General features: G+C 39.4%; 9 protein-coding genes, 3 long non-coding RNA genes and 1 pseudogene across 28 annotated transcripts; 5 read left to right on the top strand and 8 right to left on the bottom strand.

Annotated features, from left to right (window-relative positions):
* Positions 1-69: 69 nt before the first annotated feature.
* Positions 70-1272, bottom strand: LOC143896091 (uncharacterized). Its single transcript, XM_077403643.1, has one exon. The coding sequence runs from the start codon at positions 1270-1272 to the stop codon at positions 70-72; it is 1203 nt and encodes a 400-aa protein (XP_077259769.1).
* Positions 1273-29490: 28218 nt separating this feature from the next.
* On the top strand, positions 29491-30445 carry LOC143896090 (uncharacterized). Its single transcript, XM_077403642.1, has 3 exons — positions 29491-29616; positions 29681-30136; positions 30311-30445. The coding sequence occupies exons 1-3, from the start codon at positions 29503-29505 to the stop codon at positions 30443-30445; spliced, it is 705 nt and encodes a 234-aa protein (XP_077259768.1). The 5' UTR covers positions 29491-29502.
* An 8658-nt stretch (positions 30446-39103) lies between these two features.
* LOC143896077 (uncharacterized) lies at positions 39104-41041 on the bottom strand. Its single transcript, XR_013256551.1, has 2 exons — positions 40429-41041; positions 39104-39253 (listed from the first exon to the last, which is right to left on the bottom strand). It is a non-coding gene; the product is annotated as an uncharacterized LOC143896077 (long non-coding RNA).
* Positions 41042-43230: 2189 nt separating this feature from the next.
* LOC143896089 (uncharacterized) lies at positions 43231-44701 on the top strand. Its single transcript, XM_077403641.1, has one exon. It carries the CDS (start codon positions 43655-43657, stop codon positions 44699-44701), a length of 1047 nt encoding a protein of 348 aa, XP_077259767.1. The 5' UTR covers positions 43231-43654.
* Positions 44702-67646: 22945 nt separating this feature from the next.
* On the top strand, positions 67647-68878 carry LOC143896084 (uncharacterized). The gene is made up of 3 exons (XM_077403638.1): positions 67647-67884; positions 67990-68046; positions 68243-68878. Exons 1-3 carry the CDS (start codon positions 67870-67872, stop codon positions 68549-68551), a joined length of 381 nt encoding a protein of 126 aa, XP_077259764.1. The 5' UTR covers positions 67647-67869; the 3' UTR covers positions 68552-68878.
* Positions 68879-69642: 764 nt separating this feature from the next.
* On the bottom strand, positions 69643-72767 carry LOC143896082 (uncharacterized; annotated as a pseudogene). Its single transcript, XR_013256557.1, has 3 exons — positions 72629-72767; positions 72346-72536; positions 69643-72248 (listed from the first exon to the last, which is right to left on the bottom strand). The product of XR_013256557.1 is annotated as an uncharacterized LOC143896082 (transcript).
* A 4236-nt stretch (positions 72768-77003) lies between these two features.
* LOC143896083 (uncharacterized) lies at positions 77004-98451 on the bottom strand. Of its 4 annotated transcripts, none has more exons than XM_077403636.1 (5): positions 97968-98451; positions 97504-97715; positions 94322-97258; positions 93880-94051; positions 93569-93801 (listed from the first exon to the last, which is right to left on the bottom strand). In XM_077403636.1, exons 1-3 carry the CDS (start codon positions 98449-98451, stop codon positions 97196-97198), a joined length of 759 nt encoding a protein of 252 aa, XP_077259762.1. In that variant the 3' UTR covers positions 93569-93801; positions 93880-94051; positions 94322-97195. The 4 variants fall into 4 exon arrangements, with proteins under 4 accessions (XP_077259761.1, XP_077259762.1, XP_077259763.1 ...); XM_077403637.1 differs by having other exon boundaries at positions 97504-97703; XM_077403635.1 differs by lacking the exon at positions 93569-93801 and adding an exon at positions 77004-77490 and having other exon boundaries at positions 93832-94051; positions 97504-98451.
* LOC143896087 (uncharacterized) lies at positions 95551-96339 on the bottom strand. Its single transcript, XM_077403639.1, has one exon. The coding sequence runs from the start codon at positions 96337-96339 to the stop codon at positions 95551-95553; it is 789 nt and encodes a 262-aa protein (XP_077259765.1).
* A 21-nt stretch (positions 98452-98472) lies between the features above and the next one.
* LOC143896086 (uncharacterized) lies at positions 98473-99889 on the top strand. Its single transcript, XR_013256558.1, has 3 exons — positions 98473-98843; positions 99079-99150; positions 99633-99889. It is a non-coding gene; the product is annotated as an uncharacterized LOC143896086 (long non-coding RNA).
* A 3604-nt stretch (positions 99890-103493) lies between these two features.
* Positions 103494-110499, bottom strand: LOC143896079 (uncharacterized). Of its 6 annotated transcripts, none has more exons than XM_077403630.1 (8): positions 110238-110499; positions 109434-109556; positions 108958-109248; positions 108093-108233; positions 106814-107038; positions 105802-106000; positions 105465-105578; positions 103494-103687 (listed from the first exon to the last, which is right to left on the bottom strand). In XM_077403630.1, the coding sequence occupies exons 1-6, from the start codon at positions 110368-110370 to the stop codon at positions 105957-105959; spliced, it is 957 nt and encodes a 318-aa protein (XP_077259756.1). In that variant the 5' UTR covers positions 110371-110499; the 3' UTR covers positions 103494-103687; positions 105465-105578; positions 105802-105956. The 6 variants fall into 6 exon arrangements, 4 of the variants coding, with proteins under 4 accessions (XP_077259756.1, XP_077259754.1, XP_077259753.1 ...); XM_077403628.1 differs by having other exon boundaries at positions 105661-106351; positions 110238-110495; XM_077403627.1 differs by having other exon boundaries at positions 105802-106351; positions 110238-110495.
* Positions 110500-110639: 140 nt separating this feature from the next.
* LOC143896078 (uncharacterized) lies at positions 110640-128350 on the top strand. 8 transcript variants are annotated; one of them, XR_013256554.1, is made up of 11 exons: positions 110640-111031; positions 111268-111442; positions 111691-111813; positions 112214-112504; positions 112907-113050; positions 114117-114341; positions 114693-116762; positions 117181-117321; positions 117817-117963; positions 118070-118787; positions 119141-119373. XR_013256554.1 is itself a non-coding variant. In XM_077403624.1 (9 exons), the coding sequence occupies exons 2-9, from the start codon at positions 111346-111348 to the stop codon at positions 128292-128294; spliced, it is 3312 nt and encodes a 1103-aa protein (XP_077259750.1). In that variant the 5' UTR covers positions 110640-111031; positions 111273-111345; the 3' UTR covers positions 128295-128350. The 8 variants fall into 8 exon arrangements, 5 of the variants coding, with proteins under 5 accessions (XP_077259750.1, XP_077259748.1, XP_077259749.1 ...); XR_013256553.1 differs by having other exon boundaries at positions 118066-118787; XR_013256552.1 differs by having other exon boundaries at positions 117817-118787.
* LOC143896081 (uncharacterized) lies at positions 124994-127343 on the bottom strand. Its single transcript, XM_077403633.1, has 2 exons — positions 126912-127343; positions 124994-126814 (listed from the first exon to the last, which is right to left on the bottom strand). The coding sequence occupies exon 2, from the start codon at positions 126520-126522 to the stop codon at positions 125629-125631; it is 894 nt and encodes a 297-aa protein (XP_077259759.1). The 5' UTR covers positions 126523-126814; positions 126912-127343; the 3' UTR covers positions 124994-125628.
* Positions 128351-134403: 6053 nt separating the features above from the next.
* LOC143896088 (uncharacterized) lies at positions 134404-135362 on the bottom strand. Its single transcript, XR_013256559.1, has 3 exons — positions 135290-135362; positions 134893-135066; positions 134404-134778 (listed from the first exon to the last, which is right to left on the bottom strand). It is a non-coding gene; the product is annotated as an uncharacterized LOC143896088 (long non-coding RNA).
* Positions 135363-137500: the final 2138 nt, after the last annotated feature.

Here is a 137500-nt window from a genome sequence, read left to right as displayed (position 1 = left end):
TTTCAATAATTGTATCGGAGATTGATGGAAAGAGAGAGAAAATATTTACGTCGACGTTGCCGCGAACATTCAGACTATTTTGCGCACCACGTTCGTCAACGGGTTGTACTCAATCACGCGGTCGTGTATGATGAGACAGTACGCGGAGGTATTCGGCGGTACGTTCTCCATGCAGTCGAATTCTAGTCTAACATCCACGGTAGCGTTTTTGACAAATTCGTTTTGGCGAGAGCAATCGATGATCACAAACGGACCGTTACGTAGAAAAGTCGAAACGGTGAGACTCGGCTCGAGATATTCGTATCCGTAGTATCCCTTGCAGAAACGTGCGTAAATATCGTACAGAATCGCCCATCTGTGTTTACCAAAGTCCAAATTCAGATCGTCGTACGGATAAACTTCCGAGTTTAGACAGAGTTTTACGTTGGTTAAGTTGCAGTCGTCGAATCGGCTTGTGTCGGCGGACATGACGTTCTTCCGACCCGTATGCAGAGCGAAGACGACGTATCGCGGTTTCTCGAGCTGGGTCGCGGTCTTAATGGCCCACGAATGCTTGGTCGTGTTCTGCAACAGGGGATACTCGTACAGATCCCACGAACGGAAACCCATACTTAAATATCGTCCGTCTTCCAAGGTGCGCAGCATCGACAGCTTGTTGATCTCGTTCAATACCACGTGAGGCATTCGCCATTGTATCTTGAGTATTTTGATAGTAGGCTCCAACGCGAGACTTCCCACCAGGGAATTGTTGTCGTTGCGCGCTCGTATCAAGATCAATTCGTGACGAGCGTTGATCACCACACGTTTGTAATCCTCGCAAAATTTCAGTAACAAGTTGAGCGGTACGCAGAAATTGAAATATCCATTCGGGTTATTATGTGGTTCCCAGCCCGCGTTTCGCAGGATCACGCTTCTGTCAGACGATACCGTAACGTAGTTCTTGAGCGTGCTGGTTATTCCTACGTTTCTGCAACGATCAATCTCCATACCGTCGAGCTCGTATCGAATCTCGTCAAACATGAACGCGACGCAATTAGTACCCAATACCACGTTATCGGCTTGACCAGCTGCTCTGGTCACCGTCAATGTTCCTTCGACGTAGAGAAAACTTTCGCACGGCAACGTATACAGATCCTGCTGTTGTATGGGTATTCGTATCTCGTCGCTATACTCGAACGTTGTGTTGGCGTACGGGTTGTACGTGTGAGTCTCGATCTTGACGATGCGATCGTCAAAGACCGGCTCGCCTCCGATGTTAAGAATTTCAGTCATTGTTCAGATGTTTCGTACCGCGAATCCCAGAGATTGTAAAAATTTAACGTTCGATGCGTTGAGCTTCTTTCTCGTCTCTGTTTTCGTATCAGTTTTAACGCTACCGAATGTCGATTTGATGATATCGTCGATCGTCGCAGTCGTAAAGATATTCTTATTTGTCGCCCGCTCCGAGTCGTTCAACACGAGCATGTCACACGTCACGCGTTATCGCTGTAGCCGTCGTACGTGCAATCTGACGGTGATCTCTTCTCCTCGAAAATCGAGCAATCGTCCGTCTTGATTCGTGACGCGTATCGTTAGATCCGTAACGCTTCGCGCGATGATCGGCAGATAAATGATCTGCGCCGGCGTTTCCGATATCTTATATCCCGGTGGTACGCTCGGTGAAAATTCGTGTATCGACTTGCGACGGTCGATGCAAAGTTTGCGCAGTTCTCCGATGTCGCGTCCACTGTGAAGGATCCCAAGGAAGCGTCGAATGTAATATACGCTAGCGCATTTATTTCTGTAATTCTATAGTATATGTAACGTAAACTGTATACTAAATGTGTGCATTTATGATAAAAGTGAACTGAGAATACGGATCATATATATACACTTACTTCTCACATCTTAAATTTATGCTCAATCTTTTATTCGTATATATAGAGTGCGTTTCACTTAACGCCCGCAACGTTCTTAAAATCATTTCATCTTTGTTGTTTGTAAAATGTTAAATAAGGACGAATGATGCTCACGACACACACACGTGTGTATGCCCCGCTTTATAGAAGTTGTGATTTTCGTTAAAGCAGAGCACACACACGTGTGTATGCTGGTGTATGCCCTGCTTTATATAGAAGTTGTGATTTTCGTCAAAGCAGGGCACACACACGTGTGTATGCTGGTGTATGCCCTGCTTCATAGAAGTTGTGATTTTCGTTAAAGCAGGGCATACACACGTGTGTATGCTGGTGTATGCCCTGCTTTATAGAAGTTGTGATTTTCGTTAAAGCAGGGCACACACACGTGTGTATGCTGGTGTATGCCCTGCTTTATAGAAGTTATGATTTTCGTTAAAACAGGACATACACACGTGTGTGTGCCCTGCTTTAACGAAAATCATTAAACAGTTAAATCGTGCAGAATAACCAAGCATCTCGATTCAAGCAGTTAGGTCTCACGCTGGGAGTTTCTTTAGTTTAATTATGTGTGGGAAGCACACACACACACACACACGGGGGGGTGCAAGGGGGGCGCCCCGCCCTCCCCTGCACCCACCCCACCGGTAGGCAGCGTTGACCTCGCTTTACAACTTAAAGTACATGCTAAGTTGTAAAGCAAAATTATAAAGCACATGCATGGAGGAGTGCAAGGGAGCTTACATGCGTGAGCGCACGTAAACAGGAAGGCTTTTATCCCCTGCACCCCCCCCCCCAAAGCATGTACTTTATAATTTCGTTTTACAACTTAGCATGTACTTTATGTTGTAAAGCGAGGTCCACGCTGCCTACCGACGGGGTGGGTGCGGGGGAAAAGGGGGGCCGAAAGCCTCCCTTCGCACCCCCCCCCCGTGTGTGTGTGTGTGTGTGTGTGTGTGTGTGTGTGTGTGTGTGTGTGTGTGTGTGTGTGTGTGTGTGTGTGTGTGTGTGTGTGTGTGTGTGTGTGTGTGTGTGTGTGTGTGGGTGCTTCCCACGCATAATTAAACTAATGAAACTCCCAGCGTGAGACCTAACTGCTTGAATCGAGATGCTTGGTTATTCTGCATGATTGATTCATTTAAAACTGGCGCAGTTTTACATGCGCGTGCGACCATTGAGCATGCGCGTGTGGCCGCAGGGCATGGTCGTAGTCGCTGCATCTCGTCGGTATGACAGGAATCATGACCTGATTCCTGTCAACTTTAACCGTTAATATCTCGTTTCGCGGGGCAAAGCGACACTTTTTTCTGCCAGATTCGGTCGTTTCGTGCAAAAACGCGTCGATTAAGCCCAAGTTGAACGAAATCGGTGAGGAGGCCACTATTCTTCAGATTTAACCTCCTTATATACGGGGTGCGAGAAAAGTCTGGAAACGGTCAAATATCTCGAAAACAAAACGTTTCTGAGAAAAATGTTTTGAACCAAAGTTGTAGGGTTTTAAAAGTTCTATTCAATGATCATATCCGTTTGACCTTGAGTGGAGGCGTCAAGGCGAGGTCAAGACCAACCAAATTTTTTTAAAAGAAACACCCCATTTTTTATAACACAGTATTAAAGGTGGCAGCGAGACATTCCCAAAACACTACTTGAAAACTTGTTTTCGTTGAGAATTGCCTGAGTTATGAGCTTTAGAATTTACGGTGCCGCCAGCATTAGTATTATCCAGGATGTACCGCGTGGAGGTTGCATGGTCGGACCTTACACCTCTGTGTGTGTGTGTGTGTGTGTGTGTGTGCGTGCGCGCGCGTATGAGTGTGTAGACGGGTTTTTACTGAATTAAGTATTCAAATTGTTTTCCGTTTGCTGCTTGACAATGACCTAATTGTAGGTCTAATTCATTTAAAACGTTTTGTCTCATTTCTGGTGAGATAAGATGGGACGGCACCGTAAATTCTAAAGCTCATAACTCAGGCAATTCTCAACGAAAATAGGTTTTCAAGTAGTGTTTTGGAAACGTCTCGCTGCCACCTTTAATACTGTGTCATAAAAAATGGGGTGTTCTATTTAAAAAAATTAGGTTGGTCTTGACCTCGCCTTGACGCCTCCACTCAAGGTCAATCGGATATGATCATTGAATAGAACTTTTAAAACCCTACAACTTTGGTTCGAAACATTTTTCTCAGAAACGTTTTGTTTTCGAGATATTTGACCGTTTCCAGACTTTTCTCGCACCCCTATACTTACCTCTATTTTCCCAAAAATGTACAGCTACTGACACGTGTGCGCGATAGAGCATCAAGGGCAACAGGCCGGCGCAAGGTTGCACTTTCGTCTCACAGGAGTCACACGTACGCGGACACACTCACGATACACTCATTTACGTCTACACGCGCGTACACGTCCCCAGCCTGCAATCTCTCCTCCCGTGCTCTCCTCCTACTCAAACCATCGAGTATCTTTGTGATTGCAATGCCATCTATAGGTATCTACAGGTACCATTATCGGCCCTCGGTTTTTGTCGCAAGTCCGATACATACAGTTCGGCCTTCTTTGGCCGATATCACAGTTTCCGATTAACGTGATTCTCTGATTAAACTCACTCTTCGTTTCTTTCTAGGGAGACAGTTAGAAAGAGATGCAGAGAAGACATATTGTATATATATAAATATAATAATTAATTAAATTAATAATTTGAAATTATATTATAATTAATAAGTAATATTAATAAAATTTATAAAACTAAATATATTATTAATAAAATTTATTTGTGTTTTATAATATAATAATTAAAATTTTAAGCTTGATAAATCATAATAAAAAATATCCAAATGCGTACACAAATTAATATTTTTACATATTTGGCAGTTTATTTTTACAATTCTGCTGTAACATTATTACCGCATTTTTGCAGCAATGTGATTTCAGCAATGTTATTTCTGCAATGTTGCTAAAATATTGCATTGCAATATGCAAAATCGCAATGTTGCTGCAATGTTGCTGCAGAGTCTTGTGCCGTATGGGAACCGATTTTTCTAATATTTCCAATTTTTCGGGAAATAATCGACCGAATTTAAAAGAATTATATATGAAACAGGGGTAGAATTTTTTGAGGAGTGCTATAAAGTATATAATTTTTCGTTACCGATTTTTTTGGAAACTGGTTACAAAATTTTTCCAATTTTTCGAAAATTAATTGACCGAATCTTAAAAAAATATGAAGTAGGGGTAGAATTTCCCCGGGATTGCCATAAAGTGTATAATTTTTCGTTACCAATCTTTGGGGAAATCGGCATCAGAAAATTTTCCAATTTTTCGGAAATTAATTGACCGAATCTTAAACAATTGTATATGAAATAAAGGTAGAATTTCCTGAGGTTTGCTATAAAGTGTATAATTTTTTGTTACCGATCTTTTGGTAAACCGGTTACGAAATTTTTTCAATTTTTCGGGAATTAATTGACCGAATTTTAAAGAATTACATATGAAATAGAGGTAAAATTTCCCGGGGATTGCTATAAACTGTATAATTTTTTGTTACCAATTTTTTTGGGAACCGGTTACAAAATTTTTCCAATTTTTCGGGAATTAATTGACCAAATTTTAAAGAATTATATATGAAATAGAAGTCGTGTCAAAATTTTTTTAATTTTTGGAGGATAAGTTTAATTTTTTATTAATAAATAATTTTTCATTAAGAATTGATTTTCTTGAAACCGGTGCCAAAATTTTTTTATTTTTTTGATAATTTCAAAAAAAGAAAATATAATTAAAAAAAATGAAAAAGAGTTAATAATGGCGGGTCAACGGAGGGTAAAAACGCGCGAGGCGCGAGCAAAAATAATATAAAATTTAAAGACTTTAATATAAGGGATTACATTTTTGAAATATTTGACAATATGCTAATCTGCATCTATAATATTATCTATTATTTTTTATTTTTTAAAAAAGAATTCAAAGATGTAGGTTAGAGTTTGAGGAAAAACAATATCAAAAGTGCTCCTAATTAATGAGTGAGTTTGGGGAGAGGGGAATAAATTTTGGGGTGCGAGAAAAGTTTGGAAACGGTCAAATATCTCTGTGTGTGTGTGTGTGTGTGTGTCAGCAGAGATAAGGACCCCGCGGTTCGTCACTCCCGCAGTATTTAATGACTCCAAACCCTCTCTGCTCTGTGTGTGTGCGCGCGCGCGCACACACACACACGCACGCACGCACGCACGCACGCACGCACGCACGCACGCACGCACGCGCGCACGCACGCACGCACGCACGCACGCGCGCACGCACGCACGCACGCACGCACGCACGCACGCACGCGCGCACGCACAGGGGTGTAAGGTCCGACCATGCAACCTCCACGCGGTACATCCTGGATAATACTAATGCTGGCGGCACCGTAAATTCTAAAGCTCATAACTCAGGTAATTCTCAACGAAAATAGGTTTTCAAGTAGTGTTTTGGAAACGTCTCGCTACCACCTTTAATACTGTGTCATAAAAAATAAGGTGTTCCATTTAAAAAAATTAGGTTGGTCTTGACTTCGCCTTGGCGCCTCCACTCAAGGTCAAACGGATATGATCATTGAATAGAACTTTTAAAACCCTACAACTTTGGTTCAAAACATTTTTCTCAGAAACGTTTTGTTTTCGAGATATTTGACCGTTTCCAGACTTTTCTCGCACCCGTATATAAGTACCGTCGTCTGTATGTATGTATGTATGTCTGACCGTGAACTACTCATTCGTTAATGGACCGAATTTTTATCAAGGGTACATGAAATAGGGGTACAATTTCCCGGAGAATGCCATAAAGTGTATAGTATTTTGCTACCGATTTTCTGGAAACCGATTTTTCTAATTCTTCTAATTTTTCTAATTTTTCGGGAAATAATCGACCGAATTTAAAAGAATTATATATGAAAGAGAAATAGGATTTTCCGGGAAGTGCTATAAAGTGTATAATTTTTCGTTACCGATCTTTTTGGAAACCAGTTACAAAATTTTTCCTATTTTTCGGAAATTAATTGACCGAATCTTAAAAAATTATATGAAGTAGGGGTAGAATTTCCCGGGGATTGCCATAAAGTGTATAATTTTTTGTTACCGATTTTTTTGGTACCGTTACCGGTTACAAAATTTTTCCAATTTTTGGGGAATTAATTGACCAAATCTTAAAGAATTATATATGAAATAGGAGTCGTGTCAAAATTTTTTTAATTTTTGGAGGATAAGTTTAATTTTTTATTAATGGTTAATTTTTCATTAAGAATTAATTTTCTTGAAACCGGTGCCAAAATTATTCTAATTTTTTGATGATTTCGAATAGAGAAAATAAACTGGGTAGCAGCCAGACTCGGTAGCAGCCAGACTGATATCGTATGGGTTCGTCCTTCAAGAGTGAAGCACAGTTTGACCTCCTCATGGGCCTCCGCGATCTCTCCGTTGGCCGTCTGTATTCGGAAGGTGCGCCCGATCTTCGTTCGTATGCCGAGCCGTCGAACGATGCAAATCCTTTCCCACCCCAGCAAGGTGCGATTAGAGCTTGTATCAACCAAGGCGGCGAGGGGATGCTTTCCCACTCGTAACCGAAAATAGCCGAGCGATTAATAACACGAAATCAAATCAATAGCATAAATCCAATCAATGGTACAAATCAAATCAATAGCACCAATCAAATCAAGAACACAGGTAATATTTTGGCACAATAACATTAGGTAGGTTGCGCATATCTACACTCTCCCTTTATCGGGGATCAACTTTTGATTCACGAATGCTTACTTACTAAGGCCCAGTTCAACAATGGCCAGTTAGCTTAACTAGTAGTTAACTTTCACTCTGTCTCTTTTTAACTCAAAGGTTAGATAGAGACGGAGAGTGAGAGTTAACTACTAGTTAAGCTAACTGGCCACTGTTGAACTGGGCCTAAGGGTGCATCCCGATGGAGAAGAAATAACGGAACGGAACAGTAACGGAAGATCCACTGCACTTATTTGCGAACTGTCGACAGAATAGGTTAGAAATTTTTCCGTTTCTTTTCCGTTCCGTAACAGCTCCGTGCCATGGGGAACCCAGTCACTAAATAACGGAACGGAATGGAACGGAACTACTCTGATTGGTTAACCCCCCACCATATCTCTTTTCCGTTACTGTTCCGTTCCGCTATTTCTTCTCCATCGGGATGCACCCTAAGGTTCATTAGGTAATGAACTCTGTTCGTCTACGAGTACATTCGCACTTTTCACAGTGTTCTGTGAACCTGGTATTGAGGAAGAGCATCAAGAGTGCAAGATTTAGGGCCTTGGCACATAGAAAAACTTAAACAGTAAAACTTAAGCAGTAAGAAATCAACGGTATGGATTCGCTACCGCTTAGAGCCGTGCCTTAAGTTCTTAATTGTGATTGGCTGATTTGCTTACTGCTTGAGTTTTACTGCTTAAGTTTTTCTATGTGCCACGGCCTTGATGTAAGACTACCATAACCTCAGTTATAAACGATTTTAGGTTATATACGTACATCAGTAAAAGAGAAATATATCTAAATAAATGGCAGAGACAGTGATAAAAAAAATGCGTGGAGTTTTAAGCAGAGATGAGATGGGAGAGATACTGATTGATTCTAATGGATTTGTGCAATGTGTAATTGAAAGTATTATAAGTTTAATTTACACATACGTTTAATGTATTAGTTTTATTCAATATAGTTTTATAGCAACATGTAATTAAAATTTAATATATTTTTAAAAATATTTTTTTATTTAGATAAGAGACTATTTGAAATAAAATATGACGAAATTGATTTTTCCACTAATATCCCCGAATTTGTTGATGATGATGACGTAGAGATCCTTGTAGATTTATTTAAAGAGAGAATTGCAGAAATAGATGAAACGCATGAATTAGAAAATGAAGACTGTAATAAAAATAAAGCTACTACAGTAGATGTTACAAACTTTGATTGGAACGATGCATCAACAAAATTATTCTTAAATATATACAAATGTAAAAAAAATCTTGTAAGTGCCAGAAAAATTAAAACTTACAAACTGTTATGGAAACAAATAGCAGAAGAAATGGGTCGTAATGGTTACTCAGTTTCTCCTTTACAAGTAGAAAACAAATTTAAGTCTCTGACTTGATCATATAAGAATATGATCATTAACAACAAGAAAACTGGTAGAGGAAGAGCAACATGCAAATTTGAAGCGTAAGTATTAATATGTTATGTATGTATTTTTTAAACAATTTATCTAAAAATGCATGAATAGTAAAAATATCATTTTATGTTACAGTAAATTAATAGATTTATTCGCAAAAAAACATAATGTAACTCCACTTGCTTTATCGGGAAGAAATGCATTAATGCTCAGAGAAGATCAGAATTACGAGAAAGAAAATAATGCTTCGTAAGTAATAAAGAATATGGCACAAAGGAAGTCTATAACTGTACCCTGTTCACTGAAACGTTTTATTAAATAGATTAAACTACTCGGCGAACAGTAACAACGAATCTGAAAATGATCTTGATGGTGAACCAAGCAGTGTAGCATAACTTCAGCTAATTGTAAGTCAAACACATTGCAGAAGGACAAAAATCCACAAAAGAAATCTCGAGCAAGCAGAACAACCGAAAACGATATTGATGAACCAAGCTGCAGTGTAGCAGGAACAGTTATAGCTTCAAACACATCGGAGAAGAACAAAAAAAAAAAAAAAAATGAAATCTCGAGCAAGAAAAACAACCGAAAATTTAAAAGAATGTTTGGTTGCTATAAAGTCATTTACTTCAGAAATGAAGATTGAAAGAGAAAGTTTCCGTAACATGCAAGTACAAATTCTTGAAAAATACAAAAATATTAAAAAACTTCACAAAGACTATATATAAATAGTGCAATAGAACGATGGGCTAGAGCCAGTGCCCAACGAGAGGAAAGAAATAAACTTCTAAAAGAAATTTCTAAAAATTGTTTCGACAAAGAAATTTTTTTGTAATTTTATTTTTATTTAATCTACATAAGTACAATTACACATGCTGTGCAATTAATTTCATAATATTTTTAAAGTTTTTCAATTTTATTTTAACAAATGGATAATATTTTTTGTTTGTTTCTAAGATAAGAGAGGCTCCTAGGTATTCGCTGTTTCTATTCTTGTTTGATAACGTCAGAAGCAAGAGACAAAATTAAGTTCATGTCGTGTCATAATTGAGAATGCATTTGGTTGTTTGAAGCAACGCTTCAGCCAATTGTATCATTTTAAATTGCGGGACATTGTACGCATGGTTATACACGCTTGTTGCATTTTGCATAATTTAGCACCGTAGACGACTTGGAGTTTTTAAGGTCTATTCAGACAAACTTGCATAGGTGCATAACCATATGCATAAAGAAAGCGATTGCTCTATTTCCTTATGCACATGCATATGGACCAATCAATTCTCTTATGCTTATGTTTATACGCTATGCAAGTTTGTCTGGATTGACCTTTTTGAGCCTCTAGTTGATGATAAGTATCCTGATCCAGAAGCGATTATTAATAATGCTGAAAATGATAATGAGATAATTCTATCTCTTTCCTTGATAATTAATAAACAACTGCGGTAAAATAGATGTAATACGAAGCCTAGTCATGCAGGTTTATGCATGACTAGGCTTTGAATCACATTCATTTAACAGCTGTTTATTAACTGTCATGGGAAAGGGGTAGACCTCAGAGTATTTTCGAAGTGTGTTGAAATGATCTAAAGTATTATTTTATACAAATATTGTTTCATTTGGAAATTGCATCCAAGAATTCTCAACGTATCTCTCGCTTCTGATGTTAGCAAACAAAAAATAGACGCAACAAGTTTTAAAATTATTATTCTTTATAATTATAAAATATAACTTATAAAATAATGTTTAGTTCTAAAATTATAATTTCTTATTTTTTAGTTATTACGTTTCTCGAGATGTCCGAAATAAATCGTATGGTGTCATGCACTCTCGGGAACGTAACATTGTAATAGATATATATAAATATATAATTTATATTATTGCTTGTGATAATAGCGTTTATGACTGTGCCGGTTAAATTAATGTTCCTACATATCGTAACATAAGTATAATATTATAAAGACTGTGAATATAAAAAAGTTCTTATATGTATACAATTAAAGGGTATTAATAACTTTAAGTATTGTGTGTGTGATTTGAACATGGTATAAATAAATTTATTTAGAAAAAAATTTATTTTATTTATAAATATTATATTTTACAAGAATATATTTTACAAGAAGAACAGGTAATGCTTCAAATACATTGGCGAACAATAAAAAAAAAGAAAATTTATCTTTTTTAATGATGTCGTACAAATAATTGACGGCATAACTCGTCTCGCAATTCACGGCCACGTTGATTTCCAGGAATTATCTCATTCCCTGGTAACCAGTTTGCTAGTTCAGATGCGTCCCGAAGAAGTGCGCAAGAAAACAGTCCAAAATTGCGACAAAAGTGCATAATATCTGTGATTGAACGAGTACTTACTGTACTATTGCAGTAGTCTGCTGTAAGAAGCTACTGTGAAATTTTATACTATCTGTTAAAAGTAAACATGTAGCAGAAATGTGAAAACAATATGGAAGTATCTTTTGAGTACAGATCCAACCGGCAGAATCGTGAAAAGAACGTGCAAGCATTTGCCCGTGAGAAAAAGAGCAGTCGAGTGTGCTAGACGCTTGAAATATATTTGCAGCAAAATTTCACAAGTGTATAATGTCGCTTAAATTGTTGTTTTTGCCGTATAGATCCAAGTGACAGAAATACGAAAAAAACGTGCAAGCATCTGCCTGTCAGAAAAAGAACAGCCGAGCGCGCTAAACTCCCAGACAGCACAAAATATTAATAAAATATTAATAAAATATTTATAAAAAAGATTTAAATATTTTGAAAATATATACGTTGAATATTTTGTAAATATTATAATGTCCGGAAAATAAAAGTATCTGTTGAGGCGGGACGCGCCGATCTCGCGCAGGTGGCGCGACGCGCGCGCAGCAGGCAGTGTGTGTGCACCGGCCATCGGCCGCAGGGGGAAGTGATCCGCGCAGTTCCTTGGGCCCAACGAACCTACGGCATTAACCAGAGTTCAAGACATCGCGGACATACACACACAATTACACATACGCACATACATATACACCTGGCCATATTGCCTTGAAACTAGAGGCAGGTGCCAGTATTAAGAAAGAAGAAAAAAGATGCACCGGCCATCTCGGGCAGCACGTCGTACGGTCGTACGCGAGCTCTTGCGAACTCGGACATACATATATACTCCCCGTCTCTGTAGTGAAGAGTAGAGAAGAATAAACGTATCGTAAAGGTTACTTCGGTTCCTTGCTACACCCTCTCCCTCGGGACCTAACAACTGGCGCTGCGGCTGAGAACCTCTCATCGTGTATCTGTACAAAAGAGCCCAAAATGGCAACGTCCGGAATCGAAGCGCTCACGGCAGCGATCAACAGCCTCCTACAACTTCAAATACAACGAGAACGCTCCCAAGAGGCAAACTCAAGCCCAACGACCACATCGACGGAAGTGTACAACCATTTAAGTACGCGCATCGAAAAATATGTCTTCGCCTTCGGAGACGAATCGAGACCCTTCTCGAAATGGCTGCTACGCCACGAGTACTCACTCGTCATTGAAACAGAATCATTACCCGCGAAAATGCGTACTCGCCTACTTCTAGACAAACTCGGCCAAACAGAATTCGACAGACTGGTGGATCACGTCGCACCAGAGGATCCGACGAAAATGAAACAGGAAGATTTCATCGCCATCTTGAAGAATCTTTTCCGCGATAAGGTATCTCTCACGCGCCGCCGCATCGAAATTTTAAACTACAGGTACGATAAGGCAGTTTCCATCTCGGAACATATCGACCGAATAAATCGTTTCGCATCAGACTTCGAACGTACCAAACTTACCGACGATAATCTTAGAGTACTATTACTCCTACAATCACTCTGTTTCTCCTGCGAAAACGACGATCTGAAGAAGATGGCATTACGTACAGTAGAAAAAACCCGGATGCCACTCTCAAAGATATCGCTTCTGAGTTAGAAGCCCACATGAACGTGTCGGAGAATATAAAGACGCTCGAGAATCCGACCACTTCCGCGTCGATCACACACGCGGTGCGCGCAAATCCGAGAGTGCAAAAACGTTCTCCGGCGGAAACCGCTAAACGCTCCGAGGAACGCAATAGTGCATCTAAGAAACCGTCCCGTTTTTCGAAGTGCAATGGCTGTGATGGTTCACACCTCCGGTCAAAATGTCCGTTCCGCGACGCTACGTGCTACAAGTGCTCCAAAATAAGCCACATTGCCAAAGTGTGTCGTTCGAGCGCGAAAATCGACCACTTATCGGCCGATGACACAGACAAAACAGTTAAGCCGGCGATCCAATCGATAATGTCGATCGATAAACACCGTCGCGTCTACATCCCAGTTCAGTTACTCGGTAAAACAGTGCAATTTCAACACGATAGCGGATCAGATGTTACTACCATCGGTAAAGACACTTGGATACGGTTAGGCAACCCGACACTCAATACAAGCAGACTCGTAGAACACGCGGGTGGAAACGCGCTAAAGACAGTTGGAAGACTTAAGTGTAGAATACGTGTAGCCGACAGCGAGGGTGACGTTTTCATAGAGGTGGTCGCGCGTGGCGGCCTTAACCTACTCGGACTGAATGCCATTGACAAACTTAACCTAGGGTCCATGTCTCTCGACAGGTGCCGCGAACTTTATCTCAACAAAGACAAGCCGTGCGCGGCCGTCATCCACGACAAATCCAATCTGCCCGGGGGACCCGCATTGTCGTTCAGAGACCAAATCATCAAAGAATTTCCAAAACTTTTTTCCCCTGGCCTCGGAAAATGCAAAAATTTTAGAGCCAAATTCACGCTGTCTGAAAATTCTGTTCCAGTTCAAACACCCTGCCGGCCAATCCCATACGCCATGGAAATACCTCTAGAAAAAGAACTACAACATTTGGAATCTTTAGGCATAATCGAAGGCGTTTGCCAGTCGGATTGGAGTTCCCCAATTGTGATCGTAAAGAAAGCTAATGGAGACATCCGATTATGCGCTGACTATTCCGTGGCAGTAAACAGCGCTCTAAAAAACAACCCGTATCCTTTGCCAAGCGTAGACAATAAAATGTTTAAACTAAACGGTAATAAACATTTCAGTGTTTTGGATCTCAGCGAGGCTTTCTCACAAATCGAGGTCGATGAAGAGCATCGCGACGTCACCACAATTACGACCCCGAACGGCCTTTACAGATCCAATCGTGTACCCTTTGGCCTTAAGACGGCGCCAGCCATTTTCCAAGAGGCCATGGATGAGACACTCGCCGACCTAGAAGGCGCGGAGTCGTATCTGGACGACGTCGTAGTAAGGGGTGCTACCCGCCAAGAACACGATAGACGTCTCCGCGCCACCTTACATCGATTTGAAAAAAGAGGTTGGAAGTTGAAACCAGAGAAGTGCCACTTTGCCCTAGAGGAAATCAAATATCTCGGTTTAATAGTGAATAGCTCAGGCATTTCTCCAGATCCGGAAAATACCCGAGCAATTGTGAGGATGCCAAAACCTTCCTGCATACCAGAGGTTCAAATGCTATTAGGGATGGTAAACCACTATGGAAAGTTCATACCACACCTCCACGAACTAAAAAAACCGTTAGAGGATCTCACTAGAAAGGATCACCCCTGGTCATGGAAGTCGCAACATGACGAAGCTTTCCAACGCCTCAAAGAAATCTTTCTCAGCCCTCTACTACTAGAACATTTCGTCCGGTCGAAAACCCTTATAGTTGCAGCCGACGCTAGCTCCACGGGGATTGGTGGAGTACTCCTACAACGCGATCGGAACGGACAAGAACGTGCTGTTTACCACATGGCACAGAGCTTAACAGTTTCTCAACGCAACTACTTTTAACTAGAAAAGGAAGCTCTTGCATTGGTCACGGCGGTCGAACGTTTCCACAAATTTCTGTGGGGAAGCAATTTCATCTTACAAACAGACCATAAACCCCTAGTCGCACTCCTACAAACGGAAAACACCAAGGGACTCAAACCGACCACAGCAGCTCGCCTCAAACGATGGGCTATAAGATTACTTGGATACGACTTCAAGATCGAATATGTCCGCTCACAGGATTTCGGGCAAGCAGATGCCTTGTCTCGCCTGATAGAGAAATTCCGTCAAGACAACCTTGAAGAACTTCAAGTCGCCAGCATCCGCCTCATAGAAGATGAAGTTCTACAAATTAGGAATCTATCCACCGACAGATTCGGAGAAGACCTTTGCCTTAAGTTGAAGACGGCTACCAGCGCAGACCCAGACTTTATGATAATAATAGAAGCCATTCGGGAAAAAAAATCCCTACGTCAAACTCATCGACAGTAGAACATTACAAGAAGCGCCTGGACTGTTTATCATGTAACGATGCGCCCTTTACGCCAAGGCATCGTCTCCGGCCACTACCCGCCGGATGCCGCCCGACCAATCCTCCGTCGAGCGAGGACCGGGCGCGGTGCGCCCACAATTTTTAATCTTTTGAAACGCACCGTGTGCGCGGGAAATCCGCCGCACCGGTGCCTTACCGCACGACGCCGACGAGCGCCGAAACGAGCCAATCCTCGCCGAAGCGAACACGCGGGATCGCGCCGCTCCCACCACCGCACCGTCGCCTGACGATCGGCCTCCCTCCTGCCAAGCTCACCGCGCCGAGCGGTATAAAAAACCGGCGCGCTCGACAAAAAGACACTTCGTCTTTACCACGGCTCTCCGCTATTCCTGACAAAGCTACCCTCCGAATCCTAGGGCAACACGCACAACGAGGTCCAGAGTTCTGGTTCTCGACTGAGGGTTCTCAGAGTGTTCCCGAACTCCCTGAACACTACCCCGACAGCCACGGCACCGTGGGGTCGAGCGTGCTCGGCCTCGCCGCGAGGGTTCTCGCGACCGTAACCCCGGGATCCCGCCATCCTCCGGTGCAATGCACCGCGCTATCCTACCCGTGCATATGGACTATACCGCGTCCCGTATGTAATACCCCGCATTCCGTTATTGGCATATGTATTCCGTCGGTTCATATAGCATGGCTCCTGCATTCTGATGTCTGTAGCCGCGTTCCGTTTGTAATATACCGCGTCCCGTATGTAAGATACCGCGTTCCGTTATTGGCATATTAATTCCGTATTAATTTGGTTCATATAGCATAGCTCCTGCGTTCTGATGTCTGTAGCCGCGTTCCGTATGTAATATACCGCGTTCCGTATTTAAGATACCGCGTTCCGTTATTGGCACATGTTATAGTTCGGTTCGTATAACATAGGTCCTGCGTTCTGATGTCTGTAGCCGCGGTCCGTATGTAATATACCGCGTTCCGCTATCATCTTAGATCTTTGTTTTATGTATTAATTCGGTTCATATAGAATATCCGAGATCTGTAGCCGCGGTCCGTAGGGAATATACCGAGCGGCGTTATTCTCTCCTCTGCATACCGCACTTCGGGGCGAAAACTCGAGTTCCGATATTTCGTATATCGCGCCGCATGCACCGGACCGCGTCCAGCTTGCGTGTAATACCGAATCTTGAATAAAGTGCATGTTACTGTCATATGGCAAATTGATTACTGTCTCTGGGCCTTTCATCGAACTCCTGATCCTGTGAACCAGTCCGCGTTCGATAAAGTCAGGCCGTTACATGGCGCCCGAACAGGGACCGTTTTGATTCGTTCCGAAAGACAGTAAGCAAGGTGCATCATGCAGAAAGCGTGGGTATACGCATTAGCAAAAAGCCAGCTCACCGCCGAGCTCGAACGACTCGAACTAGACACCGACGGCTCGGTCGACGAGCTACGCCGACGCTTAAGCAATTACGTAACTGAGCACCCGGAAACGGGGCCGTATACCGCCGCGGGGGGCCGCCAAACGCCGGCGGCGCCTACTATCACCGTGCACCCCTCGGGAGACCTCCTCGTACCGGTGGGCGACTCGCGGCCGCCAGCGTCGCCCAATTTGCAGTTTCATACACCGCCGCTAACCAACGCACCGTTTGTACCCTTCCGGTCGCAGATGACCGCCCCAGCAAAACCCCCGCCCAGGTCATGGACCAGATACGGAAATGGGGGTGCCACTTCGACGGGAAAGACCCCGTGGCGTTCCTCGAGCGGCTCGAAGAACTCAAAGACGCGTATCAATATTCCGGCGCGCAATTATTACTTTGGCTGCCGGAGATGTGCAAAGGCGACGCCCTTCTATGGTGCCGAAACAACCGAGCCAGCTGGCGGGGGTGGGACGATTTTTGCACTGAGTTCCGCGAATACTACCTGCCGCGGCGGTACCGCGCCAAACTAGTTCGCGAAATACAAACCCGCCAACAAAAACCGGACGAGCCGCACCAAAAGTTTGCGACGGATATGCTGACCATGATGCAACGGGCCACCGGATTCACGGTAGAAGAACAAATCGACGCGCTCTACGATAATATGCACCCGCGTTATTACTTATACATCCGACGCGACGCCGTGACCCGCACGCGAGGCATACTGCGCCTAGCGGAGGAATTTGAGAGTATCGAGGAACGGACGCGCGTCCGACAAGTTGCCACCCCACCGTCCGCGGTCGCCGCCGCAGCATACGACCGCCGCGAATGCTGCTGGCGGTGTAAGCAAAGAGAGCACACCCAATTCGACTGCCGTTGACCACCGCGCCGTTTCTGTTCCCAGTGCGGCAGAGATGGCGTCTTCACAAAAGACTGTCACCCGCCGCCGGGAAATGCCGCGCGGGCCGGGGACGAAGCAGTCGCCCACCAGTCCTCCGAATAGCATATACGCCCCGTCCGCACCTGACCGTGATAATATCGAAGCTATCGTACGAGGCCCTCCTAGACACCGGCTCCGAAGCTTCGTTCGTCAACGCGCAAACCGCCGACAAGATAGTCCACGATTTCCCGATCCAGCCGGTTAACGGACAAATGCACCTCGCCGACGGGTCAAGTACGTCCATCCCGGGGCTAATCACCTTCCCCATCACCGTGCAGGGAAGGATGTTCTGGCACCGGTTCCAGATCATGCCGACGTTAGATTGCGACGTCCTGCCACACCGAGACGTAAACCGCCGCCATCGAGCACGCGTCCGAGGGGGGCGCACTAACGGAAGGGAAACGCCTCCGCGGCTTCCTGGCCGCCGAACTCGCGAAGTTCGAGGCCGTGCAAGGCCCCACCGACCGCGTGCAGCACGTGATACGCGTCAAAACCGACCGACCGATCAAGCAACGTTACCGGCCACAAAACCCCGCCATGCAGGCGATCATCGACGCGGAGGTCGAGAAAATGCTCCGCGACGGCATTATCGAACCGTCACATAGCGCGTGGAGCTCGCCGGTCGTTATCGTACGAAAAAAAAACGGCAAACCTCGTTTCTGCATCGACTTTCGCTTGGTCAACGAGGCCACCGAAAAAGACGCGTACCCACTGCCTCACATCACCGCGACGCTGGACAAATTGCGCGGGGGGGGGTCGCTACCTGTCCACGCTCCATTTAAAGAACGGCTATTGGCAAGTGCCACTCGCGCCCGAAAGTCGACCCGTGACCGCCTTCACCGTCTTCGGCAAGGAGCTGATGCAATTCAAGGTAATGCCGTTCGGGCTGCATTCGGCACCGGCTACGTTCCAACGCCTGCTCGATACTATTTTGGGCCCGGACCTAGAACCGTACGTGTTCGTATACCTAGACGACATCGTTAACATTACCGAAACATTCGACGAACACCTCTGTATTATGCGCGAAGTTTTCCGCTGGCTCCGGGAGGCCAACCTCCGCATTAACCCCGAGAAATGCCGGTTTTGCGCCGCTCAAATCAAATACTTCGGCCACCTCGTCGACCGCGACGGTATCCGAACCGACCCGGACAAGGTCAGCGCCGTCGCAAACTGGCCCGCGCCACAAAACATCCGCCAGATCCGACAGTTCCTGGGGGTCGCGTCGTGGTACCGCTGCTTCATTAAGGACTTCGCGACTCTCGCCGCACCGCTCACCGCCTTAACTCGAAAGCACGCCCGGTGGAATTGGGAGGAAGCCGAGCAAAGCGCATTCACCGCCCTAAAAACCGTGCTGACTACCGCGCCCGTCCTCGCGTGTCCGGATTTCTCGCGACAATTTCACCTTCAGACCGACGCCAGCACCACCGGCCTGGGGGCCGTGCTGACGCAATACTTCCCCGAGGGCGAGCGCGTTATCGCTTACGCCAGCCTCACGCTAAATAACGCCGAGCGGAATTATAGCGCGACCGAACTGGAGTGCCTGGCCGTGGTATGGGGAATCCGACGGATGCGCGGCTACCTTGAAGGGTACAGATTCACGGTAATCACCGATCACCAATCGCTAAAATGGCTACGAAAGCTAGAATTTCCGTCCGGCCGGTTGGGACGATGGGCGTTCGAATTACAACAGTATGACTTCGAGATCAAATACCGAAAAGGGGCGCTCAACAAAGTAGCCGATGCGTTATCCCGACAACCCGAAATCCTCATCGTCACACGAGCTAAGTGCCCATGGCATACGCGCATGTGGCACGCGGCCGAAAATACGCCCCACGAGGTGCCCGATTTCAGGATCGACCAAGGCCGGCTGTGGAAGCACGTGCTCCACAGCCTGGATTTCAAAGACACCCCAGCAGCCGAGCAATGGAAAGAATGCGTACCAAAAGACCAGCGAGGACCGCTCCTCGAACAGTATCACGACGCACCAACCGCCGGCCACCTCGGAATAGCAAAAACCATTGCGAGAATAGCACACCGGTATTACTGGCCCGGGATGTTCCGCGACATCGCCCGTTACGTCCGCGAGTGCCCAACGTATCTCGCCCATAAGGTCGCGCAGGAAAAGCCGGCCGGGCAATTACATCCGACCGCGCTCGGCCACCCGTGGCAACAGGTCACCCTCGACCTCGTCGGCCCACTCCCGCGATCCGCCGCCGGCCATATCTGGCTCCTTAACATCCAGGACCGTTTTACGAAGTGGGTTGAGCTCCGGCCATTACGACGGGCCACCGCGCCGGCCATAAAACACGTAACGGAAGCCATCATCCTCCAACACGGATGTCCGGACGAAATCCTGTCGGATAATGGCACGCAATTGAAATCCCGACAGCTCGCTAAACTCCTCGCCGACTGTGGGATCCGCCACCGCTTCACGCCGGCATACGCGCCATATTGCAATCCCGTTGAACGCACCAATCGCGTGATCAAGACCATGATCGCGCAGTACGCAAAAAAACACAAAACCTGGGACAAACACCTGCCAGAACTCCAGTTCGCCTATAATATCGCGACCCACAACGCGACGGGCTACACGCCCGCATTTTTAAACCACGGCCGCGAATTGCGCCGCCCCGGGAGGATGCGCCGCGCGACGAACCGACGCCGCCGACGCACCTGCAGCGCCGCCTGACCGAAGCTTACGAGCTAGTGAAAATTCAGCTGGCCCGCGCGTTCCAGCACCAGGAAAAACATTATAATCTCCGTCGCAGGGAATGGAGACCGCGTATCGGGGAGTGGGTGTGGAAGCGGGACCGCCCGCTCTCCAACAAAGAAGCGGCGTTCAACGCCAAGCTCGCGCCAAAGTTTCTGGGCCCGCTGGAAATACGCCGCATTATTTCGCCCGTCATCGTGGACCTCCGCAGCCGCTCGGGGAAGTGGTATCGGCACGTACACGTGCAAGACCTCAAGCGCTCCTACCGACGTGGGGGACGCGCTCGCGCCGACCGCTGCCGCCGTTCAACCGTACGCGGCCGAACAACACGCGCCGAAACAAAAACGCCGACGAACAAACTGTTGTTACGCGACCGACCGCGATCAAAACATTGTTAACCGTCGCAAAATGACAACAAGCACCGAGATACCCGGCGTACCGAGGCGAGGGCAAGCCGATCGTCAGAACGACCGCAGCTATGACGGACGAAACATCGCCGCAAGAGCAGGACATTCTGACGGATATCGCGAAAATCCTCGGCGAAGACGACGAGGAGTACGATCCGGCCAACCCCGGGATCGGGCAAGGGTGGGCCACCCTTTACCGGGGCGAACCCGAGACGGCACCACCACCGCCGCCACCGGCCAAACCAATTCCGCCGAAAACCGTGCCGAGGATTGGCACGATCATCCAGCGATCCGATGCGACGAATCGGGCGAAGCAGGCCTGGCTTCTGGCACCGCCGCCGCCGCCGCCACGACGCCCACGACCACTGGCCGAGGCTTCCCGACGACCGCGGCCAACGCTCCAACCCGCAAGGATGATGGGGCCGATACCAGCACCTCCGATCCCGGTCCAGGTCGAGCCCGGGGTGATCGTGGAGGTTCCTCATTTTTCGTGCCATGTCCAACGGCTCCGTCCGTTGGATAAAAGACAAATCCCGGAAACCGCCAACATAAGAGCCACCCGACCGACCGGCACATCCAACCAGCCGGCCACTGTGCCTCTTGATTCAAGCACATCTAAGGGGAGGGGTGGTGTAACGATGCGCCCCTTACGCCAAGGCATTGTCCCCGGCCACCACCCGCCGGATGCCGCCCGACCAATCCTCCGTCGGGCGAGGACCGGGCGCGGTGCGCCCACAATTTTTAATCTTTTGAAACGCACCGTGTGCGCGGGAAATCTGCCGCACCGGTGCCTTTCCGCACGACGCCGACGAGCGCCGAAGCGAGCCGATCCTCGCCGAAGCGAACACGCGGAATCGCGCCGCTCCCACCACCGCACCGTCGCCTGACGATCGGCCTCCCTCCTGCCAAGCTCACCGCGCCGAGCGGTATAAAAAGCCGGCGCGCTCGACGAAAAGACACTTCGTTTTTACCACGGCTCTCCGCTATTCCTGACGAAGCTACCCTCCGAATCCTAGGGCAACACGCACAACGAGGTACAGAGTTCTGGTTGTCGACTGTGGGTTCTCAGAGTGTTCCCGAACTCCCTGAACACTACCCCGACGGCCACGGCACCGTGGGGTCGAGCGTGCTCGGCCTTGCCGCGAGGGTTCTCGCGACCGTAACCACGGGATCCCGCCATCCTCCGGTGCAATGCACCGCGCTATTCTACCCGTGCATATGGACTATACCGCGTCCCGTATGTAATACCCCGCGTTCCGTTATTGGCATATGTATTCCGTCGGTTCATATAGCATGGCTCCTGCATTCTGATGTCTGTAGCCGCGTTCCGTTTGTAATATACCGCGTCCCGTATGTAAGATACCGCGTTCCGTTATTGGCATATGTATTAATTTGGTTCATATAGCATAGCTCCTGCGTTCTGATGTCTGTAGCCGCGGTCCGTATGTAATATACCGCGTTCCGTATGTAAGATACCGCGTTCCGTTATTGGCACATGTTATAGTTTGGTTCGTATAGCATAGCTCCTGCGTTCTGATGTCTGTAGCCGCGGTCCGTATGTAATATACCGCGCTCCGTATGTAATATACCGCGTTCCGCTATCATCTTAGATCTTTGTTTTATGTATTAATTCGGTTCATATAGAATATCCGAGATCTGTAGCCGCGGTCCGTAGGGAATATACTGAGCGGCGTTATTCTCTCCTCTGCATACCGCACCTCGGGGCGAAAACTCGAGTTCCGATATTCCGTATATCGCGCCGCATGCACCGGCATTACCGACCACTGTAACCTACCTTGCGTGTAATACCGAATCTTGAATAAAGTGCATGTTACTGTCACATGGCAAATTGATTACTGTCTCTGGGCCTTTCATCGAACTTCCGATCCTGTGAACCAGTCCGCGTTCGATAAAGTCAGGCCGTTACAATCAATTATTGACAATACTTTATTACTGGGAGACAGAGTAGTCATACCTCAAAGCATGCAATCTAGCATTCTCTCATCCCTCCACAAGGGCCACCCAGGGATTAGACGAATGAAGCAGCTGGCGCGCGAATACGTATACTGGCCAAAAGTCTCCGAGGACATCGAACGCCTTGTGAAACAATGCAACCCTTGTGCATTAACACGGGAAACTACCAATCAAGGTTCCTATCAGCCCTTGGCCAATCCCTTCAAGACCTCTCGAACGTCTACATGTGGATTACGCGGGACCAATCGACGGCCAATACTTACTTGTCTTCGTTGACGCTTACTCGAAGTTTATCGACGTAGCAATTACACCCACCATATCGGCCACCCGTACAGTTGAACTATGCCGGGAAACTTTCTCCAGATACGGGCCTCCTGAGGTCCTGATCAGTGACCACGGAACACAATTCACTGCAGACATCTTCGCGAAATTCTGCAAAGAAATGCAAATCACACATATCTTATTCGCTGTCAACCACCCCCAATCCAATGGCCAAGCGGAAAGAATGATCGACTCAATCAAAAGGGCCATCGCCAAAGACACAACTAATTGGAAGAAAGAACTCCAGGACTTCCTGTACAGTTACAGATATACCCCGTGTTCCTCAGCCCCAGAGGAAAAATCCCCGGCCGAACTATTTTTTGGAAGAAGAATCATCTCACCTTTCTCCAAACTTATTCCGAGACTACCAGACCAAACCGTTCCCCCGACCGACCTCGGTCAAAAGCAGCGCAAAATGCGACAACAGTTTGATCAACACCACGGAACCCGCCCGAGAACTCTCAAACCTGGAGACCGGGTCGTCGTCGCTCTGAAAAACAAACGCGAACAAGGTTATATTGAAAACGTTCTATCCGATTCACGCTATCAAGTACACCTGGACAACGGCAAGTCGGTCGAGCGTCACATCAACCACATTTGGGAAGGAGGCAACACCCCGGGAGACGCCCCGGGAGTTCCAAACTCCTCGGCTTTGGACGATTGGATCTTCCATGAGCCTAACCTGGATCGGGCCTCGCCAGAACCTCGGTTCAGCCCTCCGGCTCCCCCACAAGAAGACCACGAACCCGAGTTGGAAATAGCCTCGGACGATACTACGCCAACCAGGCCCATCCGTCAGAGAGTCCAGCCACGAAGACTTGTCTTGGATCCCAGAGCTAAATCGTACACCCAGTGGTAGTCTTTTAAGAAGGGAGATGTTGGGGCGGGACGCGCCGATCTCGCGCAGGTGGCGCGACGCGCGTGCAGCAGGCAGTGTGTGTGCACCGGCCATTTCGGGCAGCACGTCGTACGCGAGCTCTTGCGAACTCGGACATACATATATACTCCCCGTCTCTGTAGTGAAGAGTAGAGAAGAATAAACGTATCGTAAAGGTTACTTCGGTTCCTTGCTACACCCTCTCCTTTGGGACCTAACACAGTATCTAAAAAATTATAATAAATATTTTAAAATAAAGTGTAAATAATTATCATCAATATTATTAAAGTTGTTTTTAATTTATGTTATAAATATTTATAGAAATAATTGCTGTAAGTTAAATGAAGATTGTGAAACTGTTATAGCTTCGTGCTGTGAGATGTAGGCTATACGGTCCATTTTGGCGTTACGAATTTCGAAAAATGTTTGATTGATAAATCAGATGTACGGTATATTCTGCTAAAATAACAAAGATAACGCTCTCAATAACGATAAATTAACAAAACAAGGCAAATGCGAGCTCGTTCGCGACGATGGACGGGCGACAGTAATAAAATATTACAAATTGAATAAAATATATATGATAAAGTAAACGTTTCGGTCCTTGATTTGGACCCTCCTCAGTACATATAGCTGGTCGAATGAAATGTAGTGGTCACAAGTAGTAAAAAATGCCGCGTAATACTTATTGTATTACGCGGAAAGATGGTGTCGTATATCTTATCAATTTGACTGTCAGGTAACTCTTGTGATCACTTTTTAAAGTATGACTATATATATTTGTTTAATTTATTTTTTTTATGGAATTAAGGGGTAACAGTCACGTTGAGGATACGAGATCCACACTCTCATAATCGGAGAGCGGAATAACTGCATTTTTTACTACTTGTGACCACTGCATTTTACTCGACCAGCTATATGTACTGAGGAGGGTCCAAACCAAGGACCAAAACGTTCACTTTATTATATATTTTTTATTCAATTTGTTGAATTTGTAATATTTTATTACTGTCGCCCGTCCATCGTTGCGAACGAGCTCTCATTTGCCTTGTTTTGTTTATTTCTGCCAAAATCATTTGTATTTCTGCTGCTCTACTTCTTACGCAAGCATCTGCCGTAATTCTTGTTGAATTCTGCTGTATGTGCTAGTTTGCAACAATGCCGCTAGGCGGCGCATAATGGTAAAACTAACTCGCAAGTAAATTTCAGTTGGGATCTAATATAAGCAGGTCTCCGGCGAAGCGCGAAGCAAAATCATGACATTCGCGACAATCTTCGCCAGCAATACAACGCAAGGCTTACCCAACACCACTGCGGTGCTATAAATATAAAAAATATTTTTGTAAATTATTTTAATTTTTCTAAAAAATATTTTAAAAATATTTTGTGCTCTATGGGTAGCAGTAGGCGCTGCTACAAATCTGGCGCGATTATGTTGCACTGCGATTTGCGCAAGCATCTGCCACATTTCTTGCACTATTCTGCTATATGTAAATGCATACACATATCTTCCACAATTCTGTTGCATTACGACGAGAGCAAGTTGCTGCCAACAAAAAAATAGTCAAAGTTGGAAATAGAAAACGCATTATCTGCCCGAAAGTTAGTGCACGACTTTTCGTGCAGTTTTACAGCAGAATTGCAAAGAAATGGTTACCAGGGTTATTATTTTCAGCATTATTTATAATCGCTTCTGGATCAGGATATTCATCATCAACTGGAGGCTCTGAAAATAAATGTTATATAATAATTTAACGTATTTGTACAGGTATTAAATCAATTATGTACATCAAATATGTGATTATACCAATAATTCCTGGAAATCTTTTTCGCTGTAGAAAATATGTCATTGTTTGCCTGTTTCTTCTCTAATGTAGGAAATCTTATTATTTGTGGAGCAAGTTGCATTTAAAATATTGTGACTCTTGTAATGATTACATGTAATGTGCTTATTGTAACACCAAATCGATCCGCTACATCACGATATCCTGCACTTTCGTGGCTAAGAAACCATAAATAACTTAAGATATGTTTTTTACTCGTTATTGGTACATATCCTGCATGTTCTGTAATTTTTAATTGAATAAATATCATTACTATATAAAATAAAATCTACATTATATATAGTTAATTACTTACTAACAATAAGATTTATAATAAAATACCTTGTAAAGATGTAAAAATGTCTAATGTCTCAAAACGTGCAATAAGTTCGTATACTATGCACGTGATAAGCAAAAATGCATGATAAAATCTTTGTGAATATAACTTCTGACAATGTCTTCAATATAATTATTTATTTTAATATGATGTACACGTTCCATATTATTTAATAAAATTTTAATCAAATGTAGTAGTTCATTAGCTGTAATTTATAATATATATATATTTTTTCAATAACTTTTATATCACATATGTAGCTGTCCTGTTTTACGGTTTAGAAGTAAATATTTTTTACGCTTACCATATCGTTCTTCATATCGTACGTGGGTAAGGTAAAATAGAAGGAATTAATACAGGTAATTCTAATTCTCCTTCGTCATCTGAAATATCCAACAAATTTAATATTTCACGTGGATCTGCCATTTCGACTGATTTCGACAATTCTGCACTTTGTCGTTTGAGTTGAAATTACAATCAACTCGTGGAATCGCTACACTCTCTGGATTTACTAGAAAACTCACCAGAACATAAGTGCAAGGAGTGCAAGCAACACGAACAAACCTATTAGTATTCTGATAGGTCTTTTCTTACCTTGACAGACAAGGCCAAATCTCAATATGGAGAATCAAACTTTGTGGTCATAATTATAGGCGCTATCTACCGACATAAACATAGCATATAAATTAAATTCATCAGCACAAGAAAAAAAGTTATCAGCAACAAAACTATTCGCCAAACCAAAGTCAACTCTCTTTTAATTTTTCCCGCCGAATCCGAAAAATCTTTCCGACGACACTTCGCTTTCAACTTTTCAAGTGGGCCCCACGTTGGGCGCTAAATTTTGCGACGCTATTTTCTACGGCCGCGAGATTATTATGGACGACCGCACCGGGATACCGCGCCACAAATATGTTGAGCGAGTGGCAAAGCGCAGTACAACCTCCAAAAATGTTGGGCGCCAGATGTGGAGAAGGCCACATCACCTTTGACTCGAAATACGCGAACGTTAACATCAACTTTACTCTTAAGACTCCAAAGAACTCGAACTCCTCTCACGACTTAGAGGGGCTCCAAATACTCTAAATACTACAAATCGGATACTTTGCTCTTGTCGCTCGCGACAACTGCTCCACCAGCGGTAGAGGGTCGGGGTTCAAGGACTACTCTATGAGACGTTGACAGTGGTTAGACGAAGACGAGACACACATAAAAATAATTCGGACGCGACAAAATAAGAAAAGCGATAATATATTGTATAGTCAGACAATTGCAAGATCAAGTTCAAAACTCGGGGGTGATACGCCTCGAGACTCTTCAGCCTGGTTACGTTAGGGCTAGAGGCGCGGATAGCGGGACAATATTTATTATGCGAGAGTCACGCACCGAACACGTTATGACGACAACGACGATGTCCGCCCGGTCTCGCCGGCCGGGCCGGAGCGCGAAGTCGCTTTTCTTTAATACTTACTTCGAAGTCTCTGAAAAGTATTCTCAAAATCGCGATCAGACCCTCAGAACCCCAGATGGTAGCTCGACTGACTAATTTCTCAAAATTGGGCAACAAGTACGATTTCTCGCACCACGATACACAATATCTCAGTACTCAAAGTCTCTTAGGCGAGAGTCTAATCGAGGGATCGTAGTTGGAGGCAGAAAGGGAGCGTAGCGCAATTAACACGTCCGAGTAACAATGAACAAGGAATAGTATATTTGAATAATGTAGTTAACAAGTGGAAAGAGGTAGGCGAGTTCCACGGCGAGCAAGTAGGGGAGAGTGGGCTCCCTTGAGCCACGGGGTCCAATGTGACAGTGCGAGTTTTCTGTATTAACGTTCTGCAAAATAGTCACAGTGGGTATGAAAACTTTTGTTTTCAAAATATATAACTTCCATAAAAAAATTATGCCGAAATAAGCATGTATACTTTAGTTGAGGGTCGACAGGAGTCACGGCCGAACTCCGAATTGATGTTGGAGACCTCGCGCGGTGACAATACGAAACTTTGTTTCAGTGTCGCCAACGTCGAGAAACTAACTTCTAGGTTTTATGTGTGAATACGCACACACACCATTGAACTGCTCACGCGGACGTAGAGTCCCTATAATAAGAGCAGAGAGAAGAATGAGAGACGACACGGCCCGGTTTTAGGTGATCCGCAAACGCGATACGCCCTCTGGGATCGACGTAAAACGTGCACATGAACTACGTAGCCACCGTCCACGTTTGGGCCACGGGGTAACACATACGTGCACGATTTAGGTTGCGTTCCGTGCTAATGTCGGTAACGCAAAGTTATTGATTTTTCGTTATGTGAGCGAGCGAGAAGGTATAAGAGTGAGCGAGATGACAATAAGAGCGAGCGAGTGTGCACGTTTTACGTCGATCCCAGAGGGCGTATCGCGTTCGCGGATCACCTAAAACCGGGCCGTGTCGTCTCTCATTCTTCTCTCTGATAAGAGTCTGGACAGTCTTTGGTTTTGAAGCAAAATGGCGGTAGTCAGACTCTTATTCTAGGAACTCTAGTTATCGATGTATACATTGTACGTATGCACGCGGTCAAACTGCAGTTGCATATCAGAAAATATAAGACGTTTTTAAAACTGATCTACTATAAACAGGTGAGCCTATACATTATGTTTTAAATTTATTAAGTTGAAAATAAATAAAAGCAGATATACAGACACTGTGAAGTAACAATAATGATAGTCTAACCTTCTCATCAATCATTACATCTATTAATGATTTAAATGTTATTACTTTGTAGAAAATATGACTGGTTGTTGTGTCGTTGGGTAAATCTGAAGAATAGTGTGTGTGTGCTTCCCACGCATAATTAAACTAATGAAACTCCCAGCGTGAGACCTTAACTGCTTGAATCGAGATGCTTTGTTATTCTGCACGAATGATTCATTTTAAAATTGGCGCAGTTTTACATGCACGTGCGACCACTGAGCATGCGCATATGGCCGCAGGCAAAAGTTCAGTGCTGCTGCATCTCGTCGGTATGATAGGAATCATAACCTGATTCCTGTCAACTTTAACCGTTAATATCTCGCTTCGCGGGGCAGAGCGACACTTTTTTCTGCCAGATTCGGTCGTTTCGTGCAAAAACGCGTCGATTAAGCCCAAGTTGAACGAAATCGGTGAGGAGGCCACTATTCTTCAGATTTACCCGTTGGGTGTCAAAAATAGACCGGAAGAATTGGAAACCTTCTCCAAACTCACATATTTGTGAAGTAAGTATACAATGTATTGTATACGGTATACGTAATTGATAAATTAAAATTATAGATATTTATATAAGTAATGGTATGGTATTTTTTTAGGTCCATTTTGTTGAAGATATGTGGGAGAAACCTCGAATCGATGGGAAAAGAAAGTTAAAACACAACGCTGTGCCAACAATTTTTCCTATTGTTCAAAAAGAAAAAGAAAATAAGGAAAATCCATCTCATACAGTACGTTTATTTATTTTTAAAATTGTCATAAATGTAGAATTTATAGAAAAATTGTTTTTAATAGGTAAGCCACTTTCAAGAACTTCACAAGACGTCTATCATATCGGATATATCAGAAGAAACGTGTACAACACAGAGATACAACATGGAGCAGGATACTGAACAAATAAATATTCAAGAAAGATCCATTCAATTTCATGACGCAGCAACATCCAAGTCAAATGACGGTGAATTAAGTTTGGCGGGGTCTGCTTTATTGGAAATAGAAGAATTAAAAAGAAAATTCAATGAAGCGAATAAAAAACTTCATGTCGCTAACGTAGTCGTTCACAAAGCTGAGAAAACGAACAGAAACCTGCTACAACGAATAAGAAAATTAAAAAGATTTCGTATTGGAAAAAGTTTGTCAAAATCCTCCGAAATACTACGTAAAGTTTTCAACAACGACCAAATCGAATGGCTTCAAAGAGATTCTCCTACACGGGGAATATATAAATGGTCTCAAGAAATAATAAAAAAGGCAATTCGTTTAAAATTTTGTTGTTCCGAAAATGGCTACAGTGAGCTCATAAAACAAAATATACCTCTGCCATCAACACGTACACTTAGGAGGAGCATTGAAACAATTAATTTTCAACCAGGGATATGTAATGACATCTTTGAAGCTTTAAAAGATAAAATATCACAATTTCAGGACGATAGAGAAAGAGATTGCATGTTAGCGCTCGATGAAGTCAGTCTTACTCCTGGTATACAATACGATCCATCAACAAATTCTTTTATTGGACATGCTACCATTCCTAATAGTCACGGTAAATCTACATCCTAATTTTATGCTACTTTTTTGTGTATAAAATTTTTCTGGGGAGCAAAAATGGGTTTCTTTTCGGTGTAGATAAGTGCACTATTTCGAGGTTCGCAATTGGCTGAAAGGTAGAAATAATGCGCTTATCTACATCGAAAAAAGAACTCATTTTTGCTCCTCACTGTACAAATTGAAATTCTAGGCAGCGATCACGTAACTTTTTCCCTACGGCGGAAACGTAAAAAGTGAAAAGTTTTACGTGAAATTACGTGATCGATCCTTTGTATTTGTCTTTATATGCTTTTTATTCTGTCTTTCTTCTTTGTTGGTTTTCTATACTAGGAGAAAAACCCTTAGCTACGCATGGTTTAGTCTTCATGCTTGGAGGTATATTTATTCGGTGGAAGCAAATAATTGCCTATTATTACACTCCTGATGGATTTGATGGTGCACACTTAAAACCCATTATTGAAGAAATTATTGAGAAGGCTGAGTCCATAGGGCTTTACGTACATAGCGTTACGTCGGATATGGGAGGAGTGAATCGAGCCATGTGGAGAGCTTTTTCAAACATTCATGCTGGTAGATATTCAAAAATTCAAAACTCTATCCCTCATCCAATTGATAACAAACGCAGGTTATTCTTTTTTGCTGATGGTCCACATCTCATCAAAAACCTTAGAGCAACTTTAATTAATAACAAAGTTATCATGCTACCAAATCAGTTTAAACAGTCTAATCAATTGTCTTCAAATATTGTTCAATTTACTCATCTAGAGGAACTAGTAAATGAACAAGAAAACTTATTGTTCAAACTTGCACCAAAAATAAATAAAGATGTTATTAAATTATCAAACTTTAATAAAATGAAAGTTAGCAAAGCAACTAGTATGATAGATAGAGAAGTTAGTGGTGCATTAAATTTTTAGGACATGAAAAAAAAAGATGATTATAAAACAACAGCTCTATTTATAGAAATAGCCTCGAAATGGTTCACATTAATTACCTCGCGAACTCCATTAGTGGCGTTAGGGAAAAAAGCAGAAAATGAAAAATCTGAGGATATATTTAATGAAAAAATCAAATTTTTAGAATCTGTTATTGACTTGTTTAGAGATATGGAAATTGGTAAAGACAAAAAATTTAAACCTGTACAAGCTGGAATCATGATCTCAACACAATCTCTCATCGAACTTACAAAATATCTAATTAATGATCGAAGATATTCATTTGTATTAGGAGGGCGATTTACGCAAGACTGCGTAGAGAATTTGTTCTCTAACATTAGAAAAAAGTTTCCTATTCCAAATTGTATACAGTTTAAGCAAAGTTTGAAGATTATAAGCGTGTCTCAATATTTACAAAAATTGGAAAATACTAGCTATGAACAAGATGACGGTGTCTTAACTTCTCATTTTTCCCTGACAAGGAAACGTACTTGTAAAACAAATATGAGTCAAGAGGTTCCTGTAATTCCCCTTGAAGTTGAAAACAGGGTTATTTCTTTGAATAATTTAGAAATGAACTCGTTATATAATGCAAGCGGTTATATTTTGTCTAGAATATGTAACACAAATGTAATTTGCGATAACTGTTTAGATTCGGCAGGATCAAAAACATATAATCCTAACATAAAATTTTCAAATTTAGTACGCCTTAAATGTTACCGAACAAAAACATTATTTTTTGTAAATAATGAAACATTTAATTACTTTTACAAAATGGAAATTATTATTCGACGATACATACCTTATTTAAAAAACGTTAATTGTGATTTGGTAAAATTTTTTTTAGATAAAATGACACATGTAAAATGTAACACACTAAAAAATTGCCACAATATTTCTGATATAATAATGAAACGATTTATTTGATTCAGAATTAAAATAAAGTGCCAAAAAGGACGCTTAAAAGCACCTATATATAGTAGTGCCACTAGATAGATAGATAGATAGATAGATATATTTATTGGCTCCCCTCAGGGTTGCAAGGCGTTTTGTAGGGACGTTCCCAACCCTTTACATTCACTTAACCTACCTTAGCTTATTTTACATTTAACCTTACATACTAATCGCCCTACCTATCTTTACACACACACACACGCTCGCAAGTTCCCTATCTCTGTAGACTTCCGTTTCTGTTTACAAACTCCTCACTCCTCCTCTTTCTCTCATTCACTCTTCCCCTCCCTTACCTCCCAGTCCCCTCCATCACCCTCTCCCTCCCTTACTCTCTCTAATTTCCTCAGCCATCTCTCCCCCTCCCCTTCTTCCCCCAATACCTCCCCCACCGCTTCCTGCCATGATCTCCCTCCCCCCCAATCTGCACAATCTTCCCACACGTGTTCCCACGTCTCCTCCCCCCCTCCACACACCCTGCACACTCTTCTCTCCTCTGCCATCCAATGTTTCACCCCCCTCATACCACCTCCCAGCCTGTATCTAGCCACTCTCTGCCACCTATTTTCTCCCCAGTTCTTTTTTAAGTACTCCGGTATCCCCTCCCCTTTTATCATGCCATACCACTTGTTAAATTTTGCCTCCCCTATCTCCTTCCACCTCTCTTCTTTTTGCATTCTCTTTTCTCTCTCAAGCACGTCCTCCCCCCTCCACATCCCATCCTCCCTCAGCTCCTCCACCTCCTCTATCTTCCAACCCCTGCTCTCCGCCGCTTCTTTTCTCTCCTCCTCCCATCCCCCCCTGCTCACCCCTCTTTTCGCCCTCCTCTTTACCTCCTCCCAGCATTCCCTTGCCAGCTCCCCTCCCTTTCCCTCCTCCAATTTTTTCTCATACCCCCATGCTCTCATAACCGCCCTTCCTCTTAGTTTCTCCCTTTGTAACTCCTCCCTAATCATATATCCCGGTATACATCTTTCCACTCCCAACACCCACCTTAAATATCTTTCCTGTAATCTCTCTATTTCCCCTCTTTCCCTCCACCCCCATATTTCCACTCCGTAACTTATCACCGTCCATATCAACTTATCAAACAACCATATTCTCCTACCCCAATCCCCCCCAAACCTCCTCTTTCCGATCCCCCATACTTGTCCCAGCAACGCCGCCCCTCTCCTCGTCCTCTCTTTTACATGTTCATCCTGCCTCCCATTAAATTTTACTACATATCCCAAGTAGCAGAATTTTCTCACCTCCTCTATTATCCTACCCTTCCACCTCCAACTCACCTTTTTCCATCTTCCTCTCCCTTTTCTGCATCTTATTATCTTCGTTTTTTCACTGTTCAATACCAATCCTTTTCTGTCCAAATACCCCTCCAGTTTTCCTATCATTCCTTTCATATCTTCCTCATTCTCCGCTAACATCGCTATATCGTCTGCATAAGCCAGTGTATATATCTTTCTCCCTCCCAGCTTTATTCCACCCCAGCCCCCTTTTTTCAGTTCATCGTCAATGTCCGCCAGCAGCAAGGTGAACAGAATCGGACTTAACGGACACCCTTGTCTGACTCCCCTTCCTGTCCAAAATCTCTCTCCCATCTCTTCCCCCACCCTTACTCTGCATATCGTCTCCCCCAGCAGTTCTTTAGCAGCACCTCTCCACCAAGCCCTCTCTTACTCCCCTTTTTCTCATGGCTTCCACTAGAATCCTCCTGTCCACCGAGTCAAAAACTGCTTTTAAGTCCACGAACATCACCACCATCTTCCCTTTCTTTCCATTTACTTGCCTGTTTATCAGGTGATTCAATACGTAAATGTTGTCCGTGGTCCCAACCCCTCTTCTAAACCCTGTCTGACTCGGTGGCAGCAAGCCCTTCTCTTCAACCTCCTTCCTCAACCTTTCCGCCAGTACGGCAGCATACACTTTGTATGCCGTTTGTGCTAACGTCACCCCTCTGTAGTCCCCCACTCTTTCCCCCTCCCCCTTTTTTCCTATAGGCACTATAATTCCCTCCCTCCAATCTTCCGGCCACCCCTCTCCTTTCCACACTCTATTGCACACTTCCCATAGCCATTCTTTTACTACCTCCCCTCCAAACTTCCAAACCTCATTCGGAATTCCATCACTTCCCAACGCTTTTCTCTCTCTAAGCTTCTTCACTACCTCCCACACCTCTTCTCTCCTTATCTCCTCTTCCTTCTCCCTCCTTTCCCCTTTTCTTGTTCCCATCACCACCCTCCCATTCACTCCTCCCAACAACTCTTTAAAGTACCCATCCCATTCCTGCATACTAATTCCCTCATTCACCCTCCTTCTCCTTTTTCTCTCCCTGTTTACCACCTTCCATACCTGCCCCTCCGTCCTGACCTCCTTTACTTCCTCTTCCCATTTCTCCACTTCTCTTTTTTTCTTCCTTTCACATAGCTTCTTGTATCGCTGTTTTTCCTCCCTGTAACTGTCCCCCTCTCCTCCTTCCCTTCTCCATTTCCTTAACATGTTGCCAACTCTCTTTTTTCCCTCCCTACATTCCTCATCCCACCAGCCCCTTCCTCCGCTTTTTTTGCCCCTTCCATTCACTTCCCTTAATACCTCCCTTATCCTCCCCTTCAACCTCTGCCACTCTTCCTCCACTCCCCCTCCTCGAGCTTGCCTGTCCCCCATTAACTCTCTAAATTTTTTCCTGCCCTCTTCTGACCAGTCCCCTCTCCCACTTCCGCTCCTTCCCCCCTTCCCCTTATCCATACCTTCCTCCCACCCTTCCACCCACGCTGTCACTGGCTGATGGTCTGAATCGACCTTCTCTTCTACCACCACCCGTTCTACCCTTTCCCTTGTCCTCCTGTCCCCTAACACGTAGTCAATCACCGACTCCCCTCTTCCCCCTGTATACGTCCATTCTCCTTCTTCATCACCTCTTATTCCTCCGTTAAAAATCGCCCACCCACGTTCCCCCAGAAATCTACACAGCTTTTTTCCTTCCCCATTTACTTTGCCATCCTTCGATCTCCTCTCTCCTTCCCCCATCTCTTCTTCTCCCTCTTCCACGAACCCTCCTTCCTTACCGGTCCTTGCGTTAAAATCCCCTCCTATCAGCACTCTCACTCCCCTCTCAATCTCCTCCACCCATTCTTTCAGGTCTTCCAACTTCCGGTCCATATCCTTATTTATATATACTCCCACTACCCTCCACCACTCTTTTCCAAGTTTCACTTTTATCGATACTATCCCTTCCTTATTTTTTTTCGTCTTCTTTCTTTCCATCTTGATCCCTGCCCTCACCCCTACTATCATTCCTCCTATCGCCCTTCCCTTCCGGCTCTTCCTCCCTGCTCTCTGCACTTCCCATACGTAGCCTCTTGGCATTTTTTCTTTTATCCTTTCCCACCCCTTACCGTCCACCCACGTTTCGCATAACACCATTACGTCCCAATCCTCCAGCCTTTTCCAAAACTCTTTATCTTTATTTGTTAGCCCCGCCACATTCCAAAAGGCCACCTTATAAATACTGCTTCCCCCCCTCTCCCTCTCCTCTCTCCCTCCTCTCCCTCTTCCTCTCCCACTCTTCCACCCAGTTCCTCTCTCTTATCCTTCTCAATTTCTGCTCCTCTTTCTTTCCCCCTACCCGTTCCCTCTCCCTCCTCTATTCCCCCTGCCTTTGCTCTTCCTCTCTTTCATTTTCTTTTCCTTTCCCTTGCCCTTCCTCCCAGCACCTCTCTCTGCCATTCCTAAGCATACCTCTAACCTCATCCCACACCCACCATTCCCCCTCTATCCATACTCTTCCCATCCCTATCCGTACCTTTTTACCCTCTCCTCTTGCCTTCCATGCCACTTGGTTTATCTTCCATTTTATCCTTCTTTCCTCCCATGTCAAGTCTTCGTCTATCCACGTATTTTCGCCTCTCAGTTTCCACTTATTTCTCATTATTTTCGCCTTCTCTTCTTCACTTCCCACTTTCACCACTGCCATACCCCCCTTTTCTCTTCTCCCCGCCTCTATTTTTCTAATCTCCTCTATCTTCACCTCCACGCCTAACTTTTTCATCACCTCCGCCACTCCCCCCTTTATTCCTCCCGCATCTTCCTTCACTCCTTTTATCAGAATGTTTCTTCTCCTTTCTCCCCTCTCCTTTACTTCGTACCTCCTTTCCAGCCTTTCCACCCTCTCCTTCCAATCAGCCTCTCCCCTCCCCTCCTCCCTCGGCCCTCCTCCGCTTTCCTCTCTACCTCTTCCTCCTGGTGGCGTTCTCACCGTTTTGTTGCTTCTCTTCGAGAAGTCTTCGTCCTCTTCCCCCCCCGCGCCCTCTTCCTTCTTTATTTTATCCCTCTTTCTCTTAAACATCTCCTCTATACTTCCTTTCCTCTTGGAAAGCTCATCTATATTCCCCGTACTTCCGCGTCTCTCTTTCCCCAACCTATCCTCAAAATGCGCCATCTATCCTCTACTCTACGGCCGTACTACTTCCCGGCGTTATGCCGAAGTCCCCAGAATTCCCTAGCCTTTCACTCTCGCGCTCTCTATCCTTCCCCTTCTACGCTCGTCTCTCTAACCTCAACCTTCCCAATTCTCCTTCGCCTCCACGGACTCTCCTCCCTTATCCTCCGCGCTGCCTCCACTCTCCTACCTTCCCTTTCCCTCACCGAGCTCACCTCTCACTCTCCACGCTCTCTCACTCGCTCTATCTCTCACACTCGCACCTCGCTTTTCGCTCGCACAAATCGCCAACTCACACCTAACCAACCGGAAACGGAAGTCCTAGTAGTGCCACTATGGCAAGGCATTTTATTGTTAAATAAAACTTTTTAAATTTTAAAATTTTTTTGTTAAGTAAAATGCCTTACCATCGTGTTATTCTATTAAGTAATATTTAAAATATGTTATATCTATTAATATAATTAGTATAATCAGTTATATGAGTAAAGGTAAATTGTCAGTATTTTGTAATAAATAACACAAATTCTACTCTCAAAGTTAGCATTTATTTTCTAAATCCAAGTCCAAATTTAAATCTTATGCTAGGTCTACAATGCGAGTCGTAAAGTCGTGAGTCTTAAGAATTGACCAATCACAATTGAATTTGAGGAGAATAATCGACTGTGATTGGTCAATTCTTAAGGCTATTCTACAATTGCGTAAGCGTGGTCGTAAGTGGTTGTAAGAGTGTTGTACGGCGTGGTTGTAGAGCGGTACTGCGGTTGTAAAGCGTGTTATGGAAGATGGTTGAACTTCATCTTTCACGACTACGCCAGATGTGAACGTAAGAGCCAACCAATCAGAGTGCTGTTACGCGTCATCACGCCGCGCGCTGCCATAATTGTTTTTGTCGAAACAGTAAATACACGTGATCCCGAACCGAAGACCGCTATAAAGATCTCAAGAGTCAAGTTATAACATTCTTTCTCGGCATCCGAAAGTATTCTTTTTTTCTATTGTAATGTTTTTGGTACGTGTTCATCATGGAATACGAGGAAAGTGCTCAGTACGAGGAAGATGAAACTTTTTTAAACTTATTATCGTGTAGAGAATTGATTGGGCTGGTGAGAAGCAACGAATTATTACGGAAAAAATTATTATAGATAAATTTTGTGTTTTGCTGATGTATTTACAAAATTTACAATAAACTAGAATGATTTATCAAAATGATTTTATATCAGCGGTGCACACGTACTTTTGTTGTTAAAATTTTGCAGCAAATATTGAGATGCAAGTATTTGCGACAATTTTTCGTCAAATAATTTTTAAAATAATTTTATTACAAAACTACGCAATTAGGCAGTTCTGTATTGGAAAAAATTAGAAGAAAAATAAAATAACGACTTTTTTACTTGCTATAGTTTCTACAGTCACTCTCTCAAATACGACAATATCAGAAATGTTAAATAAATGAGAATTAAACATATTATTACGAGAACACTTTGCAATATATATATATAAGTATGTATATATTATATATATATATATATATATATATATATATATATATATTATGACATATATGTGATATAACACACTTACATATAATATATTATAAAAATAAAACTTATTGTGAAATATTTTCGTATAATATGAACTAAAGTTTTATAACATTAAAAAAAGAACAAAAAACGGAGTGTTTAATCAACATTATTATCCATCTAATTTATAAATACATCAGGCTCTCAATATTTGCTGCAAAATTTTAACAACAAAAGTACGTGTGCACCGCTGATATAAAATCATTTTGATAAATCATTCTAGTTTATTGTCAATTTTCTAAATACATCAGCAAAACACAAAATTCATCTAGGTTTTCATTTATGTCTTGCATGTATGTTGAGATACTGCACCTCTCTGGCCACCTTCTAATGCATAGAGCACACAATATAATACCGACTTCATTGGTACTATTTAATATCTTATTGATGTTTACTGCTTTTCTATTATTAAATTTTGTAGTTTTGGAATTTTTAATTATAACTCATTTACATATAATTTATAAAATAGATATTATTTTCAAGTTACATCATATTTTAATCACAGAGAATATGACAGATATATTTATAGCATTATTTACTTTAATCTTACCATTGATAATAATGCCAAGGAGTTTGGTGTTGAAAATTTATAATTACTTCGACTGTATGTATAATTGTATATAAAATTGTATATAAAATCATTTTGATAATAAATCATTCAAGTTTATTGTGGATTTTCTAATAGCAAAACACAAAATTCATCTGTGTTTTCATTCATTTCCTGCATAACTAATTATAATGTATTGTCACGACTTTTTGCACTCCCGGACCGCTCCGGGACGTGAGCCGGATCAAAAGGACTTAGGAGAGCGGGATGGTTGGCCTCTCCAGTGATTTCCTCGCACCTCCGATACTCCACGAAATGTTCCGAATGTTGGGCGCCAGACGCGTACCTTCGCGTCCACGAAATCGCGAAAACCTAAACGAGACGCAAAACGAAGTGTGGAGGTGCGTGGAATCGGCTAGCTTGACCTAATCACGGGCGGGGTTAATGAAAGGCGGCGCGATACTCGGCGGGGTGACACGTTAATTTCATACTCAGTCAGATAACAAAGAATATAACATTTATTGAGTACTGGTTGTCGAGAAAATAACAACGTTTATCCATCCGGCTTCGATCAAACACAAGATAAATTCAATAAATAAATCAAGAATAGCCGGTGGCGGGGTGTCGAGATTCATTTAACTGAAATAATATTAATCCGGACGCGAGACACCCACGGAGTATTAATTGGGTCTCTAATAAACACGCTGAAGGTTCTATTCTCAAACAATTAATAATTCGAGTCGGAAATTATAACACGCAAGAATACTACACTTAACATTATTCACGAGAGTGAGGTTCAACGCAAAATGTCGCGAAATAATGGTACGTCACGCTTGGATTGCGTGAAAACCACGTCCGGAACCGTACGAAAACTCGGTCGCAATGATATCTTAACTTAACGCGAGATATTCGGCTCGGGCGCAACGGGGCGGCGCCGAATCATTCGACCAAGCAAGTCGCGATATCGCTAATAATGTTGGGCGCCAGGTGTGGAGAAGGCCACACCACCTTCGACTCGAAGTACGCGTCTAATAACCACGGAACGCCAGGAAGAACTACGCAAGTAACATCTAAACGCACGAAGCGTGTGAACGCCGGTAATTTCTTAACGCGAGTATAGGACGCAACGCAAGTAATACCGGACGCAAAGTTTCTCAACGCGAGAGCACAATTATCAACCCGTAATAACGAGATCCGAACACAAATCGATACGCTAACACCGACGCTCGGACACCAGAATTTCCCGACGCGAAGAAACGGTAACGCAATTGACGAACTACCGGCCCGTATGCGGCCGTACACCCAGGATCGCGAGGACAACGCAATATACTCGCGATATTGAACTCGTTAACGCCTATCGCGATCTCCAGGGATTCGCCACAACGCTTGTACCACGGTTCTGCGGCCACGATACCATCCCGAGGCCCTTTGCTCTCGTTATCGATCGCGAAATTACACCCAATCTTAACATACGTTATCCCGAGCGAGAGCGTGTACCGGAGGGCGGTGTCGTGGCTTTACATATCGCGATTTACGGGCAACCTCACCGGGGATACGCCTCCTCCTGGGCTCCTCGCCGTCGCCTTCCACCACGATCCTCGATCCTCCAGACAAATATCGAAATACCCGACTCGGGGTGGCTATCGCGTATCTTACGAAACGTATCTCGCCGACGGACGACCAGAGAGTGAAAACGCTAGACCCGCTCGATTGCGGAATCGATACGGTACCCCTTCCTGAGGGGCGCGCGAGCCAATCGGGCGCGAGCTTGCAAGCCCGCGGTGTCCCGGCGCAGTGCTGTCGATACGAGATCCTTCGGGGGCGTGCAACGGTCCCTCGGCGGCGTGCGACTCCTCAATTCTGTCCTTAGCAGCGGACGGAATTCGGTTCTCGCCGGTGTGCCTCCGGTTTGACCCTGGGGCGGTGATCAGTCACCCCGTAGGTCGATGTTTTGTGGAGATCATTTGCTGAAGCCGGGTGTTTACCCAAGCGCTTGGGGCCCCGCTATCGGCGGCCTCGTCCGTCGCTGCCGCACGTGCCGCCCGCCTGCTGCGTTGTTCTCGCCAGCCCGCGATCTCTGCTGCTTCCGCGTTTGCCACCCCTCCCGGGTTATCGATCGTCCTTGATTTCCTTCGCCAAGTACTCCCTCGAAGGTTTGCCGTGGTGTGGGGCCGGTGTGGGTGAGGTGCCGCGCGTATTACATTGCAAAAAAAAAGAAAGTAATCAGAATGCGGAAACGCGATTAAATACGACCCCTGGAGATCTCGCCGTTGCCTCCCTGGTCCGTCCCTGGGCGCGAAATTCCGCGTCTTGTGACGGCGGCGGGGCGCCGCGACGATGCGGCGAGCCGCAACGTCACAGTATGTAAAGAGTTACTGCGCATTTCTTGCACTTCTAATAATTTTTTTCCTTGTAATATAAATGAATGATGTAAAACATAATTCATTTTATTTGTATGAAAATAAATAGGCAAGCAACAAAAAAAAAACAAAAAAATTATTAGGAACTATATAGGAGATGGTTTATAATGCATTCAATGTACAAATCTTGATGGATGTTGTTCTACAAATTTTTAATGCAAATCAAGGACCTATTAAAAGATTCAAATCCATTTTAATTGCCAGTATGAAATCTACACATGTGTCACAAGATTTTGGGACGTATATAGAAAAAGCAATGACCGAAGCTACTAAATTTGCATCCAGACATTTAAAAAAAATTGAGCTTACTAATAAGAATGGATAAGCGATTATACTTGTTAAAAATTATTATATTATTAGCACAAGAAATACATATAATTGTAATAAAATCATATTTTTATCTCTATCTCTATATAAATGAATGTATGTGTTTGTCCGCTATGCAAATCTATACAGTTTTGAAATTAAATCAACCTAATTTGGTATACTATTTTATGATACTCTAACTTATTGTTAGACCGTAGACGTATTTTGAGAACCGCATCATTACCGATTTTTTGGGATATCGGTTCTAAAATATTCATAATGTCTGTCTGTCTGTCTGACTTACTGCGAACTACTCATTTATTAATGGATCGATTTACTGGAAACTGGTGCCAAAATTACTAATATATAACATTCTTACAGGTGGTGTGTACGTATGTTTGGACGTTATTCTTAAAAACTTATCAACCAAATCTTAAAGTATTATATATATGAAACAGGGGTAGAAAAACTAAGGAATATAATAGAATTCAACAAATTGTTAATAAAGGTGTTACCGATTTCTGTCTAAAAAAAATCTACGTGATTGCTCTTATATCCGTAAATTTGGGATATCGAGCTAATTTTTTTTATAGATAGAGTATCATTAAGAAGGTTGTTGATGAATTCGGTGAGGATCATGGGCGATGTAAAAAAGTTATTAAAAATATGTTTTTATGAATTATATATATATATATATATATATATATATATATATATATATATATATCATTATACATATTATATATAAGAAACCAGTTAGAATATGTTCCATACAAAAACTTTTCCTCCTCCGCGACCTGTTCCCCGACCTCTTCCCCGGCCTCTTAGTTGAGGTGTTGAAGGTGGTTGCAACGAGGGTGGCGGAGGTGGTTGCAATGAGGGTGGCGGAGGTGGTTGCAATGAGGGTGGCGGAGGTGGTTGCAATGAGGGTGGCGGTGGTGGCGGCGGCTGTTGTAGCCGTCGCTCGCGGCGGCGTTGGCGATACCGCCTTCTTCGCTCCGACTGAGGCAGCTGTACAAAAAATAATATGAATTATTATTTTATTATTTTAATTTTGATTATTATATTAGTTATATTAGTATAAAAAATGTTTCTACAAATTACTCACAGCTAGGCATTATAATGATGCATGTCGGTCTGGGCGGTAGACCGCGCACCGGGAGGCCGTAGATCGGTAGGCCGTGCACAGGTGGGCCGTGAACCGGTGGGCCGTGAACCGGTGGGCCGTGAATCGGTAAGCCGTGTGCAAGGAGACCGTGCGGCACGGCAATCTCATAATTCTCATTCGGCTGATTTGGCACGTGATCAACCGGCACGGGTAGTCCCGGGGCCGGTAGCGGTATTGCTGCAAACAAATGTTTCATATGTTGTATCAATATATGAAATACATACAAAATATTATATACGTACACTTGTATAAATATAAGTATATACCTATATCAAAAAATTGACAGGTTGAGGGTTAGGTTTATGGAAAATTCTAAATATCGTATGTAAATAATGCTTTACATTACATTTTATAAATTACATGTACTAAATATGTATTTAGTATGTACATATGTACATGTACATATATAATAATACATAATACATATATATAAATGAAAGAAACGATTACTCACCATGCTCTCGGTTCGCCATTACTCAACCAACAACAAACATAAAGGTAGTCGCGGTAGTCGCGCGACGCGCGACCAATCAAGAACTTTTATGTCGTCATTGGTTTGTGACTTATATATGTATATATTATATATATATATATATATATATATATATCTCTCTCGAGTATATTGTTTTTACTGCAGTCTGTTAGAGAACAGTACAGCGTACGCAGTGTTTTATTCTTAGCGCTTAGTTTTGTTATTATTGACTGTTGTTTGGAGTGTAATTTTATTAGTATTATTTATAGACATATGAAAAATTATATATAATACTCTCATTATGTCTAAATATACTTATATTCGGAAAATTCGGTCGGCAAAACGTATCTCTATGAAAAAGAGACTGCGTTTATCACGACAAATTTTGAATAAGAAGTCTTTCATCAATGAAGAAAGAATTATCGAGAGAAGATCGGAAGTTCCAGGTACGTGTAATCAATTACATGCATGCGTCGATGAGAGAAATGTTGATGATGACAATGTCGACATCGCAAACATTATCTTCTATGGATACATTTTTGCAATTTGTCGATGCATGCGTGACACAAAAATGTCAATCGATAGAAGATATTTTTAATGATAATGATTCAATGGGATCTCTATCAGACGTTCGTGAATATTGTATTACGAATGTGACGGAATGTGAAATCAAAGAATTCAGAATGCAAAACAGTATAATGGATGATATCGAAGATGTCGAAGACGTTGAAAACGTCCAAGATATCGAACATGTCGAAAACGTTGAAAACGTCCAAGATATCGCACATGTCGAAGACGTTGATAACATCCAAGATAATAACGCAGATGTCGAAGACATCAACGACGTCGAAGACGTTCATCAAGATATCGAAGACGTTGAAAATGTCGAAAATGTCGAAGATATTGAAAATTATGATTTGCATGTTGAACATGGGAACATTGACGCTGGAAGATTATGTTCTGCACAAATTGGTGGACGATGCTTCGTCGATTTCGGACATGTTTTTGCTGAATTGCAGAAACTGTCCGCTCACTGGATCAATGAATGTCGTTTCACTGATCTTGTCATAACTAAAATAAAGCGTGTCGGTCTGAAAATCAAATTTATTGTAGAATGTCGAATGTGTCACTACAGAAGTAGCTTTTGGAGTGAACCGACAGACGACAGAAAATTAGATGTCAATAGAGGTATCGTAGCCGGTACTATATTGACAGGGACTGGTCACAAGCAGCTCGAAGAACTTCTTGCTGCTGTGGATGTTACATGCATGAGTAATAAAACGTACATAAGTTTTCATAATGAAATGTCGGAAGCCTTTGCCGCCGCTGCGGAAGAAGAAATGCGCATGGCTGGAGAAGAGGAAAGACGTTTAGCAATTGAAAGAGGAGATGTTATTGATGGTGTTCCACATATACCCGTAATAACAGACGGCTCGTGGATGAAGAGATTTTAAGCGGTAGTTATGATTCTCCATCTGGAGCAGCTATTATTACGGGACATTATTCGCAAAAGTTTTATTTGTTGGCGTTAGAAATAAATATTGCGTTATTTGCGCAAGAGCAGCAAAACTTTCTGGAAAACCGAAAGAACATAAATGTTTTAAAAATTGGGGAAATAATCAAAGCTCAACAAGTATGGAAAGCGATATAATCCTCGAAGGCTTCCGGCTTAGCTTAGAAATGCATGGATTAATTTATGATAGATATATCGGTGACGGAGATAGTAATGTAGCAAAAAATTGAGAGATTTTCCACCGTACCCAAATATTGTTGTGGAGAAGATTGAATGCACGAATCATCTTCTCCGCAATCTGTGTAATAAAATTCGCGAAGCGGGTAGTAGTGGTGGTAGAAATATCGCAAAATTAAAAAAAATCGTTACGAACAGCGTGATGAAAATTCGTAACGCTGTAGTAAAGGCTATAACGTATCGCCGCAATAGTAAAGCATCCTGGAAGCAAAAAGTCGCAGATTTAATAACAGATTTACAAAATGTACTGAGCCATGTATTTGGTGAGCATAAAGATTGCGCTTCCCTTCAATATTTTTGTACTGGCGAACGAAAAGAAGGTGAAATAAATCTTGTGCCCCAATTGCAGAAGGCAGGGTTATTTTTAAAATTAGAAATTGCAATGAAACGCGTTATAGACAATGCTAATAGTTTATTATATCAATTTACTAGTAATTCTGTGGAAAGTTACAATGGAATTATTAGTAAATTTATTGGCGGTAAACGTATACATTTTGCGAGGAGAGGCTCTTATCACACGCGCGTGAAAGCTTCTGTAGTACAATTTAATAGTAGGAAAGCATTGAGTTCTACTTGTCGTGTAATGAATAAAGAACCACCTGCATGTACAAATGTTGTAGAAAATCAAAATATTAAAAAAATTGAGAATTATCAAGAACGCACACACGCGACGCGGCAAAAGAATTAGGTCTCTCTGTTCATACATCAAAATATTTTGCTAAAACATTTACGTCCGATAAAGATTACGGACCAAATGCGGAACGACCAGATATAGAAGGTTATATGTACAAACAGTTGAAATCTAATCATTATCGAATGCTAAAAGATCAGCAATGCAATAATGTTGTATTGGAATGTGCTACACGGGGTCAGCATGAAAACCCGATGTGGCACAACGTACGGCGAAATCTTCTCACTGCTTCAAACTTTGCCAAAGTTTTGTAGTAGAAGAGAAACAACTTCGTGTCAAAATCTTGTTAAAGCAATTTTGTACCCTCCTCAATTGACGAATGTGGCTGTTGAGTGGGGTAAAAAAAAAAGAAATAGTGGCACGAGAGCAATTGCAGGTGGAGTTGGAAATAAAAATTAATGATTGTGGAATATTTATTGATGATAATATCCCATATCTTGCCGCAACGCCTGACGGCATTGCATTGTCGGAGACGATACTATCGTTGAGATAAAATGTCCTTACGCGGCGCGGCAAGTGTCTCCCACCGATGCAATGCTGAATGAGATTGCTTCCACTCGTACAATATTTGATAAAATAGATAATACTCAAATGAATCAAAGACACGCGTACTACTTCCAAGTGCAGGGACAACTCCACATAACGCAAAGAAAATATTGCATTTTTGCTTTGTGGACACCCTTTGGATTGAAGTACACGATTGTCGAGCGTGATGACTGATTTTGGGAAAAAAAAATGTTATCGCTGCTTAAACGATTCTACGAGGACTGCTTGGTTCCTGAAATAATAGATAGTAGAGCAGCACGAAAAATGCCTATTCGGGAACCGCAGTATATCATCGAAGCACAAGAAGTAGCTAGAAAAAAAGATATAAAAGTAGAAAGTAGTATTGAAGCTAGCAAACAATTATTGTCGAACACTACTACCACTGTTGCTTGTTCCAGAGCAAGATGACGATTGCATTATAACTGATTATTATATACGATATCTAACTGAGGATGACAAAAAAAAAAAAAAAAAAAAAGTTAGATAATGTAATAACTTCTCTCCGCTTAGTGAAGAATAATATTTTGTCTATAACTAATAAATTAAATGATGAATCGTTAGATCTATTTTTACGCATTGTAAGAGAGACTTCTTGCTTTGAAACACAAAGTGTGTTATACTTACAATACCCGCACTTAATTGAAGCTAGTCGTAGCAATAAAAGCTTACAAATTATTGGCGGAACTTGCACAGATCATTGGCGATGTATTTATTTTGATGGCACCAAACTTCATGTGTACGACAGCCTATCTGGTACTACGTATGATAAATTGGCTGCTAAAGAGAAAGAATATATTCGCCTTCGTTATCCCACGATAACGAAATATGATATAATTTGTGAAAAAGTACAAATAAAACAACGGGATTCCATTTCTTGCGGAATTTATGCTGTGGCTTTTGCTACAACTGTAGCCTTGAAAGGAAATCCTTGTAATGAAAAATATTCTACTGACGTAAAATGCATGAGACGTCATTTATTTAAAATTCTAGAAAACAAAAAATTATTGCCTTTCCCGAATTAATATTTTTCATTATTTAACACATCTTTGTAAGCTTTTATTGCTAAATATTGCTCAATAATTGTTAAATTAACATTTGTTAAAATATTACTAAATAATTGTCATTGTATAGAACATATAGTAACATGTAATTGTTACTGTATCTCGCATGCAAATAAAAATTTCGGAGAGACGATAAAAGAATATTGGATGCGTTCTCACAGGAATGGGCGTTGGAGGGGCCCATTCTATATTTCATATATGTAATACCCAAGCAGCATTTTTCGGTTAACTTTCCGACTAAGGACTACTTTTCTACTAATCACAACGATGTAAGCGGTTCAAGAAAGTTATAAAATGTAACTTATAATTTAATTACTAACGTTTTTTGGACGTTGTCTAAACGTTAAAATTACGACGTGCTTTTTTTATCACTTTCCCAACGTCAAATTCGAAACAGTTTAAGTCCTATTACCCGACGTTAAGATATTTAACGTTCGCCTGACGTTATACTCTGCACTACACTTTTCGAGCGACTTCAATACGTAATTCCCAACGTAAACCAAACGTTTTTGTTATCAAACGTTGTAAAACGCTAACGTTGTGAAACGTCGCCTGTGGTCATTTCTGACTGACGTTAAGAAATCGCGAGAAATGGTAACAAATTCTGCCTAAAAAAATGTAGAGCAGATTACTGCTGCGTCAAGCGGGCATCGTCGACGGCAATTCGCGGCGTCGTGCGTGAGCTACGAGGACTATGCGACGAATGTTGACGATCCACGGCCGAACCGGTCCATTTCATCTCACGCGGTTATCGTCGCGTCGTCGGGAAACAACGCGCGCGCGCCGCGCGGTTCACAGCTCGCTCGAGAGCGCGTTCGCTCAGCTGCACGGCTGCCATAATCATGCTCTAGATCACCATATAGATGGTATTGCATAGGTCGGATTTGGTTAAGATATACGACTCATTCGCAAATCTAGTATAGAATTTTCAACTAATTAATACTTATCGACATGTTAAGTCAGTTTGGCGACCTTGTTAAGACTTTTAGTCAATATAGGTACAATTTTGCCTACAGTGGTATACTACTTAGTTTGGAAAAGTCGGAAAAGTTAATTATTTTATACGAAAAGACAAATTTTAGTAGAATTATCGCACCTTTTACTACGTAAAGTTTGATCTAGTGTGGAACGCTGACTTCGCCATTTTCATTCCTCGAAGAGGAAGGCAAATAATCCGCCCATTTTCCAGTATATTTAGATTTAAATTTTTTAACGCACTGTATTAACAATTTAAAGCATTTATATAATATCTGTTGTTAAAGTTTTGACAACATATTATTTATCTTAAAAGTAATTTTGATGAAAAAAATTAAAATCTACACTTTGGAAAATTTTAGTTATTTATTAGACTATTTAGTTAAATTGGAATATTTTAGAAAGGATTCGTCTAATTGACCTATCATTTCCACATTTATCAATAAAGTGGGTTTTGTTATACAATTTCAGTGCTGGGTTTCGTGTATTTATGGCAAAATTACAATAGTTATCAAAGACTGCGCAAACTATATTTTTCCTATAAAGCCATTTTATTTGTGCCAAATTGATAAGTACGTATTATGATACATTTATTACACCAATGCCGTCATATGGTTTGAATGGAAGCACGAAAACTACACCTAAAATGTACGTTTGAAAGAACTAACCTCAGGTCTAGCAGAAGTGTACAAAATCAAGTTTAATACCAACGTTAAAACTGGTGGAAAAAAATGTAACCTCAATTTAACTTATATAAGTCGGATTCCAACGTTGGTACAACCTAAATTTGATTCCCCAAATCAAATTATGGCAAAAGAGGGTTTAAACGACGTAGCAAAACGTTGGATCCAACGTAGTGTGTTTATCTTAACGTCGGGCGTAGTCAAAATGCTGCTTGGTATTTTATGATGACAATTAATTTTAATGTTATAAACTTTTGTTTTGAAAATAGTGCATTGCAAATCAGATCGCAATTTGCACTGAGGTGATTGCGTCGCAAAGTGTTAATATGAGATAAGTTCTTTTTGTTTTGCAATGTACTATTTTTAAAAATACATAGTAACAGGAACATGAAACAATTACAAAATACAAAACCAAGTTGCATGTAAAATAACAAAAAATATTTTATAAAGTATACTTCCCATAATATGGTTGAGGTCATTTGCGACGCAATCATTTACTTAGTTTTAAATGAGATCCCCTCGAAATTTTAATTCGTGTTGTTTAATTCACATAATTTATTGTTTTTTTCGAGATTTATAATTATAATATATTTTATTGTGATTATAATTATTCTATGCACGCAGCAAGAGTTGCTTATTGTTGTAGGTGGAGGTCACCATATTTAAGAAGGCGGAACAACTTTTAAATGGAGAGATCGTGGAGTACCCACTGACTACGCCATTATATTGCAGCAGGTAACGTGTGCACAGTGAGGGTTTTTTAGTGAGTACGAAATCTACCCTCCCACCGGACAACGGAGGTACCTTTTGAAGGTTTCCCTTCCCCCACGTGAAAAAAAATTGCTTATTATAAGTACTTACTATACATTTGTTTTTATTTTTTGTAAGTACTAATAATTTGAAAGCATAAATAATTGAGCGACTGCATCTCTTGTCACCTCTACTAATTTTTTTTTCTTTTCTTTTTGTTGCTTTGCTCCCTATTTCCATACAATTATGAAGAAGGTTTTACATCATTTTTTTATTATATAAATCAAAACAGTATTTAATATAATTTTTTTTAATGTTCATTAGTCATTTTATGCCTTTATATATTGCTTTTAAAAAAACTATATATTATATATTACTTTATCATAAATTTTTTTATGTATTTGGGGGGGGTCACATAAAAAATCATACTAAATAATATACTATACATTATGTCACTTACTCTTGGTCGTGTTCCGAAACTGCCAGTACTATAAATCTCTAGGTCACGTCACAGTATTATCAGTTTTCCAGCCTGGCAGTCAATTTCGGAACACAGCTCTACGGCCTGGTATGAACAATATATGTACAAAATGTTTAAAATAGTATTTATTGGTAAAGAGGAAAATAATTTTTGACGAGGTATTTCAACGTACGTTGAATTTCGGGACGTACTGTACGGTATTTCATGTTGGTTTTTCAAGATAAAAGCGAGTTTTTGAATTACAGTCCTTAAAACGGTGTTTTTTTTTAAACAGTTGTACCATATAATTTTGCCCAAAATTGGTAACTTTTAAGTAGACATCCTATAGATTGTTTCCCTTGGCCAAATCAACAACTTTTTTCTATTTTAAATTGTGTAAAAAAAAAATGTGGAAAGAATATATATATACATATATTATTATTTCTGTAAATACATATATGTATATATGTGTATGTAATCCGGGTTTAATTAAGTTTTATATCTGTTTTTTTTTTTGTAATAACATTCTTTATATTGATTTTTATTTAACATATTTTTTGTTATTTCAAAAATTGGCTGTATTTGTCGTAATAGTTTGGGTGATTCTGACATATTTTTGCTAATAATATTTATTATTTCAGTAAATATAAGTACATAAACATTTGCCTTTTCTTTTCCGATTAAACACTACGAATACCAAAAGCTATTTGAAACCGTTTTCTATTTTTTAAGAGCGAAGGATTCTCTCCTTTTTCTTCTTTCCCGTCCGCACCCTGATCGTCTCATAAAAAAATTATTCAATGTGGGGGTGGGGCTCCCTCGGTTCTCATTACTCTTTCTAAGCCTTCCGCCGTGGTGTTGGTGAAGCGCCGCGCGCATTATGATTATAATATACACATAAAATAAGAAGAATAGTCAAAAACGCGGAAACGATATCGATTTTTGGCCTCTGTAGATCTTCGGTCGTCGCCTCTCTGGCTCGTCCCTGGGCGCAAATTTCCTCCACGCCTTGTGACGGCAGCGGGGCGCTGCCCTGAAGCGGGCGGTCCCGCAACGTCACACTGTATATATTTTTTTACATGTAGCCCACCTGTCTAATTTTTTTTTTGAATGTTTTTTTTTATAGAGCAATTTTGTCACAACCCGGCGTGAATTCTAAATCGTGTAAATTTGAACAATCCTTCTTTAAATATCTTTTCTTTTTCTAATGTTCTGTCCTGTATATTTTTGTCTTATCCTTTTATATTTTTTTTATGTCTATTCTTTAATACCAATTTTAAGGTCTTTCTCTATCCTCTCTCTTTCTCTCTTTGTTCTATCTGTATTCGTAGGACATGTAAAGAATTGTTTTTCCTTAATATTAAAGAAAACAATTTTTACATTTCCCTTGACGGAAAAGACCACGCACCTTCTCGCGGTTTTCCGTTGAACAACAATGTGTACGTTGCCATGTATTTATTTGAGAACATATATTCAGAAATTTATCAATATTTTGCACACTATTTATTTCCTTTTTTAAAAATTTAATATTACATGTATTTGCCATTAGCGAAGTAATTATACTATCAAAACATATTCCTAAAACAACAATATATAATTTAATTGTTTTTTTTCACTTTTCTGGTTAACATAATTTATTTTCTATAATAACATAACATTATTTTTTTAGAAGAAAAGCGGTACATATTGCCAAAAGTGGATTTCTATTATTTTACGTTTTTTTCTGTTTTTTATTCTTTTATACAGTTTATTTTCCAAAATACAGATGAATATAGTTTTAATTAGAGTTTATTTATGTAATTGATTCAATTTTTACTACATTTTTTTTTATTAGTTTTATTACTTTTAAATAACAGACCACACGATAAGTGTTTCTACAACGCCTATTGGTGGTGTTTTTAACATCGTATGGTTAAAGAGGAAAATAAATTATTTGACGAGGTATTCAACGTACGTTGAATGTACGGACGTAATGTACGTATTTCATGTTAGTTTTTCAAGATAAAAGCGAGTTTTGAATGACAGTCCTTTAAAACGTTGTTTTTTTTAAACAGTTGTACATAATTTTGCACAAAATTGTACTTTTAAGTACGACATTCCTATAGATTGTTTTCCTTGGCAAAATCAAACAACTTTTTCTATTTTAAATTGTGTAAAAAATGTGGAAGAAATATATATACATATATTATTATTTCATTAAATACATATATGTATATATGTGTATGTAATCCGTGGTTATAAATTAAGTTTTATATCTGTTTTTTTTGTAATAACATTATTTATATTGATTTTATTATAACATATTTTTTTGTTAATTTCAAAAATTGGCTGTAGTTGTCGTAATAGTTTGGATGATTTCTGAAATATTTTTGCTATAAATATGTTATTATTTTCAGTATTATAATAAATAAAACATGTGCATTCTTTTCCGATTAAACACTAGAAATACCAAAAGCTATTTTCAACCGTTTCTATTTTTTAATATCCTGTTTTTTATTGTAAAAGTAGAAAATGTAGATTATAATAAAAAAATTATTCCAATGTGCTCTCGTTATCAGTACTCTTTCGAAGACTCGCCGTGGTGTGGGTGAAGCGCCGCGCGCATTATGATTATATATACACATGAAAATAAGAGAATAGTCAAAACGCGGAAACGATATCGATTTTTGGCCTCTGGAGATCTCGTCGTCGCCTCTCTGGCTCGTCCCTGGGCGCAAATTTCCACGCCTTGTGACGGCAGCGGGGCGCTGCCATGAAGCGGCGGGCCGCAACGTCACACTGTATATATTTTTTTACATGTACCTCTAATTTTTGAATGTTTTTTATAGCAATTTTGTCACAAACCGTCGTGAATTATAAATCGTGTAAATTGAAACTAATACTTTTAATATCTTTTCTTTTTCTAATGTTCTGTCCTGTATATTTTTGTCTATCCTTTTATATTTTTTTTATGTCTATTCTTTATACCAATTTTATGTCTTTCTCTATCTCTCTCTTTCTTTGTTCTATCTGTATTCGTAGGAAATGTAAAGAATTGTTTTCTTTAATATTAAAGAAAACAATTTTTACATTTTCCCTTGACGGAAAAGACCACCACCTTCTCGCGGTTTCCGTTGAGCAACAATGTGTACGTTGTCCATGTATTTATTTGAGAACATATATTACAATAAATTTATCATATTGTTGCACAAATAATTTATTCCTTTTTTAAATTTTATATTACATGTATTTGCCATTAGCGAAGTAATTATACTATCAAAACAATATTCCTAAAACAAACAATATATAATTTAATGTTTTATTTCACTTTTCTTGTGTTAACAATAATTTATTTTCTATAATACATAACATGATTTTTTTTTAGAAGAATGGCCAAAAGTGGATTTCTATTATTTACGTTTTTTCTGTTTTTTATTTCTTTTATACAGTTTATTTTCAAAATAAAGATAATATAGTTTTATTAGATATTATTTATGTAATTGATCAATTTTACTAACATTTTTTGTTATTAGTTTTATTACTTTTAAATAACAGACACACGATAGTGTTTCACGCCTAGTGTGGGAAGGGATATTTTATTGTCATATGCAATGTCATAATATATATTTTATTCATAAATCAACATCAGAAGGGAAACGCGAGACATAACAGACGAGCCAAGTCAGCCGACGCGCTAACGCATATGAACGCATACGCCGACTTTCGGACCGGCTATGGCTATGGCTATATATGCTTATGTATGCACTCTTCTACCCGCCCGAAGCTGGCCGAGCCGCTCCGAGTCGCCGCCGAGCGCCCAGCGCACACGTACACGGCTCCGTCAGCTGTGTGCGTGTCCCCACCAGGCGGGCAAACAGCACCATTGGCACTTCTGAACACAGCCCTTGTCAGTATGTTACCACGGAAATTCCCCATAAGCTGCTCTTACTAGTGAGAATCGTTTGTCCCAAAGTTTAGCCTAATTACGTAATGAATCTCATTAAAATTAGGCTCATTTTAATCAGTAAGATCAGCCGCAAGCTGGTACAGAGCCGGATTTTGCATTTTGGCTTTTAAAAATTTATTATAAATAAAATACGGACTCGCAGCTGACCCAACCTGACCCGTGTCTAGCTGCGCGTTTCCCCACATTTATTATAAATTTTATTTCGATCCTTTTTCCAAAATCCAGCTCTGTACCAGCTTGCGGCTGATCTTATTGATTAAAACGAGCATAAGTAAAATGAGATTCGTTAATTAATTAGGCTAAACTTTGGGAAATACGAATCCGTAATTCCCGACCGGCCGACAGAGGTCTCCACTCTTACTCCTGTCGACCCTTAATCACGAGAAACTTGTACAACCTGAAATAGAATAAAATATATTATATTTTATTATCTAAAAGAAATCAGAGTACTTAAATTTATTCGTGTGCGGGTAACCCACCTAAAAGACATACTTACCCGATCCTGATACTTACCTGTTGGCGATCCCAAGTCCGTTCGGGGAGATCCAAAGTCGGTCCAGCGCAGATCCAGAGACACAGTCAGCGGTGCACAGCTGCAGTCCAGAAGAGGTCCGAGGTGCTTGGTCCATCGACGATCCAAGATCCAGCGGCAACGGGGCGACCTGAAACAGAAACAAGGAAAGAGGAATCAGCGAGGCGTCGAAAGGTTGGGAAAATCCTAATATCTAGCGTCATCCTTTCTCGTTTTGTGGGTTAAAATCGAGTGGCGACCGTGTCAGTGACACCTAAATATAACTCGTGGGGAATATCACTCCTCCGTTCGGTTACAACCTAACTGCTTGAATCGAGATGCTTGGTTATTTTGCACAAATGATTCATTTAAAATTAACGCAGTTTTACATGCGCGTGCGACCACTGAGCATGCGCATATAGCTGCAAGGCTAGTTCAGTGTTGCTGCATTTCGTCGGTATGACAGGAACCATAACCTAATTCCCGTCAACTTTAACCGTTAATATCTTGCTTCGCGGGGCAGAGCGACACTTTTTTTGCCAGATTCGGTCGTTTCGTGCAAAAACGCGTCGATTAAGCCCAAGTTGAACGAAATTGGTGAGGAGGCCACTATTCTTCACATTTACTATAAGGAGTGTAATAAGAAGCAAGGAAAAGAATAAAATGGCATTATTACATTTCTAGGTAATTCTTCAGTTTAGCTACAGCAGCACAAAAAACGATGAACTTAGGTTCATTCGACGCGTTTTTGCACGAAACGAAAGAATCTGGCAGAAAAAAGTGTCTAACAAATTCTAACAAAATTTGGTTATGGCATAACTATAACGATATAAATTTAATCTAACCTTGAAACCGGGTACTTCGCAGCAGCCGCGTCGCTTGACCAAGCAGTCACCACGCGTTCTGTTGCACAGGTTGCCCGAACAAGCACCACGCGCGGCCCACACGGAGCAGGCGGTAGCGGAGCCGAGGCCGCCACAAGGGAACCCCGCAGCGGCCCCAGCACCACGGGAGGTGGCCCTCCCGTACATGCCGCCCACGCCACTAATGTCGACACTCCAAATGCCGATCCTCACTCCCACGCCTCCGCCCCTCATTGAGGCGATAGCCGAGTTCGTCGGGCAGGATTTCCCGATCGGCCCGGTCGATCAACCCTCGGACGACTTTCAGACGCCGTCGGGGGAGAGCGAGAGCGACGACCAGACGTGGAAGCCGCATTAGAGGAGGTAACTCGTCGACTGACGATCCCGAGGCCGGAGAGGCACTCGGAATAAAATATAATATAGCCATTTAATTTTGATTAGTTAACTGTCTAGCCAATATGGCCGATTATTTTATTTTGTTCGATTTTCATTTGAGACACTTACTGTTTTTTTCTCTTTTTTTTCTACACGAGGCCGTGCGCCAATATAGTTAAGATTACATTTACGGTACTAGTTCATAAACAGTTAAAGAAATAGGATTAAGTTGCGTTGAAAGCCCGTATGGCCAGTTAGATTTAGATTTGCGTTTCATTTACCGCAGGTTGAATAGCACAACGGCCGGTAAAACGGCTCAGGTAGCACGTACTTAGAGGTTAGGAAATATATCCGGCCGAGAGATACAAAATAAGGTTTAGTTGATACTTTGACTCACCGCCGATAAAAAAAGTCTCATATTATGTAGCGGTTGTCGATATAGTTGAGCGATAATAATCGCATGATGATAATCGCGCGTAGACCGAAACGCCGACACAGAGTTACGGTGATAACCCGTATTGGGGGCACGGAGGAACATTCCCCGGACCCAGTACGCGCGTCCATGAGGTGGGCGCCGAGAAAATCCTTAGTTCCCGGAAAAACCATCTTCTCCAGGAACAAAGAGATCGACACGTCTTCCGAGGACCTGGGACATAGCCCCAGAAAGTCAGCGTCAAGGACCGGTGAGATGCCCAGGAAACGCATCTTCTCCAGGGAGAAAGAGATCTAACCGTCTCCCAAGGACCTGGGATACCCTCCCAGGGGGTCGGCGTCAAGACCCGGTGAAATTTCTGGGAAACGCATTGTTGTGCGGCGAAGGTCAACGACCCCGAATTGCGACACCTAGCTGTCAGCGTTGCTTCCGGATCTTGCCAAACTCACCTGAGGTGGCATTCCGGGTTTTGCAAGTGGCATCCAGGTCACTCGCCCGGAAGCAAAAGCGCTGACAGCTAAGTCAGCACCGCGGAAGCTAACGTGAGAGAGATAAAAGCCCGCCCTTCCGAGAAGCGGCGGGCAGTCTGGAACGAAAGACTTAGATCACGCGCAACCGAATGTAATCGACTACACGAACGCCCGCAAGTCAGGGCAGTAGATTAAGAACACCTGTGTAGTAAGATATCTAAGTTTATTAAAGTTATTCTACAAGAATCTGGATTCGTGTGTCTTCTCTCTCCCGGCGGATCCCAAAGAACTCCGTGCCGACCCTGAAACCCCAGGCGCGGCACAACAATTGGTGGCAGCGGTGGAATATCTGCCAACCGGACGAGAAGACATCCTGCCAGATCTACGGCATCCTGCAAAAGAGAACGGATCATAAAGCGGCGGCAAAACACTCCGGAGAGGAACAGCCAGCCGTGGAACACGTGAGACAACGGTAGCAGCCGTCGAGTGTTATCAGCGACACCGGAGAGGCCCCGACCTACCGCACGGACTCGCCAGCCCGAGGCAACGCCACAGGGACGCACCGAGCTAGCAAAGCAGCGCAGCAGGGATACAGCGAAGCAGAGATGACACAAAGCAGTGGAGCGGCCCTGCAGGACTCCGACACAGCAGAAAGCGGACACCATGCGTTGCGCGGCGATACTGTAAGTCCGAAGCAATTTGTAAGCCGACTACGGCACGCGCCGAGCGTAGAAACAGCGAACGTCCCTCGCGATCGAAAGTCGAAAGAAACTTCGCGATTACAGCAACTACAACCGCGAAAGCCAAGTGAAGCTTCGCGATTACCGATTACAAGAGACAAGTGTTAAGCGCTAATAGATGTCGGACGGCGTGTCCCGGCATCCCCTTATTAGTAACGCGTCCTTTGTGTTGAGCGAGAGCGCGTAACAAGCAATCGAGAATAGCATCCGAAACCGTTTTCGCGCCGCACGACGTACAGACCACGACGAATTAGATCGCGTGCGAAGAAATTTAGACGCACAACTCGACGACGCGAGCTCGCCGGTGCTCGAACTACATCCTAACGTCATCGTAGAACGCAAATTTGAATTCTTAGACGCTAGTCTTTGCGACGCGAACAGAAACCCGCGAGATAGCATAGACAACACAAGCGGCGACGAACACGATAACGCACACAGACAGCCCCCGACCGACGGTGACGCACGATCGGACACCTCGGCCGATACTCAGAGCGAGAACGCAGGGAGAGGAGAATTCTCCCTAACATCGTAGGAGAGCGATATATTTGACCCCGAAGAAGAGGATTATACCTCTCGGGCTAAAACAATGAGCCAGCCACGAGCTGCCGCGACAATCACGCCGCACGAGGACATAACCCCTGCGCAAATTAACGCTGAAATGGAGCGACTCAGACCCGCGGAAAATGGGCGACCGTCCGAAACCGACCAAAGTCGAGCCCCCGAGCCGACGCAAATAAGTCCAGGAGCAATAGGCTCCGTGCTCAGCGACGTTCTACGCATGATGCGCGACATGCAGGATCGCATGAACCGCGCAGAGGCCGCAGAATTCGACCGCTCAGTCGAAGTCCTGCGTGCGATCCGCGACGTACAGGACCGCGTGAGCCGGCTGGAATCCTCACACGATTGCCCCGACGCGCAAGAATGACGCGTACGGATCAGCCAGGGCCCGCTGGACGTGACCTACGGACGAACGCAGAGCGACATCCGTAGTCAGCCAGGGCACCACGTCGGATTCCTTAGCCTAAAGGAAGCGCGTAATATGATTCCCGAAATAAATGAAGAATCCAGAGAACGCGTTCGTGAATTCATTAGCGCAAGCACGTATGCGATGAAGAATATTCAGCCCATAGATGAAGCCATGCTTCTAGAGGCAATTTTATGCACGAAGTTCAAGGGCAAGGCCATGACCGACTTCGACACGCGCGATATTCGCGATTTCGAGCAGCTAAAACGCGAACTCGAAACAGAATATCTCGGAAAGCGCGGTATGACCCATCTGCAGCTAGAATTCAACTCGCTAAAACAAAAGGCGGGAGAGAGTGCGTAGGAATTTGGGCGTCGAGTCAAGAAACTAGCGAGAGAACTGTATGAGGCCATGGAAGAAGGCCAAGGGCACTCCCAAAAACGGCGATTCTTGACAGCATCAAGATGCAAGCCCTGCACAATTTTCAAATAGGACTGCACGACGACATAAAAATGCTGGTCCGAGCGCATCGGTATCAAAGCCTACAAGAGGCGATAACCGGCGCCAACGCGGAGGAAAAGGTCAGAGGCCCCTCCCCGAGAAACGGACAGCCATCGTCAAGAAATAGACTCCCCGCGGAAGACGCCCGAAACGCGAGCGCAAACGTGCAATGCCATACATGCGGGAAGACCGGCCACTACGCGCGAGATTGCCGCTCGAACCGGTATGCAAGCAAATACACACTGCCGAAAGCAGAAAAGCCCCATAGAATCAACACCATAAAGTGCACCTATTGCGAGATGGTAGGGCACAAACGCGACGAGTGCTGGTCACTAAACGGACGACCGAAACCCGAGCGACCGCGCCGACCAAAACAGGAAAGTGCGAAAAAAGCACCGGTAGGCACGGTAAGAAAAATCAAAACGAGCGAATCTAGCGAGGACGCATCCTCCGACAGCAGTAACAGTGAAGAAGAAGAGCGACCCAGGAAGGGTAAGGCACGCACCGCAGCGGAGTACCGAGTGTCTCAGATAACGGAGAAGCACAAGACAGGCCCGTTAGATATCATAACACTGCCTATACGGGAAGCGGAAAAAGGAAAAATGAATCTTCTACTAGATTCCGGAGCAACACTGACATTGATTAAAGTGGGCAACCTAAAAGGAAAGACAATGGTGCAAGAGGAAAAACTAGCATTGATCGGCGTAACCGGACACCAGATTCACACGATCGGAAAAATAAAGGCGACAGTGGATCTTTGGATCTTGGGAGCAAAAGGATTCGCCACACTATGTACGTGGTCAAAGATAATTTCCCGATCGAATATGAAGGGATACTGGGAAACGACTTCCTAACAGAACATAAGGCCGAAATCTCCAACGCAACAAAACAAATAAAAATAGATAAAGCCACATTTAAGCTCCGTCCGTATCGTAAGATGACCAGGCCACCCCACAGCAAAGCCATCGTGGAAGCGGTAACCGATCCAAACCGAACAGGCATCGTAAAAAACGGCGAAGTTTTCATCGGGCATTTCCTCGTAAAGCCAGCCGAATCTAAATGCCTGGCCAGCATTTTAAACGTGACGGACAAGCCGGTCGAGAGGATCACACCTCACGTAACATTAGAAGACCTGCCGGCGAACGACTCCGCCGACGGGCTCATGTTACACGCGACTGCGGAACGCGAGCCCACTACCGGGCGACGCAAGAAATTACGCGATCAATTACAGCTCGAGAAATTAAACAACGAAAAGCAGCAATTCGACAAAAAATGCAATAAGGAAACATTCAAAGTAGGAGACAAGGTACTGTTACACGACGAAACAGTGCGACGGGGACGATCTAAAAAACTCGATTCGAAATGGGTATGGACCGCACGTGATCGTGGAAAAACACAGCGACGTAAACTACACCATACGAATAAAACGCAAGACGATACGCGTACATGCAAATCGGCTAAAAATATTCACCGAGGAATAAGGCTCACGCGCAACAGAACATTAAGCATTAGAAATAAGCAAGAGATAATAAAAACGATAGCGACTCACCGAAATACTAATCCTGACGAGGACGAATAAGGACCACGTCCCTTTGTCCCGTTGCGGTGTGTAGCGTCACTCGCAACGGGGAGATAAGCGTTACAACGCCAGGACGGACCACTTCATTATAAGGGGGAGGGGGCGGTGGACGCGCCTCGTCTCTCTCCCTCGCCTCGCGATCAGCAGCAACCGCTGCCCGAAAAGCCCTCCTCCAATACTCGCGCTGACAGGCATCGCAGAAAGAGGGTGTAAAATATTGCGTACACCGATAGCACCGCATAATTAATCAAAGCACAGGAATATTCGAGAGCACCTGAGCAGAGGTAGCAAGCGACTGACACGAGATCGCGCAGAAAAAGTAAAAAGAGCAACCTGAAGCGAAAAAGCGTCAGCAAAAAATCGACGCAGGTCAACAGCAGAAACAACGTCATAGTATCCGGCGGGCCACGCCGATCACGACCCGTCAAAAAATCGTGCTGACCGACGCGGAAACGTGGACGAGCGTAAGTAAAGCCCCCATGTTCCGACCAGTCGGGCACTACTAGCGCAGGAGGGGTGGTCTTCTCCCCCGCATCGACAGCTCGGAGTTCCTCCGGGGTCACGACACCTTAACGGGTACAAATCGCTCGAGAGGAGTCATAATCGTACAAATTGCAAGACGTTACGCGACAGAGAAACAGTCTCGAACTAAAGCGACTCGCTAAATTATATAAGAGCTAAGTCATAATCAGCAAAAATACGATAAAGTAACACCAAGTCCAAGATAGTATTCCTATTACAGGACACCGACCATCATTTTTCACCTAGCGGGCAAAATGTTATCCGAACCGATGCCCCCGTATGAGGTGACATCATTTAGCGACGAGCCAGGGATTTATTTTGAGAAAATCGGGACCATGCAATTACAAGAAAATACATGGAAAATAACATACTCCGCAAAACCGAGGATGACAATACGAAACTGACGCAACTGATAATACTACTACGAACCGTGTATAAAATAACGACAAGCCCAATAGGTAAGACCTTATACGGGACAATGGACGCCGACACAACGCACAACGAATATAGTATAAATTAAGCTGAACCAGAATGTAACCCCTATGGGAAAAGAAAGCACTAACGAGAAAACTTCATACCTCAGTTTTCTATTTCCACGGGGGGAGGAATGTTGTGCGGCGAAGGTCAACGACCCCGAATTGCGACACCTAGCTGTCAGCGTTGCTTCCGGATCTTGCCAAACTCACCTGAGGTGGCATTCCGGGTTTCGCAAGTGGCATCCAGGTCACTCGCCCGGAAGCAAAAGCGCTGACAGCTAAGTCAGCACCGCGGAAGCTAACGCGAGAGAGATAAAAGCCCGCCCTTCCGAGAAGCGGCGCACGCGCAACCGAATGTAATCGACTACACGCACGCCCGCAAGTCAGGGCAGTAGATTAAGAACACCTGTGTAATAAGATATCTAAGTTTATTAAAAGGCTATTCTACAAGAATCTGGATTCGTGTGTCTCTCTCCCCCGGCGGATCCCAAAGAACTCCGTGCCGACCCTGCAACCCCAGGCGCGACACAACATTTCTAAAAAATTATAACAAGTGATACACATCACAAAATTACGTTACCTTATCAAAGATGAGTCGCGCTTCAAGTGATCTATTTTACAATTACAAAAAAGAAATGATATCTCTTTAAATTACAGCGCCAATTACAGAGAGAACATATTGCCTCAAAAAATAATTGTTGTTGCACTACTTTGATAAATCTTTATATTGTGTCAATTAGAAAAAGAATGTATGTGATAACAATTTTATAAGATTAAAAAATTTTATTTATATTTAAATACAAAGTTTATTTTCAATAGAATAAAAGATTGAATCATGAAGAATTACAGAGGTAACAGTACAAAATACAAATATTTTATTAAAATATTTAAACCCAACAAGGGAATACAAGGTATTTAAATACAAAGTTTATGTATGTATTTTAAAAGATTTAATCGCATCGCAAAGAATTACAGAGGTAACAGTACAAAATAAAAATATTTTATTAAAATACATAAATTTTTCTTGTCAAAAAACTTGGCGCTGCTAGATAGATAGATAGATAGATAGATAGAGAGAGAGAGAGAGAGAGAGAGAGAGAGAGTTTTTTTTTCGAGGTAACAACATAATACATATGCACTACTATGCGTGTACTTGGCGCCTTTTTTTACCTTTTTTTTTAAAAAAATAATTTTGTACGGATATCACGCCTTTTTGTAGTGTTACGCATCTTAATCTTAAAAGAAAAAAATTACGCCTTATAAAGAAATGTGTCTCTCTGAAGTTGTTAATATATAATATATATATTGCCGGACATTGCTTTTAAGTAAAATATGCATCTATATTATGTTGCTTGTAAAAATTATTTCTTATCAACTTTTTCCAAAAATAATATATAAATATTTACAGTTCGAGGATCTCGAGGCAGAGCCGCAGGGATACGACGACAAGAAGAAAGATTTATGAGTTTCTTGTCAGCCAACTACCATTGGGGCAATTGGGGTAGACGAAGCAGAAGACCGAGACAGTAACATAATTATTTTTAAGCCGTATTTTTAATATAAGCATAAATAATATTATATATATATTCTTACCTCTGACCATACACATATGAACACACACATACAAAGTAAATATGTAAAACATAATTGCTAAATAAACATTTAATATAACCATTATTGTTATTTACTGCATGTCAAGTTTTATTTAATATGTATAATCTAGATATATTAATATTTGTTATACCGAGTACCAGTAAAATTTAATAAGTTTTCGATTGCTTCCGTTTTATAAAAAAAATTGCGCATCTTTGGTAAAACCTTACAGTCTTTTTTTTTATATTTCTACGATTTTTTGTCACTGAGTTATCGTAGATTGAAATAAAAAATGAGGATTTTTACTTTGATTGCTTATAACTCTCTTAAAATTGCAATTCAAAAAACAGATTCTTAAAGCTGAAACTTTGCTTTATAGAACGGTATAATTGCCAAATGTTTTTAAATAACATGTAGACATGATACAAATAAAACAAATTTATTCTTTATGTTTTTTTGTACTTTTAAGTACTCTGCATTTAAAAATAATTTACATTATTTTCATCTATTTGTATTATGTCTATTTGTTATTAAAAAATTTGGCAATTATACTGTTAAATAAAGCAAAGTTTCAGCTTTAAGAATCTGTTTTTTAAATTGCAATACGATGATTTTTAAGGAAGTTATGAGCGATCAAAGTCAAAATGGCCATTTCTTATTCAATCCACGATAAAAAGTTTCAAAAGTAGAGATTTCAAGCTTTAAAATCCTTTTTTTTTAATTGTTCATTCTTAACAAAGTTACAGCTGTTTGAATTTTGCCTATTTTTAAAGATAATAATTTAGTGTTCTTTTAAAATACCTGACACATTAAAGATAATGAAAGTGCTTCTAGCATTGCTCGGATTTTAGATTTCGAATATGCAACAAAATCAATATGTAAGTATTTCTTCAGAAAAATGCATCAACATTGGTTAGCGCTTAAACGTTAAATTTTCTTTTCCTGCGTTAAAAACTAAAGCTATGATTTATTTAAACATTATTAGCGCAATAACTAGGTAAAATATCAATTTAAACATATATACATGTGTGGTTTAGACAGGATATAAATCCAGGTCAGAATTACAAATTTCTTGAATGTACCAGCATTTAATTAAACAGTAAATAATATAATTATTTACAGTTACAATAGATTATACATATTTTAAATAAAACTTGATTTGGTAAGTATGAATAAATAACAACAATATAATAGTTTTATTAAATGTTTATTTAGCAATTATGTTTTCATGTAGGTATAAGAAACGTAGCATATTCACATATTCACTTTGTATGTGTGTGTTCATAATGTGTATGGTTATTACTGCTTAAAAATACGACTTAAAAATAATTATGTTACTGTCTCGGTTTTCTGCCTCGTCTACCCCAATGGTAGTTAATTAACGACATCTTTCTTCTTGTCGTCGTATCCCCGCGACTCTGCCTCTTGGTCTTCAAACTGTAAATATACTCATGTAGCATAGCGTTTGGTTCAAAGCTACACTATGCAATCGTGTTTTTCTCTATTTTGTAGGTATTGCGTGGCTATACTACCTACCAGTGGATCAGTTGTAAAATAAAATTATGTGAAATACACATAATAATACTAAATGTTAATTTTGTTTTTGTTAATTAAATATTTATTGTAATGGATGCCAAAAATAAAACACGTTTAGATGTAACAATAATCTATAATGTCTATTTCTACCAATGCGCATTTTATCTCGAACTTTAATCTCGGTTTAATATATAATACTTTTTATTTTTTTCTGGTAATTCTTCAGAATAGGGCCTTTTCCGAATTTTAATATTTTCTTGCGGTTTTCTTGGTAAAAACCTTTGTTGTGACTCCGACAGTGATAATCAATTGGGGGAGCCCGAAAAATATGCACCCTACCTATTTTTTTATACCTATTTTTACTTTATTTTTGATAAATGTCTAGATTAAGGGCGCATACACTTTCCACGCGAACCGAGGTTCACGCACACCCCCCTGCTTTTGGGGGAGGTGCGGTAGCCCCGAAATAGTTCACGCATACACTTTCCACGCAAACCGAGGTTCACGCACACGTATGTGTATGCCCTGCTTTATAGAAGTTGTGATTTTCGTTAAAGCAGGGCATACACACGTATGTGTGTGCCCTGCTTTATAGAAGTTGTGATTTTCGTTAAAGCAGGGCATACACACGTATGTGTGTGCCCTGCTTTATAGAAGTTGTGATTTTCGTTAAAGCAGGGCATACACACGTATGTGTGTGCCCTGCTTTATAGAAGTTGTGATTTTCGTTAAAGCAGGGCATACACACGTATGTGTGTGCCCTGCTTTATAAAAGTTGTGATTTTCGTTAAAACAGAGCATACACACCTATGTAGGTTAGTGATGCGCTTTAAACAATTAAATACTTTTAGTTATTTTGAGCAAAAACGCTGTAATTGAGCCTTATTTCATCGAAATCGGAGAGGAGTGAGCTTTCCTTCAGATTTACTAAAATAGGAAAAAAAATAGGTAGGGTGCATATTTTTCGGGCTCCCCCGATTGATTATCACTGTCGGAGTCACAACAAAGGTTTTTACCAAGAAAACCGCAAGAAAATATCAAAATTCGGAAAAGGCCCTATTCTGAAGAATTACCCTTTTTCTATATATAGTCCTTAAAACTAGAAAAGGATTTGTTAATGGATGTCGTGTATAATTTTATAAGAAAAATTATTTTTTTGGTGTCAGATCCAAAGATCCGGATTTTAAGATAATATTTTAATTTGAATTTTTTAATTGAACAATATAGTTATGACAAAAATCACTAACGCCTAATTAAACTTTTATTAAAGATAGATTACGAATAAGATCAATTAAAAAAAAAATGTTCCACATGAAACAAACGTCGACAAATCGACGTACGCGCATATGATACAGCTATATATACATGCAGCTTAAAAATATACATTTATAGTTCAACAATTTATTTAATTTGTTAAAGAAGTTGTAGCTGCAAATTACAAGATTTGCAAATTAAAAAGAATGGTCCTTTTTGACCAGGTACATATGTAGATGGAATAATATAGTATGTTCCTGCGGGTACATCTTCCAGTTCCAAATATACAAATCCGGATCTGTAAACAGAAATAAAAATAATTAATAAATATAAAATTTATATAAAAAGAATGCGAAACAATCCAGATAAAATACAGACCTAAATGGTCCAGAACTTTTTGTTTTAAAAGCAGTTGCTGCATTTGCATCGTTTAGTACAACGGTATTAATGTCAAAGCCTATTTGATACTGTTTAGGTCCTTTCCAAATAATTAATAAATAATTATTATTGCTAGCACTTTTGAGCACTATTTGATATCGTGGATTATTCACATAAGTGGGATGATTGCCACATCCTCTTGCTGTGACGTTTTTCCATTGACCTGTGACCTATGAAAGATCACGTTAATATATATAAATAAATTAATCTAAAAATAGAACAATCTAAAAATATGATATTTATAAAGTTGAGGTATTTTCCGTAATATAAACGGACATGTTCCATATGCACGGAGCGTGTATAATAGATAGTATTTGTTTTCTCATATTGAGATATGACCAAAGTATATTTTGCGTCACTCTGATCATCGAGTTTGATTTTACACATGTGGGCTATTTATTCTCACACCATCGATATACCGCGGTGGCGGATCGTCTAATAAACAGGATTTTATAATATATTTGTTGGTAACTGAAGATAAATTGAATAAAAAAATTCATTATAACACTTACGTGGGGATAGTATATACTCTTTTTCCATCATTACGGTAAATTAAAACTGATATATTTTTGATTTTGTCAAAAATCTGCTATGTCTGTAATATGCCTTGTAAGAAGAAGTATCCAAATAGCACCAGAGCCTTTATTCTGTACTTTTAATGAGAATTGTGGATTGTCACCAATATTGTATGCATCTCTCATAGGTCCAATGCCAGCTTTCAACATTCTATAATAAAATAGAATTACCTTAAACGTATCACTGCTATAGCATACGAGAAGAAAGGGTAATTACATAATACATAATACAGATGTAATAAATAATAAGAGTTACATACTGATGTACGTAAGTGTAATTAAATAATCCTGGATTCCAAAAATACGTCAAAGAACCGACATATACTGTCGTAATCAATCCCAGAAAACACCGTTATCAAATACCGAAGCAGATTCTGAATCATAATTTAATGTGTAACGATGCGCCCCAAAACGCATCATTCCCGGCGAGCATCAGCCGGATGCCGCCCGGCCGAACACCCGCCGGGCGAGACAAGGCACGATGTGCCCTTTTTTAAACTAATTATCTCGCGTATCAGTCCGCAAACGGACTTAGCGCGGTAACCGACTCGGAGCGCCGAGCGGTGCCGAAAACGGCCGAGAGCTACCGAACGCAATCGCGGCGTCGGAGCGCCGTACTTCCCGAACGCTCCACCGCTCCATCCCGGCGCGCGCGATTGCCGTCGCGTAGAGTCCTATATAAAGAGAGAAGCGACATCGAACCCCCACTACAGACTTTGCATCCCCACCATTACCTCCAGCCACCGCCATATTGGGACCGCTCCATGTCATCAAACATCAAACTCCATTTAATATATATAAACATACTCCATCAGCGTGAGGTTAAGATGTTTGATACACATGTTTAATACATGTTGCAGTTTTATTCTCTTCATGTTTTTTATTGAATAAATGTGGTGATTGAGTGATAATTGATGGTGAAAATTGAAAATGTCATACAAAGAGGTAAATGACGTATTGTATATATACAATCAATTCTAATTTTATTGAATGCATTATTCCAATAAGATCATAATGTATTTGAACATTACTATTTTTCTATTTTGTTAGGAAGTGAGCGCTTCTCAAATATACAATGATGACGAATGGAGGCATTACATTGATCAGGTTAGTTTAGTTCTCCTTTTAACCCTCCGTAAACTAACCTGCGGAGAGTTAGTCATATTGACTAAATAGTGAAGAAATAGGTTAGTCTACGGAGAATTAATTATTTTATATTTTATATTTGTGTACGTATATGTGTGTATTAAACAGTGCCTTCTACTGCATGGTTTTTTAAATATAGCACAATTTTTTCTTATAGGACACAATTGATGAGACTTCAGAAATTTCTATAAATCAATCTAATTCCAAAACTCCTTGTGATACTGCAAATAATAAATTGCTCATCGATCAACTAAAAGCTCAAAATGATGAAGCTTCACAGAAAATCATCCATCTGGAACGTGAGCATGATGCAAACCTAAATAAACTGATGGTGATGCTTTCTGCTATTGAACAAATGGAGAGTAAGATGTATCGTACGAAGCGACTATTCACGAAAGTTACAAATTCAAGCGGACGACGATGGAAAAAGTATTATGCCAGAGTACAAAAGAAGAAAAATTTGTAATTTTTAATGAAAATCGAGATTTTTATTGCTAATATTGCATCAGATACAAGAGTTATACAATATTTTTAACATTTTTAAGTTTTATATCAAGTAGAATCATAATTAAGAATCAATTAAGAATCACAATTATAAATTTGAAAAAAAATATATATATCGCGTACGCGATATTTATCACGATATCTATCGATATCTATTAGTCGCATACATTTTTATTTTATACCTCTTTCTTAAAAAAAATCTTCATTAATATTTTACTTTAACATAACAGAAGTTTTAAATGTAAATACTCGCAAAAAATAAAAACTTAAATTTTCACAACTACATAAATTCGTCTATTATTATACTAACTATTTAGGAATAAATATGTATTGGCCATGTTGCAGTTGACCATGGCCATATTTGATTTCTCAATTATATGTAGTTCGTATGTTGATTTTCAATAAATCTAATAAGATATATAATATAATAAAATCATTTTTTAAATGAAAAGGTCTTTATATATGATATAACTATATGATTAAGCAATCTAATTAAACAATAATCTAATTAAGTAATTGAGATTGGCTATGTCTAACTGCAACTTAGTTAAACGGGACGATAATATATACTATATGTAACATTAGATAAACAAAACATTTTTAACATTCTTAGTTTCATAATATCACAATATGTAGAATCACAATTAAGAGTTAAAATTTGTACTTCTGATATAAATCTACACATCTACTTTTTGATATGAATTAAGGCACATTAAGAAGAAATGACTTTACCTTTTAAAGACGGTCAACAACCATATGCATATCTATTGTTTTACTACTATGTGTGCGGCTTTTATTTTCCTTCTCTAGATATTCTTTACGTTGAATATTAAACATCCTAAATCGCATACGGAAAAACCTGGTCAAAATCTTTGCTGTAATATTGTGGCATTGTGGAATATTGGTACCTTCCCAAACATATAATAGCTTCTCAACAATAAAATCAATAATCTTAATATTTTCTACTTTTTGAAACGTGTCCCTCAGTTCCTGAAATGTAATTTCAGCTTTCAAAATAGCTTTAAAACAAGAATCTGAAACCCTGCACAAGCTGCTGTCTCCATAGCTTCAAAAATCCACAACAATTGAAAATGGATGAGAATTTGTATCCTGCCACAGAACGGATTTGTAACATGTGTCACATACTTTCATTGTTTTTTTGACAGACTTTACAACTGCTCCAGCGATGTCATATATAATAGGCCATTCCCAAATATCAATAAGATTCATGTAATTATCTTGTAATTCTGGAACATAAATGGCAGCACCTTCCATAAAAGCATCTACTTCTCCTGCTTTTTCTGTAGCTGCTGCTATTTCCTTTGATGATTTTAAAAAATCCAACTTGATTTGTTCAAGATTATCTTCTTTCACATCATTATTATAACTTGTAATTTTTGAGTATGAGCACACTTGAGTGATTGTAATAACTTTCAAGTTTTGTTTAACATGAAGAGGATTTGGAATAGGTTGCCTAAATCGTATGAGAGAAAATAAATTTTCGAGGCAATCTTGTGTGAATCGACCTGTTAGTAAAAATTTGTATTCCTTTTCATTTAAAAAATATTCTTGCAACTCAAGAATGCTTTCTGTTGCCATTATTACTCCAGATTGTATTGGCTTCCAGTGTCCCTTTTTTCCTATTAACATGGAACGAAACACTTGCTGAGTCTTCTTTAGATGAGCAATGACTTCATTATATGCCTGAATATTAGATTTACTAAGAGCCATGATACGAGATCTATTTGTCATTATGTTAAACCAACGATCTACAAGATTGATAAAAAAAGCTGTAGTTTTAAATGAATTATCATTTGTATAATCAGCATAAACTTTTAATGCTGTTTCTGTTCTTCTATTTAAAACTGAACTAGCGGTAGACACTTTTATTTTGTTATAGTGATTTTTGCAGTATAAATTAGTATCTTTAAGTCTGTAAGCTATTTTCATTTCATACTTGCTCTCATGATGAAATAATGTTTCAATATGTTGAATATCTACTAAAGAATGAGATAAATTTTCAGTGGCACAAATATCTGTAGATAAACGAATAGTTTTATTATTTTCTAACATATTTTTAATATTCTTAAACAGATGTACTGGATCGGGAATGAAATATAATTTGTTCGTTGGTCTAACAGGATGCATAATGCTTGCTTTTACATTTTCTCTGGTACATCCAACTCCGAATGCATTCCACATGGCTTTGTTGTCACTGCCCATATCGCTGATTACTGCGTTGACACGCAGACCAATATTTTCTGCCTTTTCAATTAAAGTGAGGATGATTTTCTTCAGTGCATTTCCCGTAGCATTTACATCTTGTGCTTTGCATTCGGAATCTATCGTACCGGTAAAATAATAAGCAACAGTGATCTTCCATCGACGAGTAATTCCTGCCAGTAAAATGACTAAAACTTTTGTTGCAATTCCTGAGTGTGTAGGAAAAGTGCAGAATCCAATCATTCTTTGTATTGATGGATCAAATACTTCACCAGATTTTATTGCCATTTCATCAAGAACCATCACACATTCTCTTTCTTCTGTGACCATGCCAGGTACTTCAGATTTTAGCATGTCGAACACTTCAAGTAGAATACCACTGTTAAATTTTAAATGATATAACTGTCTCTGCAGTGTTCGAATGCTAGGATAAATAAGAAGGTGCTTAACAAAATCAGTATAACCCTGTGTTCCCCATTTCATTTTAAAGACAAGAGCATCTTTTATAGTAGTTAAGCTCCACTTCAATCCATTATTTGATTTTCTACTTAAAGCTTCTATTTGATCTGGATATAGCTTCTTGCGAAGAATAGTATAAATCTTGTTTTTATTTTCTTTCAAGCGTTTTACTTGTTTGTAATGAGCTGCATACTTGCGTTTAGTGTCAAAATACATTTTATAAACTTTCTCGGTACTTTTTTTGATAATATCATGCTGCTTTTCTAAGGTTTCAATTCTCTTATGTTTCTCATCTATCTCTTTCTTTAATGCTTCAATGATTGTTACAGAATTATCAGAAACATTATCACACTGAAATGTATTTGTTTGAGTGCTGACATTATTACATTCAAATATATTTGTTTGAGTACTGACATTTTCTATTAGGCTAGACTGTATTATACTTTTGTCATTTTCTACAGCTGTACCAGAAGAATTGTTAACTGGATAGGATAAGAGCGACTGTGTAACTTCTATTGACATAGACTCATTTAAAAAAGAATTAGAATGACTTGAAGAAGCATTATTAATTGATCCGAACTGTGAACACAAATGTGCAAACCACATAAGTGAATTTTCAGTATTTTCTTGATCTGCTATAGAGTCTGTAATAGAAGACACTTGACTTGAGATGACAATATCTTTGATGAAGCAGATGTTGAACAATTTAAATAATCTGATTCATGTAAAACAGCTGATTTTTTTGCTTCTAAAAAGTTGGTTACATCTGATAAACAAACTCTAGTTTCAGAAGTTTGAAATGTTTCCGGTAATGACTTTAAATGCTTTGTATTTTCAATGTTTTCTGATGATATTTTTTGCAGCTTTGCATTTTTAATGTTTCTTAATGACTCTTCTTGCAAACTGGGTATAGCTGTATTTTTCAATATTTTCTTCCCATCCTGTCGCTTTTCGTAACAATTTGGAGCAAAATGCAACTGAAAATAAATATACAAAATAATAGAAATATTACATTATTTAAAACGTAAAATCATATCACAGCAGAATGTCATAAGGCGACATAAAGATAATTACTTCACATATGCGGCTATTTGTTTTAGGACTCCATCCAGGTCGGTTGACTCTTATCCAACGTTGCCACAATAAACGTCGCTTTTCACATTTTGGAATGAAAAATAATCGTAACCCTTCACCTTGCCTAACAGGGCAGCCAAAAACTTCACACCTTTTTACCATATTTATTTTTTATTTGTTGATATTTAAAACTGTAAGAAAGATAAGAACCAATATAAATCAAATGGGTTATATATGTGATCATCTATTTACAACAATAATTATTTTAATATTATAATCTAACCAGTCCTTTTTCTCTTTCGGCCTCTTGGATTTTACCTAACCTAACTATAATGTCAGCTGTATGTATGTAACACGTGGTCAGCTCCGGTCCCAATATGGCTGCTAACTTAGGAGGGGATATCCAATCAGAATACGAATCAGATTACCAATCAGAAGTTCGGACATCAATGTCGCTTCTCTCTTTATATAGAACTCTACCGTCGCGTATACCCCCGCCACGCCGACGCGCCACCGCGAATATATAAACCGAGCAATGTTGCTAGGTTTTAGATTCCACCGTGAGCCAGCAAACCGATCCGAGATCCGACCGATTCCGCTGCTCACGGATCCCAATCCCACAGTCGAACAACCCGGAGGTAGAGAGAGCTCTCTGCCTCTGCCGAGTGAAGTATCTAGGCGGTTGACTCGAAATCCCATACGAACACCTGTGACACCGGAGTGAACCAGGGTAAGAGAGTTCTTCTCTTACTCGCCAAAGGTCTTGGCCACCCGGTGCCGCCTCCCGCCTACCCGAATCGAGGTGCCAGGGGATAGAGAGTACTTCTCTATCTCCGCTAAGGGTCTTAGCCGCTCGATATCACGCCCAATCGCGATATCCAAACCTGCGATACCGCGTCACCCGCGCCGAAATACCTCCGCGAGCCCGCACGCCCGCCGATCCGCAAAACCCAGCGATCTCCGTGCATCATCGCTTTACCAGGCGTCCGCACGCTCTGTGATATCGATATTGTAACCGCGTCCGCGACCTATTACGCGTATCTTGTAACCGCGTCCGCGACTTATCACACGTAGCCAGCGACTCCGCGATCGCTGTAATCCGTCGCCATCGTAGCAACGACCGCGATCTTTTGTACATATTCACCGCTCCCGCGAGCATCTCTAGGTATTCACGCGTAATTGAATAAATACCGTATTTTGTTGTATTATACTTTAACCGAGTCTTGTGTCTTCCTCCGCGCCTACTCCGAACCCTGACCAGCCGCGAGCTGAATCCGCGCTTCGGAAGCTAGGTTGTTTTAAATGTTTCTTTCAAATTCTGAGTCCAATGTTTTGCATCAAGTTCAGAATAATTGCCTCTCCACCACAAATGAGACCATGGATTTTTCAATTGCAGTAATTTATCTCCCTGCATGTGCATTAATACAATTTAAGTTAAATACTTCATATTCTCTCTAAATATACAATGTGTTTAAAAAAGTAAAAACCTTGTTTATATTTATATTATTAGAATACATTTAAAACAAATGTTAAATGGATTGTTACGTCCAACTCCGGGATTAAGAAGGAAAAGCTAACCAGTGGGGTCGGGGTAAGGAAGGACGCAACTAGATACTTACAAATGTCGCTCGCAGGTACGCGCTCTGAGACGCGTGGCGCGAGCCGAGCGCACTTTTATGACTCAGGAAGGGTCAGCGTCCGTAAAGACGCTAGGACGCCTTTCGTGAGCGGTGCGATCGTCGGTCCCTTTTCGAGTCAGAGAATTTAATCCCTTTAACTCAGAATCGGACCTCGTGCAATTTCGAGAGAGGGATAAGTAGTGGGTGAGGTTTAAGTTATAAATGAATGCAGATTGAAATTAATATTTGACATAAGGTAAACATTTATTACAATAATATAAGCTAGTTGAACAATAAATGAGAATTAGGGCGAATAACATTGAATACATTCATAAGTGTGAATGTCGGATGGATGATGTGTAACGTGTGTGCGTGTGTGTGTTCTTCGCGTGTGTTACATGAGTGCGGGCGTGATCGGGCATGATTTTTGAAGGAAAAACCTACTTGAAAATGATCATCCTGCCCACTATTATTACAATCAGAATCAGAAGTGAGATTATATGAATTTAGCTAAGTGTTGTGTATGTGTGTTCAAACTGTTCAAAGCTAGATTAATCGAGGGTAACTATTTCGGCTTCGGATAGTTCCTCGAGATCGAGAGTTGAGGCGGTCGAGGAGGTCGGGGACTGACTTCGGGAAGAGGAGGGAGAATCGGGAGGTTCTAAGAGAGCGGCGGGGTTGCGGTTGACCGACAAACAGGGCGGGAAGATACGGGAGCAGGGCGAGAGGGTAGGATGACAGGACAGGGAGGTTCGACGGGGCGATTCCCCTGTGACGAGCAGGGTTTTTCCGTAGGAATCGGTGGAGGCCGGGGAGTGGGGAGTCGCGAAGGACCCGCGTTGTCCAATTCTTGAGGGAAATCAAGCTCCCTTCGCGCCCGCTTGTTCCGACGATTCCTCTTCCGCTTGATCGAGCGGAGATTCTGGGTTTCAGGGGGTGAAACTTCCAAGTCCACTAAAATTATTTTATTTATTTAGTGGTCGATCTTCGTCGAAACAGCTCGAGAGCATACAAAGAGATCGTTACGAGCTCAAGGTGTCAGTGAACCGGCTGAGTCCGCAACAGCGACGAAGACGCCGAGAGCCAAAGCCCGACACGTCAGCCAGACCCGCGACAACGCCAACGACCGCTGCGGAACCAATGCCTACACCGGACGATCCAAACCCACGATAGTAATCTACCACGGACTCAAGGTGTCAGTGAATCGGCTGGGTCTGCGACAGCGACGAAGACGCCGGGAGCCAAAAACCGATACGTCAGCCAGACCCGCGACAACGCCAATGACCGCCGCAAAACTATGCTTACTCTGGACGACCCAAACTCATGATATAGTAAGATTGGTTATAATAAACTCCCGGAGATCCAACAATCAATAGACCACTTGAGAAGGGGGACGATAACGCAAAAGAGAAAAAGGATCAAGAGACTTACTACTTGGCGCTGGTCAAATTGGACTAGAATGGCTGGATCTTTTTGGCTGTGGATAGGCTCTCGTCGATACTCAATGAGTTTAAGTTCGCGCACAGAATTTAACTTATTACTTGAGATCGGATCCAAATGTGATAACGTTCGCAAACGGCAGAGAGGTGAAGTAAACTGAAGAGATTCACCGGGGTGAAGAAGTGAACCGCCTGAACAGGAGCTGAACTAAGAGAGAAAGTTCCGTGATGTCGCGATTTATATAAGAAAATGTAGGGAATAGAAGGGGTGGATTTCATGTGGGGTGTATCTGGTTTATGTTTAAAGAATTTCTGGTTGGCGGGATGTTTTTAATTATTATTTAGGGGAATTCTTATTAGGCGAGATGTTTCTCACCCAAGAGCTAGATTTTAAGTTTCGCCTATTTTAGGAAGCTAGAGACGGTTATCGATTTTTCCAGTTTTCCATTGGTGAGCCCCCCTCGTAGGGCTTCCACTATCTTATTGGGGGTGTAACCCATCGGTTTTTCCAGTGACGCATTTGTTTTTCGGCTATCGCCGATTTCTCTTTTATTAGGGTTCCTTACTTATCTCGCGACCCTGTCTTTATGTTGACAGACGATCCATACTTCTCGATTTTAAATGCAGTTTTATTGCAAACAGAAACTTCTCCCACGTGCTCTTAAGATTTCTAAAAGCACGTATTAGGTTTCGTTTTTGTTTGTCGGAACATCGCACAGCCAATTTTGAGTGAGTCGTGCGGTATAATACAGATTCCCATCATCCCCCGTCTGGAATCAAGGCCCCTTTTGCGCATTGTGTCGCCGGGTTTATAGTTATGGGCCAGACGAGGTTGACGAGAATCTGGTCACCATATTCCCCGTCTGTTAGTAATTTGTCATCTGAGAGGTTGCTTTTAGTTGCTCAAGCAAATAGGTAGTTTGATCATAAAAAGAAAAGAAATGTGAGGGGGTCTAACCTCACTCCCCGATCAATAACCGTCCGTGCTCGGTTTGTTTATCCTAATCTTAAAGGCTATCTTAGGAGCATAAAAATTCCCGCGAAAAAGGGATATCGTAGAGTCCGCAGGACGTAACAGATAATTCTTTTACTTTCCTTACATTAATCTTTATCACATCAAGAACAGCATATGCATGACTTGGTACAAGGTCAGTACGATCTGCGTCCAAATCTGATAACTCTCCTGTGGCTACAGTGACTAGCACATCTCCCTTATGAAGTCTAATAGTAATCAAATAAATTATCCTTATTAAAATCTACTTTATTCGGTCTTATCGCCGATCTCTCAGGTATCCAGCCAGTTAAGGCATGTAAATCTATATTGTATATTCTGTAAAGACAAATGTGATTACATTTAAAAGAATGGAAAAAATTTAGGTAATAAATTATGTACGATTAGTAATTTAATATAATAAAAATTTAATATAATATATATAATATAATATAATATAATTAATATAATATAATTTAATATAATAAAATATTATAAAAAAGGAAACACAAACTTACACTATTTGATCCAGGAAAATCATAATCACCCATTACTTTCATATAAGTCTTCTCAAGTAAAGAAATCCATAGCTCCCCACGATTGCTAGAGTAGGAACAAAGTAATTAGTTGTATCGGCTTACAGGCAGAAAGTCATCTATTATATTACTTTAAGTGGAATGCCATTGAGATGTGTAGTTTTATTATGTATTTTTTTGATAATATATGTTTATTATTTCTAATATGTAATAAATATTAAAGTATACGCATATGCATGTTTTACAATGCGTATGATAAATTTTTATGTAAAGAGTGATTGTCCTCTTTAAATGTATCTTTTGATAATTTCAATTTAAAGAAAGCCATCAAGTATAAATGTTTAAAATTGTATTTGTTAAAAAGCCACGAACCAAAATATAAGCATCAGATAAAGTGCTCGTGCAAAATGTAGCTTAATGTAAACCGTAATCAAAAGTAAAGTTACAATTAAAAAAAAAAATTATTATACAAATATTCACGGCAGCAACTGTGAGCAAGTCAAATACCCTACAACAGTACTTCCACGCATTAGCATTGCCGTACTTGTTTTGGCATTCATCTAGAACAAAAAATGAAGAGACCAATGAAATCAAAGCTTTATTATACACAAATGTAAAAAAAGCCCAGGGCTGCGTTCGTAAACGTTACCCACAGAGTAAAAATGCCTCTAAATCTGTTCAGAAAGTCACCGGGGGAAAAGCTACCTTTACCTACTAGCGTTCAGAAAGCCTTGAGGAATTACCCAGGGCATTCCTCAACGTACTCTGCTTGCGACTGAGGTAGAGTTTACCTGTCATGCGCAGAAACGTACTTTTGCGTATTACACGTGTATTACACGAGGTCACGAGAAAGAATATAAGAAGTTCGAAAAAATGTCTGCGATAAAATGTAGATCACAATCCCAAACTTTGTACAAAGTTGTAGAAGGTGCCGGTGAAGTTCCAATTTTTGATGCAGAGATGTCAAAAATATTATTACGCGACAAAATAAGTAAGTTAACAAAATATATATTAGAGGTTTGGTGTATCTACATTGCCCTTTGTCGTGTCTCAATAGACATGAATTCTGTTTTCAAACACGCTTTTTTATGCTTAATATCTACTTCCTTGCTTTATGGAAATTCGAAGTTAATTGTTAAAATGTTTACAACAAGTAATATAACCCTCTTAAACGATACTTTTACAGCAGGTAAAATTGATTTTGTCTCTTTGACTGAGAACATCATTGAAACTAGTCTGCAACCGTATGGATATGAAATTATGTTACCCGAAAAAGATATTGATGATGTCGTGATAACAAGTTCATCACGAGATGACAATAAGTCCGAAGGTATGACAAATATTACTTATTTATAAATGTGTTTATAGTTAAGAATCTGTTTTTATTTATTATGAGTTACATTGCTATTTTACAGTCACACAGATAAATCTTAGTAATGCGGAAGATAATAAAAAAAAGGCAAAAAAGAGCGAATGTAATGACTCTGAGCGACCTGAAAGTGATGCTTGAAGAAAGAGAAGAAACGAAGAAAGCTAGGCATGAAGAAAAAAAGAAAATTCTTTAATCAAGTATCGATTCTTATAAAAGCATGATGGACAAATTGCTCAATAAAAAGCTGTAAAGCTGTGAGATATTGTTTAATTTTGTTTCGTCCGGTTTGTTTATTTTATAAAATATAATTTATATAATCATACATTAATTATATCAGTCAATATAGATTATAAGAAGATTATTAGAGTACGCATCCAAGAAAAACATATTGAGTGTTAGTGATTTAAGCAATATTTGATTTAATAATTTGTCGTTTTTCTTGGATGGGGAAGAAAAGTCGTCAGTTTTTATTTTTTTTTATCTGTGCCAAAGATGCGGTAGACTGCGTTAATCCTAAAAATTGCCTGGGTGATCAAAATTAAAACTATGTTATGTTAACCCGGTATATATTATTTTTAATCGCATAATCCTACTTTCTTATATGTATTAATAGTGCATTATATATTTTTAAATATTATTTGTCGTACCTGTGGCGGCTGAATCCTCACAGCGCCACGGGGCACCGCGCCGCAGCGCTACACGCCTGGCGAGCCGCCGCTCGGGCGCGCCGCACGGTCGAACCGCCGCACGCGCTAGCGGGTTCGCCGCGCCGCCGCTAGACGGCCAACGCTCATGCAGTTTCGCGCGAGCCAGATTTCGCGGGGGAGTAATAAGAAGACCACCCGCTGTCCCCGGGCCTCTGGTAACAGAGCGAGCTCCGGGCATTCCCTTCCAGCGTACATCACTCGTCAAGCTGCCGCGGAAGAGGAAGACGCGAGATTGTCCTCGCTACGGGCAACCGCCCGCTCCAAGGGGCTGGCCTATCGTCGAGTCCTTTCCGAAGACCGCTTTTCCGCCGCAACTTCAGCAAGGGAAAGTGGACTCCTTCCGGGCGTGGACTTTGATTCCTTGCGACTTACCGGACCTACCGAGCCCTCGCACTTGGAAGAATCGCTTGGCAGAGTTGGCTTTGCCGAAGAAAACAGCATCGCCAAAGAAGATAGCCTCGCCGAAGACAAAGTGTCAACAGACACAAACGTACTCTTTGCCGCCCTCGCTGGTGGTGATCGATCCGCCGAGTCCGCCGCCAACTACGCCTAAGCGGATGCCCAGGACTCCGGGCAAGGGCTTGATTCCGAAGAGATACACTCGGATCAGCCGTCAAAGACGCTCCCTGCTAAAGGAGCTGTTTGGAGAATAAATCTCCCTGCATTGCGCCTCCGGAATATAACCCTCCGGGCGCCTTGCACACGTGCTCCGCACGTCGCCCCGCATCTCGCGGGGCCCCAAAAGAATCTAAAATTAATTCACAGGTTCACCTCGGACGTTACTGGATCACGATACAAATCGTGGGCTGAAATCATAAATACGGAGATAGCACCCACAAAGTGGTGACCCCGACGTGATCCAGTATGGCTAATCCGCCCGAGGGAACCAATCAAATGGCGAATGTTATCGATGAGCATGCCATGATCAACCGCATAGGTGTAAAAGTACCCCCCTTCTGGGCAGATGAACCGGAGCTATGATTTGCACAATTGGAAGGTCAATTCATGCTTGGAGGCATTACACAGGACAGCACCAAGTACGCATACGTATTGGCGCACATCGATACGAAACATGCCAAAGAAATTAAGGACCTAATTACGAAACCTCCGGCAGCTGATAAATACGCGAGCATTAAGAAGGCACTGATACAGCGCTTATCGATATCTCAAGAGCAACAAATTCGTCAATTATTAGAACATGAAGAGATGGGAGATCGAAGACCATCGCAGTTTCTACGGCATTTGCAAGCCCTCGCTAGCTCTGCCATTCCGGAATAACTCTTGCGCACGTTGTGGATGGGTAGACTACCATCTCAACTGCAAGCTATACTTGCAACGAGGACCGCGGATAACTTAGAAGCAGTAGCCGAGCAGGCAGACAGAGTATTCGAAGTCACCTGTAGGGCAGCTACAGTTGCCAGCGTACAACCCTCGACGAGTACTTCTACGTTGGAAGACCAAATTAAAGGACTGGTCAAACAAGTAGCAAGCTTAAACAGTCGATTGGCTCGATCCACGGAAAACAGCAAGAAACGCGACCGTTCTAAGAGCCGTCCTCGCTGGAAAGATAAGGACACGGACGATAAAATATGCATTTACCATAGAAGGTTCAAAGATAAAGCCCGGAAATGCACACAGCCGTGTGAATATAAGAAGCCATTGGCGTTGGAAAACTAACTGGGCGGTCGTTGTTAGCGGCAAGCGACCCCGGCCCGAAACGACCCTGCCGCCTGTTCATGACGGATCGCAAGACTAAGACGCGATACCTGATCGACACGGGATCCGACGTCAGCGTTTATCCTCGATCGATGGTGCAGAATCGTCGTTTGATTGGCACTAATGGACTTTTTGCGGCAAATGGATCCGTCATTAAAACATATGGAGACCTCGCCATACAACCAGATCTCGGTTTACGTCGAGCATTCCTGTGGCGTTTCGTCATAGCTGATGTGACATCGCCAATTATTGGATCGGATTTCCTGGCACATTTCCACCTCCTTCCAGATGTCAGAAAGGGACAATTGGTGGACGCCAAAACAGGGTTAATAGCCAACGGGTCAGCAAACAGGAATGGAGCACCGTCCGTCAAATCAATGATAGGGGACTCACCCTTTCACCAGCTGCTAAGACGGTTTCCTCGCATTATGCAGACAACGGGAACACACAAGCAGAAGTGCTCACATTCCACAGTACATTATATAAAGACTACACCGGGACCTCCAAAGGCCTGCCGACCTCGAAGACTGGCACCGGACAAGTTCAAAGCAGCGAAGGCAGAGTTTGATCTCCTTCTGGCAGAAGGAATCATTCGTCCTTCCAAGAGTCCGTGGGCCTCACCCTTGCATATGGCTCCGAAAAAGGGAGATTCATGGAGACCCTGCGGAGACTACAGAGGACTTAATGCTCGCACGGAACCGGACCGATACCCGGTCCCGCACATAGAAAATTTTACGCATTCGATGTACGGAAAGAAAATATATTCTACGCTGGATCTGGTTAGGGCTTACAATCAAATTCCAGTACATCCAGAGGACATCCCGAAGACGGCAATCATTACGCCATTCGGGTTACTCGAGTTCTGCTACATGCCCTTTGGGTTGCGGAACGCATCACAAACCTTTCAAAGATTTATAAACGAAGTCTTACACGGTTTGGATTTTTGTTACGCCTATATCGACGACATCATAATCGCTTCGGACTCGGAAGAAGAGCACCTCAAACACTTAGAAATACTATTCAAGCGCCTCAAAGAATATAGTATAAAACTTAATCCAGCGAAATGCGTATTGGGAGCAACTCAAGTAAAATTCCTGGGGTATCTAGTGTCCGCAGAAGGCGTACAACCGTTAGCAGAGAAAGTCCAGGCTATACAAGATTTCAAGAAACCCGAGAATATTAAACAACTGAGACAATTCTTGGGAACACTAAATTTTTATCGACGATTTATACCGAATGCAGCAATGGACCAAGCGGCGTTGCATGACGTTCTACGTGGTCCGAAGACGAAAGGGAAAACTCCAGTAGAATGGACCCCGCAACTAGAGCTGGCGTTTAAAAACTGCAAAGACAGTTTGACGAAAGCTACGCTATTGGCACATCCGAAAACCGGAGCAAGAATGACCCTGACCACAGATGCCTCAGATACGGCACTCAGAGCAGTGGTACAACAAGAAACTGAAGTAGGATGGCAGCCTCTCGCATTTATGAGTAAAAAGCTCAATCGAGCTCAGAAGCAATACAGCCCGTATGACAGAGAACTGTTAGCAATCTATACGGCGGTAAAACATTTCCGCCATTTATTGGAAGGGCGTGAATTCACAATTTTAACGGACCATAAACCATTAACATACGCGTTTCGACAAGATTTGCTACGAAGCTCCCCCAGACAAGCTCGACATCTAGATTTTGTTGGTCAATTTTCAACAGATATACGACATGTGGCCGGCAAGGATAACGTTGTCGCAGATACACTATCTCGTATCGAGGCCATCGAAAAGGCACCAGATTTTGAAGAGCTAGCAAAGTCGCAGAGGGAAGACATAGAGCTGAAAGAAATCTTGGACGGTGACAAACAGTCGTCATTAAAATTGAAACAAGTTCAAATACCAGGCTCTTCAACGACACTCTATTGTGATACGTCTACACCGGTCATGCGTCCCTTCGTCACTGAACCATTTAGATGGCAGGTATTTCAAGCCCTGCATGGTCTGGCGCATCCCGGGATTAAAGCGACGGCGAGACTGGTGAAGCAAAAATATGTATGGCCATGCATTGAACAAGATAGTCGCAAATGGGCACAAGCGTGCCTGCAGTGCCAGAAAGCCAAAATATTCAGACATACAGTCACACCGACAGGAAATTTCCTAGCGCCCACAAGAAGATTCCAACATATCCATGTAGATATAGTGGGCCCGATGCCAATTTCACTGGGATACAAATATTGCCTAACGATAGTAGACCGTTTTTCAAGATGGCCAGAGGCGATACCTATTCCGGACATAACGGCTGAAACGGTGGCTAGACAATTATTCGTCAACTGGGTGGCCAGATATGGAACTCCGACACGCATAACGACGGACCAGGGACGTCAATTTGAATCCGATCTCTTTAAAAGGCTGGCAAAGCTAACAGGATCATCTCACCTGCGTACTACGGCATATCATCCAGCAGCTAATGGAATGGTAGAGAGATTGCACCGACAATTAAAAACTGCTATCAAAAGCCATCAAACGGAGGAATGGGCAGACATTCTCCCTGTAGTCTTAATGGGCATCAGAGCTGCCTGGAAAGAAGACCTTCAAGCCACACCAGCGGAAATGGTCTATGGGGAATCCATACGATTACCTGGACAATTCCTGGACGAAGAAAACACAGAGAATGATATGACAGAAGGTTTCGCTACACAATTAAGAAAAATAATGAGAAACCTACGACCAAAGATCAGAAGACATGGTCAAAAAGCTACATTTATATATAAGGACTTGGCTACATCACAGCAAGTCTTTCTGAGACATGACGCGCCGACAAGAGCTCTCCAGACACCATACGATGGATTGTATCAAGTCCTCAGTAGAGGAGAGAAAACTTATAAACTCCGCATAAACGGACGAGCTGTTCGAGTATCGGTAGACAGGCTGAAACCGGCTTACGTGCTGGAACAAGAAGAAGAAGAAGAAGCGTTTCAAACCGAGCAAAGCCCCGAGAAGACGCAGCCAACACGTACGAGAAGCGGACGAGCGTCACGTCCACCAATCCGTTTTCAAGATGGACACTAAATCAACCAAGGGGGTGATGTGGCGGCTGAATCCTCACAGCGCCACGGGGCACCGCGCCGCAGCGCTACACGCCTGGCGAGCCGCCGCTCGGGCGCGCCGCACGGTCGAACCGCCGCACGCGCTAGCGGGTTCGCCGCGCCGCCGCTAGACGGCCAACGCTCATGCAGTTTCGCGCGAGCCAGATTTCGCGGGGGAGTAATAAGAAGACCAACCGCTGAGAGGACTTCAGAGCCTTTCTCGACTTGAAGTTATTTTGTACAACGGCTACCAAGCGAGATAAAAGGCCATAAAACAGTTCCTACGGAACTACAGAGCGAGCTCCTAGTGGGCCTCTGAACAGAGGGAGCCTTTTAGGCATAACTCTGCATAACGAAGCGTGTCTCCGGGCCTCTGGTAACAGAGCGAGCCCCGGGCCTTCGGTTCTGTCCCCGGGCCTCTGGTAACAGAGCGAGCTCCGGGCATTCCCTTCCAGCGTACATCACTCGTCAAGCTGCCGCGGAAGAGGAAGACGCGAGATTGTCCTCGCTACGGGCAACCGCCCGCTCCAAGGGGCTGGCCTATCGTCGAGTCCTTTCCGAAGACCGCTTTTCCGCCGCAACTTCAGCAAGGGAAAGTGGACTCCTTCCGGGCGTGGACTTTGATTCCTTGCGACTTACCGGACCTACCAAGCCCTCGCACTTGGAAGAATCGCTTGGCAGAGTTGGCTTTGCCGAAGAAAACAGCATCGCCAAAGAAGATAGCCTCGCCGAAGACAAAGTGTCAACAGACACAAACGTACTCTTTGCCGCCCTCGCTGGTGGTGATTGATCCGCCGAGTCCGCCGCCAACTACGCCTAAGCGGATGCCCAGAACTCCGGGCAAGGGCTTGATTCCGAAGAGATACACTCGGATCAGCCGTCAAAAACGCTCCCTGCTAAAGGAGCTGTATGGAGAATAAATCTCCCTGCATTGCGCCTCCGGAATATAACCCTCCGGGCGCCTTGCACACGTGCTCCGCACGTCGCCCCGCATCTCGCGGAGCCCCAAAAGAATCTAAAATTAATTCACAGGTTCACCTCGGACGTTACTGGATCACGATACAAATCGTGGGCTGAAATCATAAATACGGAGATAGCACCCACAGTACCCAAAGAATTCGCAATATTTAACAAAAATCAAATTAATAAAACAAGGATATTATAATCGATTATCATTACGGTTTAATTCCTCACACAGTGCATTCCGACGTTCATTTCCAACTCGTTTTTCATTTTCACTCTCGTATATGATCTGTTCCTGTTGATTTTCCACTATTGCGTCCATACCTTCTTGTACGTATTCGCGTATTAAATCATTACCAAAATCTAGGCATATTACTACGTTTACGCGAGCGTTACTTCTGTATTAACTTACGATAATTTACCCGTTTACGCGGAGTAAATTATCGTAAGTTACTACAAAATTCCGTTTACGCGAAGAAAAATCCCGTTTACGCGAAGGAATTATCGTAAGTTACTACAGAAGTAAAGCTCGCGTAAACGTAGTATATATTATGCAAAACGCAGCACGCAAAGTATTGTTTCGGGTATTAAATTGATTCTGTTCATATCCAAATATTTTAGGCGTCTAAATCGGCCAAATAAGAGAGCAAATGCTCTTTCAATTGTTTGCCTTGTCCGCGAATGTAGTGTATTAAATTTCTCCTGCTGTTTTCTTAAATTTCCTCGATTCATATATGAGGTAATACACCACTTCAAAGTAGGATATGCTTTATCTGCTAAAATAAATTCATCATGTGGAAAATACTTTTCTGGATTTTGACGTATCGAATGATAGTTAGTTAATGGATACTTTATAACCCACAAGGGGTCTATAAAAGGGCGTTTTGTAGGGACGTACCCAATCCTGTACAGTTTCATAACATCCTTTCTCACCTCTTTTCCAACATACACAAAATGGCGTTTTGAAGAGACGTACCCAACCCTGTACATTTTCCTCATCCTATTCCGTCCTGGCTCTAGGCTTTATACATTCTCATGCCCTCCCTCCTCTTCTCGTTCTTTACCCCTTTCCGTCGCTGCATCTTTTCCTTTCATTGCTCCTACATCTCTTCTTCTTTTCTTCTGGAGACTTCAATGCAAGTTTGTTCCTTCTTCCTCCTTCCATCTCGATTCTTCGTCTCTTGCCTTTCCTTCCTTTCAAGATCCGCCTTCCTTCTAAACAATCAAATCAAGAACTGGTTGTATGACACTTTCCTTTCCGTTCTCTTCTTCTTCTTACTTCCTCTTCTCTCTCTTCCGTCATTCGCCATAGCCTCCTCCATATTCTCTGCCCCTCCCTTTCTTTTTTTACTTTCTTCCTTCCTTTCTCGGACTTCCGGCCGGATCACCTCCTCGTATGAGTTCCTACTGTTTTTTCTGCTCACTTCCTCTGTAGTCGCCGCTTCCATTGCTGTTCTCTTCCCTTTTCTCTTCTGATCTCTCTCTCATCGGCATAAAAGTACCTTTTCATGGTAGCGACAAGCGACGGTAGCGACCACATGACGAGCGACGTTTGCGACGAATAACAGCTGTCAGTGTATTAAAATTATAAATATTGTGAAAGAAACTGTTGACGTCTATCAACTTTGCTCTGTTTAAAAGAAACATGTCGGATAATAATTGGAGCAATTGGTACACGTATTATTTAAATTGTCAATTTGAATGTGCTCAAATAATTGCGCAACAATGCCAATGCACACAAACAAAAATTAGCTCATGTAGCGGAGTACGTTTTTTTTTTTAGGAAAAAAAAAGAGAGAGAGAGAGAAGTTACTTAAGAAAACGCTTTTGGGTGTCTCCAATATGCTCACAACGTGAAAAGCATGGTTTTTTTAAAGCAATACTGCTATCATTTTAATTGGAACATTTAGGGTTTTATAATTATTTCAGGATGTCTTCAACAAAAATGGAAGAATTGTTAACTTTAATTGGAGAGGATTTAAAAAAGCAAAACTGCATCAGAAAACCCATACCACCTGCACAGAGATTAGCTTTAACTTTGAGGTATGTACATTAGTAGTAGTATATGTCAAATGTTGTTTAAATGTAAATTTATGATATTAAATTAGTGATACAAATTAATTGTATGTACATTTAATGTTGCTCAGATTTCTGGCCTCTGGAGATTCAATGACTTCAATGCATTATCAGTACTTGGTTGGCGTAACAACAGCAAGCAACATCATTAATACAACATGTGCTGTTTTGTGGAAGAAACTGCAACCGTTGTGCATGCCAGCTGAATTAAAAAAAGAACAGTGGTTCGCTATAGAAAAAGATTTTAAAGAAGAGTGGAATTTTCCACATTGCATAGGAGCCATCGATGGAAAGCATGTGGTTATACAAGTATGACCATTATTAATACATTATTATATTCTTTACATTATTTACATTAATTTTTTTTTACAAATGCTAATAATAAATATCAATATTTTTTAGTGCCCAAATAAGGCTGGCTCAATGTATTTTAACTACAAAAATAGTCACAGCCTTGTTTTATAGGCAATGTGTAATGCCAATTATATATTTACTTTTGTTGACATTGGAGCGTACGGAAGGAGAAGTGATGGTGGAATTTTTAAAGATTCGTTGCTGGGACAAAAATTAGAAGGGAACAAAATGAATATTCCAGATTCAACGCCCATAAGTGATGTAAGAGCAACGCCTCTACCTTATTGCATAGTTGGCGATGAAGCTTTCCCTTTAAAAACATATCTTCTTCGTTCTTATCCTGGAAAGCAATCAACTGAATTGCCAAAACGTATTTCTAATTATCGCCTTAGTCGTGCCAGACGAGTAATTGAAAATACTTTTGGCATATTAGTTACTAAATGGCGTATTTTTTGGAAACCAATAATAGCTAGCGATTCTAACGTTGTAAAAATGGTTAAAGCTACTGTAGTTCTTCACAACTGGTTGCGACAACATGATTTAGACAATTTCCCAGAAGTATCGTATGTTTCTGAAGAGCTGTTCAATCAAGAACATTGTTATGATTCAATTATCAATAGTACTCGAAGAAATGAAGAACACGGGAGATTAATAGATATTAACCGAATGGGATCAAATAATGCCACTCATACAGCCATTCAAATCAGAGAGGAGTTTACTTCTTATTTTAACAATGAAGGAGCTGTGAATTGGCAATACGATCATTTGTAAAATAAAATAAAAATTATACTTTCTATTTACTTATTAAGGTAGTTCACTTGTGACAATCGGAGCTAAAAGTATAGTCCGATAGTGAGTACAAAAAGTGATATATTTAGTTTGATATATTTAATGGCCGAGTATTTTATTTTTGTCAGTGACTTCTCGAAACATAAAAACGTTTATATACAGACACTCACTAATACAATCATACTTTTAAATTCTAACTAACTGCATATATTTATTGTTTTAAAAAAATATCAACTTTGAATATTTATATTTTTTTAACAAATCGATAAAAATAAAAATTCTAAACGCAAAGTATTTAGTGTATTTAGTATTTAGTTTTTTTTATTTAATATTACCTTGAACTGAGAGAGAGAGAGAGAGAAGAACGACACCCCTGGGAAAAAAATAACAATTAAATTACAATTAAAGAAAATTATTTATTACTGCTTATAGAAGAATATAAAACTTAAAGTACGGAATCTGAATGTACATACCAACTATACTACTTATAAAAGAATATAATACTTTAAGTACGGAATCTGAATGCACATACCAACTATACTATTTAAATATACGTATATTAACATCGCTCTGCTATTTTTTCTAATTCTGCAAATAATGTATTCATCAAAGCTTTCTTAACATTTGCTCAATCACGTTCATCTTTAATTTCTCTAAACGAGCACTGGATAAACATTCCAAAAGCAGCATCTGATGATTCTGGAGTTTTTGTCAAAGGTGGAGCTGGTATATCCGGAAATTTAAAGATATTTGTAGGAGTACTATTTGTGATGGCTTGCACCATCTTATCAGCTATCTCCATATCTGAGTTTCTGGTATTTTTTCGTGTACGTGGCACGGTAGATGAAGTAATCTCGTCATCGGTTGACAATACTTCTTCCAATGGAAGATTGTGACATGAACTTGTGGAATCGTTACTCTCTGACATCATTGCATCTTGTATATTTGAATCTGTAGATTTGTCCTGAAGATTCACATCACTCATAAAAGACATAATATCGCTATATATCCATCGCTTTTTTTTCTTAGCTGCTGAACCACTTGTACCTTTCTCACTGTTTACAAACCTTCTATATGAATCACAAAAATTTTTCCATTTTTTTTTTAAAGCAGCCACAGTGTTACCAGATCCAATGGCAGCTGCAACTTCTTCCCACAGTTTTTCTTTATTTTCTTTACTCCGCTTTTCAAGAGGACTTCTCAAATTCCATAGAGGTTCTCTTTCATGAATGAGATGAATGAGTTGCTCTTTCGTATTTAAGTGTTGTGGTAACTGGCTATTTGATAAACTTGTTGATGGTTCTGTGACAATTTCTTCACTGCCATTAACGTCACTTCGCCTGACAATGGATTGATCCTCTATAGAAATACAATAAGAATTATGTTAGCCATCAAATATAACAAAAACACTTTTTAGTCTTTTTCAACAAATTAATTATAAGAAACCAATTATTTTTTATGTGATATACAATATATTACTTACAACTTAAAGAATTAAATTATCTATAAAACGTTATTAATTATTGAAGCAAATAAACAATCTTTGATCACTTTACATGAGAAAGCATTAATAACAATTGCACGAGAATATCACTTACCACACTGAGGGTATACGTACACTTCTGGATATCTTTGAAAGCAACCGTGGCTGTAGATATCCGAGCTTCCGATTATTGTTTCGCATACAGCGCAAACATACACTTCCTATATACATACAGTTTTTTAGTTAGGCACAAAATTATATGATTTATAAATTCATGTTTTAAAATTAAGATTATTTTGTTTTTTTAATTTGTATGTCTTTATTATCAAAAAATAAATTAAAATTAATATAGCATCTAGGACCGATTGTAGGAAGAAAGATAAAGATAGACACATGTTTAAGTCTCGCGTAAAGCCACAATAATGTTGGTCTAATGTTATTTTTTAGGTTATTCATAGTTATAAATATTGACAATAGTTATAAATATCAGGGTTATAAGTTATACATATCAACAATTCTTGACTTTCAATAGACAAAACTGTAATTACTTACATTTACTACTTACCTCTAAATTTTCACCGTTTTCTTCCATTTCACTACCACTTTTATTTTATTAAAAATACGGAAAATCGGCTACAAGAACCAAATTGAAAGTTGTCGCCTAAAGATAAAAAAATCGAACTACAAATGCGACAAAAAACATGTCGCTCGTCGCTTGTCGCTCGTCGCTTGTCGCTCGTCGCTTGTCGCTACCATGAAATGGCACCTTAACTCTTACCTCTATGAAGTTGGCCGGACAACTTCAATGTATCGAACTTTTATTAATTGGAATCGATTGGTGGTCGTTTGGTGGTCTTTGGTAGTCTAGTCCGATCGTTTGGTGGTTAGTCGTTTTCCTGTAAAATAAAAATGAAATTACCGGTGTGAAGTTAGCCGGACAATTTTTATTTTTCAACCAATTTAACTTTGTTATAGCTCATTCGACGCGGAATTGTTTGGTGGTCACGAATATCATCATAAAAACGTTTGGTGGTCAACCGTTTTCCCAGAAAATAGAAAAAACCGTATGCGCATAATGCCGGATATATGACCTCTGTGCCACTAGTCGGAACAATTGTATTTATCACCCAAATTGACTTTGATAGGGCTCAACGTCACGGAGTCATGCGACCAATGGCGTGAGAGTACGGTTTTTTCTATATCTCAGAAAAACCATTGACCACCAAACGTTTTAATTACGATATTCGTGACCACCAAACGATTCCGCGTCGATTGAGCCGTATGAAAGTCAATTTGATTAATAAATAATGTTTATTCATCAAATTACCGAGCCAACGTCACGGAGTCATGCGACCAATGGCGTGAGAGTACGGTTTTTTCTATTTTCTGGGAAAACGGTTGACCACCAAATGTTTTTATGATGATATTCGTGACCACCAAACAATTCTGCGTCGAATGAGCTATAAAAAAGTTAAATTGGTTGAAAAATAAAAATTGTCCAGCTAACTTTACACCGGAAATTTCATTTTTATTTTACAGGAAAACGACTAACCACCAAACGATCGGACTAGACTACCAAAAACCACCAAACGACCACCAATCGATTCCAATTAATGAAAGTTCGATACGTTGAAGTTGTCCGGCCAACTTCATAGAGGTATAACTCTTCTGCATTTGTCTTCTCTACGTCCCAGGCGTGCCACTCACTGCTCGTCCGTTTCTCCTCCCCTCCTCCCGTTTGCCTCGGCCGCCACGGTAGCCACGCCATTCGTCACCACTCGCGCAACGACTGTGCCCCGACAGCCCGCAGTGGTGCCAACCTACTCTTTTGGAGAGGTCAGCACCCCGCGCCATCGCCGCCCCAGTCTGCGCCTGCTATTATCTCGCGTCGCCTCATCTCTCGCCTCAGCGCCCTCTCTCCTCACCGCTCGCGTACTTCTCATCACCTCGTGGCACCTCTTCCGGCTCTCACACCTGCTCCGCGTACGCCTGCGCTGCTCCCCTCTCTCGTCTCCCTCTGCATGTCCCGCCCAAACTCCGTCCTAACCTTCAAACTGCCTCCTCTTCGAATTTCTCTGTTTTTCCTCTCACGCTCTGTTTTTCTCACTTCCTTCATTTCCTCGGCCTCTTCTGTGTTTTCGCCCTTGATTCAGTCACCTCCCGGGGCGGCTTCCTTCCTTTTCCTTTTATTTACTCCAATCTTCTCATTTTTCCATCCTCGAGCCATCCGCTCACTCCAACGATCCGACCGGAAGTCGACGTATTGAATGATAAATATCAGAATTTTTAAAAATTCTAGAGTCATGTACAAAACTAGGGTATCCCGTATAACAATCTGTGAATTTTAAATTGGCATTGCATATTGCTTGCAGCGTTATGGCGTATTGCATTTTACGATTTATGTACGTTTTGGCATTTTTTGATGGCGCTTTAATTGGCACATATGTCCCATCGAGAGCACCTATGACACCATCAATTCCAGCCATAGCTTTAAATTGTTCTTTTATCAATGGAAGCTCCTGTTCTGTTGGCCAATTAATCATTTGAGGTGCCATGACATTTAAAGCTGTCGTAATTCGAGCAAAACAGGAAAACAATGTAGATTTGCTTAAATCAAATCTTTCTCCGATCGATCTATTGTCATATAAAAGAACATCAATTTTAAATTAATTTCAACTTAATAAATAATAGTAATAGCTTATATAAATAAATAAATAAATAAATTAATTAATTAATTAAATAAATAAGTAAATAAATAAATATATAATATACAGTATACACTTTTATAATCAAAGACTCGCTTTTGATGTGCAGAAAGAACGAAAATTCATATATTATGTATAAATAAAAAACAATAATATATATTTTAGCATACCTATAAGAATCTGGCGTCGCTAATAGCCATATTATTGCTAATAATTGTTTCTCAGCTGGAACCATTGGTCTCCCAGTTTCACTAGTATTTTCTACTTTCGGACCGATAATAGTGAGTAAACATTCAAAAGTTTCACGCGTTATTCTAAAGTTTGACTGAAATTGTTTGTTAGTAAAATAATGAATGGATTGTTCAACGTAGTCTTGGATGCGTCTGGCCTTCTTTTTCTTTTTCTTTGAGCAAAGTGTCAACAAAATTTCAGTTTCACTGTCAGATGATAAATCAGAATCAAATAATTCGTAATTGGACAAAAAGTTCCTTTCCATTGATATTGCCATGACAATGATTGTTTTTTTAGCATACTACTCTCTGTCGTTACTCATGTCTTTTTTGGTGCCGTGTATAACAGTTTGCTAAAAAACATTAAAATATTATATTTTTTGTAACATATTCTACATATTCTTGCTTTAGTTGAAACTACGTACGTTTTAAGTCCATAAGTAAGGTCCTAAGCAGAATGGCTGTCTTGGAAGTGTTTTATGCCTTAAGTCTTTGTCTTATGTAACGCACAATACTGTACAGTGTTGTGCGTTACATAAGACACTACCAAGACAGCCATTCTGCTTAAGCCCTTACCCATACAGCACAGAAACTTGCAGTCACATTGCAGGAACGTTAAAACAACATTTCTGCAATGTGACTGCAAGCTCTGTACTGTATGAGAATGACGCGTTGGTTTGCTACGACGAAGAATTGTACATACGTTAAATTCAATTGAATAATGTTATTAGGCAACCAAGATCCAATCTTAACCGTTTAACGGCGTTTTTCCTTAGTTAAAATATTTTACAAAACATGGTGTTTATTTAGATTGACCCAATTGGCAAATAAATAGACAGCCGTGACAGAACGTTATACCTACTAATTATACTTTTGCAAATTGTGTCAAACTAAATAAACACTATTTTTGTTGAACAATATTGGCGGATAAAACTTTAATTTTTTATTTAAAAAATTTTTTTAAATATATATATATATTTTTTTAATCTTATTTTATCTTAAAAAAATATATATATAATGTAAACAAGACTGATGCAACTATTAAAATTATATTAACGTACATACAAGTTTTTCGCAAATGTTTTCTAGTCGTAAATTTTACATTAAATAAAAAAAAATTATTATAACAATTTTTAATAATATATAATATAATTACAAATAGTCACATTTTTTATTTAGTCGCACAATTTGTATTTTATAAATAACTGTCTAAGATAATGATTCAGATAATATGACGATAATTACCTCTAACAAATTTATATTACGCGATAAAATTTTACTCCAGGATCGTTCATAAACTTTGAGGTGTTCTCTGACGTAAATATGTCTCTACACGGTCACGTGATTATACCCTGTGAAGTTTACCTTACCCCGCAGGGTATAAGGTTTACGAACGCAGCCTAGAAAAGAAAGTATCGTTGCGCACTTACTGTTATAAAATCCATAAACATGCGTGATTTGTCTAGATTCGTGATTACCGCGTAGTAACGTAGTAACGTTATCCTGTCGGACCATTTAGCTTTAAGGAGCGGACGAGTAAACGTTTCTAAAAGCTATAGTAGCCCCGATCGACAAAATTTTCCAGGAATATGTAATTTGTATCTAGCACACGGAGCCACCGTCACGAAACAGTTCCTCTAAATCATAGAACTGTAACAACACAAAAACATGAACAATCTGATGTATATTAATAATATCACGATTGTGTACAAATAACTATACAGCTACAGAACATTAAAATTGAAAAGTTGTAAGGCAATAGATAATGGAAGACTAATATTGTTGCGACGCTAATTCGGAAGATTAAAATCCGCTAAAACTTTACGTTGATCCCGTAGCGGTGAGCAAGGATGCTCCGACTTTTAGGTTAGTACAACATTCATCGCACGATACTGTTATATTTGCAAATCGGAAACGTACCTCGAGTCCAGCTCTTCTGCGATCAACGAAGTCGGGATCGAACGTGTCAATCGTCACTTTCTGCCAAGCGTAGAGAACCTTCTTTTCCGGCAGCGGTGGTAACACAATGTAAGGATACGAAATCTCCAGATAAGCACGAAGCAATTCAAATTCAGTATATCGCCGGCACGATTACGGTGTTACTGCACCTTATTACCTCGGGACAGTGCAGCGTGCGGCTCGTGCAAATGTTATTAACGCGCGGCTGCAATCGCGCGGCAGAAACGCCTCGTGTGAACAGGCTCCTTGATCTCAGTATCAGCTCTTTGCCGGGGGGGTTTTTTTCAAGGTGTCCTCGGGTGAGGACAGTCAGGTGCCTTATGCACAACCGGCAACTGGCACAAAGAATCTAATTCTAATAAAATAAGATCATCTAAAACTAAAACATTTGACCCGGGTTTTTATAAAATATTATATCAAGCTCTAATGTCAAATAATTTTGCCCGTTGCTTTGACGTATTTGAAGATAATGTACAACACGTCCCAGTTTTTCTCTTGAATAAGGCAAAAGATATCAATATCTTCCGTGAAGTTAGCCTCTCTTAATTCAGCATCCAAAACAGCTCTGTGTTCATCGTATTTGTTACATCTCAAAACAAAATGGTGGATATCCTCGCATTCGCAGCCGCATTCGCATTTCTTATTTTCAATATAATTCTTTCTTTTAATTTACCCCTGCAGAAACCGCTCTGCAACGGGCTAAATTTCTCTTCCTTCTCCGCCCACCAGACCAGTCTTTCATTGATAATCCTTTCCATCACCTTGCCGACCCAAGAGGATAATGAAATAGACCTAACCTTTTCACAGCTCACCTTATCAATGAAGATTACTTGGTAATTAAGCCAATCGCTGGGAAGGGAACCAGTAGACTACACTCTGTTGAAAATGTCCAGCAGGAAGTCCCTAGCGCTCTCCGGGAGAGCCTTAATGGTCTTGTATTCAATGCCGTCCAGACCGGGAGATGTGTGCCTCCGTATCATCTCCAGAGCTCTGACCGTTTCCCTTCGAGAGAACGGTGCATCCAGTTCGTCATCAGGATGGCACTTTTTAAAATCAGATACAGGTTCCGCACCAACAGAGGGTGGGGCCAAGCTCTCGATAGTAGACTTGATTACGTCTTCCCTATTCTTGATAGGCCAGGTATTCCACTCCAGATTTCTTCTGGCATTCTTAAAGATGAACATAATCCTCTAGACGTATGAGAGACTCGTGAACCTGTCAATCCCCTTGCAGAAATTCTCGAAACTAGCTTTCTGCTTTAGTTTAATGGTCCGTCTAGCCGAAGAGACCGCCTTTTTATAACCAAACCAATCGTGTAAGCTCTTGGTATTCTTAAAGGCCTTCAGGGACTCCCTTCTAATACGAATGACCTCGTCGCATTCTGCGTCCCACCATTTATGCGAAGGTCTCCTTTTGTTCGGGGGCATCCTCGTAGGTGGAGTAGAAGATTTCCTGCCCGAGGCTTCAGCCACAGCGTTCTTGATGATTTCGATAAAAGAAGAATAGCAGGATTCAAAATCTGTCTCCAAAAGACTCCGTAGCAACGGAGTTCTCTCTCTCATTTCCGATTCTACAGCTTTCTGAAATCGACTCCAGTCGGTCTTCTTAGTAAACAAACGGTTCGTGGTTTTCCCATAAATCAAGGGAGGTCTATCGAAGGAAAAGGAGATAGGGTGGTGATCGCTACCCCACGAATCCGAGATCTGCGAATAAGAAATGTCCCCGGCTATGTTTCTCGTGCCAAATAACAAGTCCAAGTTAGTGTCGCGTTGCCCCCTGGCACCGTCCCGAGAACAGGTGTCCACGTTGACACAAATAAGGCCTTCACTATCCATAATTTCATAGAGAAGGTTTCCCCTGGCATCTGTAGTAAGACAATTCCATGTGGCATTCTTAGCGTTAAAATCACCTAGAACAATAGTGTCAAGGCCATTCATGCCAACAGCATTGAATATAGGTACGATGTCGTGTCTAGCCATCGGTTCACTGGGATGTCTATAAATAGCAACTATATTAATATTTCGAGAGAGATTATTCATTTTAACGCAAACAACGTTGTATCCAACAAGTAGATACCCCGTATTGGCACCTCAGTAAAATCCATAGAAATACGTAAGGATATAGAGACGCCACAACTTCCTATTCTGTTAGCGTTACTCACAAACCTGAAGTTGGGGAAGGAGACCCTAAGCGGGCCTTTGCATCTAGTCTCCGTCAGCACAACAACATCATACTCCGTGACATGCCTCGTCAGTTCCTCCTTGCAGTTTTGGTACCCTCGACAGTTCCATAGTAGAAAGTTGAATTATACAGTGGGGGGGGAGGGAATCTCTCCCCATTCCGCATGTATACTGTCCTCCTTGTCCTTGATTGTTAAATTCTCTTGATTTCTTCCTAATTCCTACACAAGTATCGCCGCTTGGAGAGGGAGGGACACGATTTTGCCACTCATTTGTCATAGCCTTGATCAGGCCATCTATAGCTGAGGGAAACCTCCTCATTAACAACATGATGCTCTCAATAATGTCCTCCACAGCACCGTGTTCCCGGCCTTCGTTATTCCTCTCCGGTTTGCGCCGCACCACCTGGGACCAGACAGCCCAGCGAGTCGCGGCCAGGGCCAGACCCTTCCTATCCACTGCTATTTCCTCTTCACGTGTATTAAACTGGCCATAATACTTGCCAATCCCACCAGAGACTGACAGTTCCTTCGTACTTAATCTAGGGGGATCGCCTCGTATGCCGAAGCGAGTACCACGCTCCAATCTCTCGCGAGTATACGTTGTATCAGGGGCTGCTGGTTTTCAGAGCGGCAGGGCAGGCCAACTCACGGAATTAATCCTGCTGTCCAAGAGCTTTGCTGGAATTGGAATTTCCCCCTTGGCGATCCGTTTCGCACTATGAAAAGAAACACCGTTAAAGGCTATAATGATATTAATATTCTTATTTTTTTCATGCACGGGACAGCCATGGTATGTGGATTTATGCTGTCCACCACAGTTGAAGTAACATATTGATTTCTCACATTGACCATGCGCTTTTTCGCATACTATGCAGCGCGTTTCACTTTTGCATGCAATTTTTGTATGCCCAAATTTGAAGCAATTAAAGCATTGCCTAGTGTGTGGAATAAATGGTCTTACTCTTAGATTAACTTCGTTGTGAAAAATTTTAAGATCCTTGACTTTGTCCAGCTTGAAGGTTATAGTAATGTTACTCGAGGCCACCAGAGTCGATTTTTGCGTAGCCGCATCCCACTTTCTTCGGTACATTCTTTCAATTTTAATAACATCCGACTTGTTCTGCATCGCATCCCAAAGCTCCGGAATCTCAGCTGGCCAGTCTGAAACGACTCCTTTACAAACAATAGATCGCTGCTCTACATAAGCCTTAATCTTAAGAACATGCATGCTATCAATCAAATCAAGCGCACGATTAGCATCAACTGCTTTTTCAAATTCTGCTTCCGCTGTAAAATGGTTAAGCATTTCCACTGAGATCGGACAGATTTGTAAATCTGACAAGAGCATCCAAATTTTAATTTTATTCATGCCTTTGCGAGTCGTAAAATGCTCAGGTACGAGTTTAATACTAATGTTGGCTTTACCTGAATGTTTATCATCGAATCTCGTGAATCGCTGAATCTCCGGATTATTCCTACATTTACATAGCTTGTCGTCACGTACAACATATATCTCCTTTTCTAAAGCAGACGGCAACAATCCCACGGTGGTCTCACGCGGCGAACCGCCCGTATTCACGTGATCGCTCACTTCAATAACACGGTCGTCTTGATTATTCTTGTCGCTCGTCGTTAAGCAATTCGTCAGCGGGGCCGTTTTGTGTACAAAAAATTCACGGTCCTCCGTGTCACGCTTCCTTTTATCTACCCTATCCATATCTACGTCCATCTCATCCTCCCGACCGGATGGCTCGTGTCGTTCTTCATTAAGCGTAAATTCCTTCGTGAACTCGTCAAACTGTTTCTGAGAGACACTCGTTTTGTATCTCTTATTGCACTGGGTGTCGTTTCTCTGTGTACGCGCATCGACGCTCGAACTCACGGGTTTATCCGATCTCTGGATATTCATCTTACAAAGTAAGGGCACGCTCCCCCTCCGAGGGGAAAGCAATTATTCAGAAAATCAACCCTCCTGAATAGCCGGGGACCGCGAGAAAATAATCGCGGCAAAACAATACTATATATGCTCTACAGACGAGTATCAAAGAGGGGGAACACGAGCGCAGGCATCATGAAAATTATAGACAATAGACAATAGACTGCAGGGAGTGGGCGATCTAGTGAAATTCATTAGTCTATGGTCAGGTTTGTAGTACCGTATCATGCATTTTTTTTCCGGGTGCGGCACCCGGCACCGAATGACAGCCATTCACAGCTCAACTTATCGGAACTTGTGGTGATAGGTTATAATTTCTTCGAAGCTCTCATTATTATTCCAGGCTTTCAATCTCAATTTCAAAGGTACGTTATTGTTTGTGCACGTCTTCTGAAGAGTGGGAACATTAAATTTCGTACATATTACTTATACAACTGTTTATATTAGAAAATGAGGTGACAGCATTTTTACATTTTTTCAATTGTTACTAATTATTTTACATTCCCACTCTTCATTAGTGCCTATACTTTACTCCTGTAAAAGGATTTTGCGATCTATAAAGCCGTTTTAAAGAACGAGCTTTGTTTTGTCGGTATTTAGGATCCCCTTAAGTGCCAATAAGCGGAAGAAGAAGAAGAAGAAGACAGCTTAAAGGAAATAACAACCGCTGTGGTAAAGTTATAATTTTATAAACAATTTTACGTTTGTATATTCTGAAAACTTTACAAAATTTACATGAAAATATTATTGTTTATGTGAGATAAATTTTTTATACGATTAATACATCGGTTTCTTTAATAACTTGAAGATTCAATGTTTTCATTAACTTATATTATTAGTGATTGGTGATTTATACATAAATTAAATTTTTCTTTGTTTTTAGATGAGAACATTTATAGAAAAATAAATGTAGATTTGTGGGATTGTATACGTATATATGTATATGTATACATGCATATATATATTTTTTCTTTGTATGGATTAAAAAATAATATTGTTTATTGAAAATGCAAGTTAATTAATCTTTGTCTGGCCTGCTGGCCACTTGCCAAATCTTCTTCCTGCATGTTTTTTTGTACGTTATTTTCTTGCACTTTTTCGGGACGTATATCATTCAAAACATCAAGGCGTCCACCATTGCAAATGTTATGCAGCACAGAACAGGCAACAATAATCCTTCCAACCGACAAAGGACTGTATCGTAACATTCGCTCTTTGAGGATACACCGAAACCTAGATTTGAGAGTTCCGATGCATCTTTCTACACAGCAACGTGCTTTAACAAGAGCATCTGTATAGCGGCTATCAGGCGTATTTGGTTGGGCATTGACAATAGGAGTCATCAACCACGGCTGCTGTGGGTACCCAGAATCGCCAATGAGCCACGTGTCGGTGTCTTCTACAGCAAATTAAATACACGTCATTGAAAATTGTATATACACTTATAATGCATTAATCGTTTGTGTTAATATATGTATGTATATGTATATGTATATGTATATGTATATATGTGTCAATCAGCTATTTTGACGACAGTTTTTAGCAAGCATTGGCTCTTTTGACGACATCTGGCTATTTTGACGACGGTCGTCAAAGTTTTTACAGTTCTATTGTATATTTTGACGACTGTCGTCAAACAGACCGTAATGATCAATCGGATAATTCAACGACACTGTATAGATTGACGACATAGTGTAGATCATTGACATATAGCATAAAAAATTTTTGACATTACGTGAGGTTAGAAAATTTGTCATCGTATTATTTACAATTAAATACATAATACGATGACAAATTTTCTTAAAGACGATGTAAAAGCAATATTAAAGCATTGAAATGGAATAAGCGTGAGGTTAGAAAATATCTATCGATCATCGATCAATCACATCAATCGATTTCATACTAAATGTTATTGGAATATAATAGGTACATATTTGTGTAATCATTAATATAGTGATTACACATCAAGGGTAATAAATGTTAAACGAAGATAAGTAAATCATTATACATATCATGCGTGAAACGGAACGCACCTCGATGTGACATATTTTCTAACCTCACACTGTCACAACATTTTAATGCCTTATTATTGCTTTTAAACAACGTGGTATTGTATGAGCATTGAACATTGATGGTCTTATCACAGCATAGATTTCAATAGCAGAGACAATACCATTGAAGACTATGTGATGGAATCATCAACGCCCATTTATTGAATTTGTCTATTAAGGAAACAATGATACTGTACTATTAACATGCATGTTACAAGATTTAATATGCGTTGCTATTTAGTTAATGTATGTAGAAGGAAATAATATTTTAACATTAACAAGGCAAAAAGAAAAAATGGGAAAAGGAAAAGATTTCATAAGGTAAAAAATGACACGGTTTGTATTTAAAGTTACATATGTATTCTAAAACTTGGTAAAAAAAGAAACGAAAGAGATAAAACAAGAAAACAGAAAAAGCGCAACTATATAGAACACTCATAAGAACACTCATTCACGTAGTTATCATTCATATTATAAAGATGTTTTGTACAGACGGCGTCAATAATGCCTTCCACCTGAAGCATAGTACATGTAACGTGCACTATAGAAATCCCCAGAACACAGCTAGGAAGGCATTAATGACGCCGTCTGTACGCTATGGCCCAGTTTCACAAACGTCGATTAACTGTAACCTTTGATTAAACTTGCTTTTCGTCTCTTTCTAATTGTCCCCCTTAGAAAGAGACAAAGAGTTTAATCGAAGGTTACAGTTAATCGACGTTGGTGAAATTGTGGTGAAATTGTCCTTCCCTAGATGAAAAAGCGGGTGAAACTTTAAATGGGGATAGTTAGAAAGAGATGCAGAGTGAGTTTAATCGGAGAATCACGTTAATCGGAGACTGTGATACCGGCCCATAAACGCGGAAACGCCGTGCGGCAGAGTGCGTTAACCAATCACAAATTTTGATTTTGCCGCAGGCGACTTGCGGCAACCTTCTGATTGGTCAACGCACTCTACCGCACGGCGTTTCCGCGTCTATGAAGTCTTAGCATTACTGCTGGCAATTATGTAGTTCCGTTTATTAGCGTTTTCTCATTTCCCTTCAATTTTTATATCTTACAAACCACCATAGGTATAATAAATAACATCAAAGAACGACGATAAATATTGTAATTAGCGTGATTGGAGTTATATGTGTTTTACACTCAGTATATTATACACGTATATGTATAATATACTGAGCATTCCCACTAGAGAGCTTCTCTGCTAGATCTGAAGGATAGAAGATATGCTTACAGTGACGATTTCCTTTTCTAACATTTAGGTTAGGATACAATTAGAAAAGGAAATCGTCACTGCAAGCATATTTTCTGTCCTTCAGATCTTGCCGGAAGATCTCCAATGAGAATGCTCAGTCTATTATGTACATCTATAGTTTTACAACATCATCAATTATACATCTCGTATTAAGGCCATCGCACACAAAATGCATAGCTTAGCATAAGCTTAGCATAAGCATAGCATAAGACCTATGAGCATCCAGCATAAAGTCGCCATATCGATTTACATAAGATGCTCATTGGTCCAGCGGTCTTATGCTATGCTTATGCAGCCTATACAATTTTGTGTGCGATGGCCTTTAAGCGGGGAGCACACACTTCTGCACAACGCATAATGCGTAAGCATAAGAAAATTGATTGGTCTATTTCCTTATGCACATGTGTATGGACCAATCAATTTTCTTATGCTTACGCATTATGCGTTGTGCAGAAGTGTGTGTCCGGGCCCTTATCGAGGTAACAATGATGGCGTAAACGACGATGCTTTGGAAGCTGGCTAATGCTTCTGCCCACAGGACGCTTGCCGCGCGGCAAGAAGCGACGCAGTAGCCAATCAACGTGTCGCTTTTCCGTAAGAACCAAAAGTTTATTGGCTACCGCGTCGCTTCTTGCCGCGCGGCAAGCATTTCCGCGTCCTGTGGGCAGGATCCATAATCGCTAATTACAATTAACTTTTAAGAATCAGGCGATAGTAAAAAAACTGAAAACTGCCGTGCACACCGCGATTGCCCCTCTCCCCGATAATAATCTCGGTTAGAGCACAGTTTACATATGAATTCATGTACAGGGTTGCAGCGACATACAGGGTTGTTGCGGTCAGTATGATGGGTTATCCATTCGTGCAGGCGCGCAAGATTATTCACAGTTGCATTCACTTTGACGCATTATATTATATGTGAGTGATTATAATGTGCCAAAGCCTACGCAGCTGTGAACAATCATGGGCCTCTGCACGAATGGGCAACCCGTCATTCTGACCTGTATGTTGGAGCAACGACTGTACATCACTTTTGAAAAGACTTTCGGATTTTTCTAAGTTATTTAAAATAGTGTCTATTTCTACATGTTTTAACAATTGAAGTAAACAGATATTTTAAATTAAAAATAAAAATGTAAGATACATATGACATATGACATACAAGTTTAACATAAACATTATTTTTTATTATATTAATAAAACAATAAAATGCATTTTTAATTAAATTGTAGTAGATAGTGAGATATCATGTTTTATATTTAAAAAAATGTAATTAAATAAAAAAATTGGATTTTATGTTTATATTATACCTTATTTATATACTGTTAGGGTAAAGTGCATTTTTCAGATCAGATCTTAATTCGGATCAACAAATTTTAAATGCCTTTCTAGCCGACTGTACCCATCATATATGTGGATTTTTTTTATTATTGTCTACAGCTATAAGGAATAGCTATAGACGATAGTGAAAAATAATCCATATGTGATAGGTACAGTCGGCTAGAAAGACGTTGATCCGAATTAGGATCTGATTCAAAATATGCACTTTACCCTATACTTTAATTATATTGTGCTTTACTTTGATGCTTTGCAAACCAATATTAGGCATGTTTAGAAAATCTCTAGGAAGTACGTAATATAATACATATTAGCATATGATTACAGTAAGAGAATTAAAAACAGGTTACTATAAATTGTAAGTATAATTGAAACAGTTATAAATTTTATATTTATTATTTTATAATACATATATCTTACATAGCATGTATCTATAAGCACAAAATATTCTGAAAACTATGTGTAGGTAACTTTGCATCATTTTTTTCTAAATAATATCCAAAGGGATCAAGAACGACTCGTTTTTCACTTACAGTCTATCGTGTACGATTAGTATAAGACACTGAAAATATAAAAAAGGATAATTTTAACATTAATATAATGTTTTAATGTATGTGGAATATATAAACAATTACATGCATAAAATAATTTTTTGTATAGCCTGTGTAATATAGCATATATTTCAGATAATAATATGTAGAAATCACAGTATAAATAAGTAGTGCTTAGTTTATGTACAATCTAAGTACTTTTAATACAATTAACTTTCTGTTGTACTATAACATAAGTTTATCGTCAACTTTTAATATATGAAGTATTTTAACCTTAGAATTGTATGCGTCAGTAAAATTATATATGGTGTTTTTTTTTACTTCATGTACCAATCATTTCCGCCAATTATTTCAGAAAATATTGGTTTATTGGTAAAGTTTTCAGATAAAAGTTAGAGGATTTAAAAGAGGCCATTAGGCGATCTTATTAAATTTTGGGTCCAGTACCAGTGTTAAGCCCAATAAAGCTGAAGTCAAATTTTTTAAATATATAGACATCCTTTTTTGTATTATATCTTTCTCTACTAATTAGTTTGAATAACTTTTGTCTGAAACATTTTTCTATTTGCGTAATATTTTTTTTGAAATATTCAAGAAAAATTTGGTAACTTTTTTAATATTTAGCCTACGATTCTCGATAACTGTTTATCCGAGGAAAAAGTGGTACAGGACTTTTTTGCCTGATTTTGTCTCAAGAATATGATATTGCAATAGTACAATTTTTTTTTAAACATTTGTGTATGCAATCTTGAAGCTTTCATGTATACACAAATATTAAAAAAATCTAGACAACTATTGCAATAGCACATTCTTGAGACGAAATTAATTTAAAAAGTTTTGTACTACTTTTCCCTCCTACAACCAATTATCGAGATATCGTAAGCTAAATATTGGACAAGTTACCAAGTTTTCTTTGAAAATCTCAAAAAGTTTACACAAATACGCAAATAAAAAAATTTTTCAGACAAAAATTGTTCAAATTAATTAGTAAAAAAAGATGGTACAATAAAAAATTAGGGTTTTTATTATAGAAAAACAAGTTGAGTCTTATTGGGTCTAAAGTGGATGCCAAGTGGAACCTAAATTTTAGTCAGCTCATCTGATGGACTTTAAAAAAAAAGTGATGATATTTTTATTTAAAAATGTCATATAAGAAACAATACTGTTTGTTTTAACTATACAACACAGTATTATTTGTTTCTAATTATTTTCCGAGGGAGTATTTTATTTAAAGAAATTAAAGATCATTGCACGTAACAAAATTTTAGTTGTAATCATAAGGCCGTAGGAAAATAGACCAATCACACTTGATTATTCTTCAAGCGCGAAGAGAATAATCGACTGTGATTGGTCTATTTTTTTACGGCCTTACGATTACAACCAAAACATTTTACGTGCAATGGCCTTTACGGTATTATCATGCTATGCCATTGTTCTATTATGAAGAAAGAACAAGTTTTCATGGAGTAAAATATAAATATGAAAATTATATTATAATTTACACAACAATTATTATACATATTTTAATAAAACCATGAAAACTTGTTCTTTCTTCAAAACAAAATAGTAGCATGTTGACTCAGTAAAATTTTTTAAATGAAATACTTCCTTGGAAGATAATTGGAAACAAATAATACTGTTGAATCAGTTAAATCAGACAGTAAATATTCTCATGTAACATTTTTTTTTGAAATATAAGCACTACTGTTTTGTTTTTCTGAAAAAAGTAGTGCTTCTAAACTTTTGAATAGTGTAACGTATAAACATATATATTACAATCATACTTACAAAATTTCTATCTTTCCTTTTTTTATTTGTATCCATATTTATTATATTTTGTTCATTTCTGCATTATTATCTGAATAACTAACCACTCTCTCAGAGGTTCTAAATCATCTGAATCTATAATAAAAATATGCATATATGATAAAAATAGGAGATAAGATTAAAACATACATTTTATATTTGATATATTTGCTATTACTTTAGAAAAAAAGAAACACTTTTGCAGCGATTCTATGCTTTAACATCATATCAAAGTAATCTCTCAATTCTCCCGTCAATAGAACTGGTACTGTTCGTCCAAGTTTACCTCTTAATCATTAAGACTTAATGTAAAACGTACATATTTTTTAGCTATCTCTTCGGCACATGTTGAAAGTGCTTTATACGTTTCATTTGTTTCATAATTAATTTCTTCATAAGCCTTGTAATCTTCAATGAGTGTTCTTTGTATCTCTCCAGCTCTACGACGGTTGAATACTTGTACTGATGTCAATGTTACTTTTGCGAGTGTAAGCCATACTTCGTAAGAAAATTCCTCTCTTAAAACGTTATAAGCTATTTGACGTTTTTCTTGTAAAAAGTGGTAAAATCTAATAATATCCGATTTAGAAGGGAGAACAATTCTTTTATGTCTTTTATTTTGATTTATTGTTTCAAATTGTTTTAGTAATATGTGTTGTAAATCTTCAGCAACTAATTTTATATATCATAGTTTTCTTTTTTAATATTTCAATTAATTAAAATTCTTCCAAGGTTTTTTATCAAACTTCCAAGTGATGATGCTAATAATGGAATTTTATAATATTTTCCACAGAGAGATAAACCTGCCAATGTTTTAATTGCTTTAATGCAGGCATTGCTGTATCGTGGAAAATAAATGGAAGCAAAATCTGTAATTTAGAAATATGTGTTTCAATATATGTAATAAACGACGGACACTTCTCAGTTTTTGTTTTATCATGTTATCATCTTATCATGTTATGCTTTGATGCTTTATATTTCTCAACAGTATAAAAAAAATTAGATTAGATATCACAATTTCTTTTATGGAAAGAGAAAATAAAAAAATACAAATTTTACATAAACAGCAAATAATCATATTTATCACAATGGCAATAATAAGATATATAAACAGTTATCATATTAAATTATTCATAAAATATAAATAAAATGTTATATACAAATTATTCTCCTCACTTATTTTAGTTTTATTAAGATTTAACTTAATTACGAGTTAAACTAATTCTTAGTTTGTTTCTATTTGTCAAATATAAAATCGGAGATATTCAAATAAAATGTTCCATTTATTAAATATAAAGCTAATGTTTCTGGATTATTTCGAGCACATTTACCTGATCCATTTAACGTTGATATGTCCAAACTACTGAATACATTTATTGAACAGTTAGTATCTTTTTTAGTGGATACATCTTTTTTTATTTCTGATCTTATCTGATTTATTTGAGTTTGAATTATGCTTTCATCGGACAAATTATTTGATGATATGTAAAAAGAGTCTTTATCAATCACGTTTTTTAAACTGTTGTTTTGTGAATTAGTATCATTGCAAAGATAATCTGGAAAAATTTAAAGTACATATATTATATAGATATATATATTTTTTTAGTTTCTGTTACGGAAAGAAGAAATGGAAAAAATATACATTTTACATGAAAAACAAATGATATTTATCACAATAGTTTTAATAAAATACACAAACACTTATCACTATTAAATTATACGAGAGGCGTTCAATAAACAACACTTCTTTTTCTCATTCAAAGTTTGTTTGATTGCAGTTATAAATTTGTCATATTTTTCCTCAATTCTTTCTATACAAAAATCAATTTTTTAACATAGATTTCATTCAATTCTATGATTTTACACCATTTAGACATGAGAGACTGTGTAGCCTTGCGGTATCACTCTACTGGTCTACCTCTCAACCACATTCTTATTTCAGCTATGACTTTTTTTGTTATTGCCATCTCTTTCTGCAGATAGGATCTTTTAGAGATGACCAAAGAGATGAAAGTTGAAAGGTGCAAGAGGATTGTAGGATAGGTGACGAATGACAGTCCACTTATTGCTCGTATCTTGCAGCTTTCATATCTTAGGTTCTCTGAAAAATACAACTTGTAGGAAGAGATAGAATAATAACAAGGAAGTCACAGCCGAAGTAAGAAAGTGATTGAGAGACAGACCAGTAGAATAGTACCGCAAAGCTACACAGGCTCTCATATCTAAGTAGCGTAAGGCCACAGAATTCAATGCAGACTATGTTGAAAAACTGATTTTTATAGCCAAAGAATTGGAGAAAAATATGACGTATTAAAACTGCAATAAAACAAACCTTGAATAAAGAAAAAATATGTTGTATTACTTATTGAAGGTACGTAAAATATAAAAAAATGTTATATACAAACTATTTTTTTTACCTATTTTATATAATTATATTAAAATATTAAATTAATTCTTAGCTAATTTCTATTTGTAAAATATAAAGTCAGAAATATTCAAATAAGATGTTCCGTTTGTTAAATATAAAGATAAAAACTCTCTAAAAAGAAATATAAGTTGCATATTTACAAAAACCAATATTATAAAAATTCTTTAAGTAAATTATATTACCTTCAGTGGAAACACGTCTATAAGTCTCAGCAGTATTCTTTGACATAGTACATGGTAATATATTAGTATCGGCTTCGTATACTTGTAATGTATTTCCATTCCAATTCCAGAGTAAGTTTGCAGAATTTGTTTGTACAATGTCTAACAAAAGATAATATATAATAAGTATAATAAGTAGAAAGACATTATTAAAGACATTATTAAATTGTACAACATATTATACATGGTGTGTCTAGAAAGTAATAAAAATTATTTTTTTGCGCTTTCCAGAAGAGCTGCGTGAGGAAAGTGGGGGTCGAGGTAGTTGAGGGGGAATCTCAGGTAGTTATACGGTCGGACTCTCCTCAGTTGAGCCCGAGCCTTTTGAACGGTCAGTACGTTACAGAAGTGCCTTTGTTTTTCACTCTCGTCGCGGACGACCCTGTCTTCAACATTTCTAACGTTTCTGAGAAGCTGTTTTTCCGTTTTATGCAAAATTTAATTGCGTAACATTGCTCGATGCTCCTCTGCATTGTCGTCCCTGACGAAAGTGAAAAACAAAAGTGCATACCGTGTAACGTGCCGACCGTTTAAAAAGCTCAGGTTCAACTGAGGAAGGTCTGACCCTGACCGTGTATCTGAGATTCCTCCTCAACTAACTGGACCCTCACTTTTCCCACGCAGCACTCCTGGGGAGCGTAAAAAAAAATCATTTTTATTACTTTCCGGACACATGCCCCCAGGTTCCGTAAAGCGCATATGTGCGCATTTTCTATAGTAAACGTTACGTATGCTATAAATAAATGCGCGCATATGCGCTTTACGGGACCCCGGGCACGTATGTATATTATATAATCATAGATTTTAATAAAATTTAGTATCAAACCTTCGTTTAAACTTTCGATATTATGCTGTACATTATCTGTTGTAATATGACACTCTGATTCTGTCGTTAATCCTATTTCTTCTCGTATTAAAATATTATCTGTTTCATTTTGACCGTACATACAGTCTGTATGATCTGATACATGTATCGTATTATTTATAATTACAGTTGTACTTTTATCTTTTATTATATTGTTCACAATATTGTCATTACAATCAGCAATGTGATTCCCATTATTTAATTCTGATGAATTTGAACTTATAAGATTTGTTATTATTTCCTGAGTGTTCTCTATAATGATATATTAATTATATTAATTATTGCAAATACATATATTTCACATTAACATTACGTTGAATAATATATATTGTACACATGTATCTTTTAAAAAAATACAATTTTATTACAGAAATATTGATAATCTGTTTTTTCTTTTATATAAGACAGTAATAAAAAATTATATAATAAAATCTTACCATTGCTTTGACTTGCAGGTGAGGATGTTTTACAACACATTGGTTGTGAAATATGGTGCAATATAATTTTAGGTACATCAGCGACTAATGATTTTTTAATACTATCAAGTACATCAAAACTTTCTGTAAAGATGTGTAATAAATGTTTATATAGATATATGATTTTAATATACAAATATTTGACAGACAAATGTACTGTAACGTAACGTATATATACACAAAATAAATAATTATATAAGTGTACAAAACTATAATCAAATAGATAAATAATTTTTACATAATAGATACTATTACATAAAATTAACATTACATAGGTAAAAAAATTGTACATAGCATTCATAGCTTTCACTACATCAACAAATAAAGCTTATTTTGTAGACATACAAACATCTTACTACATTTTACAACAAAAAGGACAAGGTCGATCATGTCCAATGGTTGTAAAATACAGCGAGAAAAAAGTTTCATAAGGAATGTAATTGGTAAATAAAAAATAGTTTTTTATACATGTATTGAGTAATAAGATCTTCTAAATTTCTTTTCTGAAAAATTTAATCTACTTATATATACCGAATTTAACTTGTTTATATTGTTTATAATTTCTTATTATATACATAATACATTTACATATATGTGTTTATATTTATATATAAATACTTTTATTAAAATCGATTCATTTAAAGGTTATGTAAAACAGTATTCGTTCAATAATTATTTAGTTATTATGATTTGCAATTATAAAAATTGTAAATAATATAAAAATATAATATAAAAATTGCAAATAGTATAAAAATTAAATATTACCATGACGAGGCACGACACGACAAATATATCTCTTACATTTATATTTTGTTATATATGTATTTTTGTGCCTGACCACATCTCTTGCTTTACATATGTAATGTATTCCATCGGTAAATACGACAAGAACAAACATTATTAATTTCTTAACTTATCTTATTATCTATTTATTGGAAAGGCACTTGGAATTGACGGTATTACTAGAGAGTCTTAAGTAGGTTAAGTAGGAGAGAGGCACCAACATGTTGAAAAAAAAATAATGCTGGGTTTACAATAGGCGCGTTTAGCAGACCAAGCCGCTGAGTAACAGTCGAACGTGATTGGCTCTTACTTTTAGAACCAATCAATGCAGAGTGTTGATAAGATGAACTCAACAGTTGTGTCTGCTGAACGCGGCCATTGTAGACCCAGCATTATTTTCCTTCCACCGTGTTGACGCCTCTCTTTCTTACTTGAGGTTCTCCTAGGGTGCGTTCCACTTATCGCTTGCAACGCTCGTGGAATTATTTCATCCTTGTTGTTTGTCAAATGTTAAACAAGAACGAAATGATGCTCGCGAGCTTTGTGAGCGATAAGTGGAACCCAGCCCTAGTAATATCTAATATCCGTTAATTCCAAGTGTCTTTCCAATAAATAGATGATTAGATAAGTTAAGAAATTAATAATGTTTGTTCTTGTCGTATTTACCGATGGAATACATTACGTATGTAAAGCAAGAGATGTGGTCAGACACAAAAATACATATATAGCAAAATATAAATGTAAAAGATATATTTGTCGTGTCGTGGCTCGCCATGGTAATATTTAATTTTTATATTATTTACAATTTTTTCATTTTTTTCAATTGTAGATTATAATAACTAAATGATTATTGAACGAATATTGTTTCATATAACCTTTAAATGAATCGATTTTATTAAAAGTATTTATATATAAATATACACACATATATGTAAATGTATTATGTATATAATAAGAAATTATTAACGATAAATAAGTTAAATTCGGTATATAAGTAAATTAAATTTTTCAGAGCAGAAAATTAGAAGATCTTATTAGCCAATATACATGTATAAAAAAACAAGTATTTTATCTACAAATTACATTCATTATGAAACTTTTTTCTCGCTGTACTTTACAATCATTGGACATGATCGATCTTGTCATTTTTATTGTAAAATGTAGTGAGATGTTCGTATGTCCACAAAGTAAGCTTTATTTGTCACCGTAGTGAAAGCTATAAATCCTATGTAATATTTTTTTACCTATGTAATGTTAATTTTATGCAATAGTATCTATTATGTAAAAATTATTTATCTATTCGAATATAGTTTTGTATACTTATATGATTATTTATTCCGTGTATATTTACGTTACGTTACAGTACATTTGTCTGTCAAATATTTGTATATTAAAATCATATATCTATATAAACATTTATTACACATCTTTACAGAAAGTTTTGATGTACTTGATAGTATTAAAAAATCATTAGTCGCTGATGTACCTAAAATTATATTGCACCATATTTCACAACCAATGTGTTGTAAAACATCCTCACCTGCAAGTCAAATCAATGGTAAGATTTTATTATATATTTTTTTATTACTGTCTTATATAAAAGAAAAATCAGATTATCAATTCTCGCAATTCCGTAATAAAATTTTAATTTTTTAAGAGGTAAATATGTACAGGGTGTTGCAACAACATACAGGTGATCAGTACGATGGGTTACCCATTATTCGTGCAGGCGTGCATGGTCATTCACAGCTACATTCACTTTGATGCATTATATGTGAGTGATTATAATGTGCCGAAACCTACGCAGCTGTGAACAACTATGTGCGTTTGCACGAATGGGCAACCCGTCATGCTGAGCTGTATATCGGAACAACCGGTACAATATATATTATTCGTTATAATGTTAATGTAAAATATATGTATTTGCAATAATTAATATAATTAATATATCATTCTAGAGAACACTCAGGAAATAATAATAAATCTCATAAGTTCAAATTCATCAGAATTAAATAATGAGAATCACGTTGTTGATTGTAATGAGAATATTGTGAACAATATAATAAAAGATAAAAGTACAACTGTCACTATAAATAATACGGAACATGTATCAGATCATACAGAATATATGTACGGTCAAAATGAAACAGAAAATATTTTAATACAAGAACAGATAGGATTAACGACAGAAACAGAGTGTCATATTACAACAGATAACATACAGCATAACACCGAAAGTTTAAACGAAGGTTTGATACTAAATTTTATTAAAATTTATAATTATAATTACGCACATGCCCTGGGTAAGCGTATATGCGGAATCCAGGGATGATGTGTCCGGAAAGTAATAAAAATGATTTTCTTACGCTCCCCAGGAAGGAAAGAAAGTGGGGGGTCGAGGTAATTGAGGGGGATCTCAGTTATACGATTGGACCGTTTGAAAGGCTCGGGCTCAACTGAGGAGAGTCCGACCGTATAACTACCTGAAATTTCCCCTCAACTACCTCGACCCCCACTTTCCTCACGCAGCCCTTCTGGGAAATGCAAAAAAATAATTTTTATTACTTTCTAGACACACCATGTATAATATGTTGTAGGATTTAATGTCTTTAATAATGTCTTTCTACTTATTATATATTATCTTTTGTTAGACATTGTACAAACAAATTCTGCAAACATACTCTGGAATTGGAATGGAAATACATTACAAGTATACGAAGCCGCCGATACTAATATATTACCATGTACTACGTCAAAGAATACTGCTGAGACTTATAGACGTGTTTCCACTGAAGGTAATATAATTTACTTAAAGAATTTTTATAATATTGGTTTTTATAAATATGCAACTTATATTTTTTTTAGAGTGTTTTTATCTTTATATTTAACAAACGGAATATCTTATTTGAATATTTCTGACTTTATATTTTACAAATAGAAATTAGCTAAGAATTAATTTAATATCGTAATTATAAAATAGGTAAAAAAAATAGTTTGTATATAACATTTTTTTATATTTTACGTATCTTCAATAAGTAGTGCAACATATTTTTTCCTCAGTCAAGGTTTGTTTCATTGCAGTTTTAAATATTATATTTTAAATATTATATTATATATTGCAGTTTTAAATATTATATCATATTTTTCTCCATTTCTTTGGCTATAAAAATCAGTTTTTTAACATAGTCTGCATTAAATTCTGTGGCCTTACGCTACTTAGATACGAGAGCCTGTGTAGCATTGCGGTACTATTCTGCTGGTCTGTCTCTCAATCACTTTCTTACTTCGGCTGTGACGGCTTTGTTATTCTCTTCTATGAGTTGCATCTTTCAGAGGACCAAAGATATGAAAGCCGCAAGATACGAGCAATAAGTGGACTGTCATTTGTCACCTATTTTACAATCCGGATCTTGCACCTTTTGACTTTCATCTCTTTGGTCATCTCTAAAAGATGCTATCTGCAGGAAGAGATAACAATAACAAAAAAGTCATAGCTGAAATAAGAATGTGGCTGAGAGGTAGACCAGTAGAGTGATACCGCAAGGCTACACAGTTTCTCATGTCTAAATGGCGTAAAGTCATAGAACTGAATTAAATCTATGTTAAAAAATTGATTTTTGTAGAGAAAGAATTGGGGAAAAATCTGACAAATTTATAACTGCAATCAAACAAACTTTGAATGAGAAAAGAAGTGTTGTTTATTGAACGCCTCTCGCACATATAATTTAATACTGATAAGTGTTTGTGTATATAATTATTATAACTATTGTGATAAATATCATTTGTTTTTTATGTAAAATATACATTTTTTCTTTCCATAACAGAAACTAAAAAATATATATATACTCTAAATTTTTCCAGATTATATTTATAATGATACTAATTCACAAAACAACAGTTTAAAAAACGTGAATGATAAAGACTCTTCTTACATACCATCAAATAATTTGTCCGATGAAAGCATAATTCAAACTCAAATAAATCAGACAAGATTAGAAATAAGAAAAGATGTATCCACTAAAGATACTAACGGTTGTTCATTAAATGTATTCAGTAGTTCGGACATATCAACGTTAAATGGATCAGGTAAATGTGCTCAAAATAATGCAGAAACGTTAGCTTTATATTTAATGAATGAAACATTTTATTTGAATATCTCCGACTTTATATTTGACAAATAGAAACAAACTAAGAATCAGTTTAATTCGTAATTAAGTTAAATCTTAATAAAACTATAAAATAAGTTAGGAGAATAGTATAACATTTTATTTATACTTTATGAATATATAATTTAATGTGATAAGTGTTTGTATATCTTATTACATATTATAGCTACTCTGATAAATATGATTTATTGTTGTTTATGAGAAATGTGGATCTCTTTTTCATTTTCTCTTTCCACAAAAAAAATTAAGTTGTATAATCTAAATTTTTCAGAACATCTTTATAATGACGCTAATTCGCAAAACGACAGTTTAGAAAACACAATTGATAAAAATTCTTCTTACATTCCATCAAATAATTCGTCCGATGAAAATATAAATGAAACTCAAATAAATCAGACAAGATCAGAAATAGGAAAAGATGTATCTACTAAGGAAAGAACTAACAGTTCAATAAACGTATCTAGTGGTTTGGATATATCAACATCGTTAAATGTATCAGGAAAATGTGCTCGAGATGATGCAGAAATGTTTGTTTTGTCAACTGATGCAGGCAAAAAAAAACATTTTTGCATGTTCTGTAACACGTTTCAAAGTAAAATAGCTCGCCATCTTGAACGAGTACATGCTAAGGAACTAGAAGTCCAAAAATTTACGTTTTTACCAAAAGGAACTGCAGAACGAAGACAAATTATAGAAACACTCCGAAGGCGTGGAGATTTTTATTTCAACGTAGATAATACACGAAATGATGGTGAACTGTTAGTGGAAAGACGTTCTAAAAAAATGTATAACAGAGTACCTTCTGATTATACCGCATGTCCAAAATGCAGAGCATTTATACTTAAAGCTACAAGGAGACATCATTCTCGAAAATGCATTGGTCCTAGAAACAAAGATACAAGAGCGGTATCAGTTTTAGGAAGAACAATAATAGGTCGAATACATCCTGAAGCGAATAGTGTCTTAAGATTACGTGTTTTTCCCGTATTAAAAGAAGATGACATAGTACGACTAATACGATATGACGAATTAATAATTGCATTCGGAAATCAACAGTGTGAAAAATATAAATCATCAGAGCATAATGATAGCATGATAAGACAGAAACTAAGAAGAGTCGGCCGTTTACTACAAATATTAAAACAGAAATGTTCTGAAATTACAGATTTTGCATCCATTTATTTTCCACGATACAGCAGTGCCTGCATTGAAGCAATTAACACATTAGCAGGTTTATCTTTATGCGGAAAATATTATAAAATTCCATCATTAGCATCGTCACTTGGAGGTTTAATAAAAGAACTTGGAAAAATTTTAATTAATCGATATATTAGAAAAGAAAACTATGATAAAAAATTAATTGCTGAAAATTTTTTAAAAGTATTTTCAGAAGATTATACAACACATATTACGAAAACAATATCTGAAACAATGAATCAAAATAAAAGACGTAAAAGAATTGTTCTCCCTTCTAAATCGGATATTATTAGGCTTCACAACTTTTTACAAGAAAAACGTCAAACAGCTTATAACGTTTTGAGAGAAAAATTTTCTTACGAAGCATGGCTTACACTCGCAAAAGTTACATTGACATCAGTACAAGTATTCAACCGTCGTAGAGCTGGAGAGATACAAAGAACACTCATCGAAGATTACAAGGTTTATGAAGGAATTAATTATCAAACAAATGAAATGTATGAAGCACTTTCAACACATGCCAAAGAGATAGCTAAAAAATATGTACGTTTTACATTAAAAGGTAAACTTGGACGAACAGTACCAGTTCTATTGACGGGAGAATTGAGAGATTGCATTGATATGATATTAAAGCATAGAAAAGCTGCAAAAGTTTCAACAAAAAATCCGTACTTGTTTGGTCTTCCTTCTCTTGTAAAAAATAAGCACAGATACCTCTTGGCATGTGATCTGTTGCGACAGTATGCAGTAGAATGCGGTGCTGAAAATCCTGAAACTTTGCGTGCAACTGAATTACGGAAACATATAGCGACAATGTGTATTAATTACAATTTATCAGAGAATGAAATTTCATCACTGGCAAACTTCATGGGTCATGCAGATAAAATACACTTAACTCATTATAGACAACCTGTCATAGAAAAAGAAATTTTAGAAATATCACAATACTTGGAAGCAGCACAAGGAGTTGGACGAGATGAAGAAGATAATAGTTCAGATGATAATTCAGATTCTGAATGCTCAGAATCTAATAGAAATAACAATGATGCTAATGATAGTGATAACGTACCTGAAATCCATAATGATGACACTAATAATAAAGATAATCAAATAATTCAGGATTTGCAAAGAAATACTTCAAGAGGTTGTATATCTATTAAATATTCGTAAATTATTTATGAAATATAAAAATTAATATTCAAATTAATATGTAAATATAAATTGCATATTGTATGCTTTTATCAGTAAATTATATATCTCTTCAAAATTAATTTATTTTATTTTATTTAATATTATTTTTTGTAATTAGTTTAAGTATAATATTTGCGATGTGTAATGTTAGATAATCAAATTTTAAAATTAAAATTACGATTAAAATTTAATATTAAGAAAAATCAATAATTTTATAAATAAGTTTTTATAATAATTTAAAAAGAAATTGCCGAAAGAAATTTTTGTTTATGCTCCTTTCTTTAAAAATAAATACCAAATATATCAAATATAAAGTAAATGTTTTAATCTTATCTTTTAAGTTTTATTATATATATATTTTTTTATTATAGATTCAGATGAATTTAGAATCTCAACTGAGAGAGAGATTAGTTATTCAGATAATGATGCAGAAAATGAACAGAACATAACAAACATGGAAAAACAAAAAAACAAAAAAAAGAAAACAAAAAAAAAAGATAAAAAGGAACTTTGTAAGTATAATTGTAATAAATGTATTTATACATTACACTGTTCAAAAGTTTGGAAGCACTATTTTTTTAAGAAGACAAATGTTGTTTGGTTTAAAGAGGGACATATGATTCCAATGTGAATCGTGTCGTACATGTCGTCATTTTCAAGAAATTTTAAAGGAGACTAATTTCTCACATGAAACTTGATTTTTTCCTTAAGATAAAAGTTATCTTGTCGAGACGTTTTTAAAACACTATAATAAAGTATTTTTTTGTTAAATATTTTCCGTGTTATGAGACTCGAAAGTTATCTGATAAAGGTAAAGTTAACTATCTTAGGGTCACTATTTCCAACGTCTGTTAATTTCTAACCGACTGTTAACTTATCGGAATAGCCAATAGAAATTGGCTATCTTGAAAGTTAACTGTCGGTTAAAGGTTAAGGCCGTCCTCTACCTTCTCGGGTCGAAAAAAAATATTTTTTTTTTTCATAAATCACATCTACAACATGTGTAGAAAATGTGTGCCAAAGGATTTTTCGATATTCGAAGTGGTTCACAAGTTACGGCCCTGGAACGGAGCAGGTATACAGAGCGCGCGCCGGGCTGCTCCGAAAGCCAAGCAGATGTTTTCGAATATAGAGTGAGACGCCGTGAAGCGTCGGTTAGTTCAGTTTTGCTGTGGCAGTTGCGAAGCGTGTACTGTATTTTCTTTTGTGAGTCGCACGTAGCTGATTTTTTGAAAATAATTTCCAAAATGTTTAAGAAAGGAAGTAGAGACGCCCCGGCTCGTTACGATCGATCTAAAAAGCGAAAATTCGCAGGCAACCGACACACTTTTGAGCAAGACAAGTCGTTTACATCGGCGTCAGCGAAGAAACTTCGTCAAAATAAACATTTAGAAGTAAACGTTGAACAGACTGTTTTGTATTGTATTTTGAATTTTATGAGTGTATTTTCAACCATTTCTTCGGCTGTTATTTGTAAAGAGTGCAAAAGTACAGTGAATTTCCATCAACGTGATATACGAGGATTGGGCTTTAAAATTTCTATGGCGTGCAAGTGTGAGAAAGAAAAAGAAATAGATTTATGCCCAAAAATCGGTCGAGCTTACGAAATAAATCGTCGCTTAGTTTTCGTAATGCGTTTGTTGGGAGTCGGTTATGAAGGCTGTAGAATTTTTGCTCCGAAGCACCTCCATTCTGGGCCAAAAGTGGTTGAAATCGCCACGTTTCTCGCTGCCACAATCTTTAACGAAGGATTCAAATCTATCCTGAAGATCTTGGAAACCATGGGAGTGAAAATCGGCCCACAAGCTAACGGATATGTTCAGCAGCGTGATAGCTCTCGGATCGACCGTTCAGAAAGGCGCACGAGTGACGTTGTGAAGCAGGCCCGAATCGCGAAAAGAGAAGATGGAGCAGCTCTGCGTGACTTCCAAGAAGAAGAGGAAGGCCTATTGTATGGTCCAGGCATAGCAGATTGACGGTGAGATGAAACTTTCAGTATAAATCACATGCGCAAACTTTCAAACGCGTTTTTCTCGAAACACCATTTTTCGAAACGGTGACCACGATATTTCAGAAACTACTGCACAGATCTTGTTGAAATTTATACAGCATCTTTAATATGTTATAAGCCAGCGATTGAACTAGGATTATCGTGATTGCTTCGATAGTTTTTTTTCTACGAGCGAAAAACTTGATAAAAAATGAGTAAAAATAGAATGTAATTTTCAAAAGTGTATAAGAAAGTCAATTTTTGTAATTTACAATTCACTCTAGTTCAATCGCTAGTCTTAAATATGAAGATTAAAACGCCGTTTGGTTTTTTGATTTCAGATAAGCAGAACAGCCGCAATCTTGGTCACCGTCAAGCCCCTCTTTTACTTGATGTCTTCCTGTCGGCCACTATAACTTTTATTTTATTATATATTTTGACTTTAAAAAATTTGTAAAGCTTATTTAAATATTCATCAAGATTATGCAAAAACAATGAGATTGATTATTTTGATGGTTTGCCCGTAAAAAATTATTAAAAAAGCCGTAAAAAAACAGCCGAGAAGGTAGAGGACGGCCTTAATAGACGTTGAAAATAATGACCCTTAAAGCAATTAAATTTGAGACAAAGAGAGGATGATGACCTTGCTTCACTTCAACATGCCGTCCTCAAGGTCGAAATCATCTTCAATTTTTTAAATGGAAACGCCCAAATATGATAAAGAAAATCGAAAGAGTGTCGAATTTTACCCCGCTGAGGTCACTGTGACTCAATGCAAGGATCACATATTTCAATGTAAAATTCGACGCTCTTTCGATTTCCGTTATCAGAATTGGATGTTTTTATTTAAAAAATTCAAGGTGACCTCGACCTTGAGGACGAAATGTCAAAGTCAAGCAAGGTAATCATCCTCTCTTTGTCTCAAATTTAATTGCTTTAAGATAGTTGACTTTACCTTTATCAGATAACTTTCGAGCCTTATAACTCGGAAAATACTTAACAAAAAAATACTTTATTATAATGTTTTGAAAACGTATCGACAAGGTCTACAACTTTTATTTTAAAGAAAAAATCAAGTTTTATGTGAGAAATTAGTCTCCTTTAAAATTTCTTGAAAATGACATGTATGACACGACTCACATTGGAATCATATATCCCCCTTCAACAACCAAACAACATTCGTCTTAAGTATTTCTTTCTAGAATTACAAGTAAAAAAGTTTTTGGGGGTGATTGATTAAACGGATGATCCTGTATACAGGATGTTTTTTTTCGTGTGCCAATTATCTCAGAAAGTATTGGTTTATTAGAAAAATGTTTCAGACAAAAGTTGGAGGATTCAGAGAAAGCCAATAAACGATCTTATTAGATTTTGGGTCCGGAAGACGTGTTTGGCCCAGTAAAGCTCAAGCTAAATTTTTTATATGGAAACCACAATTTTTTATTATACCATCTTTTTTACTAATTAATTTGAACAACTTTTGTCTGAAACATTTTTTTATTTGCTTAATACTTTTTGAGATATTTAAGAAAAACGGGAACTTTTTCAATATTTAGCTTGATATCTCAATAATTGTTTGTTCGAGGGAAAAGTATTACAGACGTTTTTGACTTAATTTTGTCTCAAAAATATTCTGTTGCAATAGCACTCCAATTTTTTTTAAATATTTATGTATATGTCGTAGGCAAATGGTTATTTTAGGAAAATAATTTCTGACTAGGCAAATGCTATCTGCCTGGCCAAATAGCTTTCACCATTTATTCTTGCTATTTTCCTAGTCAAATGCTATTTTCCTAGGCAGATGCTATTTGACTGAACCGCTGTTAGGCAAATGGTATTCCGCGAAGCATGCATTTGGGAAATTTTTCAGTTTAGCTATCCCAGCACAGAAATCGATGTAATTAGGCTTATTCGACGCGTTTTTGCACAAAACAATCGAATCTGGCAGAAAAAAGTGTCGCTCTGCCCCGCGAAGCGAGATATTAAACGTAAAAGTTGACAGGAATCAGGTTATGATTCTTGTCATACCGACGAGCTGTAGCGACTACGAACATGTCCTGCAGCCATATGCGCATGCTCAGTAGCCGCACACGCGTGCAAAAGTGCGCGAATTTGAAACGTATGTATACTTATAATGAATTTTATTTATAATTAGTTTTCAATGATGAACATATCTTATATAACATATCAAAGTACATGCGTGAGCGGGAGGGCTTTGCTCCTCTGCATTCCTCCCCCATGCATGTATTTTATAATTTCGCTTTACAACTTAACATGTACTTTAAGTTGTAAAGCGAGGTCCACATTGCCTACTGGCGGGGTGGGTGCGGGGGAGGGGGGGCCGAAGGCCCCCTCGCACTCCGTGTGCGTGCGTGCGTGCGTGCGTGCGTGTGTGTGTGTGTGTGATGCATATAACATCTACAATTTAATATAGTCAGGATAAACCAATAAAATCTATTAATTTATCTTGAGTATCTTGACTATATTAAATTGTAAATGTTATATGCATACAAACACACACACACACACACACACACACACACACACACACACACACACACACACACACGCACGCACGCACGCACGCACACACACGGGGGAGAGTGCAATGGGGACCTTCGGCCCCTCCCCCCTCCCCCGCACCCAACCCGCCGGTAGGCAGCGTAGACCTCGCTTTACAACTTAAAGTACATGCTAAGTTGTAGAGCAAAATTATAAAGTACATGCATGAGGGAGAGATGCAGAGGAGCAAAGCCCCCCCGCCCACGCATGTACTTTGATATTGTTACGCTCGTCGAGTAAGCTCGCCGCCGTAACACTATCGCGCACTCCACACTCGCGCACGTATTTTGCAAAACTCGTAAAAGGAAAGAGAACTCAAAAGAACTTAAGAAATGCGTTTATTCCAAACTCGTAAAATAGAACGCGTGCGGATTCCAAAAATCCGCCAGACAGAAGATCAATAAATTTATCAACAAACTCTTGTTGTCAAGGAGCGCGCTTCACAGCTTCCGCGACTTCTCTACTCAGTGTCCAGCACGGGCGTAACATTGTCCCCCTCTTCTTAAGTTGTCGTCCCGACAATTTAAGGAAAGTTACAAGCAGTTTCTTTCTCTTAGATTTCCGGGAACTTGAAACGCTTCTTGCTCTACCTCGAGCTAAGCTGCGAGTTAACGAGCTTCGTTTCTTCCATCAATCCAAAAACGCTTCTTTCCACGTGTGATTCTCTTCAACGTCGGCTTTCCTTCTGCTACCAGCGCTGTCCTCTTGAGAGTCTTCGGACTGGAGGGGGAAGCTTTCGTGGACCCTGCGTCTCGCAAGACTCCCCAGTCCCCGCTTTGGCATTTGCCCTAAGTCCCACGGAAAAACCACGATCAAAAACCGTGGGCAAGGCGGTGTTCTTTCAGCTAATATCTTCGCTTGATGTTGTTCGGCACCATCTTCCCGGAGAAGTAGCTGAAAGAAACAACAAAAGAAAAATATCTTTTTCTTAAAAACCTAAAAACTAATTAAATGAATTGAAATTTTTTAGGCTCCGCGCTCCGGATGAAAATCGTGATTCGAAAGGAATTACTTCTCATAAAAAGTAACTAATCTATCTAAATGAACGACTTTGTTCTTATGCCGTTTAGACCTACGAATGCAATAAGCTACATCATTTATTCTTTTAACGACTTCAAAAGGACCTTCCCAATTACTTTGTAACTTAGGAGTTATTCCTATTTTTCTTCGAGGATTAAATAACCAGCCTTTTTGCCCAGACTCATAGCATATTTGTCTATCCTTTCGATCATAAAGCGCCTTGCTTTTTGAGACTTAATTTCTATACGTTGACATACAATGTTATGAATGAGATCTTTTTTTCCTTTCAAGTGACGGAAATATTCTCTTTTCGAAGGAATAGTCTCAGAACCAGGAGGATGTCCGCGAAGTAGATCCAAGGGTAATCTTAACTCCCGACTTAAATGCAATTCCAAAGGAGTAAAATTAGTAGTTTTATGTTTAGAAGACCTATACGCCAACAACCCTAATGAAATCCAACGATCCCAATCTCGTTGATTTTCAGCAACGAACTTTGCCAGATAACAACGTCTGATGTTGACGTTCTACCTGACCATTGGATTGAGGGTGAAATGGAGTAGTTCTTGTTTTTTTAATTCCCAATAACTGAGTTAGTTCCAAGAATAATTGAGATTCAAAATTTTTTCCTTGGTCAGTATGTAATTCCGAAGAAATGCCGTATCTAGAAACCACTTGACTCAAGAAAACTTCCGCAATCGTTTTAACTCTAATATTTCCAAGCGGAAAAGCTTCCACCCATTTTGTGAAACAGTCCGTAACCACCAACAAATATTTATTTCCCGAAGAAGAAATTGGAAGGAGACCAAGAACATCCATTTGAATTTTTTCGAAAGGCGCCCTGACATTGTAAATTTGCATAGAAGACTTTCTTTTATCAGATGGCCCTCTCTTTGAAACGCAAACTTTACAAGTCCTACACCAATGTTCGACATCCTGCTTACAGAAAGCCCAATAAAAATGTTTCCGGATCTTCTCTAAGGTCTTATTACACCAAAATGGCCACCTGTGGAAGAATCATGAGCTTCTTCTAAAATTCGCAAAATCATTTCTCGAGGAACTATAGTTTGAAAAACAACGGAACATAAATTTGGAGACTCCCATTTCCTACACAAAATCCCGTCTTTAATCACCAGGGAATCCCATTGGAGCCAATAGTCTTTAGCAGTCGAATCTCTCTGAGCTATTTCTTGACGAAGAGGTCGCCTATTTTCCTCTTTTCCACAATAAACTCCTACCGAGAATTCACGTCCATATAAATAGTGATGGAAGGTCTTCAAAGCCTCCACCAAAGCTAACAGCTCCCGACGAGTTACGCAATAGTTCCTTTCAAATTTGCTCAAAACCCGACTATAATAAGCTAAGACCCTCTCCCTACCATCCTGAATCTGAGAAAATATCGCGCCCAAGTCGTGATTTGAAGCGTCAGTATCAAGAATAAATTCCCCTTTTTCTATTAAAAAAGCTAAAATAAGAGGAGAAATTAAGTTTTGTTTAAGCTTCTCAAAAACTTCCTGACAACGCCCATCCCACACAAATTTTCTAAGATTTTCAGTTAAAGAAAATGATGGCTCAGCAATAAGAGAAAATCCCTTCACAAATTTTCTATATAAGAGCAGAGTCCCAAGAAGCTTCGCACTTGCTTCTTATTTTGAGGAATAGGCCACTCTTGAACGGTCTTAATTTTCTCCGAATCAGTGGAGATTCCTCTTTCTGAAACGACATGGCCTAAGTATTTCACTTTTCTCCCGAAGAAAGTACATTTTTTTGGATTGAGTTTTAAATTTGCACCGTAAACAAAGAAATACTTCCCTTAAATTTGCCAGCATTCCCTCGAAAGTTTTATTATAGATAATGACATCATCCAAATAAACCATACAGATCTTATTCAATATCTCACGAAGAACCTGCTCCATCAATCGCTCAAAAGTAGCAGGAGCATTACATAATCCAAATGGCATTACAGTAAACTGCCATAAGCCATTTCCTATAGAGAAGGCCGTTTTCTCCCTATCCTGAGGACGAAGCTTCACCTGCCAATAGCTGCTTTTTAAATCTAAGGTGGTGAACCAGGAACTTCCGGATAAACGATCAAAAAGATAATCTATCTTGGGAATAGGATAAAAATCTTTTTCTGTAATGGCATTGAGCTTCCTGAAATCGATACAGAATCTAATCGTTCCATCTTTCTTTTTTACTAAAACAGTTGGAGAAACCCAGGCGCTATGAGAATCTTCAATGACACCACGTTGTTTCATTTCGTTTAAAATCTTTTCCACCTTTTCTCGCATATGCAGTGGAATTCGCCTAGGAGCCTGTTTAATCGGAGAAGAATTTTTCACCCTAATAGCATGCTCAACGACGGAGCAATTTCCTGCAACCACATCTTCCAAAAAGACATCTTGAAACTCGATCACCAATTCAGCAAACTGCTCCTTTTGAGAAGCGTTGAGAGTTTCGGAATTTTTCTCAAAGAATTTCTTAAGAAAAAAAAGGAATCCCTCTATCAAAACTACAAATTCGGGAACAGAAAAAGTTTTCTTGACTCTCTGACACCGTTTCCTCAAAAACCGAAGAGAAAACGTTTCCTACCCCTATTTTTGAAAGAAAGTCCGCTCCTAGAATACACTCGTCTTTTATGGCCGCTATGATTACCGGAAAATCCAAAGAAAATTTTCCTATTTCGATTCCAACCACCACTCTACGTTTTACAGGAACCGTTTCTCCCATTGGATAGGTCAAGAAATATCTCTCTACAGGAGTGGGTGATTTCAAAGAACCTAACAAATCTTCCCTAAGTACCGACACATCGGAGCCCGTATCTATTCTAAAGACGCAAGTCCGGCCATTAACTCGGCCGCGAAAACAAAAATCACTTAACCCGCTACTTATCCTACTTAATTTCGCAGGGCCTTTGCACCCCTGAGCCGAACATGCCCCGCTGAGCTCGGCTATTCCGAGTTTCCCTTCTCTTCGGTAGTTAGAGAAGGGCACTCCAACCGAAAGTGCCCTTTGGCACCGCACTGCCAGCACTCCTTTTCCTCACGCCCGAATCTCGTCCTGAAACCCGAATTCTTCTTAAAATTTGCAGAACTCTTTTTATCTTTCTCATTCCCCGCCGATTTAATTTCGTTCCCAGCTCTGCCTTTTCTGAGGTCTCTACTTTCAAATTTCCGCGAAAAACTATTCGCTTGGATGACTTTTATTGCCATGGCCCTCTCTATGGCGGCTCTCAAGGAAGTTAATCCCCCTAACTGAAGAGTTGTTTTACGAAACCGTCAGAAAGCGCCGCAACGAACTGGGCGCACGCAATCTTATCCCGCACCTCGGCCGAGCATTCCGAATAGGCTAAACACGCTAAACGTTCTAAATCCGCTCCCAAAACGGGCAGATCTTCTCCGGGTTTTTGTCTCCGATTAGTGAACTGGGTGTAAAACGTTTGAGACATATGCGCTTCGCCAAAACGCAACTCTAACCTAGCCTCTAATTCAGAATAGCGAAGGCTCTCGAATTCGGTTACCCCATTCAATACGGCACGCGCTTTCTTTCTTAAGCTCGAGGCTAAAGCCACGGTTCTCGAAGATTCCACCCAGCCATTCGCTTGCGCAATTAAATTGAACGGTGCTAAATATTCGCACAGAGAAACAATCCCGTCGAACGTGTTAGGCTCTAATTTATAACCGAGCGCCGTCTCACTCGAACCTCCACACGCGGTGCGCCCCGCACACGAGCCCTCGCCCGTGCCCATCACACGCAGCGGCTTGACCGAATTTCCGCACGCGGCGCGCCCCGCACACGCGCCCTCACCCGCGCCTATCTCACGCGTTGCCTTATTCAAAATTCCGCCGTGAAAAACATTATTGGAGGGACTTAGCTGATGTACGGCGAGTTGCTCCTGAAGACGTGTCACCGTAGCATCGCGTTCCTTCAGGCGAGCCTCCAACTCGCTGCGGGAAAGCTGTTGCTTCTGCTGCTCCAGCCGCCGCTCCTGGCGCAGCTTTCGAAGCTCCAAGTAGACAGCTTCGAAAGCACCCGCCTCTGCCTCCGTCGCCCCCGCATCCTGCGGATGGGTCGCGCCCGCCTCCGTTGTTGCCGACGCCGCGGCCTGCGAACGGGTCCTCGGCGGGGTGTGCGTGGTCGTCATCCTGTTCGGGATACTGCGTTCGTCGCCTTGTATCCCGGACAAGCCCCCAAAATGTTACGCTCGTCGAGTGAGCTCGCCGCCGTAACACTATCGCGCACTCCACACTCGCGCACGTATTTTGCGAAACTCGCAAAAGGAAAGAGAACTCAAAAGAACTTAAGAAATGCGTTTATTCTAAGCTCGTAAAACAGAACGCGTGCAGATACTAAAAATCCGCCAGACAGAAAATCAATAAATCCATCAACAAACTCCCGTTGTCAAGGAGCGCGCTTCACAGCTTTCCGCGACTTCTCTACTCAGTGTCCAGCACGGGCGTAACAATATGTTATATAAGATATGTTCATCATTAAAAGCTAATTATAAGTAATATGCATTATAAGTATACATACGTTTCAAATTTGCGCACTTTTGCATGCGTGTGCGGCCACTGAGCATGCGCATATGGCTGCAGGACATGTTCGTAGTTGCTACAGCTCGTCGGTATGACAGGAATCATAACCTGATTCCTGACAACTTTTACGTTTAATATCTCGTTTCGCGGGGCAAAGCGACAGATTCGGTCGTTTTGTGCAAAAACGCGTCGATTAAGCCTAAGTTGAACGAAATCGGTGAGGAGGCCACTATACTTCAGATTTACCCCATTTGCCTAACAGCGGTTCAGTCAAATAGCATCTGCCTAGGAAAATAGCATTTGACTAGGAAAATAGCAAGAATAAATGGTGAAAGCTATTTGGCCAGGCAGATAGCATTTGCTTAGTCAGAAGTTATTTTCCTAAAATAACCATTTGCCTACGACATATACATTTCTTTGGAGCTTTCATGTATACACAAGTATTTAAAAAGTTAGGGTACTGTTGCAACATAATATTCTTGAGATCAAATCAAATCAAAAAGTCTTGTACCACTTTTCCCTCTGATAATAATTATCGATATATCATAAGTTAAATATTGAAAAAGTTATCAAGTTTTTCTTAAATGACTTAAAAAGTATTAGGAAAATAGAAAAATGTTTCAGACAAAAGTTGTTCAAATTAATTAGTAGAGAAAGATGATACAAAAAAATGGGGTCTCTATTTGAAAAATTTGACTTGGGCCCTATTAAGCTTAACACGCCCTGGACCTAAAATTTAATAAGATCGTTTATTGGCCCTCTTTAAATCCTCCAACTATTATCTGAAATACTTTATCAATAAACCAATACTTCCTGAGATAATTGGCGGAAATAATTGGCACATGAAATAAAAAAAACACCATATATAATTTTACTGACGCATATAATTCTAAGGTTACAATACTTCATATATGTACATATAAAAGTTGACGATAATTATGTTATAGTACAACAGAAAATTAATTGTGTTGAAAGTAGATTGTGCATAAACTAAGCACTATTGATTTATACTGTAATTTCTTACATATTATGATCTGAAATATATGCTATATTACACTGCAATACAAAAAATTATTTTATGCATGTAATTGTTTATATATTCCACATACATCATTAAAACATTATATTAATGTTAAAATTGTCCTTTTTCATATTTTCAGTGTCTCATACTAATCATACACGCAAGATTAAATGGACTGAAAGTGCAAAACGAGTTGTTCTTGATGCCTTTGGATATTATTTAGAAAAAAAGGATGCAAAGTTACAAGGTTCTGAAATCGCAAAGCTCATTAAGAAACATCGTGATATACTAGGAAATCGAACAGTACCTACAATTAGAACGTGGTTACATAATCAAAAACGTGATAAATTTAAAATATGATAAATAAGTATTATTTTATTTATCTTTATCAAAAAGGTTGCTCATTTTTTTTTTTTTAATAAATGTATATTTACGGTTTAGAAAATACATGCTAAGATATTATTTTGCATCTTTTGTTTATGTCACAATCGTATATTTTAAGTTACTTATATATTTCATTAATATATTATTAAACATAATTGGTAAGTTTAAATAATTTAACTTAAAATATTAAGTTTACTTTTCTTACAGATGTTACACACGTCACATAATTTTCATAATATTTTGTGCTTATAGATGTTTATGTATGCTATGTAAGATATATGTATTATGAAGTATTAAATATAAAATTTATAACTGTTTCAATTATACTTACATTTTAGTAACTTGTTTTTAATTCTCTTACTGTAATCATATGCTAATATGTATTATATTACGTACTTCCTAGAGATTTTCTAAACATGCCTAATATTGGTTTGCAAAGCATCAAAGTAAAGCACAATATAATTAAAGTATAGGGTAATTATTCTAATTCGGATCAACGCCTCTCTAGCCGACTGTACCTATCATATATGGATTTTTTTTCACTATCTTCTATAGCTATCTGTTATAGCTGTAGACACATATATGATAGGTACAGTAAGCTAGAAAAGCATTTTAAATTTGTTGATCCGAATTAGAATCTGTGAACTGAAATATGCACTTTACCCTAACAGTAACAGAAAAATACGAATGTGATGTACGGTTGTTGCTCCGACATACAGGTCAGCATGATACGGATTGCCCATTCGTGCAGGCGCGCATGGTCGTTTACAGCTGCGTAGGCTTTGGCACATTATTATCACTCATATATAATGCGTCAAAGTGAATGCAGCTGTGAATGATCTTGCACGCCTGCACGAATGGGCAACCCGTCATACTGACCTGTATGTCGCTGCAACCCTGTACATGAATTCATATGTAAACTTTATTATATGTATATAAAAAGGATACAACTAACTCTTCAAGGTAGTCCCACTCATGACTACTCATGAGTGATGTCCAATTCTTAACAATAAGTCAATGGCTGCGTTCAGCCGATACTCCGCTAGCCTAGCAATCGTGAGCAGTCGCTCGTTTCCTCTCCTTTGACCCAATGGATTAAAAGGAGAGGAAACGAGCGAATGCTCACGATTGCTATATAGGCTAGCGGAATATCGGCCGAACGCAGCCAATTATTAAATATCATATAATTAACTTTTAAAGTTGAGTTGAATGCATCGGTTCTTCTTGATGAACTTTTTAATTTCGGGAAAGGTCAAAGTTAGGTGGAACTATGTCTGGAGATAGACAGAAGATAAGACAGAGAGAAAGTGGGGAGGAGAGAGAGAGAGAGAGAGAGAGAGAGAGAGAGAGAGAGAGAGAGGAGAGAGAGAGAGAGAGAGAGAGAGAGAGAGAGAGAGAGAATGTGGAGCGGGGAAACAATTCCTTACTTTACTCCTAATCGAATATAAGGCGCTCGAGTACCTAAGAAAATCGGCGCATCGTGATTCATCATATTCATTGAACGCTTATATCTCGACAACCGCTAATGATAGATCATATTTCTATCTCATACGATTGCCGAGATATTTGTTTACAAACAATACGGAAGACTTTCTGACATCAACAGACGTGGCCTTGACCTTTGCGGCGAGACTTTTTTGCCTCACCAGCTGCTGTGCTCTGACCGAGATTATTATCGGGGAGAGGGAAATTGCGTGTGCATGGCACTGGCTTATGTAAATATTTCAGGATTTTTACTATCACTTGATTTTTACAAGTTAATTGCAATTAGCGATTGGCTTCCAAAGCATCATTGTTCATGCCATCGTTGTCACCTCACTAATACGAGATATATAATTGATGATATTGTAAAACACATGACTCCAATCACGCTAATTACAATATTTCCAGTCGTTCTTTAATGTTGTTTATAACCTATAGTGGTTTATGAAATATAAGTATTGAATGAAAATGAGAAAACGCTTGGCGTTTATTTCAATATAATTTCTCACGCTTTTTCGTCTTAATAAACGGAACTGCGTAATTGCCAGCAGTAATAGATCGAGTAATTCTAATAGCAAAGATTACTAGATTTCATTACTAACAATTACACAGTTTCGTTTATTAAGATGATGAAGCGCGTAAATTCGTACTGAAACGGACGACGAGCAGTTTCTCAATAATTTCCATTAAACGCTTAGATCTCATTGACCAACATAGGTATCAACATCATCCCAAGAACAGCGGGAAATTGTAATTAGTGTGACTAGAGTTATATGATTTTTGCATCATTATCAAAAATACATCTCGTATTAGCAACGTGACAATGACGGCGTAAACAATAATGCTTGGGAAGCTAGTCAGTCACTAAAATTACAATAAACTGTTAAAAATCAGACAATAGTAACAATTCTAAAATGTTGGGCGCGTTCAGCAGAGACAACTGTTGCACAACTGTTGAGTTCGTCTTATCAACACTCTGCGTCGATTGGTTGGTTCTAAAAGTAAGAGCCAATCATTTTCGACCGCTACTGAGCGGCTTGGTCTGCTGAACGCGACCAATACCTGATCTCTGCGATAATAATCTCGGACAGAGAACAGCTGGTGATAAGTCCCGCCACAAGGTCAAGGCGAAGTGTCTTGGCGCCAAAAAATCTTCCGTCACTGTCACCTCGCTAATACAAAATGTGCAGTTGATGTTGTAAATTACATAATTCCAATCACTTATATTTTCCGTCGTTCTTGTATGTTGTTGATACCTTATTTTTTATTTACATGAGGGAAATCTTCCAAAGACACCTTCAACCTCCTATTGGCTCTGGCCCACAGGACGCAGTGCGGGAACGTGGCACCGCGGTAGCCAATTACCATCTGCCTTTCTGTACTACTTTTGGAAGTAGAACGGAAAGGCAAGACGGTGATTGGTTACCGCGGTGCCACGTTAATGCATTGCCGCGTCGCCGCGTCCTGTGGGCCAGATTCTGAACGCTCCCTTTTATCGATAAATGCGCACATTTATTTCTGAAATTCTACAGTATATGTGACGTAAACTATATGCTAAATGCGCGTGTTTATCGATACAAATGTGTTCGGAATATGGGCCTAGGGCTCCAGGGACCGTATTCTCGACCCTGCCCTAATGATTTTCGTATGCGACTTTCTATTTGAAAAGCATTGAATTTTGCATGCGAGTTACATAAAAATGATTCGAGAATAGGAGGTCAAAGTAGAGAACCTCTAGGAGAGAGAGGCGACAACGGGTCATGTGAACAGCCACTCCGTGATTGGCCGGCAACAATCATTGAGGGGGGCATTGGCGAGATTGCGACGCCAATGCAGAAGAGCGTAGAAGAGGGTTAAGCGGGGAGCATTGGTCTATTTTCTTATGCACATGTGTATGGACCAATCAATTTTCTTATGCTTACGCATTATGCGTTGTGCAGAAGTGTGTGTCCGGGCCCTTAGCGCAGGCAGGTTAAGCACGCTGCACGGTCATCCGCGCGTGATTCGAGTTAGAGTTCCTATAATAAGAGTTAAGCCAATGTGGTGACGATTTTTGATTGGTCCCGTCATATGTTTCAGCCAAGTTAGGGAGAGTGAGACAAGCTGTAAGTGGGAGTGAGACAAAGCTATCATGATCGTCATATGCTTCAGCCAAGAAGTTAGTAGGAGTGAGACAAAGCTATAACATTTGGTTGTATGTACATGGCGGCGGTTTGTCCTAAATCTTATTATAGGAACTCTAATTCGAGTGACTCAAGTGACAGATTGACATCAGTTAGGGTGCGGTTACATGGGCTGAAATTCTCCGCGTAATGCGTATCGCGTAACCAATCAGAGACATTCCGCGTTTTCTGTTACGCGGAATTGAATGTCCTTAGTTCACATGGGCCATTTTTCCACGTAACGCGTATCGCGTAACCAATAAATTACGACGTTTGACATTTCTGTGGGAACATTCTAAAAGAATGAACGATATGATTGGTTACGCGATACGCGTTACGCGGAAAATATCAGCCTATGTAACCGCACCCTTAGGCTGAGTTTCCACTGAGCGCGTTACGCGTCGCGTCGTCTGTCGTTAACCAATCTAAACATCCCGTCACAAATAATGTAATAAAATAAGATGTTTTGATTGGTTGCGATGAATGACGCGACGCGTGACGCGCTCAGTGGAAACTCAGCTTTACGAAGGAACGGTAAAAGTCAATCCAGACAAACTTGCATAGCGCATAAACATAAGCATAAGAGAATTGATTGGTCCATATGCATGTGCATAAGGAAATAGACCAATCCGTTTCTTTATGCATATGGTTATGCATAAAAAAACCTATGCAAGTTTGTCTGGATAAAAGCCATCGCACACAAAATTGCATAGGCTGTATAAGCATAGCATAAGACCGCTGGACCAATAAGCATCTTATGTAAATCAATATAGCGACTTTATGCTGGATGCTCATTGGTTTAGCGGTTTTATGCTACACTTATGCTAAGCCATGCATTTTGTGTGCGATGGTCTTAAATCTTAAAGCGGGGAACACATACTTTTGCATAACGCATAATACGTAAGCATAAGAAAACGGATTGGTCTATTTCCTTATCCACATGTGTATGGACCAATCAATTTTCTTATGCTTACGCATTATGCGTTATGCAGAAGTGTGTGCTTCCCGCTTTAAAGGTCAATCTAGACAAACTTGCATAGCGCATAAACATAAGCATAAGAAAATTGATTGGTCCATATGCATGTGCACAAAGAAATAGACCAATCCGTTTCTTTATGCATATGGTTATGCACCTATGCAAGTTTAGGTCTATCCAGACAAACTTGCATAGGTATGTACATAACCATATGCATAAAGAAACTGATTGGTCTATTTCCTTATGCACATGCATATGAACCAATCAATTCTTTTAAGGTGCGTTCCCACTATACGCGTCGCGTGTCGCGTCACGACGCCGCATCATGAGTTATTCAATCAAAACGTTTTATTTTATGACGTAATTTTCGACGCAAAATCTTGTCGGAAATGACGTTATAAAGCCCCTTGCACAATAGGCAATAGCGATAGCGATAGCGACAGCGACAAAGTTGCCGACAAAGGTATAGCTTTGTCGGCAACCTTGTCGCTGTCACTATCGCTATCGCTATCGCCCATTGTGCAAGGGACTTAAAATGAAACGTTTTGATTGGATAACTCATGACGCGGCGTCGTGACGCGACGCGCGACGCGTATAGTGGGAATGCACCCTTATGCTTATGTTTATGCGCTATGCAAGTTTGTCTGGATTGACCTTTAAGGCTGATTTATAGAGGCCGTAACCGTTGATTTAAGCCGTAATCTTTAAGAAATTGACCAATCACAGTCGAATGTGAGAAGAACAATCGACTGTGATTGGTCAATTTCTTAAAGATTACGGCTTAAATCAATTGTTACGGCCTCTATAAATCAGCCTTTAGTCTCTATTTAGCAAATGTTGAAATAACATAAAGAAAATTATTAAGATGTTATTTATACGTGCTATAATAGTATCACAAAGCTATATGCAAAATCTGTCGCACAGAGCAGAAATGTCATTATTTTTTTAAACCGATTATATTGCAGTTTCCTGATGAATAGTGTGTTAAAAAATAAATAAATACTACAGCACTATTAATTTATTGTCCTTGTATTACAGGCACCAATCTTGTATCATGCCATTGAGATGCATCGCATGTAAGTGTTGTAAGAGCAGCAATGACGGCTATGGATTGATGAGATATCCGCACAATGATTTGTTGAAGCAATAATGGATTACTGCGGTTGGAAGAGGAGAGAACTGATCACCTAGTAATTCTCAAAAACTTTGCGAGGTTAGTAACAATAATATGCAGTATGCTTTGACTTTGCACTTCGGAAGATGAATAGATGTAACAACGTAATTTATTGTTAGACTCAAGTATATATTTGTGATTTCCTTTCTCTAGATACACTTCCAGCCATCGGAAATAGAATTTGTCGCTGGGCGCAAACAAATAAAACTTGGTGCTAGTTCCTACTCGTTTTTGTACCTGTCCTTCAGAAGATCAAGAGAACTTCAATGTCCAAGAAAGATTAAAAGGAGTCAACAATCAGGAATAAGCAAGAACATTAAAAAAGTTTTGGTTTAAGTCAATAAAACTGCTACTTTTCTGTAAGAACTGCAAGTTGTTTGGCTTAAATCGAAACTTGGACACAGTTCTTGCATCGTGGACACCGGGCTTAACAATCAATGGCTTTCGCTGATCCGATGTAACATACGATGCGTGATCACAATAATTTTTAGTCACACTTTTAATGTTCTTGCTTATTCCTGATTGTTGACTCTTTTTAATCTTTCTTGGACATTGCAGTTCTCTTGATCTTCTGAAGGACACGTACAAAAACGAGTAGGAACTAGCACCAAGTTTTATTTGTTTGCGCCCAGCGACAAATTCTATTTCCGATGGCTGGAAGTGTATCTAGAGAAAGGAAATCACAAATATATACTTGAGTCTAACAATAAATTACGTTGTTACATCTATTCATCTTCCGAAGTGCAATGTCAAAGCATACTGCATATTATTGTTACCAACCTCGCAAAGTTTTTGAGAATTACTAGGTGATCAGTTCTCTCCTCTTCCAACCGCAGTAATCCATTATTGCCTCAACAAATCATTGTGCGGATATCTATCAATCCATAGCCGTCATTGCTGCTCTTACAACACTTACATGCGATGCATCTCAATGGCATGATACAAGATTGGTGCCTGTAATACAAGGACAATAAATTAACAGTACTGTAGTATTTATTTATTTTTTAACACACTATTCATCAGGAAACTGCAATATAATCGGTTTAAAAAAATAATGACACTTCTGCTCTGTGCGGCAGATTTCGCATATAGCTTTGTGATACTATTATAGCACGTATAAATAACATCTTAATAATTTTCTTTATGTTATTTCAACATTTGCTAAATAAAGACTTACCGTTCCTTCGTAACTGATGTCAATCTGTCACTCAGTAACTCGAATCACGCGCTAACCCCCTCCTACGCTCTTCTGTATTGGCGTCGAAATCTCGCCAATGCCCTCCTCAATGATTGTTGCCGGCCAATCACGGAGTGGCTGGTCACATGACTCGTTGTCGCCTCTCTCTTCTAGAGTCTCTCTAGGCCAGAGGCATATATCGGAAACCAAAAGTAATTTGGGATTCTATGCATGTTCATCAGATACCGCATGCATAGCCTACCCACTAAAACCCCCATGATGACCACCTTCAGGCGTTTTTGGAGGATTTCCTGAAAACTTAAAAACTTTATTACTTTCGGAGAATAATATTGATACCTATGGTGGTTAATGAGATATATAAAGATTGAGTGAAATTGAGAAAATGGGCTCGGCCCCCGTTTCGCTAAACTTGCGCGTGCTGTGTCATTAATAATCGAAAATGTATAGTTGCCAGTTGTAAAATTCTAATAGTGCAGCTTACAAAGTAAAAAGTGCTTCTGGAATCTTTTTTTTTCCGGTTGTCGAGATATATAAGCGTTTAATATAAATAAAACATCGCTCGTTGCCAGTTTTGTTAGAATTCATATTTCTATTAGGTAAATCTGAAGAATAGTGGCCTCCTCACCGATTTCGTTCAACTTGGGCTTAATCGACGCGTTTTTGCACGAAACGACCGAATCTGGCAGAAAAAAGTGTCGCTCTGCCCCGCGAAGCGAGATATTAACGGTTAAAGTTGACGACTATCAGGTTATGATTCCTGTCATACCGACGCGATGTAGCGACTGGTAGCGACCACGAACATGCCCTGTGGCCACACGCGCATGCTCAGTGGCCGCACGCGCATGCAAAAGAAGGTCACGTGACAACTGTCTGCTTGGTAAGTACATACATATTTTATTTATGTGTACTTTTCACATACCAACTATTCTCTGCTTTAACAAATTATTTATGTTTTGTTAACTTAAACGCTTAATAACTGTAACAGAAATAATTTGTTAAAGCAGAGAATAGTTGGTATATGAAAAGTACATGTAAATATGAACTTTTCATATGCCAATTATTCTCTGCTTTAACAATTTTATTTCTGTTTTGTTAACTTAAACGCTTAATAACTGTAACAGAAATAATTTGTTAAAGCAGAGAATAGTTGATATATGAAAAGTAAATATTTATGTATACTTTTCATTATACCAACTATTCTCTGCTTTAACAAATTATTTATGTTTCGTTAATTTAAACGCTTAATATTTGTAACAGAAATAATTTGTTAAAGCAGAGAATAGTTGGTGTATGAAAAGTACATGTAAATATCATTTCAAATTATGTTACACTTCTGACTTATACCAACCAAACAGTTGTCACGTGATCTGCTGCATGCGCGTGCGGCCACTGAGCATGCGCGTGTGGCCGCAGGGCATGGTCGTAGTCGCTGCATCTCGTCGGTATGACAGGAATCATAACCTGATTCCTGTCAACTTTAACCGTTAATATCTCGCTTCGCGGGGCAGAGCGACACTTTTTTCTGCCAGATTCGGTCGTTTTGTGCAAAAACGCGTCGATTAAGCCCAAGTTGAACGAAATCGGTGAGGAGGCCACTATTCTTCAGATTTACCTTCTATTATTTTTGGTTATCGAGATTTACTATCGTGTAGTATAACAAAGCGAATTGAAAGTTTTTCATTTATATATCTATAAATGTATATAAATATAATTATGTCTCTGTATAATTTTTTTATTGTTTTGCGAAAATTAAGCTACATTTTTTAGAGTCCTTTTAATATACATATAATATGTAGGAAAGGGTACCGCTATAATCCATTATATATATTATACTTGTTTTCTGCAATAACTTTCTTAATATCATATACATCAGAATTATTCGTCATATATACCCATATGTAGACAAATGTAAGGCTATGTATACTGAAAAATTTGGTTAAGTTTTTCGGTCCCGCTAATATACTTTTCTCAAACATATATATATATATATAAATGAAGTATGCACGATTTTATATAAACAATAGCTTTATTTAGTACATGATTTAAAAAGATATATAAATTGACAATTTTGTTAGCTGCATAGTAACCGCAGCGAGCATTCATTGAATATAATATGGATTTTACAGGTTGTCGCAGACTGGAAATGCCGGGTAAAGAAGCAGTATGCTGAATTAAAGAAAGACTTCACTA

This window comes from Temnothorax americanus, unplaced genomic scaffold (assembly GCF_048541705.1).
Source record: "Temnothorax americanus isolate GAGA-0224 unplaced genomic scaffold, ASM4854170v1 Scaffold179, whole genome shotgun sequence".
Classification (NCBI taxonomy): Eukaryota; Metazoa; Arthropoda; class Insecta; order Hymenoptera; family Formicidae; genus Temnothorax; species Temnothorax americanus.
Note: the sequence above shows the minus strand (reverse complement) of the source record. Positions and strands in the feature narration are given on the sequence as shown.

Excerpts from the sequence above, each read along its gene's own strand:
- LOC143896081 (XM_077403633.1), bottom strand. The coding sequence starts at position 126,522 with ATGACGACCACGCACACCCCGCCGAGGACCCGTTCGCAGGCCGCGGCG.
- LOC143896083 (XM_077403635.1), bottom strand. The coding sequence starts at position 98,451 with ATGAATATCCAGAGATCGGATAAACCCGTGAGTTCGAGCGTCGATGCG. Across the intron at positions 97,259-97,503 it reads ACAACGAAGTTAATCTAAGA|TGCGAAACGGATCGCCAAGG; the intron begins GTAAGACCATTT and ends TTCTTTTCATAG.
- LOC143896090 (XM_077403642.1), top strand. The coding sequence starts at position 29,503 with ATGTGGGAGAAACCTCGAATCGATGGGAAAAGAAAGTTAAAACACAAC. Across the intron at positions 29,617-29,680 it reads AGGAAAATCCATCTCATACA|GTAAGCCACTTTCAAGAACT; the intron begins GTACGTTTATTT and ends TGTTTTTAATAG. Across the intron at positions 30,137-30,310 it reads CTCAAGAAATAATAAAAAAG|GACGATAGAGAAAGAGATTG; the intron begins GCAATTCGTTTA and ends TCACAATTTCAG.
- LOC143896091 (XM_077403643.1), bottom strand. The coding sequence starts at position 1,272 with ATGACTGAAATTCTTAACATCGGAGGCGAGCCGGTCTTTGACGATCGC.
- LOC143896084 (XM_077403638.1), top strand. Across the intron at positions 68,047-68,242 it reads GGAGGCATTACATTGATCAG|GACACAATTGATGAGACTTC; the intron begins GTTAGTTTAGTT and ends TTTTTCTTATAG.
- LOC143896087 (XM_077403639.1), bottom strand. The coding sequence starts at position 96,339 with ATGGCTAGACACGACATCGTACCTATATTCAATGCTGTTGGCATGAAT.
- LOC143896079 (XM_077403628.1), bottom strand. The coding sequence starts at position 110,370 with ATGTTTGTTCTTGTCGTATTTACCGATGGAATACATTACATATGTAAA. Across the intron at positions 109,557-110,237 it reads TCGTGTCGTGCCTCGTCATG|AAAGTTTTGATGTACTTGAT; the intron begins GTAATATTTAAT and ends ACATCTTTACAG. Across the intron at positions 108,234-108,957 it reads TATCGAAAGTTTAAACGAAG|ACATTGTACAAACAAATTCT; the intron begins GTTTGATACTAA and ends ATCTTTTGTTAG.
- LOC143896078 (XM_077403622.1), top strand. Across the intron at positions 113,051-114,116 it reads TAGACGTGTTTCCACTGAAG|ATTATATTTATAATGATACT; the intron begins GTAATATAATTT and ends AAATTTTTCCAG. Across the intron at positions 116,763-117,180 it reads GCAAAGAAATACTTCAAGAG|ATTCAGATGAATTTAGAATC; the intron begins GTTGTATATCTA and ends TTTTTATTATAG.
- LOC143896089 (XM_077403641.1), top strand. The coding sequence starts at position 43,655 with ATGAAGAAAGAATTATCGAGAGAAGATCGGAAGTTCCAGGTACGTGTA.